The 117,585-nt window shown below is 46.2% G+C and overlaps 1 protein-coding gene and 3 long non-coding RNA genes across 20 annotated transcripts; 1 reads left to right on the plus strand and 3 right to left on the minus strand.

Annotated features, from left to right (window-relative positions):
• Positions 1 to 480: 480 nt before the first annotated feature.
• On the minus strand, positions 481 to 7,431 carry LOC123585102. Its single transcript, XR_006705907.1, has 3 exons — positions 7,381 to 7,431; positions 6,272 to 6,428; positions 481 to 1,198 (listed from the first exon to the last, which is right to left on the minus strand). It is a non-coding gene; the product is annotated as an uncharacterized LOC123585102 (long non-coding RNA).
• A 14,802-nt stretch (positions 7,432 to 22,233) lies between these two features.
• On the minus strand, positions 22,234 to 114,536 carry IRF2 (interferon regulatory factor 2). Of its 6 annotated transcripts, none has more exons than XM_045452928.1 (9): positions 114,281 to 114,536; positions 65,159 to 65,254; positions 56,901 to 57,000; positions 55,030 to 55,206; positions 54,659 to 54,705; positions 44,573 to 44,690; positions 32,523 to 32,687; positions 24,921 to 24,967; positions 22,234 to 23,595 (listed from the first exon to the last, which is right to left on the minus strand). In XM_045452928.1, exons 1-9 carry the CDS (start codon positions 114,533 to 114,535, stop codon positions 23,287 to 23,289), a joined length of 1,314 nt encoding a protein of 437 aa, XP_045308884.1. In that variant the 5' UTR covers position 114,536; the 3' UTR covers positions 22,234 to 23,286. The 6 variants fall into 6 exon arrangements, with proteins under 6 accessions (XP_045308884.1, XP_045308902.1, XP_045308888.1 ...); XM_045452946.1 differs by lacking the exon at positions 114,281 to 114,536 and adding an exon at positions 109,038 to 109,221; XM_045452932.1 differs by lacking the exon at positions 114,281 to 114,536 and adding an exon at positions 108,647 to 108,736.
• Positions 83,841 to 91,512, minus strand: LOC123585152. 3 transcript variants are annotated; one of them, XR_006705958.1, is made up of 3 exons: positions 87,725 to 91,512; positions 86,622 to 86,959; positions 83,841 to 83,879 (listed from the first exon to the last, which is right to left on the minus strand). It is a non-coding gene; the product is annotated as an uncharacterized LOC123585152 (long non-coding RNA). The 3 variants fall into 3 exon arrangements; XR_006705953.1 differs by lacking the exon at positions 83,841 to 83,879 and adding an exon at positions 85,279 to 85,326; XR_006705948.1 differs by lacking the exon at positions 83,841 to 83,879 and adding an exon at positions 85,290 to 85,330.
• LOC123585136 lies at positions 109,352 to 117,225 on the plus strand. Of its 10 annotated transcripts, none has more exons than XR_006705941.1 (4): positions 109,355 to 109,512; positions 110,649 to 111,662; positions 115,112 to 115,316; positions 116,877 to 117,225. It is a non-coding gene; the product is annotated as an uncharacterized LOC123585136 (long non-coding RNA). The 10 variants fall into 10 exon arrangements; XR_006705942.1 differs by lacking the exon at positions 109,355 to 109,512 and adding an exon at positions 109,519 to 109,655; XR_006705939.1 differs by lacking the exon at positions 110,649 to 111,662 and having other exon boundaries at positions 109,352 to 109,512.
• The last annotated feature ends 360 nt before the right edge of the window (positions 117,226 to 117,585 follow it).

Consider the following 117,585-nt stretch of genomic DNA (forward strand, 5'->3'; position numbering starts at 1 on the left):
TTATACGTTAAGAAATACAGCTCTGGAGTGTTGTTAACAGAATGGAGTTCAAGTTGGGGTGAAGAGGACTCAGGCCCACTTGAAGTTACTGTTGAAACAGGTTTGAGTAGAGAATCATCATGGGGGCTTGGGCAGTTGGCCAGAGTGGTTGGCATGTCTCCTGTCACAGAAGTGGGAGGGGACATGTATATAGTGCCTTCAGCCAGTATCTGCAGTGCAGGGTGCCTTGGGTGGGCATTCATATCTACATGTCACCGGATCCAGGACAGCTGACCACAGTGAGCATGGGCAGACAGAGGAAGAAGACCTGTGTTGCACTGTGGCAGCCAAGAGGTCTTCATAACCTTATGGAAGACCCGAGAAACGCCTAGACTTCTGTGGGTGGGAGTCAGAGCAATGCAAATCTGTGACTTCTAGTAGGATCTCTATCCCAACTCCTACCACCGTCAGTAGCACAGGCTAGGAATTATGGCTTATATCTAGGGGTCTGTTGGAAGGTTTCATTTATATGCGTGTCTCCCATGAAAACTAGAAGTTCCTTGGGTCAAGGATCATGTTACATTCATACCTGTATCCCCCAAGAATCCCTAGTGCCCGATATATAGTAGATGCTCCATCTATGTTTATTGAAAGGACAAAGGACAGAAAGCTACAGGGTGTGGTCACCGCAGAACTGTGCGTGTCATGTTCCCACCGACTGATTCCTGGCTGCACGCCCATTTGTGCCACCCAGTCTGATGCTACCGCAGGGCTCAGGTGCTCAGAAAAGGCTAAGATGTGGGAGATCGGCTGTACCACTCTTGACAACCACACTTGAGCACACTCTTGACTCACCAGCTGCCTGAGCTAGCCAGTTCTCTGGCTAGTGAGCTGGGTATGCACAGTCTGCTGAGCTGGGCAAGATGACCAGCGAGAGGAGAGAGGGCACAGAAACCTGAATGTCACAGACTTCGCTGTTTCTTCTCTCTTTAAAGACAAGAATGGACTGGGTGCTCTCCTCTCCCAACTCCATGACCAACGTGCCAAAAGAGAAGAAATCGTTGGGGGATGTGGTTGGTAGGCTTGGCCACAAACTCCTAGGTTCAGCTACAAGTTCCAGGAGACCCAGGCATGAGGTTCATGTTTCCATTAAATGTCTTCTCCCTGTTCAGTCAGGAAGTGTGAACAAACTTCTCTTTCCGACCTTTGTTCTTGGTGCCTGGATAAGTGGAGAGTTAACATTTAAGTGAGTTGATATAAATGGCTATTAATTTACTTTAGCTGAATTCAACAGGGGTTTATAAGCAGGAGCTATGCACACAACTCAACGCATCAGGGGACTTTTTAAAAAGTCTAGGGTATCAGAGCCTTCCACTAACTATCCCATTACAAAATTAGAGCAGAGCAACTTTGGGGAAAATATAGAAAAAAGCTAGGCAGGATGTGATCAAGAGTCCCCATGAGTGGCCCAGTCATCAGGAGGTCTGAGAAAGATCACTGTGGGCAGGAAAAGCTCCCTGTGGGCATGAGCCAGATGGGCAAAGCTGGGTGAGTTCAGGGAGAAGAAGGGAAGGGGGGAAGGCATTTCAAGCAGGTAGAATGGCATGAGCAAAGGCTTGGAGGTGGAATAACTGATACCTCAAAAATACTTCTCTTGGGAATAGGGACCAAAGGGAAATAAGACTGAATGAGTTGGTTGCAAACAGATTAATGGTCCACAAAAGAGTGTGTACTTGACCATATACTCAGGCCAGCATTTGCTAAAATATTCTCACTGGAATCTTAGCCTTGCAATCTTGACCATGAGATAAGAGTTCCAGTCAAGTCAAAATCATAGTCCCAGCAATCTTCCCATTAGGCAGTTCACACTGTGCATTAATATAGTAAGATTGAGTGCAGTCCTGCAGTAAAGAAAGAAATCTGTTCCACTTGGTTGAAAACCCTGTTAAACACGAAAAGATGTTCAACATCATTAGTAAATAGGGAAGTGAAAATTTAAAACATACACCCTATTAGAATGACTTTTTAAAAAAACTGGCAATACTAAGTACTAGTGAGGATGCAGAGCAGATGAGACTTTTGTAATACTGCTGGTTAGGGTGAAAATGGTACCACAGCTTTGGGAAACAGTTGGGCAATTTTTAAAAATAAAGTCAAATACATACTGTCTTAGCTTGGGCTACCATAAGAAACTTCCATAGGCCGGGTGACTTAAACAATAGAAATGTATTTTCTCACAGTTCTGGGGGCACGGTCGGTTTGTGGCGAAAGCTTTCTTACTGGCTTGTGGATGGCCACCCTCTCTTTGTCCTCACATTCAGGCCATATGTACGCCTACCATACAGCCAGAAATCTCGCTCCGAGGTATTGATCCAAGTGGGAAAAAAAAACTTACATTCACAGCAAACTAGGACACAAATGCTCAAAGCATCTCATTCATCATCACCCACAACAGGAAACAAGGCAAATGTCCTCGGAAGGGGACCAGAATATGCCACCCCAAAATATGCCGCTTTGGGGTAAAGATGATTTGGAGCTACAGCCAATTGAGAATCAAAGGATGAAGAAACAGGCCTTCTCAGAGCCTCCCCTATCTGATTAAGAACGGAAACTTCTGAGAAATGAGGGCTGCCATAAATGCCCTCTCCTGGGGCAGTTTTATGGCCACAAAGCAGATGGAAAGTCGGCACCAAGATGGACCTACACAAACAGCCTTTACGAAATAAACCTTATCTTCCATTAGTTTCCCCATATATTTACCTTCCCACAATTTACCACCCCTAGAAGCTCAAACCCTTTCCGTTTGTCTTGTTATAGCTCTGCAAATTTATTGCCCTTTTGCTAAAATGGTGGATAAGCTTTAAGGTCTGCCTGCCTCTTTAGGGTTTTAATTTCATTTTTTTTCTAACGTTTATTTATTTTTGAGTGAGTGAAAGAGAGAGAGAGACAGACAAACTGCGAGTGGGGGAGGGGCAGAGAGAGAGAGACTACAGAATCTGAAGAAGGCTCCAGACACCGAGCTGTCAGCCTGATGCGGGGCTCGAACCCACGAACCAGGAGATCATGACCTGCGCAGAAGTAGACATTTGACCAACTGAGCCACCCAGGCTCCTGTGGGGTTTTGATTTCTGTGAAGCCCTTCTTATGCACATATGAAATAAACCTTTTTTTTCTCCTGTTAATTTGTCTTTTGTCAGTTCAGTTTGCAGGGCTCCAGCCACTGAACCTCAGAGGGTAGAGGAAAAAGCGTGTTTCCTCCCCTCCACAGTTAATGAATGAATGGGTGAACAAATGGTTACATTCATACAAGGGAATACTGCTCCACAGCAAAAAAGAATAAACTACTGACACATGCAGCCATATGGTTGAATGTCAAGTACATTGTATGAAGGGAAAGAAGCCAGACTCAAAAGGCTACATATTGTATAATACCATTCATGTGACATCCTGGAATGGGCAAAACTTGTAAGAGTAGAAAGCTGCCAAGTGGCCACCAAAGTCTGGGAGTAGGGGAAAGGTTTACTAGAAACCGACAAGAGGGAAGTTTTGGGAGTGAAGGAAATATTTTACATCACAGTAGGGGCAATGACTATACAACTGTGCGTTCGTCAAAACTCATAGAGTTGAATGCACCTAAAAGGTTAATTTTACTGCATATAAGTTATGTCACAATCATTTCTTTTAAATGAGGATAAAGGAAAAAATGACACAGAACAAATGCTGAACAAGGGGGGAAATGCCTATTCACATCCTTTGGAACTATGTTTACATGGAACACAATTTGTAATTGGGGTTTGAACTCATAGATGAAGCATTCCGACAGTCACACCAGGATCCCTCATTCATCCCACAAATATTTAGTGAGTTTCTACCCTAGGCATTATTCTAGATTCTGGCGCATTTAAGAGCACAAGCAAATTAAAAATAAGAGGCTTAATTCTCCCTGTTGAAAAATAAGGGGAGACCACTTTCCCCTTCTCCCTGTTCTTTCAGTTTCTTTCTCTGTTCCTTGCACTGCTGTGGGAGAAAATGCAGAGAAGGACATTAGGGAATATAGGGAGTAGGACTTTGTCATTGTTAGTGTGGTGGTCAAAGAAAACCTCAGTGAGAAATTGGAGTATAAGCAAAAACTTCTAGCAGATGAGGAAGAAAGCCATGAGGCTATCTAGGGGAAGAATGGCCTGGTCAAAGGGAACAAGTGGATGCAAAGGCCCTAAGGAAGGTTGTGTACTTGATCTCTAAATGTTCAAATTTCACTGCCTCCCTTCTTTTGAGAGTTGCTTTCTGCCCATCTGACCCACTTGCCATGCTCACAAAACCAAGAGCCACCCTTTCTCCACCCACTCCAAATAGGCGGAAGGAACCCGGCCCTTGCTTATGTTTATCTGCACTTGACTCTTTTATGGTGATTTGATCTCTTCAGTATCTTCTCTAAAGAGAGCCAATAATCCCACCTGTTTGAAGTCATCCCCATCCCTTCATCCCATATCAGGCAACACGAGATGCTATTTCCCCAATCCTGAGATGCTACTGATTGTAAGATGCTCTATCACTTGAATAGAAGCCTTTCAGTGGGAGAAAGAAAGGAAAGAAGGAAGTAAATAAAGAAGTTAGAAAGAGGGGCGCCTGGGTGGCGCAGTCGGTTAAGCGTCGGACTTCAGCCAGGTCACGATCTCGCGGTCCGTGAGTTCGAGCCCCGCGTCGGGCTCTGGGCTGATGGCTCAGAGCCTGGAGCCTGTTTCCGATTCTGTGTCTCCCTCTCTCTCTGCCCCTCCCCCGTTCATGCTCTGTCTCTCTCTGTCCCAAAAATAAATAAATGTTGAAAAAAAAAAAAAAAAAGAAGTTAGAAAGAAAGAGAGGAGGGAAAAAGACAGGGAGAGCTTGGGGAGCTAAATTAACTGTATATACTCTTAAATTACTTTAGCGTCCACACATCTGTGCAATTATATGCTGCTATCACTTTCCTATATACCAGCAATGAACAGGGGAATTTGAAAGTAAAAACATAACACTGGGGCTCCTGGGTGGCACAGTTGATTGAGCATCTGGCTCTTGATTTCGGCTCAGGTCATGATCTCAGGGTCACGGGATCAAGTTCTGTACCAGGTTCCACACTGAGTGTGGAGCCTGCTGGAAATCCTCTCTCTCTCAGATAAAAAACCAAAACCAAAACGTAACACTATTTATATTAGCACCCTCCAAAATGAAATAAAAATCTAACAAAATATGTATAAGATCTATATGAGGAAAACTATAAAACTCTGATAAGAGTATTAGAGAAGAATTCAATAAATAATAAATGGGGAGATGTCTTATGTTCACGGATGGAAAGACTCAGTATTTTCAAGATGTCAGTTCTTCCTAACTTGATCTATAAGTTCAATGCAATCCCACTAAAATCCCAGCATGTTATTTTGTGGATACCAATAACCTGATTCTAAAGTTTACGTGGAGAGGCGACACAGACTATCCAGAATAGTCAACACAGTATTGAAGGAGAAAAACAAAGCTGGAAGATTGACACTATCTAATTTCAAGTCTTCCCACAAAGCTGCGGTAATGAAGAGGGTGTGGTATTGGCAAAAGAACAAACAGACCAATGAAACAGAACACAGAACCCAGAAACAGACTCCCATCAGTATTGTCAACTGATCTTTAACAAAGGAGCAAAGTGATACAATGGAGAAAAGACATGGTCTTCTCAACCAATGGTGCTGGAACAATGGATGTCCATGTACAAAAAAACGATTCTAGACAAAGACTCTACACCATTCACAATTACCAAAGCTTAACTCTGGCTTCTTTCATAATCAGAGATTAAATATTCTTCCAAATCATTTTGTACCCCCAGTTATTTCACAGCCTGGTGGGGACCGGCTGCTTTTCAGCCATGCTTAAGAGTTTGGCCTCATTAGCACACTTAAGATTAACAATATAATTTGAAGGAATCATGGAGAATCCTAGGGGTTTACTGGCATTTCCTCTTTGGTTAAACTTATAGTTTCGTTTTTCCTTTTTTTTAAAGATAAACATTAAACAGCATCTAGTGAAGTCACTAGAAATTTTCTACAGATTTTGAATTCTGAATAACAGGCTTTTTTTTTTTTTTTTTTTTTAATGATGCATGAAACGGTCACAACAATTCCCCCCAGCTTTGAAAACTTTTTAACTCGCTCTGCGTGATGGGGCAATTTCTTTTTTTCTTTTTTTTTTTTTTTTTATTTATTTTGACATGTAAGAAAAATAGAGTGAGTCTTAACTTAGAGGAAATACGGCAGTTTTCAAAACTCACAAGGCCTTGAGAATTCTACTGAGCCCACAGAGCTGACACCGTATCCACCAGCTGAAAAGTTGTGCCTTCCTCCACACTTTCTGTAATCCCAACTCCCGCTCCAGCTCCAACCTTGGAGATAACAGAATTCAAAGCACAGTTTGGAGGGAAAACCAATCTGAAAAGGAAGAAGAAGACAATAGTTAACGTTTATTTTAAACTTCCTGCCTGAAATACCATGAGACTAATTTCTTTCAGATCGGACTTTGTTTCCTGAGGGCTCACAGGCAAATGTGTATTTTCGCGGCTGTGCTAAAATACGAAGGCTCCCTTTTGTACGGCCTTGAACCTCCCTTGAATTGTTGAATTGTTGTTGAAACACCAACTCACATCTGATACAGGAATTAGGACTTAATCCTATAAAAAGTATTTTTTTGCAGTTTTGTGTACAACATGTATGGTTGTTTTTGTTTGGGGTGTCTTTCGTTTCTTTTTGAATAAAATTATAAAGCAAAAACCTTTTCCTCATGGTTACTAGCTCTCATACAGCAAGGCCCCTCCCTTCATGTTTTAGCAGGAAGAGCTTTGCCTTGCTGCCTCTGGAAAAAATCTGGAAATATGTGACATGAACGTACATGGGAGGGCAAAGCCAAACCAGGCCAAGATGCAGTGTCTGGAAGAAGGAGTCACCTTACAGGGGCTCAGTGCCTCTCTCACTGAGAGCCAGCCCCAGGGTGAGAATACAGCCTCTTGCTGGTGCCCGCAGCCCCGTAGACTGACATAAGAAAAGCAAACAGGACCACACGCCTCTGCCATAGCGGCCCTTAGTTGCTGGAAAGGAAAGAGTAACATCTCTACTGGAGCAGCTAGAAACCCTTTCCTCTCATTTCTGGCCAGGAAATCTTCCACATTCAATGCAAGATATCTCTTACTTTTTCGGGTTGAATTATTTTCTGAGAAAGGGCCTCATTTTGCATCGCCCACTGTCTCTGCATGCTGCATTTGGAGGTCCTGGACTTTCCTGGCCACTATCAAGGCACAGGCTGAGCAGTCCTGCTGGAACCGAATGATGGGGGCACCATTACTGAAAATACAAAAGTTCATGTAGAAAAACCGACATTTGGGGGCACCTGGGTGGTTCAGTCCGGTAAGCCTTCCAACTTCAGCTCAGGTCATGATCTCGTGGTCCCGTCAGTGAGTTCAAGCCCCACGTCGGGCTCTGTGCCGACAGCTCAGAGCCTGGAGCTGCTTTGGATTCTGTGCCTCCCTCTGTCTCTGTTCCACCCCTGCTGGCACTCCGTCTCTCTCTGTCTCTCAAAAATGAATAAACATTAAAAATTTTTTAAAGAGAAAAAAGAAAAACAGACATTTGATCTAAATACAACATCAGCACTGCTTCACCGTGATACATAAATACATTTTTGGTATCCACTTATGTTAAATAGCCAACTTCAAGTATGATCTTTTTAAAAATTTTTTTCTAATGTTTATTTACTTTTCAGGGAGGGAAAGAGAGAGTACAAGCAGAGAAGGGGCAGAGAGAGAGGGCGGGATACAGAATCTGAAGCAGGATCCAGGCTCCCAAGCTGTCAGCACAGAGCTTGACGCGGGGCTCAAACTCACAAACCGCGAGATCATCACCTGAGTTGATGATGTTGGACGCTTAACCGACTGAGCCACCCAGGTGCCCCTACAATCTTCTTAAAATAACCACTAACTTCTGAAATAGATGCTGACAGTCCTTTAGTAGATTTTGTCCCCAGGTTTTCTTGTGGCCAGTCCCTGGCTGGATGGTGAATGTCACAAAAATTTAGTGTAAATTACATGTTCATTATAACTTCCCCAAGAATCAAAAAGATAGTAATAATTTTTTTCACTAAGCACGTACTTTTTTAAAAAGTATATTGTTCCCCACATTGTTTATTTATCAAACAAACAAAAAAAAAAAGGAATTACTAAATATCAGAATGAATACTTGTGGATTCAGACCATACAGCGAACGACAAAACCACCGCGGGAAAAGCATTCGGGGCATTTTGTATTTGTGCTACGGAAGCCACGCTCAGCTTTTGTTTTCTGCACGTATTTCACGTACGACCACCCTGTAGTTTCCCATGTTTGCCACTGACCTTGCTGAGTGGCAATGTGATGATGCCATCCATCTCACAGGCCACAGCACAGACCGCAGGGCACAGCTGACGGGCACACTGAGTGATCCGCCTGAGCACGAGCAACAGATACCCCTTCAGGAGATCTGGAGACTTAAAGGAGTCACTGATCCTGAGACACAGGTGTCTGAAAGCCTGGTGTATGTGAAGCTGCCCACGTGCTGACCTTCAAAAGGAGATATTAGTTATGCTGTGTCTGGAAAAGGTCAGGGATACGTGTTAAAGTGAGAACGGTTTTCACTGCACATGCATCACATGCAATAAAAGCAGAGGTCTACCAAACTTAACCCGGGTTCATTTAGTGTGACCATAAAGATGAATATATGATCAAGTTTTCAAAATGATCCATGTTCATTACATTTGAAAAGAAGATATAATCTCTATTATTAGGGCATAGTATTAAACATATGCGTACAAGTTCTACCTTATGATTTATTAAGTTGTTTAAAACATGTATATCTTTATTTCCTTTGTGTTAGACCTGTCATGCTGAGTTTGTGGTGCCGAAGTCTCTATTTTCTATCTTCTTCTATTCTCATCTCATGTAATTTCTGCTTAATGTTAGTGGTGGCTGTATTATTTGGTGCATAGATGTTCATCATTTCTCTTCATTGCAAGTTGTGGTTTTCAGCCTTAAGTGTATTTTTTGTCTCATTTAAAGGTTTTTGGCCTGAATTTACTTTAACTGATATGAGTCACTACCCTGTCTTTCTACTGTTTTTATTTTTATGGTGTGTCTTTGGCCATTTTTTTTATTTTGGGTCTTTTGAATCACTGTTTGAGGTGCGTCTATTAAATATAATACGGGATCTGCTTTTGCCTTGTGAGCTAATTTGAGAATTGGTTCGTTTGTCCCTATAGCAAGAAAAGAGAAGACACCAGAAAAGTCCATTCCATTAACTGGTTTGTCTTATATGTTTAGTCTCAAGGTGATCACATTATGTTTTAATCATGCTTGTGTTATATTTACTGTCTTCCTTTCTTCATTGGGCATATTTTCTTTGCAATTTCTTTGTTCATTGCTTTTGGCATTTCAGAATGTTTGTATGTCTGTTCCAGGGGCTGTCTTTGTATTTGTTCCACTGACAGTGCCCTTAATCTCCCTTTTTTTCTTACTAAGGCTTTGCCATCTGGTATGTCCATTTGTATCCTTCTTCACTTATCTATACAACTGTCAATTTTACTGTCCTACCTTGCTGTTTCTCTCCCTCCCTCCCTCTCTCTCTTTCTCTCTCTCTCTTTTTTTTTTTTTTTTTGGTTGTGTTAGTTTTACTTTTCCAGAGCATAAAACATAGAGATACTACTCTTCAATCCATATTCTCACCCTCGTTTTAGTCTTAGCTATGCAATTAAATATATTACAACATAAATAACACAATAATTAATTAATGCTAATAAAATAAAATATAATAAGATTACATCATAAAATACATTTTCACTACTAGTGCTTTTGCTAAAGTTTACCAATTATCTCTTGGTTAGATGAAATTCATCCTCTAAAAGAGTCCTCTATGGCACACGTATACAGTATTCCCTGAGTTACTGCATATTGAAACCATTTCCTTTAACCTTAATATTTGAAGGTAAGCTTGGCTGGATAGAAAATCTTTGGCTCACAGTCTTTGTTCTTGAGCCTGTTAAAAGGCTGCCCTTTATTGACTGGCTTTATAAGTTGCTCATGAGAAGTCTGATGTCAGTTTAATATTCTTACCCTTATAAGTAATTTGACCTGTTAGCTGGGAGGCCCTGTAGTGGACTAAATAGTGACTCAAAACAGATATGTCCTCAGCCAAATGCTTGGACCCTGTGAATGTTACCTTATTTGAAAAAAGGGACTTTTCAAATGTAATCAAGAATTTTGACATTAAGTCATCTTGGATTACCCAGGTGGCCTCTAAATTTAATGACAAGTGTCCTTTTTTTTTTTTTTTTTATGTTTATTTATTCTTGAGAGAGCACGAGCAGGGGAGGTGCAGAGGGAGGGGGACAGAGGATCAGAAGTGGGCTCCGCGCTGACAGCAGAGACCTTGATGCGAGACTCAAACTCACAAACTGTGAGATTATGGACCTCAGCCGAAGTCGGACACTTAACCGATTGAGCCACCCAATGACAAGTGTTCTTAAAAGAGAAAAGGATGGGATGTAAATTTGAGAGAGGAAGTGAAAGAAATGCACAGGGATAAAGAGGAGAAGGCCACATGAAGACAGACATTGAGATTGGAGTGATGTGGCCATAAGCCAAGAAACATCTGGAGTCACCAGAGGCTGAGAAAAGCCTAGAGGATTCTCTCATAGACCCTTCAAAGGGAACATACTGATACCTTGATTTTGGACTTCCAGACTCCAGAACTGCAGAAAAATAAATTTATGTTTCTTTAAGCCACCAGTTTGAGGTAAGCTATCATCAATACAGGTGCTGAGGATTGTGGGTATGTGTGTGTGTCTATAAAATCTCATGGTTCAGGGGCAGCTGGGTAGCTGAGTTGGTTAAGTGTCTGACTTCAGCTCAGATCACGATCTCACAGTTCGTGACTTCGAGCCCCACATCGAGCCCCTGTCAGCTGTGCTGACAGCTCAGAGCCTGAAGCCTGCTTCAGATTCTGTGTCTCCCTCTCTCTCTGCCACTCCCCCACTCATGCTTTGTCTCTCTCTGCCTTTCAAAAATAAATAAAGGCAATAAAAAAATTTTTCTTTTAAATATCATGGTTTACCCGAAAATGCCTCAAGTTCTTTCTCGAAAATTTTCCTAGATATGTAGTGAGACTTTTAAAATATTGATTTACATTTTTTCTTACTTCTGCAGTTTTCTTGGATTATAGTTATGTTTCATTGCTTTGTTTTCCTTCTTCAGGAACTGCTATTCTATATGTTGCACTTTATTTGCCTATCTTCCATTTCGATCACATTGTCTTCCACCTCGGTTACACCTTTCTTTATTTTATTTTCATCTTCCTGATCATTTAACTGCCCTTGTTCGATGTTGAAATCATGCAACATCCAAATCTATTGTCTTTTTCTTTTTTTAATTTTTTTAATGTTTATTTCTTTTTGAGAGAGAGAGAGAAACAAACAGAGGGCAACAGGGGAGGGGCAGAGAGACAGGGAGACACAGAGTCCCAAGCAGGTTCGGGGCTCTGAGCTGTCAGCACAGAGCCCAACACGGGGTTCAAACCCATGAACTATGAGATCATGACCTGAGCCAAAGTTGGATGCTTAACCAACTGAGCCACGCAGGCACCCCTCTGGGTTCTTCTTTTTTTTTTTTTTTTTTAATTTTTTTTTTCAACGTTTATTTATTTTTGGGACAGAGAGAGAGCATGAACGGGGGAGGGGCAGAGAGAGAGAGAGACACAGAATCGGAAACAGGCTCCAGGCTCTGAGCCATCAGCCCAGAGCCCGACGCGGGGCTCGAACTCACGGACCGTGAGATCGTGACCTGGCTGAAGTCGGACGCTTAACCGACTGCGCCACCCAGGCGCCCCATCCCTCTGGGTTCTTCTAATAGCATCTCTTTATAGAGTTAGGTTGATTTTTTTTTTCTTTTGCTGAGACATTTTTAACAGAATTCCTAATTCAAGAACACTGTCAGCTGTCTGTGCCGCAAGGTAAAATGTCTCTGGGGGACAGTGATGGGGAGCAGAGCCCTCAGGTCTTATTTATGTGTCATTTCTGTAAGATCCTAAGTTTTCTTCTTAGTTCCTTCTTTTCCGTTCATTGCCAGGTATCTAAGGTGCACCACCCTTTTTTGGTTTACCTGATTCTCCCACAAAGTAATGCTTTCCTGTAGCGGCTATTTCTGGTTCTGTTCACTTTCAAGCACCTTCTCCCTCACTGTGCGGTAGACATTTCACTTAGTTTTAAAACTTGCTCTTTCTGTGAGTGTTTCTGTCTACACTACAGCTAAGTGCTCCCTGTCTCTTTACTCTTTTTCCTGGAGATTTTAAGTCTCTCTCCCACACTCTTACGCAGCTTATAGTGACAAGTGATAGGAGCTCTCTTGGGATGCAGCCTTCATTTCTCTCCTTGTTGGTAATTTGAAGTTTGGGGTATTCTGTCTCTTCTCATGCTGACGTCATGGGCTACGGGTGGTATTCTTGTGCTCCTGTTGAATTTAAGGTCTGTATGAAGAGACTCGATTTCAGGTGCTTGCACTTATCCTCCAAATATGGAAACTTGCTTAGATTACTGTTTCTTAACCCTTTTGAGCCCATTCTCTCTTTTCATCATCCCCAAAATCTCATACATTATTGAAATGTTCATAAAATTCAAAACAGATGAAATCCCATAACTAGAAACAAGTCGAAGCAGTGAGACAAAGCACTGTTTTCTTTCTAGACACACACTTTCCCCTCCCCAGAGTCTGGTGTGTGAACATTTCCTTATCCTCTCCTTCAAATCACTGAACTGAGCAATTTCCAGAGCCATTGTTTTAGTCCATTCAGGCTGCTAAACCAAGAATACCATAGACTGGGTGGCTTATAAACAACAGAAATTTATTTCTCACAGTTCCGGAGGTGGGAAGTCTGAGATAAAGGCATGGAATGGCTGTTTTTTTGCTGTGTCCTCACATAATGGAGGGGAGGAGGGAGCTTTCCGGAGCCTCTCTTCTAAGGGCATGAATCTCATTCATGAGGGCTCTACCCCATGACCTAATCACCTCCCAAGGCCCCATTTCCCAATACCGAGGAAAGAGTCTTCAACATACAAATTCTGGACAGACACAAACATTCCATCTGTAGCAGCCATATTACTGGATCAAGATATTTGGCCATTTTGTTTTCATGCAGGAACATTTGGATACTTCTAGACTTATGTCTTTTTTAATACCTTTGATTTCTCTTTTTCTTCACTTTTATTGTTTTGTCCATTTTAAGTGGTGTGATACGACTCATACCCAATATCTGTCAATATCATTGACATAATGAATAATACGAGAGAATGAATAATGAATGAGATGGTGGTCCCTTCTTCCTCCCTTCTTCCACCGTTTTTTAGTTACACTCTTCCTGCTTGGCCAGAACACATGTTTACATTCTATTATTTGATCACATTCCCAACTTTGCTTTGGTGTTAGCTGTACAAGTACATACATTAAATTTTCATCATCAGTGCTTTTGTTGAAGTTTTCCCCACCTATCCCTTGCTGGAAGCAGCTCATCCTTCACAAGAATTCTCTAGAAGGCACATGTATGTGGTATTGATTCCCTGTAGGGTCTTCAATGTGAGTGAAGGAACACTCATGAGAGAAGCCTTGTTTCTGGAGGAGAATCAGACACACAGAGAAGCAGCGGTGTTCCTTACAGATCTGACGGTGAGGAAAAAGGAGACAGGAGGGGAAATCTCGACAGTCTTGAAGAAATGAAGAAGAAATCATAATGGTCACACTACAATGAAAAAAACTTTTTTTAAAATGTTAATTCAGTTTTTGAAAGAGAGAGAGAGAGCAAGCAGGGAAGGGGCAGAGAGAGGGGGACAGAGGATCCGCAGCAGGTTCTGCGCTGACAGGAGACAGCCCAACGTGGGGCTCGAACTCACAAACCTGAGATCATGACCTGAGCGGAGTTGGATGCTCAACCACCTGAGCCACCCAGGCGCCCCCCCCCATCCCCAATTTTTTATTATTCATTTGTAATTTGAATGTCCCAATGTTTACCATCCTGCATCCATGTGACACCATAGGACACATAGACTGTGTCCCGAACTTGAAAGCCCAACCTATGCAACCTAAGGATTTCAGTAGCAGAACCCTTTTCCATTACTACCACCCAGTTTTGAGGTCCCCTCCAGCTCTCGTGTCTTGGGTTCTCTGCTTCATGCACCCACCCACCAAGTATACCTCGTCCATCCCTAGGCTTGGAGTGGCTGCTTCCCTGGGCCACCTGCTGGCCCCACTACCTAGCCACTTGTAGCCAAGTTCTCATCCCTTGGCTAAGGCCACCCTATGTCCCAATGATGGGGCCCTACTCCAGAATGTCTGAGAGCTCCTCCTGGCCACCTGCCTCTGCCCTTTCCAGGGTCATTCTGGTCATTCTACTGGATCTGCCACTCGGGCTCAGGCCACGACTCATCAAACCACCAGCCAGGGAGATAAGGAGGGGGAGGGGCCCTCAAGTGGCAGTTCTCCACACCCTCTGCCATTCTCTCCTCGGGGTACACATGCTTCTCAAGGGTGGCCAAGTGTCCTTATGGGCTCAAGCAACAGTCTTGACGCTATGAGAACAGCTTATGTTCACCTACCACCTTCAGAGTCTTATGGACTCCAGCTGGTCACATCCCAGGATCTAGTCTCTATCTTCTAGCTCTTCTTTCAGAGCCTTCTCAGCCCCGATGTTAATCCATGTAGGCAAACAGAGGCCCTAGGAGGGAGTACTCCTGCCCTCACACCTGGCGCATGTTTGGGCTCTGACAAACCATCTGCCATATAAGTTCCCTCATCCCATCCATGAGCCCAAAAAGCACAAAAGCTTAATTATTTGATAGCCTGTTTTATAAGTATGTTGAAATACACCTAATTTCGAAATTGCTGAGCCAAATGTCATGCATCACATGAATCTTGTGGGAAATGTGGTGCAAACTGGTCCATGATGGATGGGTATTACGTTGCCGACCCAGAGAATCACCTCAATAATCAAAAGTTTATTTAATTCCCCTTGGAGGTTTTATAAGGCATTTAAAATTTTTGTTTGAGGGGCGCCTGGGTGGCTCAGTCGGTTAAGCATCCGATTTCAGCTCAGTTCATGATCTCATGGTTTGTGAGTTTGAGCCCCTCGCTGGGCTCTGTGCTGACAGCTACGAGCCTGAAGCCTGCTTCGGATTCTGTGTCTCCCTCTCTCTCTGCCCTCCCCTGTTTGCACTCTCTCTCTCTCTCTCTGAAAATATAAATAAACATTAAAAAAATTTTTTTTATTTGATTCTGTGTTGTAAAAACTAAAAGTAACCACCAGTAGGTTCTGACCTTTTCAACTTCTACGAAAGGAATGTTTTCTTAGCTCCTTCTAAGCCACTCAATAATAGAATTAGCCTGTCCCGGTAAAGGATGGCCCAGGATCTTAAAAAAAAAAAAAAAATCCGGCTCATTTTAGCTACATAGAAATTGGGATCTTCTGTGGTGAATCCTTGAATTAATCTAAGTCTGGGAGAAGATGGGTAATTTGGAATCAGTACTCCAAAATATGTTTGTTAACAATTTTACATACAAGCTGTATGGTTGATAAAATTGAATGCCTACAATATGCCCTATATTTTAATAGTATTGTCTTATTTAATGCTTACAACATGCTTCCAAGTAAGGTGCTAATACTCCTTTTTATATATAAAGAGGCCATTTCTCATAGGTATTAAGAGACTGCTCAAAGTCATCAGCAAGTGAGAACTGAATCTAGGTTTATCTGATTTCAAAACCTAATTTCTTCCCACTACACAATGTTGCCTTCCCATATACGCTGGATGTACAGGATGAAGTTTGATTCTCTGGACAGTCTTACCTTGGATTTTCTACTTCCTTTGGTCTTCTTGGCAAAGAGTGGTTTCCTGGAGATGTATGGATGTCCTGAATAGGCTCATTCCCAATTCCTTCTCGTGTGTCTTTTTCTAACACAGAGGTTGGAAATCTAGAACCATGTTTCCTAGTCTTTCTTGCAGCTGGATTTCTAATTGTGAATTAGGGTCGACTAATTATATGCATTTGCGTGAGACTGGCAGTCAGAATTGAAGCAAAATCCACCTTGCCGTTGATTTCGCTGGAACCATTGGCAAACACGATTGTGGAGACACTGGGGCTTTTGGTCACTAATTTAATGGGTGCTAAGAGATAGTCAGAAGGGGGGTGACAGGCACTTCTTACTTCTCACATTTCAGGGACAGCAATGTGTTCTCAGTCATTCCTTACAGCGGCAGCCTCCTGATTTCCGAGCTTCATGGCAGTGGCAGCTATGGAACCAAGTCAGCTCCTCCAGCTTTCCAAACAATGCAGTAAACACCTGCTTCTCTCTGTTCATTGCCTTTCTGCCTAAAATAGCTAGAGTGGTTTCTGTTTCCTGCAACTGAACCCTGCTGATACACACTGTTTTCCTTATTTCCCACTAACTGCTGGTCTTTGCAACTGCCAACACTTCAACTGATCCTTTAAGCTCTAAAATGAAAGTCTGAATACCCCCGTTCACTCCCTATCTCTCTTACCCAGCTTTATTTTTCTCCATAGTATTTATTACTGTCACTCAAAGATGATTTATTGGTTGACTGTCCATCCCTGCTGGAACAAGGACTTAGTTTTGTTCGTATCTGTACACTTTTCTAACACTTAGAACAGCCCTGGCAACTAGTGAGAACACAATGGAGAGTGTCCAATGAGTGAATCTTTTCTTAACAGAACACTACTACTAAATTAATGTATTAGTAATAGACTCATCAACAATATACCCTCAATAACACCTCCTCATGAAGCTTCCACTTGGGTTTAGAAAATCCTCAAAGAACACAAAATGGTATCTGTTCTCTGGATCTTGGCATTAAATTTAGGGTGACTAACTCCTCCCAGCTTGCCTGAGACTTTCTCAGTTTCACCACTAAAGCCCCCCCACCCCCACCCCACCCCACCCCACCCCCGGCCCAGTCCCCTGATCCCAGGACTCCTTCAGTCCTGGGCAAACCAAGATGATTGGTGACCCTAATTAAATTCATGAGATGCTACAGAAAGGCATTTGGAATCGCATTGCTTTAAATCAACCTTGCACATAAAAGTTTGCAAACATCAATCTATTCAACCAGCCTGTGTCTTCATTCCCAGATCACAGCCGTGTTGCCGTGACCCCTGAAGCCATGGGGTGAAATTTGAGCAAAGGCTTGGAGTTGTAATTTGCACTTTTACTAAGATTCCTGTTTGCCTCTACCCTGGATGTGTTGGAGCTCAGCCTATGAATATGAAATGGAATCTCTTCTGTATTTCATAGTTACATTAAGACTACGATACGTGAACTTCCCAGAGAAAAAGGTACTACAAGATTTATCGCGTTAGATCCGAGTTTATAACCTCTTTGGGAGTCAGAACAGTGAGCTCCACAGAGAATATTTATCAATGTTATTTCTAGGAGTGAATAAAGGCTTAGCCATCCCTAATCCAAAGGAACTCATCTTCTTTAGCTGCTAACATGATCCTGAAACTTCAGACAGCGGGTTCAAGCATATAACTTGTTGATTCGAAATGTCGGGGCGCCTGGGTGGCGCAGTCGGTTAAGCGTCCGACTTCAGCCAGGTCACGATCTCGCGGTCTGTGAGTTCGAGCTCCGCGTCAGGCTCTGGGCTGATGGCTCAGAGCCTGGAGCCTGTTTCCGATTCTGTGTCTCCCTCTCTCTCTGCCCCTCCCCCGTTCATGCTCTGTCTCTCTCTGTCCCAAAAATAAATAAATGTTGATTCGAAATGTCAACACCTTTCAGCTGGTGCCTTGGGGAGAATTTGGAGAACATGAGCATCCTCAGATCTAGGCCCCAAGCTTTTGGCAGATGGAACATCTTGGGTATTCTCCTTCCCTGAGGATTCATGTGGATGGGTGTTGGGGTGTTTCAATTTTGAAACGTTCTTCTCAACCAAAACTGAAACTGAGAGATGCAATCGCTCTGGAATTTTTTGCACCTGCAAAAACAGTTGTGTTATTAAAATCAACTGTTGGTGCTGCGCAGGCCATGGCATGTGATGGTGGTGTTTCTCCAGCCACGCGTGTAAGGGGTTCACCGAGCGGTGCTTGCACAATCCCGGCACAACACATTCCCCGGAGCCAGCATTCTCCATTCCCTTGTGTTTACAGAGCAGCTACAGAGCAAATGACCCAACTTCCAAAGAGCAGCTTCCTTAGAGGAACAGAAGTGCACATGCAGCTTCCCGTCTAATGAAATTGGCCAAAGGACTCCAGAAAATGTTTTTCGGACTGTGTGCACTCTGAAATGTCCTGCATCTTGCTCCTTCCACAGCATGACTCAAGTTCTTGGACAGACTTAACATTTCTGCTAAAACCAGCTATTAGGCCTGGCCACTTCCTTCCTTCCAGGCACTATTTTCAGTAGCAGAGACACGGAGCCCCTGCACCTGTTGTTAGCACAGCCACAGAAGGAAACGCTACAAACCCTCATTTGCCCCCACAGCACAGCCAGGGATGCCCGAGCTGCAGCGGGGGGACGGGGTCAGTGTCCAGAAGGGCGCGCTGGGGCCCAGAGGCCAGGCAGCCTCAGGGTGTTAACATTTCAGCCAGCACCTTCTTGGCACGCCATGGGGCTCCTCTCCAGGTCTGGGGCTGGCCACGTTCCCGAGCCCCAGCCCTGTCCTTTTGACACAGGAATGGTCGATCTCTGAGGAGGAGGAGGAGATTCTGGGGGTGACTGCCAACCTTGTTCCTCATGCTGGGATGCAGGCATGACTGAGACACAGCCCCGAGAAGCCTACAATCCCGTGGGCTGTGACACTCTTGGGAAGGGGTCCACTGTGGCCCGGGAACAGACGCAGAGCTGGCTCCCGGTGCCCTTGGCTGGTCAGGTTCGCCTCCCACTGGCTCTGATCATCGTGGCCCTGGGTACACCACTGGATGGAATTTTAGGATGAGGTAACACCACCAGGTAAAAACCAGTTTCTGTTTCCATTCTCTTTCCAAACCGAAACTGGTACTGAGACCGCATGCCAGGGACCCTTCTCGGCTACCTCACTGCAAACCTCTTCCTTGCCTGCTCTTTGTCTTTCTTCAGTAGAAATTTGGCAGAAGAGTGGGGTTCTTATTTTCACCTTTTATCTGAGTCTGTTGGTCCACAGCTAGAATAACAGGGGCTTTTAAAACCTAATGAATTCAACGTTCAAAGAATAGCCTCAAGCAAATGGAATGTCTAATGTTCCCTCTCTCTGGTTTAGGGCACGAGGCCATTGGGGCTTAACGTCTTTTTCATTCACATGCAAAATATTTCCAAAAGCACAAGTTTTAAAATTCAGAATGCTGAGACCAAATCTCTAATCTTCCTCATTCTTAAAATTTTTATCTCCTTAGTGGGTACCTGATAGTTTAGTATACTTTAGAAGTGAGGAGCAAAAAAGGGATACTGTTTGGGGGGGTTTGATGTCCAATGGATTTGTGTGGATTTCTTTCCATGTGTATTTCTTCTCCTCTATAAATACATTTGAACAGACTAAACACCTCCTTTGGCAGTTACTTCATCAAAACATTGAAAAAATGCTACGGTTGAGCATGGATTTATTTAGATACTTGCAAATGGCGTTCTGGAAGCCTTGTGCAGTTGGAGGATGTGCTGGGTTCTCTCGGCCTTCTGACTGGGAGAAAGATCCTGTCACTGGACTCACAGCTCATAGCTGTACACTGTTTCTGTTATCAGGGGAGAGCCCTGGATGCTGGCCGCAGAGAATGGAGATTATTGTTCCAGAAGTCGTTCCATCGAACTTGCTACTTAGACACACACACACACACACACACACAGCCCGTCATAAAAGCCTATCAGCTCACACAGATGCTAGCCAAACGGAGCACATGTCCCTTGTACTTCCTCTAACTGACAACAACAAGGTCTGAGGCTTGAGTCCCTGAGATGCCCCATCTCATTTGCTTTTCTTCCTCATGTCAACCCCCACCATTGTTTTCCTACACAACTGGCTAGTAACACTTAGAAACAATACAGCCTTCCTCAGAAAGAATTTAAACAGGATTCTGTTTTCCACGGCCATGGATGATTATCTCTGGGACTTCAATTGTGCATTTCCAAATCCTGAACTTTCTTTCACCTGGTCAGGTTCTGGAAGTCTTGGTTACAACCACAGAGGTGGGGGACGCAAGCGGGGGTGGCACAGAGCTGCGCAAAGGGGCAGGATGTGAGCTGGCTCCTCAGAGAAGCAAGCTGGGAAGAGAGAAGGGGACGGGGACCAGGAGCGACCCACAACCCAGTGACTGCCAGGCCACGTGGCTTAGGGCCACGTTCTGCTACGATTTTTTTTTTTTAATTTATTTGAAAACGGGAGGACCGGGGCGCCTGGGTGGCGCAGTCGGTTAAGCGTCCGACTTCAGCCAGGTCACGATCTCGCGGTCCGGGAGTTCGAGCCCCGCGTCGGGCTCTGGGCTGATGGCTCAGAGCCTGGAGCCTGTTTCCGATTCTGTGTCTCCCTCTCTCTCTGCCCCTCCCCCGTTCATGCTCTGTCTCTCTCTGTCCCAAGGGTGAATAGACGTTGAAAAAAAAAAAAAAAAATTAAAAAAAAAAAAAAAAAAAAGAAAACGGGAGGACCAAATAAAAGGACTTAGATACAAGTCACAGAGAGCTGGACTCTATTTAGGACTCTGAAGACGAGTAGGTTCTCTGGGACTGTTTTCACTAAGAAAGTGAGGCTCACCCATGAAATTGAGGTAAACACACGGTCCACAAAGTGCTCCTCGCAGAAGCAGTCGACCATCCAGATGTGGCATTTCAACACATCAACCAGGAAAATGCTTCAGTTAATTTCCGTTCAGAGCTGGATAATGTTATGACCACTCATTATGTCTGTAGCCACACATGGAGAAAAGCATAAAAACAGCTCGCTGTCCTTTCATTGAAGGAACCTTTTCAAAAATTAACTTGGCAATCTCCTCCACAACCCTGGAGGTAGTAGACAGGCAGCTAAGCCTCAGTTTTCGGATTTTGTAGACATCTTGGAAGCAGGAGAGGTTAGCGCAGTGGCTTTGCCAAGGTCAGGTATACACCTTGAAATGACAATTGGGTGATGGAGTCTGGAGTTTTCTCATGCAAAAAGACATGTCCTATGTACTGAGGGCAGCTTCTCGGTCTAAGGGTCAGGTCCTGGAATGAGAACTGATGTAGACTAGCAACCCAACAGGTACCTCCTGTTACTGAAAACGTCTTGCCCTTGGGCCTGGTGTGTGACATAAATACAAAATTTTCGGGGGCGCCTGGGTGGCTCAGTAGGTGAAGCATCCATCTTTGGCTCAGGTCATGATCTCACAGTTGGTGAGTTCGAGCCCCGTGTCGGGCTCTGTGCTGACAGCTCAGAGCCTGGAGCCCGCTTCAGATTCTGTGTCTCCCTCTCTCCCTGCCTCTCCCATGCTCACACTCTGTCTCTCAATAATAAATAAACGTTCTTAAAATTTTTTTTTTTAAATACAAAATTTTCGGGGCGCCTGGGTGGCACAGTCGGTTAAGCGTCTGACTTCAGCCAGGTCACGATCTCGCGGTCCGCGAGTTCAAGCCCCGCGTCGGGCTCTGGGCTGATGGCTCAGAGCCTGGAACCTGTTTCCGATTCTGTGTCTCCCTCTCTCTCTGCCCCTCCCCCGTTCATGCTCCGTCTCTGTCCCAAAAATAAATAAAAACGTTGAAAAAAAAAATAAATAAATACAAAATTTTCGTCTTATGTATAAGCCTATGGGGAAGAACAGGAAAAGCACAGAGGTGGAGAAGGAGAGGGGGGAGCACATAAATGACTGCCTCCACAGTCACACCAGACTTGGGCTTCATTCGTGCCCTTGATTACTACCCATGTGACCTTGAGTAAAGGCATTTTAAAAGTCACCATTTCTTCCATGTGAGATGGAGAGAAGTCCCTATCCTGGACACAACCTTGATGAGTGAGAAAGGGAACTCCTGTAAAACACGCAGCCTGGCACCTGGCTCACGGTGAGCATTCGAGAGAAGAGGCCATTTGGTCCTCAAGGTTAAGAACCCCCCGGGGTTTCTCGTGGTTGAAATGGGAGAAAGTTTTGATGCCCAAGAAGCAACGATACTTGGCCAGCCCTGTCCCATGGTGATGCTCCCAAGTAGACACAGACAAAGTCAGGCATGATGCCCATTAAAAATTTAACTATATATCATATTCATTTATTATCAATCCACAGGATAATTTGATTGCTACATGAGCTCATAAAAGCTTTTTCACCTTTACAAAATTAAAAAAAAATGTGCCACAAGGATGTAATAACAACTGCTGATAAACAAGAAAAGGAATCTTAAAATTATAAATTTGCTGTAGAAAAGATAAAAAACAATTATATTTTCTTTAGAATTTTACCTTGAATAAAATATTCCCCTGTATAAAAAATAAAAAAGCTTGCTCTGGTTAGAATTAGAATATTTTTGTCTTCAAATCTGGGAATTTGCATAATATCTCCATGATAGTTTTCCTCTGTACCGCGTGGCATTCAAGCACAGCAGATTAGATTTTCTTTCTCTTTCTTTCTTTTTTTTTTTTTTTTTAAAGCAGTCTTAAAAATGGGACATCTGTGGAGAAGCTCTTTTTCTTCTTCTCCTCCTCAGGGATGCGGAACACAGCCTCTGTGGGGAGGACAAGGAGGAAAGGAAGTGGAGGGGACGGGCCGGGAGGCAGGACACAAAGGGCCGCGAAGGGGGAACGCTGAAATGTGCCGTGAAATAGAGCAAGATCACAAGAAGAAGGTCTATCTGTAAGTGCTTTAAGATAAGGTGCAGAAGCAGACTGCAACGTCGCTAGTGCTGCCCTATGTACATATTCACAAGAATACAAAATTCCAGCTAGTTCACATTTTCTCATCCGTTCTGAGGCATCCACTCCACTGTGCTGGCCTTGACCGCAGGCAATGCAGCACCGCGCTGCCCGTGTGGGTGTTGGTCCTATGACGTCCTTGAACTTGAGGGAGCAGCCCTGGGAGATCCAGCAGGCTCTAGAGACACGCGTCTACCAATGGGCTGGAGTCCTGAGTTAAAAAGAAGCTCCAGTACTGGAGTTGGACACAGCAATCAATGTTCTATTGTCAAGGCTTTTTCCCTTAGATTTGTCTAAGATAGGTGTCAGAGAGAAAAATAAAATACAAACAAACAACAAAACACAGCCAAGACATCCCAACAACCACTGGGGGAAGTCAAAGGCTTAACAGCTCTTGACGCGGGCCTGGGTGATATCTGACGTTTTCTTGATGACGCTGGCCCGCGTCTCCCGGTCCGGCCGACTGCTGCTGGGCGCTGGGGTCACGGAGGGTGGGAGGGGGAGGTCTGGTAAAGTGGGCCACGAGCTGTTGTAAGGCACCGGACAGCTCTCCTCTTTGATGGTGACCTGGAGGTCAGGTTTGTTGGAAGTAACGAAGGTCGCCATGCTGGGCAGCAGGTAGGTGCTTCGTGTCCCCATGTTGCTGAGGTACTGTTTGCCTTCAATGTTCCTCTTCCGCCAGTGTGGTCGTCCCTTGCAAAGAAAAATAATCGAGAGATACATCTTTTTTCTTTGCCTTCTACCGAGCGGCTTTCTATAAAGAGGCACCACTGTTCCCACGTGTCGGTGTGTTAAATGAATTTCTTAAGAGGCGTGGAATGAACAGAAGCTTAGTGTCTCGACAGCCCTCAACTGACATCCATACCCAGCTATTCGCATCCCAAGCAATGGTTTCTCTTCCCTTTTTATCAATTCCCATTTGCTACCTCCCAGAAAAAACAGGCAAGACTGTTCTATGAAGGCAGGAAAACAAGGCAGCAACTTGGGTTTCTGGTTCCCCTCTCCTCCAACCACCCAGCCTGATCATTAGGTTAGGTTTTAGGTCATCATGGCTGGTCTGTCATAGAGACTTGGTTCCTCACTCCTGGCCCAATCCGATCTGTGAGTCAATCTGCGTTTTCAGAGAAAGGGAAGTGAGGAACTCGGAGGGTAGAAGCCCTTCCGTTGTCTTCAAATGGGTATAGCTTAGAGCTCCAGTGTGCCGAGCAAACAGGGGGCCTCCCAGGTGGCTTCGCTCAGAGGATGAGCTGGAATTTCTGACCTTGAAGAAACAGGGTTGGCATGTGAGCATCTACGCTTCCTGTCTTTGCAGAATTCCTGGACTCTATTTGAAGTATTTAGTACACTGGGAAATGACGGATTGAAAACAACCATTAGTCGGTCAGTCTCTCTACCTCAAATACACACACAAAGCAGGCCCTTAGCAGGAATGCTTTCCATCACATTACAGCCGTTTCCTGCCATTGTGTGAGCCCAGCCTCGAGCAGGGAAATGGGAAGCAGGCGACTGGGAATCCAGACTGAACACACATCTAACCTCGGCGCCGATCACAGAGAGAGGGGACTCCAGGTAAAGGTGCCGATACATTTGCTTATTAGCACTTTCTGATGGTTACTTCCGGTCACTGCTCTTGGCCACTTGGACGTTCTATTTCTGCGGCTGAACTGGGATGTTTATAGTGGTGAGCATATCAACAGTTCCTGGCCTCCACTTGAGTTTCCTTTTCCTGCCGTCATAGCCTCTTTTTCTAATAGTAACATCTCACTCTCTTGCCTCCCGTTCAGGTCCCAAAGCTTAAATTTAGAATTCAAAATCCAAAAGTGTGGTCCATTTCATGTTATGTATATTTTAAGACACACACACACACACACACACACACACACACACAATCCTCCAGGAAAACTCATGATCAAACGCAGAGCAGCTTAACCAGCAGCCGGGATACCGAGGTGCTGGATGGGAATGGGAATGGTTTCCCACAGCGTCGGTTGGAGCCGAGTGGCGGCCGCCATGCTTACCTCGGCGCTCTCTTCATCACTGGGCACACTATCGGTAGTTTCGCTTTCTGTTCACAGAGAGAAAAACACAGGGCCATCATTCCTGCCGCTCCAACTGTCGTGAGGCTCAGGCAGTATTTGAAAAATATATCAGCACTTCTTTTCTTTTTTTTTTTTTCCCAAAAGAAATGGGTCAGCGAACTCATCTTCAACCCCTTTGTAAAGTTAAGCACTTGGGACTCGGGAGACATTGCAGTGGATTTTATGTCTCTGATTTTGGCCCTCCCAAGAAAAGTTTTAGAGTTGGGGGGTAGCTCCCTTTCTGGGGGCCAGGCTATGTTTGTTCATGGCCGCTGCCTCCCAGGATGGGGTGTTGGTCCCCAGGATGCCAATCTGCTCTCCGCTCCCTGCTGCGTCTGCCTCACCCCCTTTCCTCAGGGCTGATCCATCCACGCACCCCACTCGTGCTTTCTTTCCATCCCTGTCATTCACTCAAGTCCCGACTCAGAGCCTTCCTGGATTACCCCCACTTACTTGGATCTGGTCCTTTACCTCATGTCCCTTTCATACTTCTATGTTGGGTTTCCAAAGTTACATTTCCCACCCCGGTTACTGTGGTGGACAGATTCTAGGGGGGCTCCCATGATCCTCATCTCCTTCCTGGTGTTTACTTGCTCGTTGGGATTCCCTCCTCTGGAGCGTAGGTGGGACCAGAGACTTGGTTTGAAGCAACAGAACACAGTGAGCGATGGGATGTGTGTGGTTACGTTAAGGAGGACCGAATGCTGTCCCGTGAGGAGACTTTCTCCCTGGCTGGCTTTGAGGAAGCCATGTTGGGAAGGTTTGCATGACCAAAAAGTAAGAGCTGCTTCCAGCCAACAGCCAGCAAGAAACCGAGGTTCTCAGTTTGCCAACCTGCAAAGAACTACATTCCGCCCCCTCAAACCATGTGAGCTTAGAAGAAGACTCTCCCCACCACTTCCGTCCTCAGACGAGCTAGCAGCCCTGGATCGCACCTTGACCACAGGTCTGTGCAGGCAATATGCTGAGCAAAGAACCCCACTAAGCCATGCCTGCGCTCCTGACCCTCAGAAACTGGGGCGGGATAATGGATGTGTGTTGTTTTAAGCCACTGAGTCTGTGGTTATGTTGTTGTGCAGCGACAGATAACCAATTAGGTTGCCATCCCAATTCGGTCTGCCAGCTGTGAGACACACAGCAGGTTACTCAATTTCACAAAATGCAGCTTCCTCATCTGTAAAACAGGAGTACTGACATCTTCCAAAGAGGATTGAGTGATGAATCAGCGAGAGGATATGTGGGAAAAGGCCTACTACAGGGCCTGGCCCACAGCATACACTCAATAAACGATAGCACACCTTTATCCTGAGTTCATCAGCCTTGCTCAACACTGGATTTGCACAACACGTAGATTAACACAGTCAAAGTCAATAGCAAGTGATTGATCACACATCACCTGTGCATACAGGATTTTTTTAAAGAAAGAAAAAAAATTAAATTAAAATGTTGAAAAATTATTTAAAATTTATTTAAAAATAATAAAATTAAAATAAATAAATAATTAATTAATTAAATTTTTTAGGTAAAAAAAAAATTTCGTTTTTAAATAAAAAAATGATGGCGTGCGGCTCTTCAGTGTTCGCAGCATGGAGAAACGAAAGCACAGAGGGCAGAGAAATATACTGACCCTTAGAGATCTCGGAGTCTGGGTCATTCATTTACAGACAAGGCCTAGAGAACGCATAACAATGTACTTTTCTAGAGAGCTGTGTCAGCCGTGCTGCTGTCTTTGCACGTGGGTCTTGTTCAGCCCTGACTGAGATCGTCAGTCGGGGAGCAGCAACTATTACCATACCGCCCCCCCCCCCAATCCCCCCGCTTATGCAGAAAAGCTCATGTGTTCTAGCACCTTCTACCTCTTTCCATCCTAAATCTACTGAGGGACTGGCCTCCAGTCTCACATCTGGCAGGTGGCACAGCCAGGACCCCAATGGCTCCAGCCCAGGCGAAGCCTTTTCACCCACCCGGAGCACTGGCCACAGAGCAGGATCTCGATGAAGTCAAGGTTAAAGAAGAAACGGATAAACTGGGCCACAGGTTCATTCATTCCTTAACCAGACAAATCAAGAATGTTGACCACATTGGGCCCACCCTGGAGCCTTTTTACGCCTGGATCAGCCACTGTCCTCCAGTGACTGTCCCCCAGGCCCCCACCCCCAGGGCCTGAGTGATCCCTGAGGGCTGACCAGAAGCAACTAGATAGGATACGCCTCTCCTCTCCTCAGACTGACAAGACTTCCCTCCCCAACTGGGAGCAACAGCCACCGGGACAAGGCCGGGCCTCGGCCACTAACGACGCTGGCTGGCAACACCAGGCACAAGAAACGTTTCCACACAAAAACAAGTTAAAAACAACAAAAAAGGAAAATTCCCCTGCTCACGGAACCCTTGGGCTAGCTCGGTCTCCCGAGGAGGCAGGAATCAGTATGGCCACTCCCAAGAAGAATGAGGAACAGAGATGTTGAGAAACCTGCCAGAGTTGTGGCCTGAGTCAGCACAGAAGAGAGAAAACAAAACTGTGCGTCTGAGCCCAGGGCCCCGGGCACCGAACGCAGCAGCCCTGCTTCCTGAAGCTCTCCTGCTCCTCCAGCTGAAATTTCAAGATCCCCTTTCCATTTTTAGGCTTAGCTTTCTTTGTGCTCCAAAGCCAAGGTTTCTCTTCCTTTCCTACATGTCTAGACCCCTTTTGCTCCTAAGTACCCTCCCTAAATGCCATCATCTTCGGTTCCTTTCCCCTTGAAATAAAAAGAAACAAACAGACGCCAACAGGTATGTGTCGGGGGCTGGAGATATGTGAAAATGAGCAGTTACCACCAAGGTTCCGGGATTCCGCCACAGCCTGAGCCCCAGCTGCGGGACAGGTTGGAAGGCAGACCCTGGGGAGACTCCTTGGGAAGACCTCGCAGAGACCATGACCACCATCAGAATGTTAACTGCCTTTAAGTACCCAGTTTTCAACTGCAGGGAGACGGTCTGAGACAAGAAAAGACATACGTGTTCTGAACTTAACGCAAATGTCAGTGGAGAGCATGGTTTCTAGATTAAGATCACTTCTGAAGTAACTGCATTTCATAACACTATATAACAACAGCTCCATAATAGCAAGCTGAGATTTTTTAGTTGTCTACAAGAATGGCCTTGAGTGCCTTTTAGCTAGGAGCAGATGGATGCGTGAAGCTCCAGCCTGAGGACCCGAGACCCTTCTCTCTGGAATAACTACAGCTCTTCTGGCTGCCCCAAATCACCAGCTCACAGTGTCTTTGAGGTGCACACAGGCCCATTTTCCTCTGTTTCCTTGGTTTTCCTCACCATTACCATTCTCAAGACCCCCCCCCGCTTAATGTTTATTTTTTGAGAGAGAGAAAGAGAGAGAGAGAGAGCATGAGCAGGGGAGGAGCAGAGAGAGAGGGAGACAGAGGATGCCAAGCAGGCTCCAGGCTCTTGAGCTGTCAGCACAGAGCCCGATGCAGGGCTCGAACTCACAATCCATGAGATCATGACTGGAGCCGAAGTCAGACACTTAACTGACTGAGCCACCCAGGCACCCTGAGATCCTTTTGTACGTGACAAATGTGTTCATTGGAGCTACTGCTTCAATATCAGCCTGTACTGTTATTTTGTTTTCCCTTTTGATTAGTCTGGATTTGGTTTTTTACTGGTTGTGAATACAATGGAATAAAACAAATTGGGAGTTGCTTGACTAGCACTAGTGACTAAGTACGTGCAGGGGTGCCTGGGTGGCTCAGTCAGTTGGGCATCTGACTTTGGCTCAGGTCATGATCTCATGGTTTGTGGGTTCGAGCCCCACGTCGGGCTCTGCGCTGACAGCTCAGAGCCTGGAGCCTGCTTCAGATTCTGTGTCTCCTTCTCTCTCTGCCCCTCCCCCACTTGTGCTCTGTCTCTGTCTCTCAAAAAAAATGTAAAAAAAAAAATTTAAATAAAGTACGTGCAGAGCAGTAACAGGTACGTGAGTAGCTCATTTCAACACGGTGGTCCCAGTTTCCCTGAAAGTGGCTGGTGAGAGGGAAGGGGGTCAACCCTTGGGTAGGCTGATCTCTGAGGTTCTTCTTCCAGAGCTGTGGTTCCAGGATGACACTAGTCTTGGGTTCCCACTCCACTTTAGCACAGTTTTTACCGTCCAAACACCTCAGGAACATTATGGGGAGGAAAACAATATGTCTTTACACAATACGTGCCATGTGCAATCATGCGATATGTGTAATGTTAAAGCCTTTTTGCATGCTGATACCCTGGTACATTTTCTGGAAGGCTCTTATTCCATAAGCTTTATTAATAAGATTGACAAGGATTTCTTTCCCTCCATCCTTTGCTCAACTCCCTGGAAAGCTCAATCAAAAGATTCAGATCAGAGTGTTCTTAATTTCAAAGCACTTTTATCTTTGCCCCACCCAACCAAATGCAAGCCTACTATGGTTTCCTTAAGGAAGTCTTCACTGCCAGTTCCAGGTCAACAGGCAATTTCCATTCTCTTGGTTATAACCAATCAGTCCTTTGTATTATGTTCTCTTCTCTAACTCTTCTCCCTCCTCTCGTCCAGCCCTCCACAAAATATCGCTATGGCTTTCTTTTACTAAACCATCAATTACCTAATAAAATCCTGGTGCCATAGATACATCATGCAAGACGCCACTTTATAGTAAACCTTTAAATATAAAATGACCGTCCTCCAGAGTTTCCCAAGGTTGGCCTTTGGGATTATCTCTCCCCAGGGTGAAAGTTTTAAGAATCCAGCAAGAATTTTATATTGTCTTCAAACATCCAACACAAGTACCTCCACTCGAAGAAACCACCTCTTTTCTTGCTCGCCACAAAATTTAGACAGACTTGCAAAACTGAATGTGGTTTTGTAATACTACCGGAGTAGATTTCAGTGATCAGTGAGGGTAAAAAAAAATAATAAACAACAGCCTCCGAATACCAGTTTCCTAAACAAGTGAATGAAAATGGTTGGAGGAAGTCGACAGTTGAATTCCAGTCCAAACAAAGGAATCTTATCACGAAAACACAAACAGCCTACCCTTCTGGGGAACAGAGAATAAGAAGAGTGAATTACAACCAAAAAGCTGCCTCTCCTAGCAGAAAGTTGTAAAACTCCTGTCGAAAAGACTTAAACCAGCCACCATCCGTAACAGGTACATTTCACATCTGTAAGCTCCAGAAAGGCAGCCGTGATGAAACATTTTGGCTCTAGCCAATGAGCCTCACTCCAAAAGGTTCTGGAGAATTCAGACAATAAAAACAATGGAAAGAACCAAAGGCCAGACAGAAAAGCCAGGCTCCAACAACACCCCCCAGCTGCCTGCCAGCCTGCACTGGAATCCTTCTTTTCAAATCTATGCAAATATCCTGAAAAGGGTAATGAAATTTTCATTTCTCTGCACGGATCAGCTGTCCTTGGGATTCTTCTGCTAAGGCAAAATGCCACTGAGGGAATAGCAAGAAAACGTCTTTCGGGAATCCTCAAGAAGTCTTCGGAAAGTCTTCAACAGATAAACAGAAACATCTATTCTAAAACTACGACCCTTAAAACAACAAACCCACGGGGTGGAATAATGCCTGTAGCTCATGATGTAGAAGAAAGTCACTCGTTTTTAGCCATAGCTATGTAAATATAAGCAAAGTAACCTAGTGTTATCTCAGCTGTAAAATTAAGGCATAAACATGCTGTTCTGCGTCCTCGGTGGGTCCTTGAGATCAGGGCTGTGGGCGCACACTGAACGGAAGAACCCTGTGCAGCTGTCCAGGGCAGCATAACAGGGGAGGGCGGGCGGGGTGGGGGGGGGGCAGTTAAGAACAGGCTTTGGGCACCAGCCACATGTAGGTGGATTCTATCTGTTTTACCAGTTGTTCGTCCCCGGACACGCTGCTTTACCCACACTGGCCTGAGTTTTGTCATTTTTAAAGAGGGAATAAGGATGATACCCAGGCTGACAGGGTTATTCTCATAATTAAACAAGTCAGCTGATACCAGGCCGTTAGCCCAGTTCCCGGGGCACGAGAAACTTGCAGCAAATAGTAGTTATTCTTCCTGGGGCCTGGCAAAGACTATAAAGGCACATGCAGGGGCTCAAAATGTGACAAATAAATAATGACAAGCTTATCCGGTTTGACAGATTAGAAGGTTCTTGTAGGCAAGGTTTGATCTCACAGTCATTGTATGTTCTTAGCACAGAAGAAAGGTAGGCTCTTGAGGGCATTAAAGGAAACAAGCCAATCACAAGAGGAGGAATACTGTTTGATTCCACTCACATGAGGTACCCCCAACAGTAGCCAAATTCACAGAAGCAGAATGCAGAATGGTGGTCGCCCTTGGTGGGCTGGGGGGAGGGGACCGGGGACTTTGTGCTTAATGGGGACAGAGTTTCAGTTTTGCGAGATGAACAAGTTCTGGAGACCGATGGCGGGGATGGCGATGACACAACACTGTGAAGGCACTTACTGCCGCTGAAATGTGCACTTAAAGGTAGCAAAAATGGTCAGTTCTGTGTTATGTCTATTTAGCCACGATTTTAAAAAATAAGCTAAAAAAAAAAAAAAAAACCCAAACAAACCCAGAAAGTTGATGTTCAGGAACTAAAAGGTTAGGTTAGTGGCTGATAATTCACAAAGAACCTGTCATGATCAACCCAATTCCAACACGACTGTGTGTCAGTCACGGGAGCAGCATCCTAACTAAAGGACACTGGGAAGGACTCCTCAACATTTATGAGAGCTGACTGTAGTTATTCATGATAGGACCTCTGCTTTCTTTTTGTAATGTTTGCAAGCAATAACATTGACTCAGGATTTGTATTTCCTAATTATAACCAAGTCCCCCCAAAATTAAACAGAGATCATCAGAGAGTATAAGATGATGTAATGTTGGCAGAGAAAGGACTCATCGGTTTGTTCTGTAAGGATCGAAGAACCAACTGAAACTCGTTCTAATCCTATGACCGTCTGAGTCTATTCCTGGGTCATTATGTGGGATTCCCTGGGGAATCAGGTACCTGGCCTGATTAGAAGCTCTACTAAATTGAAAAAGAAGGGGAAAATATGTGGAAACAAGTAAACTTGCCGGGATGGAAGGAAGGTCCAGGTCTCAAGGTTGAGTTCAAGTCCTGACCCAAACCCTCACTGGCCATGTGACCTAGAGTAAGTGTTTCACTTGTAAAAATGAAGGAGCTGGAAGAAATGGTCCCCGAGGTTCTATCCAGTTTTTGGTCAAACTCAGATTCCACCGAACACACCCTTCCAGATTTCTGCAAACAAAATAGCCTTAGATGTACTACTTCTCCAAAGAAATAGTTATTTGTTAGTCATGCACAAAGATGTTATGGGCGATCAAGTAAAGAAACGCTATGGCCATGACTTCTGGGAACAAAAGTACCCAAGGAGATGTTCATTGAGACAATAAAGCCAGAATAATTCCCAAGACGGAGGAGAGATCCTCTGCTGTGTGGAGGGTGGGTGGCCCCACCCTGAAGGGCTGCCCCACCTTGATCTGTGCCCAGTTCCAAAGCTCCCCTCCTACCCCCTTACCTGCATAGGAAGACACGGGGGAAATCTGCAGAGGGTAGAGCTCGCTCATGCTGACCGGCTGTTCGTCACTCTCGGTGGTCACCTCTACAACCTGGCAAATGTCCGGAGGATTAGTGACAATCTCTTGATCCTCGATGTTGCTGTCCAGATGTGACTGTCCTACAACTTCAAAGAAAAGACAGCCATCAGGCGCCGATGCCTGATTCACGATTCTAACGTGTGCTCTCAAGAAAGAAAACCTTCCCCCAAAAAGCTGAATGGTCAGGAGTCAGATTCTCAGTCACCACATGTCATCGGCCATGAAACTGAAGGACAGCTTTAGCTTTGGGTTAATGTCTCCAGAGAAGCAGCTTGCCAGTAACCTGGCTCCCCAGGGCTATTTCCAGCATGCTGGCCAATGGTGCTTACATGTGGCAATGTCCCAAACTCAATCCAATCACAGCCAAGCCTGCAGGACTGGAGGCTGCATCCAGACCTAGCCCCAGGGCCAGAAAGACAGTGCTTTGAACTTGACCCATTTCTTTCCTCTGTTCTTGCTCCGAAGGAAGCTGTTGTGCCATTTTCCAGGTCCTGGGTCCAGAGAGATGTTACCAAATGTTATTATTAAGGAGGAAGGACCACCAAAATCCATTCCATTGTGTCATGTCCAGCTGTGGGTGCTCTGTTCACACTCCCAGCCCCTTCCTACCCTGCAGGCAACATGACCACTGGATGGAATATCTGAACAGTGGAACAGAATGGTTTTCCCAGCCCAACACACATTGGTAGCACCAGCTCCCCAGAACACTGACAAGATGATTTCCGACCACCTTGCCTCTGAATCCTGCCTCAACTTCCTTTTAATCAAATCTTTTAGTTTGAGGTCATTATAGAGTCACGTATAGTTGGAAGAAGTAATAGAGAGATCCTGTGTGCCCTTTATCCAGTTTCCTCCAATGCAAGCATCTTGCAAGATTATAGTACAATTCCTGGAGCGCCTGGTGGCTCAGTCGGTTAAGCATCTGACTCTTGGTTTCAGCTCAGGTCATGATCTCATGGTTCACGAGTTCGAGCCCCACATCAGGCGCTGCACTAATAATGCAGAGCCTGCTTGGGCTTCTCTCTCTCCCCTCTCTTTCTGCTCCTACCCCACCGGCACGCTCTCTCTCAAAATAAATAAACTTTAAAAAATTAAAATTTAAGACTACAGTACAATTCCAGGATACCGACACTGATAACATTCTACGCATCTTGTTCAGATTTCCTCAGTTTTCCTGTGCATGCGTGTGTGTGCGTGTGTGTGCGTGTGTGTGCGTGCACACACACACGCAATTAGCTTTCTGCAATTTTATCACTTATGGGGTTTCATGTTTGCCAGCACAATCAAAATACAAAACACATCCATCATCACAAGTATCTCCTACGTTACTCTTTTATATCTACCTTCCTTCAGCCTCTCTTCCCCATGATCTCTAACCCCTGACATCCACTAACCTGTCCCCCATTTCCATAATTTTTGTCATCGCAAGGATGTTTCATAAATGAGCTCACACGGTAACCTTTTTATATTGGCTAATTCCCTAGAGATTCACCTAAGTTGCTGTGGATACCAACAGTTGGTTCCTGTTCACTGCCAAGTAATATTCCCTGGTGTGGATATAGCACAGTCTGTTTACCTCTCCAGCCACAGAAGGAAGAGAGGAAAGGCACCCAAGAGGCTGGGGAAGGAGGCCGTTTTCGTGTTTTGGCTGTTACAAATAAGGCTGCTATGAATATGCGTGTTCAGGTTTTATATGAACCTAAGTTTCCATCCCTCTGGGATAAAAGCCCAAGAATGCAATTGCTGGGTCATACGGTAACTTCATGTTTCATTCTACAAGGAACTGCCAAACTCTGGCTTGACGTGGCTGTACTGTTTCCCATTCCCACCAGCAACGTATGGATGATCTCATTTATGCACATTCTCGTCCGCTTCTGGCGTGGCCACTATTTTTCTGTCAGCCACTCTGATAGGTGTGCAGTGGTATCTTACTGTGGTTTTAATTTGAATGTCCCTAATGCCCTCCCCTACTTTCAAACAGAACTGACCTTAGACTTCTGTTGACAACTGACTGGATGAAATATCCCTGAAAACCGCCACCAATAAACCCATGGAAATAACAAAGGAATAACAGTGTTTCCCCAAGGGCCTCAAAATACTTTGCCGTCACAGTCAATGTTTTACTCGTGTAAGTTATTTTAACATTTCCACCCATGACCATGACAGGCAAACCACCATCATCCTATGATCAACTAAGAAACTAACTCAGGCACAGAGAGGTAGACTGACTTCTCCAAAGTCACACAGTTTGTGGATTGTGTACGGTGTCCATGTCCCTCGCATCTTGCCGACCATCAGGGTAGGCAAGAAGGCCGCCGTGTTCCAATCTTCTTGAGAAGTTTGCCATCATGGACAAATGCTTGTTTTAACCGCTCAAAGTATTTTCATTGCTCCGGTATTTTTGTTTAGAAATGAGTTTCTGTTTTAATTGCTTTTTTGGAAGGAGATGAAATGACCAGCCCGACGAAGGGAGAACATGACCTGATTCTACTCGGAGAAGGCTTGAGAAGGGAGTCAGAATTCTCGGGTTCTGGAAGGAAGAGAGGAAAAGCACGCACGAGGCTGGGGAAGGAGATTTGGGGATGTGATAACCATCCACAAAGCCACAGCATTCAGAAGGGAAGGGAAATGGAATGTTGTCGAAGTTCTCCTGGAAGGGATAAAATTAAAGAAGAGGAAGGCAGACTATATATGGCAGGCAGACTCCCCAATTCTTTTTTTAAATTTTTTTTTTCAACGTTTATTTATTTTTGGGACAGAGAGAGACAGAGCATGAATGGGGGAGGGGCAGAGAGAGAGGGAGACACAAAATCGGAAACAGGCTCCAGGCTCTGAGCCATCAGCCCAGAGCCCGACGCGGGGCTCGAACTCACGGACCGCGAGATCGTGACCTGGCTGAAGTCGGACGCTTAACCGACTGCGCCACCCAGGCGCCCCTCCCCAATTCTTATTTTATCCTTTGGACTAGCCTATTTGAGCAGGAGAGCATCAATTATGCAGTTCACCAGACACAGACTGAGTGCTGACACCGACCTCTCTTGAGTTTCTTCCGCCTCTTCTCGCACGGAAGACAAAACGGCAGGAAAACGAGATTTCCCAAGTCCTAAAAGCAGTCGGCAGATAGAAGCCAAACTGGGCGTGTGTATGAGGAGGGCTGGCTACAAGTAATACCCTGCACACTAAGGCAATTAGGCTCTTCTATGAATTAGATTTCCATCGAAGCCATGTTAACTTCCAATACTCCAAAATTCAATTCTCTCTTGCACTGTCGTTGCAAATAGACGGCAAGCAAGCTGGGACTGTACCCAATGACAGCAGCTCAAAAGTCTTCCTCTCTACAACAGCCCCGCGAACTCCCTGACCAGGAACTCTCGCCCTCGCTGCTTTTGCCCAGAATGCCCGACTCGGTCATTCAACATACGGAAGATTTGCTGAGCACCTACTTTGTAGGACAACTTGTCACATACCGGGGAGGGGCAGGACATGACCGAGCCAGCAAGGGCCTGGTTTGTGAGCTGTCTCGTAGGGCTCCTGGTCAGCACAGAAGGCTCGAGAGGTGAAGTTTAGGACAGTGTGAAAAGAAAAGACAGTAGAGAATTTTCTCCCAGTGGGAAGGATCAAAGGCTTCAGTGAGGCAGTAACACGGGTTGGAAGGGGAAGGTGAGCAACAGGCAGCATTCAGAATGCCTCTGTCTTTCTGGAGCCTTTTCCTGACCATCCAGAACTGTCTGACCTCCCCTTCCAGAGCGCCCCTCACTCGCGGTCCCCACTGCTCGGCCAACACTAACAACATGACATGACCTGGAGACACTTCCTGACTTTCTGCCTCCTACTGCAAGTTAATTCTTTATGTCTCCTTTTAACTTTTTATTTGGATGCGTCATCTTCGCCACCAAATTGTGGCTCCTGAGAGAGCCGAGCACTGGGATTAGAACTTTGTGTATCAAGTCGTAGCCCAGGCTCGTGGCTGATGTCTGAGAGCAGCTAGTGAATTTCTGCTAAACAAAGAGATGAATGAACACGCAAGGCTCACCGACTGGAGCCGGAGTCCCAGAGGAGACCATGGCCGCTTGCAAAGGCCGGATGTGACAATGAATGTTTCCTAGCAAATGTCAGGACTTCTGGCGAGCCGGGCTTTTTAGAACCTAGATGAAATGATGAACATAGGGCGGGCCATGGTTGCCAGAAGCTGAGGGCAAGGGGAGGAAATGCTTAGGGGTAATAAAATGTCGTAGGTCTTGAATATAGTGGTGGTTACACAACTGAGTGCACCGGCCAAGAAGAGGTTAATTTTACATTATTTCACTTAATATCTGAACATCATTGAGGTCCCAACCCGTAAGGTTCCAGGCCAAAAGAGAAACAGGGAAATCTCAACATCTGAGATGCTCTTTGGATGTGCTTTAGGCACAACCCCTAATCAACTGACCAATCTCTGTCTATGTGTCTCTCTCGAGTTCCCCAAACCGCTAGCCTCTGCCCCCAGTAACACCGACTCCTGACTCCTGACACCTGAAAAGACGGGCAAGTAGCAGAACTGTTAGCAACCCCTAAGGCAAATAAAGTCACAAGTGGCACCCTGCTAGGCACCTGAATATCCTCTCTGATAAGTAATCGTACAAAGCCTAAGGCTTCCCAAGCACTTATCTTTGCCTTTCCCACTCACCCTGTATGTCCCATCTATAAGTCTCCACAGCCCCATGAGGAAGGCACGATTACTGTCCCCATTCTAGACACGAGGAAAAGGCATCATGAAGAGTTAAATATTAATTTGAGGCCAGACAGCCAGTAAGTGGCAAAACCAGCCATCAGATTCCACTTTCCCTGACCCCAAGGCTCAACTCAAGTACTCCCCGATATGGTCTCCCCAGCTAAGAGAGCTCAGGAAATTCTGACCGGGCGCCTCTGGCTTCCTAATAAGCCCATCTGAGGATAAAAACTTACGCATCTCACCTTAATGAGACTCTGGGCTCATAACCAGCAGTGGAATTGCTTTTCAACAGCTCTATATTGGGTGCCAAGGAAACTCTCCAATGGTTGGAGGGGCTTGATATCCACCAAGCTTCTCCAGCACATTGGGGAAAGAGTCCCCCACAGCAATGTAATTTTATCTGGACCTAGTTGCTAAGAATTACAACAATATTATTCGTGGCTGGTTACTGATGAGCCAGTGTGGTTCCTTAAAGGGTCATCCCAACTTTATTAACAATTGTTGACTTAGTGGAGGGCTCCACCTGAGAACACAGTTGCCCCCATGCCTCACAGAAAGCTCTTAATAGCAGAGACTATTAGAAATGAAAACAAGGGCCTCTGAAGGCGGGGAGGCTGGGTCCTACCACTTTATAACTAAAGAAAGCTGAAACCCAGAGAGGCCAGACAAATAACCGCCAAGGTCACCTAGGTAGCTGCAGGGTCGAGAATAAAGCTAATTAGGGGAGGGGGGCACCTGGGTGGCCCAGTCAGTTAAGCATCAGACTCTGTGCTGACAGTATGGAGACGACCTGGGATGCACTCACTCTCTCTCTCTCTCTCTCTCTCTCTCTCTCTCTCTCTCTCTCTCCCCCTCTCTCTCTGCCCCTCCCTCACTCCCGCTGTCTCTGTCTCCCTCAAAATAAGTAAATGAAACGTTAAAGCGTATCAGAGGGCACAGAAAATCAGGCCATCGGCGTGGTATTAGGGAGAGAAATTTCTTCTTGGTCCTGTCTGAAAGTCTGAGAACTGAAACTGTTAATATTAGCTGCGACAATGAGGCACAGATTGGAGGCTACTTTTCTTACTCAGATCTTACTTAATCACAATATTATTTTACCACCTTCTAACTACACAGTGACTTTTCCACTAGGCTCATTTTGTGCTCTCAACAACCCCGTGAGGTAGGCAGGATCAGTATTATTATTTCTACCTTATATTTGAGGACATGGAGTCTCAGAGAGGTTAGGGAGTTTGCCCAAGGTCATGTGGCAAATAAATAAATAAAATAAAAAATCTGCAGAAGGAGGTCTAAAACCCAAGTCTTTCTAATCGGGTGTGTGTGTGTGTTTGTGTGTGTGTGTGTGTGTGTGTGTGTATGAATAAAATGCAGGCATGATCTGGGACAGATGTCCAAGAGCAATGGTGGGAAAGACCGTCACTACAGAGTTAATAACTTTAGAGAATGGAGTTTTGTCCTCGCACAGGCCAGACGGACCCCCTGCAGCCTGCACCCACCTCAACCGGTTGATGTAGGTCAGGGTGAAGCACGAGGGTGACGGGGCCGAGAAAACAGCACCACACGTTACCATCAAGGGGAGCAAATACTCCGCCCCAATAAAATCTCGGGAGAGTTGATCAATACATCACGAGGGTCAACAGTCTGGGAGCAGAAATGTGGGTGAGACGTGCCGGGGTAGCAGCTTACGCTTCCCAGCCGAACTGCCAAAAGTCTGTTTCTTTCTGTGCTGCGCTGACAGAGCCCTAAGGGCCGCGCCACAGTGACAAAGCCAGAGCCACCTCGCTTGCACGCTGGACAGGCACGTGGAAGTCACAACATGCTGAATCATTCAAGTTCAAAACCCAATACATGGGGCGCCTGGGTGGCTCCGTCCGTTAAGCCTCCAAACTCGGCTCAGGTCATGATCTCGCGGTTCGTGGGTTCGAGCCCCGCGGCGGGCTCTGTGCTGACGGCTCGGAGCCTGGAGCCTGCTTCGGATTCTGTGCCTCCCTCCCTCCCTCTCTGTCCCTCCCCCGCTCACACTCTGTCTCTACGTCTCTCAAAAATAAACATTCAAAGTATATATACAAATAAAAGGGGTGGGCAAGGACCAGGTCACCAGGACTCTGTGGAGACAAGAGAGACTCAGATCTTCGTCTTGGGGACAATGGTGACACGGTGAGACTGGCATTGTTTTTTTAAAAAGTCACTCTATGTGGAGAATGAATGGGGCGGGGGCGGAATGGAACCAGAGCGCTGCGACCGCAAAGGTGACTGGGACTGGTATCAGAAATAGAAAGAAGGGGCCGGATTTGAGAAACCCGAGGAGCTGATGGTTAATTATAAATGAGGTGGGAGTGGCAAGGCAGAGGGGAAGGTGAGAAACCTTTAGCCTCATGAAAGGATGGCAGGTTTCTTGGGCAAATCAAAACTTCTTAAGGTTGTGAAAAGACATAGCTCAGACTACTGCCGGAACTCTGCACGCTCATGGTGACGGAGAGCGTCCCGCACAGGCTCATCTCTGTGACCAGGCTTTTCCAGGCCGGGTCCACCGGAGAAAAATAAGGTGCACTATGGGTTCTGGGTCTGGGTTCCCGTCTCACGTGGGGGTTCATGTTGCTCTGCGTTTTCTAGTCCTAACAGAACCGGATGCCTTGTCTCGTGAGGGGGTGAACAGCTCAGCCCTCCCAGAAACAGGCAGGAGGCGCAGCCCCCCCCCCCACCCCACCCCGAGAAGGAGCACGGAAGTTCCCTCTCCCTTGCCAGGGAATGCCTTCCACCTAAAGGTCCACTTCAAGGGACCCCTGAGAGGCTCAGCTGGTTAAGCGTCCAACGTGTGATCTCAGTTCAGTCATGATCTCACAGTCAGTGAGTTCGAGCCCTGCGTCCGGCTCTACACTGACCGCTCGGAACCTGCTTGGGATTCTGTCTCTCCCTCTCTCTGCCCCTTCCCCTCTTGCACACTCTCTCTCTCTCTCTATATATATATATATGAATAAATAAACTTTAAAAAATATGAAAAAAATAAAGAGCCACCTCAAGCTATTATTTATCTTGTTGAAGTTTTTTTTTTTTTTTTTTTACATCTTAAGCACCAGGAAAAACAGCAAACAAAAGAAGGGTGAGCAAAGGAGTTGGGAAAAGATGAAGACATAATTCTACCGCCTAGCACCACCTTTGGTCGGCCTCAAAGCATTAGGAATTCTGGTGCCAGAGGCTGCCAACCTTGAGTCATAACCATGAGGTCCTCGTGGGGACCCACGTCGCGAATCTGTTCTCTTCCAACGCAGGTCCTTCCTGGTGATACCTGAGCTCCTAAGCTTGTCCGAAAGAGCTACCAAGCTTTGCTTCCAAAGCCAGTTAAATTTGGAAGCAATTACCAAAAGAAGTACATACAACCCATAAGGTGCATTTGGGCAGACAAAATCCAGACAAAATTCAAATTACATTGTTTCCTAATTGTTATTCGTGACTAAGGGTTGCTCGATTTACTTTGGAGCAATGAATAGCCTCCTCTGTTACACGGCAAGCTTTGCTTTATTGAAGGGTGGGGTTACCTTTTATCAAGAAACACAATGGGGTTGTAAAGCACTGCCTGGGCAAGTCAGACAGAATGTCCGCACCTGCAAACTTTTTACACTGGCCCGGAGATGATTTCAATACGGCTCAGCAAAAGCGCTGCTAACCTGGGCAAGATGCCAGGGGGTATTGTCAGAACAATTCAACATGTTGCTGGCGTCTTCCGCTTCCTAAAAACAGAAGTCCTCCCCCCCTCCCCCACCCCACAAGACAGAATTCAATGCTAAAGAAAAGTAAAAATAAAAATAAGGGAGTTTCCCCCCCCCCTCCTTAAAAGGAAAGCAGGGGTGGGTCTTTGGGCTATCTTATACGCTAACCTGTGTGTTTAATCAGACAGGAGAGATGGAACATTAAAAGACAAATCCCGGGGCGCCTGGGTGGCTCAGTCAGTTGAGCGTCTGACTTCAGCTCAGATCATGATCTCACAGTTGGTGAGCTCGAGCCCCACATCGGGCTCCCTGCCGTCAGCCTGCTGGCGTGGAGCCTGCTTCGGATTCTGTGTGTGTGTGTGTGTGTGTGTGTGTGTGTGTGTCTCCACCCCGCCCCCCGCCCCCCAACTGCTCTCTTTCCCTCAAAAAAAATAAATAAGTAAAAAGACAAATCTTAAGTATTGAGACACTGTGCTCCTTTTTGCTGTGCACCACTAGGCACATCTGAAAGTGCATTCAGCAGTTATGGACAAGAAGGCAAGCCCAGGACCCAGCCCGCCGATGGCCACAAGTGTGCGTGTGCCTGTAAGCCTGCGTGTGACTAACCGCTATCATCTCTGGCAACAGTAAAAGTCAAGCAGAACAGCAATCAAGCAAGAGTCCCTGTGTCCGGGCCACGGTCCGTTCCCCGTTTCTCCTTCTCCACACTGAACTGGATTCACTTACAATAACCTCCACCCTGTCTGGAATAAAAATGTACTGGGTGGCTGGCCTCCACTGCCTTGACGTATTGATTTTCAATCTATTTCCCTACCTAAGAGCTTACAGACAGTGTAAAAAATTGCTCTCCTATCGAGTACTCATTTCAGTTCCCAATTTTAACCCTACCAACATAATGCTTATAAAAGTAGAATGAAAACATCTGGAAGTTTTCCTCTTGGTGCCTAAACACAAAACTGGAACGAACCCCGGGTTTAGAAACAAATGAACTGAACGCGAGAAACGGTGTCAGTTTTCAATAAAGCGTTTTTAAAAGGTTAAGAGAAACCGAATCTCTCAAATTCCACAGTGGCCTCGGAATCAGAATCCCTGTGTGTCTCACCTCCGTCCACAAGTCACACGGGCTGGGAATGGCTAATTAATGATACGTGGGAGTGGAGACCAAAAAAAATCTGTGAAGGGTTTAAAACTGGAGACAGAGCTACTGTTAACAAGGATCACCAATCACCCATTCCTTTAAAATGCTTGTATGGACCCACTTGGTATATTATTATACACCGTTGTGAGGGCCACCAACGAATTAAAGATATTCAAACTCCTTTTACTGCATCCATTATTATTTTATTATTAGGCCAAGGAAGAGACTCATGTAATCAAGTTCTACACCAAACCGGGCCTCCAGTCTTTGCCCGGAAGTAAGGAAGTAATGACTCATTAAATTAGCACCAGCCCCTAGAGCACTAATCCTAGGAAAGGGCAAAGAACAATCAACCTGACAGAGAATTTACATGCCAAAGACTCAACCAAATGTTTAAGGGGGGAAAAAAAGGCCAGAAAAACCCCTCTGATACTACTCTGGCTTTTGTTTGCCATTTTATCTGAGGCTGAATTCACCGCATAAATGAAGGGTAGCGCAAAACCCACCAGCTCCCTGGAAATAGCTGAATCTTAAGAAAAAGTGCCTGGAGTCTTGGCAAATTAGCTTGTTGTTGCTGTTTCTTTTTAAAGGGCTCAATGGGGAAGGCTTTCCAGAGACCGCCTGCCTGCCGAGGAAGGGAAGCCTGGCAGGCAGGGCCATTATCTGCCCTGATACAGCGAGCTCGCAACATATGCTCCCTTCCTTCCTTCACACTGCACTCTGCCAAAGCCCGCAGCGTTCAGGGGAGTCCCTGCATACATCATCCTACTTCCCAGTCGCCAGAACCCAGGGGGAAGGAGGGGCGAGTGACATTTACAGCATCCATCCGTAGCCTCCCATCAGGACTCGGCTAAGGATCCAGAAACGAAGGTTCTGGACAGGAGGTTTGCTCTCATGCTTCTGCGTGATCTCACTGGTTCTTACCGGCATCAGAAGCCCTGACAGGCTACAAAATGGGGAAGGGTTTAAGGGACGCAAAGGCGCCTGAGGGCAAAGCCTGGTTGTGGATTCTGGGGCTGGAGCTGGAAGACAAGGTCACGGGCCTCCCCTCCCGCACAGAACCCCCACCGTCCACTCAGTGCAGTGGCCCAGTGGGACTTGGTGGAGATGAAATTCACACTGGTCACCCTCCTGCCGAAAACCCTCCAAGGGGTGGCGTTTACATTGCAGGTGTATGTAAAACGGTTGTGCACTTTACTGTTATACTTCAAGATAAAAATATATATATATATTTGGGGTGCCTGGGTGGCTCAATCGGTTAGGCATCGACTCTTGGTTTCAGTTCAGGTCATGACCTCACAGTTCGTGGGTTCGAGCCCCGCATCGGGTTCTGTGCTGACAGCTCGGAGCCTGGAGCCTGCTTCGGGTTCTGTGTCTCCCTCTCTCTCTGCCCCTCCCCCACTCGCACTTTGTCTCTCTCTCTCAAAAATAAATAAACATTAAAAAAATTTTTTTAATTAAATAAAATAATAAAAATTTAAAAATAAGTATTTTTTGAAACATACCCTCTGGCAGTTTGGGAATAAGATCCAAAGTCCTTCCCATGGCCTGCACAGGCCCCCAGGAGCCTACCCTGTGTCCCCCTCTGATGGGGGGGGGGGGGGTTCGGCCCCTCTGGATTTCCTCCTAGTCCTCCAAGTGGGTTCCTACACTGAGGTCCGTGTCCCACAGTTCTGGGGCCCGCCCCACGCGGCCCCTCCTCACCCACCCGCTGCAGAGGAAATGCCACTCCTTCACGAAGCCCCCAATCTAAATCCGGCCCCGGATATTCCCTCTTGTTCTTTTCTTTGCAGCATTCTTCTCAAATGCGAGCGCCGTAGGTATCTGTGGCGCTGTGTGGTGACTGACTGTCCTTCCACAGAGACTGTCCTGCCCCCCAACCTATTTCTAGCTCGGAGTCTGGTATACAGAAGGCGCTCAAGAATCTTTGTGGAATCAAAGTGTGCCCTCTGGCAACAGGTCTCTGTGCCTCAGTTCCTTCATTTGTAAGAACGAGCACCGCTTGTATGGGAGGTATGCCAGGGAGCAGGGGCAGAGAGGACCCACGAGGACAGTCTTCCCTCTCCTGGGTCCCAAGTTAAATGAATAACACTTTTGCCCACGTGACCGCTTACTGAAAGACGGAGAACTGCGGATCGTGAGCCACTGGGAGAAAAAAAAAAAAAAAAAAACCCCATTTCACCTACCGGACTCTCCGGGGAAGTCACTCTTGAGGCTGACCCATCGCAAGCTCCTTTATCTGACCTCAGAGGTCTTTCTTTTTCAGCCCTGAAATCTAGGGGCTGGAACTTTGCGTTTTCAGATGGTTCCAAGACCTCCTCCCCCTGACTATGTTATTTCAAATCACGTTTTACAAACTTCAGACCCCGGGGGGCTGCTTGTGTGTATGAAAAATGAGATGTCAAAACAGTTTACCTATGATGTTCACCGTACTATCCACTTCATTTTTTATAGCTGAAGTCAGGACGGCATACTCAGGAGAAAGATCACTTACTCCATTACTAAGCCCCAAAGATGACTCAACTGGTTCTTGCTAGGAAGAAGAAAAGAAAAAAGAATTGAGAACACTTCCTTTTCCCTCCTTTTTCTTAGCTTCAACTCTACCCTCTGTCTACTTTCTTTAACGCTAGGGTCGTGTTCGTCTCCTGAATGCGTTCCCTGCTCATTTAAATCAGCCTGAAGCTAAAGAAGCATGTTTCTGCATAGACTAGACCTACCACGTACGGCCTTCTCTTCTTTTCCTTCTAGGAAAGGGTCCCAGCAAGCTGGTTTGCGTTTATGAAATGCTTACACCTGTAGAGGGCGGTTTGGGGGTTGAGCAGGGCTGCATAACTGTCTGGGTACCACGTGCCTAAGCTGCCAGATCTTCCTTCTCTGAGAGACGGGGTGCTCAAGAGGGCCAACTCCTGGCTTTCTAAGGGGAGGAATCATGCCACGTCTTCCACAATTATTTCTGAGGAAAAGGTCCGCCTCAACCATTGCGCCAAGAACAGGAACCCAGGGGACTTTGTGAACGACTTCTCCTCAGGTAAGGTTTGCCCTGGGCCCTGGTCACCTGAGCACCCTGCTCTGGGCCGGTGGCGGACAACACGGGCCAGACCAAGTGGAAGGCTTCCTCCCCGCCACGGGAGTCCAGTGGGGCAACCCCACGCCCAGGGCTTACACGTAAATGCCTTTCGAGTGCGTGAACGTCCTGGGCCGCCCAAGAGGCTACCTGTTCATGCTATTGAAGCAATGCAACAAATTCCTTTGCCTTAGCGTAGCTCTCCATTCTGCTTTATTCAAGCCCACCGGAGCCCTCCGACCTCTGAGAAAGCCAACCAACTTTGGGGGAGCCAGTGCTGAGGTACCTATGGACTTTCAGCATTCTGATGAGACAGCTTTTCCTCAAGGTCAGGTTGCATTTGCATCTATGATCAATTGAGCCAGACCAAAAAAAAAAAAAAAAAAAAAAAAAAAAGCCACACAGGACAACCCCTTTGGGAAACCAGAATGAAGCGTGGGGGCAGAAAGAACACAAGACGGGAGCAGAAGGTCATCGGAGATAGACATGCCTGTGCTTTGAAAAATCCAGAGTGGTGGCACCTCCAAGGCATGCCAACTAGTCTTACCCATTTGTTTACATGCTACCTGGAATCAGGGATGAACACCCCCTCCCCAAAAGTCTTAGGGAAGGAGGAAGAAATTAACCTCTTCCTTCATGACCCCACCTGGCAGACTCCCACCATGGTAACTCACTCTAACCTCGAAGGCACCACCTCACCACGTAGCTCAGTTCTAATAAACTTCCACACTGCACGGCCGACAAGAGGCCCCAAAGGGCAAACAGGAGAAGGGCCCAGGATAGTCCCCCCTGGCACAGTCTTACCCCTTTCTCCCTTTCTCCTGCAGCGCCTTGCATCTCCCCCTTTGTACCAGTCCAAATAGGAACTCTGCCCGTTCTGGGGAACACTCGCTTGCCTGTGACACGAGTCTCCATCGTTTCTCTTCCTTTACTGCCAAACTCCTGAACAGGTGTCTGCCTTTCCCACCGTGGCCTCCTCACCCGCACCCTTGTTAGAGCCTGGGGTGGGGCCACCACCCCAGCCTCGGGCTCAAGCTCCCGGCTCCTGTGGGGCCGGGAGGACACGCGTGTTGTCTGTCAGGCTTTGCGGTCACACGGACCTGGGCTCAAAGCCTGGTTCCTCCACCTTGTACTGGATGCAGGACCTCATTTAACCCTCTGCAAGCCTCTTCTAGGGCACTATAGACAGCTGTAAGCTGAGGACAATAAGGGACCTATGTCCCAGGGATGATGTGAAGATTAAATGAGACAAATATGCCCCTAGCACTTAGCATCAAATAAATGCTTTCTATTATTCCAGATCACCAATACAACTGCTCGTGAATGCAATGACCTGTCCTCAAGTCCCGTCCCTCAACCCCACACTCCGACATCCAACAGGGGGGGAACGCACTATCCCTCCTGGCAATGTGACCGTCTGGTGTTAATCCCCCACCTTCTGACGCCACCTGCCTCTCTCGCTGCTTTCTCGGCGGCCCCTTCTCCACATCTCCCTCCCTGGCCACGCCCCTCTATCCATTCTTCCGCAATTGCCCAAAAGGAACTATGTGCAGAACATCTTAAGGAACTAGGAAAGGAACTGCTAATCTTTATGGCTCTCTTAGGTTGTCAAGTTATTTTTTACTCACTCTGCTTCTAGGTTGCTTATAAAAGTAATGAGGCAGCCAGACGTGCATAGATTTAAAGACCTAAATTATTCTGATCTCAGCTGAAGGCCTCTCAAGTGCTTCGCATGATCTACAGTTTAATTAGTGGCAAGTGATACTTCTATCAACTTTACACTTGAGAAAACTATGACTCAGAGACTAAATTAATTTTCCAAGATCACACTACTTTTAGCCTAAGGAGATACAAGAACCGAACTCCGTCTTTGGTCACGCAACATGATCCTATTCCAGGAGCTTTCTGTCTTAATCAACCCTGCGCTAATCCCCACAGAGGTTCAGACAGAAGTATTTTCAACACTGTGTTACTTCCCGCCCCATCCCTACCCTGTGTCCCGCGCTACGTCTCTAACGCAACAAACAGCACGCTCTTCCAACGGAGATGAGTCAGACTATTTCGAACATCCTACTTCAGAAATGCCCTGTTGCTTTTGAAATCTTCAGCGCAAGTCGGTTAAAGCGTCCGACTTCAGCCAGGTCACGATCTCGCGGTCCGTGAGTTCGAGCCCCACGTCAGGCTCTGGGCTGATGGCTCAGAGCCTGGAGCCTGTTTCCGATTCTGTGTCTCCCTCTCTCTCTGCCCCTCCCCCATTCATGCTCTGTCTCTCTCTGTCCCAAAAATAAATAAACGTTGAAATCTTCAGTGCAAACCATGTCGCTGGTATCATCACTCTGGAAGGACAGTAAGAGTACACTAGAGCGAGATGTAGCCAGCGCCTGTCCGGAAGGTCTCCACGCAGGGCGCAAAACAAAAGGATCTTCACTGTCCTTAGTCAAACCTAAACTATATACTTTAAAAAAAAAAGGGGGGGGGAGGCACCTGGGTGGCTCACTCAGTTAAGCCTCTGACTTCAGCTCAGTGATGTCACGATCTCATGGTCTGTGAGTTCGAGCCCTGCATCGGGCTCTGTGCTGACAGCTCAGAGCCTGGAACCTGCTTCAGATTCTGTGTCTCCCTCTCTCTCTCTCTGCCTTTCCCCGGCTCATGCTCTCTCGCTCTCTCTCAAAAATAAACAAACTTTAACAAATTTTTTTTAAAAAGCAAAGAAGTCAAACTAAGCAAGGGGGTGCACAGTTCTCTATGGAACACGTGCATAGAGGTCTTTGTCCAGCATCTCCTGGTCCCATATGGTGGCCCATGCCTGCCCTGTCCCCTGCCTTGCTGTGCCATCTCAGGGCCAGATTAATCCTGAACCAGCCTCCTCTTTCAGTTCCCTTTCTTAGTTTAGAGATAGGCTGTCCTGTGAATCAGCTACTTTTGGTTTCCAACCTGCCCCAAAGAAAATCAAAGATCATGCTTAGGTTCAGACCCCTCCATGGTGCATTAACTCTGCCAAATATTTATGCCCAAGAACCTTTTTTCTCGGTATAGAATCTAAAGTTTGGTCTGCAGTTGAAAGGGATTTTAGGCAAAAGCAAACTGGCACAAGAGAGAGTGCAAGGGCAGGGGCCGTCCTCTTTAGACCTCTAAAGTAACACATCTTTGGTTGGTCTCAAGAGCTGTACTTGCTGGAGGGGTTTGGGGATGGACAGAGTCAGAGGCCAGCAAGGGGCACTCGGCCCTTGGCTCCAAGCCAGTTCCATCTCATTCCTGTGCCACAGCCCCTTGTCCAGACGTCCCTCTCCTCGAGGCCAAATACAATGGCCGTATGACCATTTCCATGGGCAATCCAGCCCCCTACTGCCAGAAATGCCCTAATTCATCTGTGCAAAGCCTGTCTCCTTGACGCCACATTGAAGGACATCTCTGGGTCTCTCTACTAACTAAAATTTCAGGTTGATGTCTGGGCTCCATAAATGCCCAGGGGACTCCACACTCCACACCATGAAGCCGCTAAGAGCAGGAACTCTAATAAACAGGTTGACGCCTCCCGCGCGTCCTACGACACCTTCCTTCCTTCCCTAGAACTAGAACTTCCCTAGAATTTCATTCTCTTCCTACTCTCACTGCAACCTCCCTTTGGCTTCTCTCCTTGGCTCCCTTTTCTCTTCGTCTTGTCCTTGGGTTTCTGCTTTCATCTCATACAGCTCCTCCTTGGAGAAGACATCTGTTGTCAAGGCCTCCAGTGTCGTTCTTGAGTACATGACCACACTCCTGCGCTCCCGCGCTTACCTGAGCTCTGGGACCTGCTAGATCCGACTTTTCTACCTGACACTGGCTGCAGAGGGGTCTCTGTCATCTCAAATTCAACACGTCCCAAGTTAAACTCACCCTCTTCTCCACAAAACATGCTCCACTCCCAACATTCCCTTCTGTCTTAATAAGGGAAGACAGACAGGGCTGGACTCAGGGTCTGGACTCAGGGTCTCCTCTTTGATCTACTCCTGTCTTCACCCTCTACCTCCCGTCCAAACTCTCCTCCTCTCCGTTCCAACTGCCATCACCTTCATCTACACTTGCCCAGTGTGGTCTCCTCTCCTCCGTTCCTTCCTACTCCCAAATATCAACTCCATCGTGCTCTGATCTTACCCCAGGAGTTCAACCATGCCTTGTTGCACAACATCATCCAGAGAGGTTATTCAACCCCCCAGCCTTGGCACTGTGCTCTGAGCGGTACCCTCGAGAGCTATCAAGAGTGGGAGGAGGTACCTGGGGCAAGCCCTCTCCCCTGCTCCATCCAGGGCAGCTCTCATTACCTGTTCGAGTGGGTTGTCAGCCTGTGTTTTCACCTGATTAAGGTTTAAAAACTGAAGACCCCTTCCCACCAAGGAAGGGATCGCTCCAATATCAGCCTGCCAGGTGGTCTTCGGACAGTGACAAGGGAGCATGTTGTTTTTAATCCAGCTCAAGTCACCGTTAGAGCCAACAGCTCGGTTAGAAAGTTGTGCTAGGGGTGCCTGGGTGGCTCACTTGGTTAAACATCCGACTCTCGGTCTTGGCTCAGGTCAGGATCTAACAACGGTTTGTGAGTTCGAGCCCAACATCGGGCTCCGTGCTGACAGCGAGGAGCCTGCTTGGGATTCTCCCTCTCCCTCTTGCTGCCCTCCCCCACTCGCTCTCTCTGTCTCTCTCACAAAAATAAGGAAATAAATTAAAAAAAATAAAGAAAGAAAGTTGTGCTAAAAACAGGGGCACCTGGGTGGCTCAGTCAGTTAAAGTGTCTGACTTCAGCTCAGCTTGTGATCTCGCGGTTCGTGAGTTTGAGCCCCGCGTCGGGCTCTGTGCTGACAGCTCAGAGCCTGCAGCCTGCTTCGGATTCTGCATCTCCTCTCTCTGCCCCTCCCTCACTTGTGCTGTGTCTCTCAAAATAAATAAACATTAGAAAAAATGTTTTTAATAAAAACCAAATACCTGCTTTTCTGTAACTTCTACCCAGAGGTCTGCAGTCAGAACTAATACAGACCAGGCCTGGTCTTGACCAAGTGGCTTTAGAGGAACCTCCTCAAATATAGTTCCCATCATAGCACCAATGCTTTGATCTGGAAGCACTTTACAGTTTCAAAGCATGTCTGTTTCATCTGCAAACAATCCAGTGAGGCAGGAAGTATTAATTTCTAATCCTCCTCACCCACGGTCTTTGTGTCCCACTGTTGCCTCACACAGACTCCTGCTCTAATTAAGCCAGTTTCCTGACTCATCCAGGGAAGACCAAACAGCAACTCTAACTTCCCGGCCTTCATTTGATGCTCCTGGTGCCAGGGATTGACGACCATTTTATCTGATCCCTGCCCCAAAGCCTGGCTCGGGTCCCACAGCTTCTGAAAGGCCAAGAGGCACCAGGTGTGGTGAAAGAGTGTGGGTTCCAAAGCTAGAGTGACCCGGATTCAAATCCCAGTTTCAAAAGCCATGCTACCTTAGGGAAATTACTCACCCCCCTGTGCTTCCATTTCCTCATAACCTGCCCATCACAGGGACAGCTACATGACATAATAACTGGAGCTCAGAACTTGGTAGAACCTGGCTCTAAAATGTCAGCTACCACCCCTCTGTTTATCCGCTTCTCTCCTTATTGATCTTGGCCTTGTGATGTTTTTGAAACGCATATACGCACTGAGGATGCACAACACAGTATTGCTCACTACTGTGGGTCTCAGTCTTACTTCCTTAGATGGTTACCTCCACTCAGGCAAGGCCTGGTTCCAGTAAAACACGGTCCACTGAGCTCAGAGCATACATATTCACAAAGAGAACATTGAGGAACATCGAGGCAGAGTTTCTGCACCTACTGCGTAGCCGATGGGCCTCAGTTTCCCAGTCTCAGGGAAGCTCCTGGCTGAGGGAACACACAGCAAGGACAGAAACTGCCTGACCTACCCAAGAAAAATGCTGACACTTAGCCCACACGTCCGAAACATCATTTGCTAGTCAAGACTTCAACTTGAACTCAATGAAGACGGGAAGGAGCCTGTCTCAATAGCAAATTCTCCTACCCGGTTACTAGACACAAGGCAAACTTTCTCTGTGCAAGAAACCTATCTGGCCTACCCAGGTGCACACTGCACAGGACATATTAACTCAGAGCTCAGGCACTGTGACAAAAGTAACGTATTAACAGCTCAGTAAGGATAAAGCCCTCGAACTGTACGATTCCAGGCACCCTGGAGAGTTCACTTCGGAAACAATCTACACAAACGTTTCAGGAAACACACTGGCTTTTGGCAGTCATGAGCCACAGAACGTGGGAAGGTTACTGGCCTTATCTATACTCTGCTGCTACACTGTGGGACAGGCGCAAGCAGATTTAAGTTCAAAAGGTAGGCTGTGCTTACGGCTGATGAATCGCCTGCCTTCTGCCGAAGGAACAAGGTCTGTCTGAGGGACAAGTCTCAGGTATTAGCCATACCGTCATCAGTGGAAGATTGCGCAATATGCACTTGGCTGGGATAGAACCTCACCTACACAGCTGCACGTAAGAGGAAAGCTCTTTCTCGCTCCCCTGGACCACTATGGCCACACCTCGCCCGGGGCCGTCCCTTCCACAACTGAGCGGCCATATGGAAGATACCGCCATTGCTGACGTGACTGAAGACGTCTTCTCTGATGAGAACAGCAAGTGTCATCAATTCTAAGAAGCGCATCTCCACAGCCCTAAAATAGGATTGCCTGGTAATCAATTGTGGGCCATGGTTTCACTGCAAGCAGTTTTTCTTGCTTGGACATACCTAAGATAATGGCGTATCATATAATCGCTGGCATCTGTTTTTCGATGGAGTATGGTAGGTATGTTTGAGCAAGGTTTATTGAAAGTGAACATCTGTTACTCCCTTCTTATTGTCTATTAACAGAGATTATGAAATTAAATCTGCGTTGCAATGCAAACCCCCCCCCCGCTCCCACCTCACACCTTATATTTATTTGTGCATCTATTTAGTGATCAAATATGTATTAAGTATCTGTTCCCTACCAGGCATTGAGCTAGATGCTACGAAAACAGTGAAAATATGACAGTCATACCTAAGATTGTAGCAAATTCTTCAAACTCACATATTTGTGGGGAAGTTCAACTCTTCTGACTCAACAACATTAATTAAAATGTAGGCCCTTAAAAAAAAAAAAAATCCAAACTCCGGGAAACTTAAAACTAATGACTAGGTTTTTTTCAACTGGAAGGAAAAATAAATTTTTTTAAAGTGATGTTAAGGAAGATCTATATGTTAAAAAACACTTGCAAGACATACCCGCCAACCACAGTGTGTGAACTGTATATGGATTCTAATTCAAGTAAACAGACTACAAAAATTATATCATTTACGAAACAACTGGGAATCTGAATACTCATGAGATATTTGATGCGCTTGAGGAATTACTGTTAATTTTTCAGATGCAATAATGATACTGTGTTGATAACAATTTTTAAAGAGTGCCCATATTTGGAAAGTATATCCTGAAATAGTTATGGGGGGAAAATGATATGATGTGGATTTTGCTTCAGAATAGTGAGCTGAACCATATAAAATGGTTTTTGGGAATCAAAAATAGCTATCTATGGGGCACCGGGGTGGCTCAGTCGGTTGAGCATCCGACTTTAGCTCAGGTCGTGATCTCACCATTCATGAGTTCGAGCTACGTATCAGGTTCACTGCTGTCAGCACGGAGCCCACTCTGGATCCTCTGTCCCCCTTTCTCTCTGTCCCTCCCCCACTTGCACTCTCTCTTTCAAAAATAAACCTTTAAAAAAAAATGGTTGCCTGAAATCTGCAATTTCATATGGGATGGGGGGGAGAAAGCGATGGGGCCACGACTGAAATTAAAGGGCCATGAGCTGATTAATGTAGAAATTAGGGTGATGGTTGCAGAGTAAATTTTACTCAGTTGTCTCCTTCCTGTGTGCATAAAAATTTTCTACAATAAATAGTTAAAACTGGGGCACCTGGGTGGTTCAGTCAGTTAAGCTTCCAACTTCGGCTCAGGTCATGATCTTGCGGTCCGTGAGTTCAAGCCCCGTATCAGGCTCTGTGCTGACCTCTCAGAGCCTGGAACCTGCTTCGGATTCTGTGTCTCCCTTGCTCTCTGCCCCTCCCCTGCTCATGCTCTGTCCGTCTCTCAAAAAATGAATTAAATGTTTAAAAAAAATTTTTTTTAAGTTAAAACAAAATTAGGTCTTAGTACCACTCTGTATTCAAAATAAGTCAGAAAGTAAAAATATTTAGAGTGAAACTGGAGGTTGCCTAAAATACACTGCCTAAAATGTTTGTTTGCCACTGTGAATGGAAGGTGAGTATGTCCAACACTTTAACAGTTTATCTCAGCTTCCCCTCAAAGTCCATCTACCTTCACAAGATTAACTTTATATCAGAAGTAAATAGTCTTGTTTTCTGTTTCTTTCTATTTTACTAACTGGCTTGCTTTTAAACATCGTACTGTCTGGAACCTCTGGATTTTTTCTTTGACAGTGATTCTGGGTTAGGAATCAGAATACTTGGCATCACCTTTAAGGTCAGTTCTAAATGACCATGTGACTTTGGCCACATGACCTACACAGCCTTTGGGCCCACATCACTCTACTCCCTCTAGCCTCAGTTTCTCAACCTGCAAACGGAGTGCAGTGAACCCTAAGACAATCTTCTCTTCGATGGTCTATAGGCCTGGGAATGTAGTGTCTGCTCTTTGCTTGTCCACTGAAACTCATCCTCCATTTTCCGGGGACATCTGGCTCTTCTCTGGCTATTTAACAAGGGCTACGCAATCTAGGCACAAAGATCCTCAGGCCACAGGGGATTCCAGACTACACAGCCTACTGAAAAGCTCACACACACAAACACACCCCTATGGAAAACCCCTGGGAGTCCTGAGAAGTAGTTCTGGGCCAGGGCGGTTGCAGAAAGAATCTCCTGAGAACCACACTAACAGGGTGTTCCAACGGGCCACTGTGCCCCCAACCTAACGGCCTGTCATGGAATATACACATAACGTATAGATGCTACATTTTAATATAAGTGTATAATACTTAATATGCATTACATATATTTAATAGCCTAAAAATATACTTCATGTGATCAGATAGTAGCTGGTTGCTGGAGCTCAGCTGAAACTAAGTGACCAGCTGGCAACAGTCTTGGGGACCAGATGGAGGCTGGAGTCCAGCTCAGTGTGAATTTGTGACTTCATTCATAAACTGCTCAGTGGAATTGCATTAAGCAGGGGATATGCGTGCTAGAGTCTACACGAGGGGACATGCCAAAGAGGATACATGAAAAGCACATAAAACACGACAGCCAGAGAAGAAAGGTTAAATACTTCACAGAGATCCCATGACTTGTTTTCATGAGACAGAATAGGAATCATTAATACGGTCACAACTTTGGCTTTCTCTCTGAACAACCAAAGATTACCTTGATGTGCTTCACTCTGTCTTCTTTTTCTGTCTTTGGTTTCTTTCCTATGGCAACAAATAGAATAGTTTTGAATTAACTCGTGAAGAACGTACAGAGAAGACATTTCCCCTCAATTCTTTGTGAAACTCTCACTGAACCTGTACATGTTTTAATCTATATGTGGTCAAAATTCCAAATGTTTCTTTGACTGTCTTTGGTGACCGGACAGTCACTTTCCCCAGCCAGGTAAAGGCAGGACCATCATCCACAGTGTGAACTACTGTTCCATCCTTGGAGTGACTACGGATGTGGAAATAACGAAATCACAAGGGTACTACAATATATATACTCAGTGATCACGGTTTTCATCAGTAAATTTCTTTATCTACCTTTCTTAGAAGGTCTTTCAGATAACGGCAACATCCGGTATACTCTGAAGGCATTGTTTCCTTTCTTTATGCTTTTATCCTTGACTTCTTCAATGTCAGGCAAGGAGTTCATGGCACATCGAAAATTCGCCTTCCATGTTTTTGGATCAGGTTTATCTACTCCTGGCTGATGCTTTCCTAACAAAAGAGCCAAAAGAATGAAGGTTAAGAAAAAGAGGGGAAGGGGTGCCTGGGTGACTCAGTCAGTTGAGCGCCCGACTTCAGCTCAGGTCATGATCTCATGGTTTGTGAGTTCGAGCCCCGCGTCGGGTTCTGTGCGGACAGCTCAGAGCCTGGAGCCTGCTAAGGATTCTGTCTCTGTCTCTCTGCCCTCCCCACCCCTCTCAAAAATAAATATTAAAAAAAATTATTAAAAAAAAAAAAGAGGGGGAAAATATAGAGTAAAAATGCCTGGAAACACAGGAATGCTGGCTAGGTAGTGCAGAGAACCCTTTTAATTCCAGGCTCTACTTACAGCAGCCAACCATCCTAGTTTGCCTGGGACTGGGACTGAATTCCTGGGATGTGAGAATTTTTGTTTTAAAATCTGGACAGTTCTGGGGAAACTGGGACAAACTGGTCACTCTGGCTCTACCAAACAGCTTGAGAAAACCCTCATAACAGTAGAACAAAGGAGAATCAAGGTACGTAACAGAGAAGGCTGGAAGGCCAGGAGGCCAACAAACCCAGATAACTGGAGTGTCTCTTTTTCATCTGACTCAAATATTAATCAGAAAGCCGATTCCTGTAAATAGCTCCCTACTGAAATTTTGTTATAAAATGTTCAACTCTTGATTTCGGCCCAGGTCACGATCTCACGGTTCATGGGACTGAGCCTCGCGTCGGGCTCTGTTCTGAAAGCATGGAGTCTGCTTGGGATTCTCTCTCTCCCTCCCTCCCTCCCTCCCTCTCTCTCTCTCTATGCCCTTTCCTCGCTCTTTCTCTCTCACAATAAATAAATAAACTTTAATAAATAAATAAATAAATAAATATATCCTTGACTACCCTTTGGAGAGATAAATCCAACTCAAGCTTACCTGCCAGAACAAATAAGTTCTATATTCCCCTGGTGCACACCTAGTGTGCCATAGTCAGAATCCCACATTTACAGGAAATTTAAGGACTAAGTTTCCCCAACACGGGCACAGCATCACTTCTGAATGATGAAGTGTGTACCCCACGTGTCCTGGATGTGCCTGGGGACACGTCACCAGCTTTTCAGAGCTATCTTCACGAAGCCATAAGCCATATATGTGCAGTGAGGAAAAAAACACAAAACGATGGTTAACACTGTATTACTGTAAAATCGAGATTTGCTAAGAGAATAGAATGTCAATGTTCTCACCAAAAACAAAAATTAAAGGTAAATAGGAGAAGTGACGGGTGGGTTCATTAATGTGATGGGGGGGAAATCCTTTCACGGTGCATACATCAAATCATCACATTGTACGCCTTAAATATCTCACAATTTTATTTGTCAATCTATACCTCAATTTAAGAAAAACGGGGTGCCTGGGTGGCTCAGTCGGTTGAGCATCTGACTTCGGCTCAGGTCATGATCTCACAGTTCGTGAGTTCGAGCCCTGCATCGGGCTCTGTGCTGATGGCTCAGAGCCCGGAGCCTGCTTCAGATTCTGTGTCTCCCTCTCTCTCTGACCCTCCCCCACGCATACTCTGTCTCTGTCTCTCTCTCGAGAATAAATAAACATTAAAAAAGAAAGAAAGAAAGAAAGAAAGAAAGAAAGAAAGAAAGAAAGAAAGAAAAAGAAGACATGTAAGCAACAACCGACAACAGCGTCTGCCTCTAGAGACGATGCGGGGGCGTTTGCTACCTGTGTGGATGGCCCAGTTTCTAAAGAGTGGTGCATCTTTTTCCACATCCCACCCATGTCTAGCCGCATGCATCCAAGGGATCTGGAAAATCTTCTTTTCCTGAAAAACAAAAGCAAAAAAGCAACTGCAACCACGGGGTTCAGGCCACCTTTGCGGGAGGTTTGTAAGTCCTGGCTAGTAAGATTCTCTACTAAGTGTCACTGGGTTTGCTAAGTGTCTGCAGTAAAATCCACTAGTAAACGCACCTCCCCACTGGGCCCCAAATCTTGATGGCCTAATCGGGAAAGATTCAGAGTCATGTGGAGTCTGGCAGCATAGGAATGTACTCCAAGGTCAACGTGATGATCCGGCGATATGCCAATGCGTTCTGTTACCTGCGTCATTTTTCCTTAAAGGACCACCTATAACTGGTCACTGACTGCAACTTCTAATGCTTATTATTACCATTAGTTTCCATCATTTGCCAAAGAGGAACTCTGGTTGCCTTAGGCAAATTAAAAAGTAGGCAACTTTCCAAAATGACACCCATTTGTGCTGCTAAAAGGGAAATCAGGGTTATCTGAGGTCACTGGCACAGAGACTAACTACCTCAATCTACTTGTGTAGCCAACAGAAATTGAAGATGTGGTCTAATGTCCTAACCCCTAAGTGTCTACTGCCCTGCATGGAACAGCAAGATGTACAAACAAAGACGTATTGAGTGTGCAGAGATGATACTACTTTTCTGGAGAAGTCTCTCAGTGCAATTCTCACAGTAGACCCCTTCCACCTCTCTTACAGCCCGAGAGGCAACTCAGAATAGCTGGAATCAACCCTGGCAAACACAGGATTGGAAACCAGAGCTTTGGAAACAAAGCCATGCCCGTGACTGGACAGGACCAGCAATTACTGTGTTCCCCTGGCACTTTACATCTGACTGTCCACGTGTTCCCATGGTCTCAGTTTTGTTCTCTGTGAGAACCTACGGAGCTCCACGTTATTATTTCTCTTTCACAGTTGAGGAAACTGAGGAACAGAATTACATTCTATAGCCAAGGAAATTACTGTAGTGTCTGAATTTAAAACCACGTCACGTGATCCCACAATCACTTAATCACATCACACATTGTCTCCCAGTGGTCAGATTCAGATTTCCAATCCTATGACGCATCTGTTGTCTTGGATTATGTGGAAACGAAGCCCAGGAAAACTATATTTTTTGAAGCCCTATAGGTAGTTCTGGTAGTTTCTAGGTATGGAGATCCCTGCACAATACACTGGGGAAGGGAAGAAGATGTCAGTAGGGATTTTCCACCACCTTGGTTTCATACAACGAAAGACAGAAAGGGTCCCAACTGACCCAAAAGGGACTCAGTGCCTCTCTATAGAGCCAATCACAAAGCCTGAACTAAAAATATTTCAGAACATTTGAGAGTTCCCCAAAACCTGTTAAAATTAAAAAGAACTGAAAGTCAGAGGCTTTTCATAAACCCCTCCTTGTTCATTCTGTATCATCCACCGAGATTGCATGGTTTCAGGTTAGCTGTCTCCAAAGGGCAGTGATGAGCAAAGGTCTGAGTGAAATTTTATTTTTCAATGTAGATGAAAATCAGAGGGCAAAAATCATTTTAATGTCATTTTTGATGTTCACATGAAAATGGAAAAAAAAAAGGAAAAGAAATTTATTTCAGTGAAACAACTTCTCCTCAAGAGAACAACCAGCATCCAAAGGCTTATGCTTAAAGACCTAAACCCTTCATGGAATTTGCTGTTGCACCTTTCTGTAGGTCCAAGGAGTTCTGGAGGTCAGTCACCCAAGCTGAAATCTATCTCATTAAGCACAAAGGATTCTGGTATATAGATCTTCTCAAGCATTTGTGTCCATGCAGGCATGCACGCGCGCACACATACACACACACACACACACACCCTAACAAACCTAGTACCACAGAAATTATGCCCAAATCACAAAATCACAAACATAATGACTAAACCTAGCAATTATCCACCATGGATCCCTAGATTTTCTTTAATAGGCAAAGAGTCTGAATGGATCTTTGTTGAAAGCAGATAAATAACATGGCCAATAAGCACATAAAGACACCTAGCATCACCAATCATTAGGCCAATGCAAATCAAAACAACAATGAGATACCACTTCCTACCCCAGGATGGCTAGATAAAATCAAAAAACAAGTAGTAAGTTATTGGTAAGGATGTGGAGAAACTGGAACCCTCACACATTGCTGGTGGGAATGTCAAATAGGGTAGACACAGTAGAAATCAGTTTGGCTAGTCCTCAAAAAGTTAAACAGAGTTCTCACATGACCCAATAATTTCACTCAAAAAAAAATCACAAACCGGTGTTCAAACAAATATTTATACATGAATGTTCAAAACAGTGCTACTCACAACAGCCAAATGTCCATCAACTGATGAATGGATAAAGAAAATATTGTACATGCATTAAATGGAATATTATTCAGCCACAAAAAGGAATGTACTATTGACACAAGCTACAACATGAATGAACCTTGAACATTACACTAAGTGAAAGAAGCCTTCTACAAAAGGCCACCTATTGAATGGCTCCATTTATATGAAATGACCAGAAAAGGCGAATCCAAAGAGACAGAAAGCAGACTAGTTGATGCCTTGCACAAGGAAAGGATTTGCAGTGCCTTGCAATGGAAAGTGACTGCTTAACAGGCACAATGTCGTCCTCTTGGGGTGATGAAAATTCTGGAGTTGTAGTGGCGATGGTTGTGTAACACTGTGAGTATACTTAATGCCACTGAATTGTACATTTTAAAATGGTTAAAGTGGTAAATTAAAAAAAAATACATGTAACTTTTTTAAAGTGTATTTATTTACTTTGAGATAGAGTGTGAGTGGAGGAGGGGCAGAGAGAAAGGGAGAGAGAATCCTAAGCAGGCTCTATGCGGTCAGCACAGAGCCCAACGAGGAGCTTGATCTCACAAACCATGAGATCATGACCTGAGTTGAGATCAAGAGTTGGACACTTACCCAGCTAAGCCACCCAGGTATCCCCAAAAAACTACATGTTACTTTTAACTACTTTTTCCTGTTGCAAAAAATAAACAACTAATAAGCATATCACATATATCTTTTTTTTTTAAAGACTATGTTAAAAGATAAAGAAGGGGAGACTCATTTTAAAACTGGAAGAGATTCTGGGGGCACCTGCGTGGCTCAGTCAGTTGAGCACCCGACTTCGCCTCAGATCATGATCTCGTGGCTTGTGAGTTTGAGCCCCACGTTGGGCTCTGTGCTGACATCTCAGAACCTGGAGCCTGCTTTGGATTCTGTGTCTCCCTCTCTCTCTGCCCCTCTCCCACTCATACTCGCTCTCTCTCTTTCTCAAAAATAAAAACATTAAAAAAAAAATGTAATGCACTGGAAGAGATTCTGACGAGTAAACATTCTGGTCATAGATCTTTATGTCCCAAAGGTGATAATGACATTGCTCCATGTCTGTGTAGACTCTGGGACATCAGTACTTGCTAAGAGAAGCCCTGAGTGTCCCATCCACATAGGATGTGCCTACCATGTATGGAAGGATGGCATGTTACAGACTCTACCAGTGCTTATACAGAGAGAGGACTCTGCCTACCTATCTGAGGGCAAGAGAGAGAAGCACTACTTGAACTGAAAAGAACATTTAAGATTATCTTGAGTAATGCAGAACAAACATACCTTGGCCCCAAGTGGAAACTAGCTCGTTTAACTTCCTCTGCTTCTTCTCTCCTCCACTGTCTATAAGATGTTCCAATCTACTCTGCTATTTTTGTTTGGACTCCTTACCTTGATCTGAGGTGGACTGATATTTATATAAACACAAGCCTGCTTGTGAATGAAAGGACAAGGTCTGAAACTACCTAGGGACACCGTATGCTTGGAGAGTGGCCTTGGCCCCGGGGTCCAGGTAGGTCTCCCACATGAAATGAGAACTCCAAGAACCAGAGTGGGAATCAATCAGAGCTACAAAGCAAACAACGAGCCTGGATGTGGCTGCCTCCTTCCCTCCTCAAAAAATGGCCCAGAGAAACCACAAACAAGCGTTTGGACCAATCCAGAACTGACCTGGTCTCTTCCACAAGTCAATGGCAAAAAGGGAAAAAAAGGAGGAGCTACCGTTCATTATCATGACAATCAGGAGACACTTCGAATCAGACCAACCAAACACAACCTGTGAGCCTTCTCTGGATTCTAACTGAACAAATCAACTGCAGAAACACATTTTGGGAATAGTTGAGGCATTTCAGATATGGACAGTGCAGTGATGATGTTAAAAAATTACGATTAATTATGATTTATTTATGGTTATACAATTGATAATGGTATGGTGAACATATAGAAAATGGTTTTAAGTCTTATACATGTATGCTGTCAGGGAGTTGCTTTCAAATACCACACACACACAAATTTTTTAAATGTTAAGAATTGTTGGGGCATCTGGATGGCTCAGTTGGTTGAGAGCCTGACTTCGGCTCAGGTCATGATCTTGCGGTTCGTGAGTTTGAGCCCCACATCAGGTTGCTGTCAGCCAGCTGTCAGCGTGCAGCCTGCTTCGATCTTCTGCCTCCCCCTCTCTCTCTGCCCTCCCCGCTCACGCTCGCTCTCTCAAAAATAAATAAAACATTTTTAACAAATGTTAATAATGGTTACATCTAGAGGCAAGTTTTAAAACTACACGGGATTTTGCTACACTCTTCTCTCTAGCCATTATACCATTTAAACCTACTGTGTATGTGTGCAAATGCTCCTAATAAAAAGTAACGGGCCCTGGGGTGCCTGGGTGGCTCAGTCCGTTGAGTGTCCCACTCTTAATTTCAGCTCAGGTCATGATCCCAAGGGTTGTGGGATCGAGCCCCCCAGAGGGCTCCATGCTGACCATGGAGCCTACTTAAGATTCTCTCTTTTCCTCTGCCCCGCCCCCTCCTCTTTCTACACAAATATTAAAAAAAAGTAACGGGCGGGAGGGAGGCCCAGCACCCAGCCAGCGAGCAGTAACAACCGAGACCTCCCTGGCCTGCCCTCCAGGGCCTTCCAGCACGGAGGACGCCCCCATCAACGCCAACACACTCTGAACAACACAGCTAAGGCCTAAGTGAGTAACAGAGCCCCACGGACAGGGCCGTTTTCTCAGAGTCACCACCAGTCTTCAACAGGAGAAGAGATTTTACGACGGCCTCAAGCCACAGAACGCAAGCAGGAATTTCAGACAGAACGCTTGTGAAGGAGAAGAACAGCAAGGTCTCAAATATTTATGTGGGAAGACGAACGCCAAAGCCTAAGTTAGCAGAAACCTAGATAAAGATGCCCCGAGGAGGTGGAGGTACGGAGACAAAAGGTCCTGATGCCACCCGAGGTGCACAGTGCCGGTGACAGCCCTGCCTGAGCACACAGACAACCTTGCAGACACTCTGCCCAGGCGGGTGGGCGGCCCGAATGACCGGTCCCCAGGGCGCACGCGGCCTCCTGTGCCTCAGAGGCCTCACTGCGGCAGCCACGGCCTGCTCAGGCGGAGGGCCAGCAGGGGGACCAGACGAGGCGGCCGAGGGGTCTCCTTTCCCGCTCCGCCAGGGAAGAGAACTCACGAGCCAGGAGCCAGCTGAGCGGAGCTCAACGGGGAGGGCCACCTGACAGGGGTGGAGCGTTCGCTGCACAGAGAAGAATCCATTTCCTTTGCGGTCCTTTCTCAGGAAAATCACGGACGAAGTAGATGGAAGAAAAGGTGTCACGGTGGAGTCCCAGTGAGGAAGCAGTCCCGAGAGGGTGGATTTGCTTCTCACAGGCTGTCCCCAACTGCCATAGACGGGGCAGCGTATAGCCCAGGACCGTGCTGGAGGCCGGAAACCCAGAGCCGAGAGGTCAGCAGGGTCGCATCTCCTTCAGAGGCTGTAAGGACACCTCCCTTGACACGTCCAGCTTCGGGTGGGGTCAGGCGCTCCTTGGCTTAGTGGATCCGGCTCTCCAATCTGCCTCTTTCTTCACTCCGTCTTCTGCTCTGTGTGGGTCTTCTCCTCTCTGCCTCTTCTATGGACATTTGTCACCGCATTGGCCCAGCTGGATCTCATCTTGAGATCTTTAACTTTTCCCAAAGACCCTTTCTTTCAGCAAGGACGCGTCCACAGGTTCCGGGGGTAAGGAAGTAGATATATGGTTTGCAGGGGGGTGGGGGCACAATTCAGCCCTACTAAAAAGACAGTTCACTGCACCATATCAAGTACCTCCTCATACAGGGGACGCAATGACATGTGAAGTTTGCTACTGCATCAAGCCAGCCAAACTGGTGGATATATTTTTGTACGAGGAAAAAAAAAAAAAAGTACTTCTCTTCAGAAATCAGAAATCAGGGACTTCTGTGTTAATTTCGTACTCTGATCAATATAGGCAAAGTTACCTTGTTCTTTAAAACGTACTCCTACCAGGGTGCCGGGGTGGTTCCGTTGGGTAAGCCTCCAACTTCCGCTCAGGTCATGATCTCACAGCTCGTGAGTCTGAGCCCTACGTCGGGCTCTGTGCTGACAGCTCAGAGCCTGGAGGCTGCTTTGGATTCTGTGTCTCCCTCTCTCTCTGTGCCTCCACTACCAGCTCTCTGTCTCTGTCTCTGTCTCTCTCAAAGATGAATAAACATTAAAAAATTTTTTTAATATAATCCTACTTAATGACTCTGCACCTTGGCTTCCTGGTCTGTAAAATGGAAAACCTAACAGTATCTACCCCATTGTGGGGATAACGTGAGCTCATGCATGTATCTTGCTTAAAGGAGTAGCTGTTGTTACTATTATTATTGAGTACCCCACATTTCTTCAACTCCCCTCTCCTTATAATTCCACTTGTGCCCCTGCTGACCATGGAGGCCAAGGCCCAACAGGATTTATTTGGAGCAGGCTAATTACAAAACCCCTCCAGGATACAAATCTAAAACGCTAGAGACACAGCAAGCCTAGAAAAACATTTTATTTGCCATGCGACGTTAAGATACACGACAGCTCCCATGAAGTGGACATATGGTTTACTTAAGTGATTTCTATTTACTTTTTACCCCACCGTGTTTCAGAAAGGACCCACTGAAACCGATGCACTCAAATACAATACATTTAAAATAAGTGAACCAAAAAAGCGGATGAGGAAAAAAGAAATAAGGCTTGACAGCTATCTGAAAAGCAAAGATGAAGCCAGGAGTGATCTTAGTCAACACAATCATGCTGTAGTATCCTGCACACTTGTGAGAAGAGGGCCACAATCAGGCTCTAAGCACTCAACCATGCGATAAAAGATGAAGCCTGACCAGCTGAATTATTCATTGGGTCCTTAAGATTAAAATGAGCGGGGAGGCAGAAGAGAAAAAGGAAATTTACTCAGAAGAACTGAGATATTCCTGGTAGGGGGAGAGAAACTTCTCTCTTGGGCCCTCTGAAAGACAGCGTGATATGTTAAATGCTTTTCTAGCTGTTAACTATATATTTTCAGGTGTCCTTTATTTTGACATCCGCTCTCTTCCTGATTCACTCCCAGCAGGTAGGATCAATTAGATTGAGAGTTTGGGGCTGATAAAGTCAGAGAGTATTTATGTATATGTGTGGGTTGTAAACGACAGACTACTTTTTTAGGACAAGTAGGCACACGGTGTTTCACAATAAAAAGAAAAGACGGGCACTTGGGTGACTCAGCTGGTTAAGTGTCCGACTCTTGGTTTCGGCTCAGGTCATGATCTTGCTGTCTCGTAGGTCAGAGCCCCACATCGGGCTCTGTGCTGGCAGTGCAGGGCCAGCTTGCGATTCTCTCTCTTGCCCTTTCTCTCTGCCCCTCCCCCACTCATACTGTCTCTGTCTCTCAAACAATAAATAAATAAACTTAAAAAAAAAAAGAAAGAGATGTTTTTAAAGACAAAACCAAAAGTCTTCTCCATAGAGAATACTGAGAAGAAAGCCAATATGCCCCATTCCCAATATAAAACCCAAGAATTTCCACATCCTCTGATCCTAGAAAGCCAGGAGAAGCGAGAGAAAAATTCAGAGAAGGAAGAGGGTAAGAATCATTAAAGAAACACAGACCATTTTGGGTGGGTTGGTTTTGTAATTAACAAGCATCAGATTCCGAATACAAGGAATACAATTTTACTTTCTGGCAGTCTATATGTATGTGGTTTTAGTGAGGACCCCCTCCTCCTCCTCTTCCTCCTCCTCCTCTCTCTCTGTCTCTCTTTCTCTCTCACACACACACACACACAAGCACCCAACACACTTACCTTGTTAAGCCACTTCAGCCCCGGTATTGTATTTGAATTTATCTGTTCCTCCAGCCATGGGCGCATTCGCATCCTTTCCACGGGCATGGTACCCTTCTGCAAAGAGAAGCACAGTTATTAGGCAATTCTGCCACTGCCTGCCATGTCTGCACTAGAAAGTTCTAGACCCCTGCCTGACCGTCCTCCACGATCCCCCTCCTTTGCCCAAAACCACGCAGCTGATGTGTACATGGGGACTGGAGGGCTAGAGCGGGCACTGGGGGGCTCTGCATCGAGCCCACCTGCCCACCCTGGGCACGCTTACTCCGCAGGAGCCGGCTCAGTGGGTCAGTGGTTTGAGCCAGGCCTGCTCTTGGCGGAGACGGTTCCAGGGACGTAGGACGCCTGGGCTGGCAGAAATTCTGCGGGCTCAAAGGCCCGGACAGCCCTGAGTGACCTGGCCTAACGCAAGGTCTTAAGCCCCCCGCCCCAACCTGGCCGTGTTTATAGCAGACGCCTTCCGTGTATTACCAGGCCGGTAATGGGAAGACCAGTACCAATACCTCTGGGTATTACAAATACCTCTGGGCATTATCCTTCTAAGAGCCCAGGATGGACAGGGCAAAACAGCTGTGGGTAAGAGTTCTTAGAACCAATTCATTGCTTCTGGGAATCTGGGCTGCCAAAATGCTTTGAACCCCCGATCTTTGCACTTTAAAGCCTAAAAGAATCAGTTCACTTGGCTCCAAGGTCTTTCACCAGCGAGCTCTCCCGTTCGGACATATCCTGTCGGCTTCCAGGGCACAGCAGCATCTTGCTCTGGCTTCAGCTCTGCGCTCACTAATGCATTCTCTTGCCCCCTCCCTCATCGGTCTTCCTTTACAAGTGTGCACGGCACCCCACCCCCCACCCCCCTGCCCTGAGACCACCCTCCCCTTCCCTCTGCAAACAGCTGCATGGTCTCAACGTGGTTCCTCTACCAGCCCACATAAGGCCTCTCTCCCCTCCTTCCAGCCACCTTTCTAGATACTCTTTCTTCCCTTGCCCACTTAAAACATCCAGAGTGGAATCACTAACAAAGTACTGCCTGCCGCTCCTTCATCCTGTTTGCACACCAATCTAAATTTGAGATGGGATTCAAAAGCAAAGAGGAGGCCAACTCAAGTCCCCACTCTATAAAGCTTCACGGGCAGTGTGACATTATCCTCTTTTCAACCCTTCGTCGCATCTTCCTTCTTTTACTCATTTCCTCCTCCAAAAATGAGCTCTGAAAATTCTACCGAGATGAATTTGCATTGAGATGGGCGAAGTTTCAGTTACACTCTCTTGCAGCTTGCTGAGGACTTCTCTCCTCTGTGCCTCCCCCAGCTCATCCCAGAGTGCAAGCATCACCACGGGAACCACGTGGGACCGCGTCCTTGGCCTCTCGAGCCTAATTACATGCTAGAACCTGCATTTCCCTTGCACATCTCTCCCAGTTCAGATGCACTCACGGTTGCAGATGCCTCGGGCTCTGCTCTCTCAACACACCACGCTCTCTGCTCCTCCCTCCCCGCCCTTGTCCATCCTGACCCAGCCTCCAAGACCCTTCTGCCCTCCTCCTCCACGGGCCTCCCCGGACCACTCCAGCCTGAATAAATCCCTCCCCTCCCGGACTTCCCCAACAGTCACTGATCTTACGCTGCTGCTCGTTTGAGAATCAAACATTGCTTTAGGGCGGCTCTCTGCTGTCTTTATTCTTACCCAACTCTTACCTTAACTATAAACTTTCCCACTGCATACCCACCCTCTCCCTGACCAACCCGTAAGCTCTTTAAGAGGAGGAATTCTACCTCTCGTAGGTCTTTTATATTCCTACAAAGCCCGAACGCTGCCTTCCACGCAGGAGGTGTTCAAACAAGACCCAGGCCAGCTCGAAAGGTGTGCCAGGCTGGGCTGCCATCGCAGATTGGCCCCCATCCGCTCCCGTGGAGGCTCTGGGCCACTCTTTGAGACACGTAAGAGGAGCCTCAGGGACAGGCCCAAAGGAGCTCCCAACACAGCGGTTCTTAATGGCCCTGAAGTCACTCCACTCGCTTTCATTCATCCACCCACTCAGAGACATTTATTGAGAACGATACTCCAGGAACAGGAAAAGGTAAGACATCCTCTAGCATCTAGGAACTCCCAGCCGAACAGGAAACAGGTAAGAAGACATTTCCATACCAAATGAAGAGTCCTGGGTACAGAATGATACTAGGAAGCAGTCAGCAAGAGAGAGGGTGCCAGACACAGGCTGGTCCCGCGGGGCCTAGAAAACCATGCCTGGGCCTGTGGCCATCATCCCAAGACTGAGGGGGAAACTGGAGACTGATGCAGATAAATGCCATGATCCATTTTGTTAACAGGAAAGGTAAGAGTGGATTACAGAATCCAGACCAGCGCTCACCAGCCTTAATGTGCACACAAATCTTCATTTGGAAGATGAAGCCCTGTGAGTCTATGTTTCTTTTTTTAAGTTTATTTATTTATGCTGAGAGAGAGAGAGAGAGAGAGAATGAGCAGGGGAGGGGCAGACAGAGAGGGAGACAGAGAATCCCGAGCAGGCTCCGTGCTGTCAGCACACAGAGCCCGACGCAGCACTTAAACTCATGAACCGTGAGATCGTGACCTGAGCCATGATCAAGAGTCGGACACTTAACTGACTGAGCCACCCAGGCACCCGTGATTCCATTTTTCTAATGGGTCCTGGAACCATCAGACTCGAAGGAGCAAGGCTCTAGATTGCCTTTTACTTTTAATTATCAGCCACCTGCTCTTCTGTGACTTCCTGCACAGTCTGGTCCTTCTGGCAGGCAGACCTCCTCCACCGGTCTTAGCGTCTCAGGTTCTGGTTCATCCGTTATTCATTCACATTCTGCACCTTTCTAACAAACCTCACGCTATTACTTACCGAGCCAAAATGCTATGGAAATTACACATGTAAAACATTTTCTAAATCTTTAATCAGGACTGTCATTAATCATAAGCAGGTCTGTAGGAAAGGCAAACACATGCAAGTATTGCCTTATCAGAGTAGGACAAACTCTGTTACAAAGGGCTTCACTTGGGCCGCCTAGGTGGCTCAGGCGGTTAAGCATCCGACTTCAGCTCAGGTCACGATCTCCCAGTTTGCCGGTTCGAGCCCCACATCAGGCTCTGTGCGGACAGCTCAGAGCCTGGAGCCTGCTTCGGATTCTGTGCCTCCCTCTCTCTCTGCCCCTCTCACACTCTCTCTTAAAAAAAAAAAAAAATAAGCAAACATTAAAAAAAAATTTTTAAAGGGTTTCACTTATTTCAGTTTCTACGTTTTGTTATGTTTTAAACAGCTAGGACATCCCTGATGTTAAACGACAAAAACCTAATCCTTTCACCTGAAGATACTTCCTCTATTTATACTTGATTTTATAGCCCGGCCCCACTTCCCCCACTAAAAAAGTAATGAATTACCAGTGGTGTTGCCACATGACACGGAAGAAAACAGGTGTTGTTGACACACATTTCCCATGACGATCAGAAGTTGAGTGTGCACCCTGACTTCTGTCAAAGAAGCAAAAGTGGAATTCTCTTCTGGGCTTAGCCCCAGAAACTCATCATTTAGTGTGAACTAAAAATAAATTATACTTCTAGAGATTAAAAGGCAGGGATGACAGTCACAGAGGGTCAGAGACTGAATACGGAGAAAAGATGCTTACTCGGCATGTATTTTCCAGCTTCTGTCCAGGAAACTCACAGTGACAGATTGGTCTTCCTTCTGTAAGGCAAGTTTCCCGTAGGCACCAGTTCCCATGGCCCGTATGAAACTCTAACAGAGTTGAGGAAGGCACAGGACCGGTTAGAAAAGACACAGAGGGGCTATTTTTGCCAAGAAAACCAAAGTATGCCAGAAATCAACACACTTGTGTTCCAGTCCTGACTTTGCCATTAATAGCGGGTGCCCTTGCACTAGTCACTCAAACCCTCCGGTCCACACTTCGATCATCTAGGAAAATGAAGAGGTTTCAAAAAGATAATATGCCAAGTTATCCATGACTCCAGGAATCCTTTCGTAACATGAAGGCTCATCATCTGATGTATCTTTTTTTGGTAAGCTTCTATCTATTCTTGTACACTGGGTTGTTTTTAAAAGTGAAATGCTGGGGTGCCTGGGTGGCTCAGTCGGTTGAACGTCCGACTTTGGCTCAGGTCACGATCTCGCAGTTGGCGAGTTTGAGCCCCTCGCCAGGCTCTGTGCCAACAGCTCAGAGCCTGGAGCCTGCTTCGGATTCTGTGTCTCCCTCTCTCTCTGCCCCTCCCCCACTCACGCTCTGTCTCTCTCTCTCTCTCTCTGTGTCTCAAAAATAAACATTAAAAAAAATGTTTTTTTAATTTAAAAGTGCGACGTTAAAGTCTTGAGGTTCCATAAACCTAAAATACAGAGCATCTACCATCAAGCCCGACAAAAGGCACTTTCTAAAGCCACCTATCATTATACCTTCTAGATACGGGGTTGGTCTCATCTTTAAAACCACGGAATCAGCCTATAAATCAGTTCAGTACGTGGCGGGTATTTAGGGCACCGCGATGCTGCATAAACGCAAACAAGCTATTTCCTGGAACACAGTGACTGAACTCTTAGCAAGTGAACAGCCCCCATGAAGATGACACTGTTATGGTCCTGCTTAGGGCCACTAACAGTGATCTTGAATTTTAACCTGAATCACTGAAGTTTGGATCTTGGAATGGTAACAGAAATGGCTACTATTTACTGAGCACATACTATATGCCAAGTCTTAAAACCAGAGTTTTCTAGGAGTTCTTCATGGAATTTTTATAACCCTGGAAGGCAGGGACTTTAAAATTCCATATCACAGATGAGAGGACAGATAAAGGAACTGTTCAACGCAACTCGCTAGTAAGTAGGAGAGCCAAGGCTCTCATTCATGTCTCTCTGAAATGCCCAGATTCAGAAACCCTAACACCTGCTTTTTTTCTTACTCTAGAAAGCACTCAGTTATGATGGTCTTTTAACCGTTCTACGTACTGAGCCTTTCCCAACTCCTGTCTGCTTTGCATACCACTGACATATTAAATTTCCTAAAATACCACTTAAATCATGTTAATGTTCTTTTCTAGAGACTTCTAAACATCCCTGCTGGATTTAAGATAATAAAATCCTTGGCTGAGTGGAGGAGGGGTGCACTTCTGATAATGACACAATGGGTAATTCAGACCTAACTCCCAAGGTGAATAACAAGAAAACCTGTACAAAACATATGTGTGTGTGTTTTTAATCCGTTTAGAAGAATCAGAGAGGTAACAAGGTAGTAAAGAATTAGGACAGCAGGGTCTGGGAGAAGAATGAAACCCAGGAAGGTAAGCCTGACGTTTGGGGCACTCTTTTCCCAGCCTGGGGGCATCTGCTGATCCCAGAACTAGGGGGATAAAAACTGAAGATCAGGACCCAACTAGGAAAAGGGAGTCCTGGAAACCACACACACACACACACACACACACACACACACACACACACACAAGCTTGTTTGGGATAAAACTAAATAGAAACAGACTGACCTCAGAGACCGAAGCCTAGCTCTGAATCACCTCAATCCCTGTGCAAATTAAAATGATCTGGAACTCCCAGAAGCAAATGTAAATTATATCTTGAGGAAGACAACATCATCCTAGGATTTATATTATCTCTGGAGTTTTTCATACGCAACGGTGAGCATTCAATCAGTCTGGCTGAGAACACAAGGATAAATAAAAAATCAATGAAATATGGACAACAAAAAGAGACCCACAGGGATTCTGACACAGGTCTTTCACAGACACAGCGGAGACGCAGATACCAAAAGTTTTCAGACACAGTCTTTAAAACAAGAATGCCTAACATGTTCAAGGAAATAAAAACAAGACAGAAAATGTTCGCAAAAACCTAGAACCTAAAAAAGAAATTCTAAAACTAAAGGGCAAGGGCAACTGGGTGGCCCATTCAGTTAAGCACTGACTAACTTGATTTTGGCTCAGGTCATGATCTCATGGTTTGTGGGTTCGAGCCCTGACTTGGATTCTGTGCTAACAGTGTGGAGCCTGCTTGGGATTCTCCCTCTCTCCCTCTCTCTGCCCCCCTTTTCAAAATCAATAAATAACTCAGAAAAATAAAAAAATAAAACTAAAGAGCAAATAATTAAAATTAAGAACTCAACAGATGGGTGTACCAACATATTAGACATCATAAGAAAAAAATCAGTGAACCAGAACAGAAGTCAGAAGGAAATAAACAGAATGAAGCACTTAGAGGCAGAAGAGTGGAGAATGTTACAAAGAACATAAAATCCATAGGAGATTCTATTTCAGATCTAAAAAGATCTAAAACATGGGCAGTTTGTAGTTCCACGAAGACACGAGAAAGAATGAGGCAAAAAGCGATGTTTGGAGACCATGACCAATTATCTTAATAACTTGCCACAAACCCCAAATAGACAAACACGAATGAAACCACACCTAAGCCTACTATAGTATGTGTGCTGAAAACCAAAACTATAGCGAAAAATCTTAAAAACAGCTGGGGGAGGGGGTGGGGGTAGGGTGGGGAATGGGCATCACCTTTAAAGAGCAAAGAACAACACCCCCAAGACCCAGAAGCCTTACAGTTACTACTACTCAACAGAAACCAGGGAAGACAGAAGACAATGGAAAGGTGTCTCCAAAAGTACTGAAAGAAACAGCTATTTTTAAAAGTTTATAGACAGCGAGTATTTCCTTCAAGAATGAAGTGGAAATAAAAGCACCTTCACTCAGGGAAAAACAGAGCGTTTCCACCAGCAGCCCCACAGCTCATCTCCCAGTTGCAAGGGCACAGGAGATAGGTCAAAACTGGGGAGCAGGGAAGTCAGGAGGGTTGGTGCTGTGCAGCTAGCTAACATCAGGGCTTCAGTATGAGTCCGTGTCGCAGAAGCTGACCGCAGCAATGCTCCATCCCATTTCTTCTGCAGCTGCGACATGTATTTGTCACCTAACAGCCCTCCCTACGTAACCATGTGCCCACCCCTCTTACCAACCTATGGGAGGGTTACCCCCTCACAAAAGCTAGCTCAAATCTCTTTTCATCCACTAACCTTCCCTCACAGCTCTATGGCAGCATCCAGTCGTCCAGTGTATCAACAAATATTTATTATACACGTTATTGCAGGGAACTCTGCTAAATGCTATGGACGACTCAGAGACGTGTAAGGCATGATCACTACCCTCAAGGAATTAGTAAGTTAACTGGGGGTATGTGACATAAATCATATAAAGCTACCTAATAATACTATAATTATAATAATAAAAGGCTGCAATGGAGATCAGAAAGCAGTATATGATTAATTGCCAACTACGCGAACCAGTTTCATGAGGAATATATAAATCATTACTGGATGGGTTTGTAAGGGAAAGCTGTGCGGCAAAGGGAGAACTTCTAGGATGGGGAAGAATCGCCTAGGCAAAGTGGCAAGCAAGCCTGGCAAAGGTGCAGCTGGTAGAAACAGCCAAGGTCAGGACCGGGAAAGATGTGTTTGCTGCCGTGGGCGGAGCAACTGACTTAGACACCAACGTGGGTGGAGCTTCGTGCGAGTCCGCGAGCAGGTGAGAAGCGTGGGCTGGCTGGTTTGCAGAAATCATCACGAACCCACACACCGGCCCTAATAAGTTAAATATTGTTATCCCCGTTTTAGAGAGGGGCAAAAGCGTAGCTTGAAAAAGTACCTTAAAAAAAAAGAAAAAAGAAAATCATGTCCGAGTCACCCAAGCCCCTTTGAACCCCCCATTGCCCAGCTTGTTTAGAGGGTGTAAGACTGCTGAGCGCCTGCTTGAGACTAGCCGTGACCCAAGCAGCACCCATACAGGGGCAAACTGAAGCAACGAGAGGAGCCCAAGCTGCTTCTCTGGTCCGAAATGGTGGCTATGGGAATGCAAGGGAAATAAAGCCAAGTGACAATACAGGTGTAAGAATGTAATAGCAATTTGTACTAGTAACTTTTTCTGCACATCTGGTAATCTTTCCCCAGATGCAAGTTCCTCTTGCATGATAGTCTACACCCCTCACATTGACTTTTGTACCTTTTTGGCAAAAGTTAATTTCCAGTTCAAAATTATGTGAGTTGAGAGAGCTGAAAGCTGGAGTTGAAAACTGAAAATTATCGCCATCATTATCCCCGTCACCCGTTGAAGTGCTTCCTAGGAATCAGACACTAAGCCAGGGGCTTCTCATGGATGATTTCATTGAATCTGCAAACAAACTATAGGAGGTATAGTATCTTAGCTCCCGTTTTCCAGATGAGGAAATGAAGCTGGTCACCAAGCTGCAGAGCTATTAAGTGGTAAAGCTGGGATTCAAATCCAAAGACGTCAAAAGCCTCTAAACCAGTGTTTTTCAAACACTGGGTCACGAAATCAACTTACTGGATTAAGATCAGCAATTTTAATGTAGGTGAACACAGAACACAAACTCTGAGAGTCCCCCAAATAAGAGTAAGCTTGTTTTCTTGGAATTTTTGTTTCAATTTTCAATTATATTATACTGGTACCATGGTCAAAAAGAGTATAAAAAGCAGAGGCACCCGGGTGGCTCCAGTCTGTGGAGCGTCCGACTTCGGCTCAGGTCATGATCTCACGGTTCATGAGTTCAAGCCCCACATCGGGCTCTCTGCCGTCAGTGCCAGCCTGCTTCAGATCTGCTGCTGCCCACCCCCCTCTCTGCACCTCCCCCACTTGTGCTCTCTCTCTCTCTCTCTCTCAAAAATAAACATCAAAAAAATATATAAAAAGCATTGCACTGGGCAGAACCACTCCCCAGGTGTGCACACAGATGTGTGTCAGCATGTGGCGGGGTGGGGGGGGGGGTGCGGCGAGGGGAGAAGGGGAAGGTCATGTGGAAAGCAGGAAGCAGAAGAGAAGGAGATAGCAAACCTGAGAACCAGAAGGACTCCCGGAAGACAGAGAAATTCAACAGCAAGTACCCGCTATGAAAACAATCACGTGAGTGATTATTATAATGGATATAAATAATCAGAGTGAGGTAACAGGACTCCGTATCTGAAGGCGGGGCTGGAGGCCCACCCATTTGGCCATACTCTGTACTCAGTGCTTCTCTGCCTACAGTATTCAAATCACTCTGCATAGGCCAGTGGGGCCCCAGAGGATGAAGTCCAACAACTACCACTCAGGAAATCAGGAAGACGTGTTAACACTGGGATGAGTGCTGGACACAGAAAAAACATGCCTCTCAGTGGGCATGTTACCTGCACCAATGCGAAACCAACTTTGAAACGGTTTGTTAAATGTCAGGAGAGGGACACCTGGGTGGCTCAGTCGGTTGAGTGTCCGGCTCTTGGTTTCAGCTCAGGTCATGACCTCACACTTGGGGAGTTGAGCCCTGCGTTGGACTCTGTGCCGACAGTGTGGAGCCTGCTTGAGGTTCTCTCTCTCTCCCGATCTCTCTGCCCCTCCCCTGCTTGCTGTCTCGCTCTCTCAAAATTAATAAAGAAACATTAAAAGAATAAATAAACTTCAGGAGAGTTAATACACAATGGCAATCAAAGCAAGTGTGTGATATCACTCATCACTGATGTAATCCTTATTTCGTGCACTTGGTTGTTTCCTTTTATTGAACTTTCGAAAGATGCGTGTCATAGATTCATTTAATAATTTTAGTTTCTAGCCCAGTTTTTCTCAAGGTTTTTAAGCAATTCAACCATGAATTCTCCTACTATGTGGATTTTTCAGGAACTCAACCTTGAACGACGGGGCAGGATTACTGGGAAAGGCTCTCCTTGAGATATCATAAACCATAGTTATATTTTTCTATACTATTCCATTCTTCTATACCAGATCCCCAAACTGCCTGTGCACATTATTACCTAGGGAATTTAAAAAGCAAAAAAGCAAAAAAACAAACAAACAAAAAGACTCCCTGGCCCCATCTTAGACTCACTGCAATAGCATTTCCAAGTTGTTCTTATTATCCTAGGGCAATTTGGATACGCAGCTAAGTGTAGGTATCACTGTCATTCAGTACCCATAAGCTCCATGGCCTTCCAGATTCCATATGTTTAATAAACATCTCCAAATGAGTCATAGGAAAATGAGGGCGCCAATGACGAGTAGCTTTCATCATGAATGGAATATGAATGCACATGAAATTAAAATTCTAAAATGCCTTTAAATACCACTGAACAAGTTTCCCATACGGAGAATCATCCAAATTATAGTTTTGCATATCTGCCATCCTACCCACAATTTTCTTCTTGGACGTGTTTTCTGTATCCTTTAGAGAAGATATTACCATAGCTACTTGACAAAAACTTCCCTGTCTTTGACCACAAGCTGGTCTGGGACCTGAAACAGTGTGACTGAGCCTCTGATAGTAACTTGCACTGCACCACTTCAACCGAAACTGACTTCTGGCCTCCACCTGGGTGCTCGAAAGACACCAAAATATACGACTGGTTTTCCGTCCTGCAGGTGAGCCAACGGTCATTCTAGGAAACGGTTCTCAATGCAGCCCAAAGCAATCAGGAGTCCTCCATCCAGAGAGAGCAAGCCTTGAGAAATACGGACCATGCTCCATGTTTGCAAACGTGCGCTTTTCGGAGAGGGGGCCCAGAACCCTGCCGTCCATCTCTGCCCAAGGAGCCCTGCTCCCCGGGCCCCTCTCCCCAGAGCACCTTCTCTGGCCCCACTCTCTGCCCAACCCAGCTGCCCCAGCGCTTCTCCACTGCAGATGGGTCTCACTTCCTCCCTCCTGTTTGCTCAGGCGCCACAAACCCATGCTTGGGCTGAATGATGCCCAGTCCTGACCATCCACGACACGCTGATGGGCTCATCACCTCACCTGAGCATGCAGATTTCTGCACATCTTTTTCGCTTCTCCCTCATCAGCTCCTGTGGCTGTTCCCCACAGGAGCAATCGGAGATCTTTCCATCTTCACGCTACCGAATTCACTTCCACACCCATCAATTCCGGCAAAGGGTCTTGCCTCTAACCTCAGGGAGGAAAATTGAAGCCACCAGGCTCTTTCTGAATTTCTGACTCCCCTCCCTCTTCAAACTTATCTGGACTTCCGGGACCTCCTTTTTCCCTTCTCTACACCGGGCAGGTGGTAATGCCGCTCTCCGCAAGGGGAATACGGAAGGTTTAAGAGGAGAAATATTGAGATTGGTTTTGGGTCTACTGGCTTTGGGATATCTTTGGGATATCGGGGGAAAAAAAAAAGTGTTGGGTGGGCAATTCGATCCATGAGGTTAGAGCTCAGGAGAAAGACCTAGCCTGAAAATAGCCATCCACCCCTATACAGCTAGTTCAAATGCCATTCCTTCTACAAAGCCTATCTTTACCGAATCCTGCCTCCAGTATATATCCTCTGCTCCTGTCAAGCTGGAACCTTGTGTTAACGTCGCCACATATCTTAACATGCAGATCTGTGTAGCCTTGCACTTTACAATCCAGCAGGCACCTGCCAGGCCTTTCCAGCCATTCTGGACACGTTCTGTATCTACACAGTCCGACAAGGGAGCCATCAGCCACGTGTGGAAATGTGGCCAGTGTGAATGAGGAACCATTTGTCCCCAAACAAAGACACATAGTTTCAAGGCCACTTCCAGTTTTCCAAATCACAGTGAGTAGTCAGGTGGCTGGTAAAAACAAAGTTATCTGCCTAGGACACCCTGGTGGGGTTTTTGAAGAGGCAGGCTAGCCACCTGAAGTTGAAACTGTTCTATTTTGAGAAAAGCCTGGGGGTTTTTTTTGTTTGGTTGGTTGGTTTTATTTTCTTGTTTGGTTTTGTTTTGTTTTTTGTTTTTTGTGTGTGTGGTTTTGTTTTTTGTTTTGTTGGGTTTTTGTTTTTGTTTTTTTTTTTTTTTTTTGAGAGAAGCCTGACTCACACTCTATAAGCTTAATCACCTTTGGGGAGGCAACCTGTTGGTTAAGTGAAGGGAGCTTCTGCGTAATTCTTATCCCTGTTTGGACTTGCTAAGCCCTTGAAAACACCAGCAGCTGGCAGGTACCGAGCACACAGTCTCCCATGCTACACTCCAAGGCCACGAACAATAGCTGATGAGTATTATGTGCTTAACACTGTCAGGCAAGTTCCCAGCTTGTTAGGAGTATTAGTTCTCTCGATTCACCACGATCCTGTAAGGCAGGCGCTACTAAAATCCCCATTTTACAGATGAGGAAACTGAGACACAGAAGGTTAATAAGTAACTTGCCCAAGGTCCCAGAGCTACTGGGTGGTTGAGTTCAGATTTAAACAGAAGGAGTCTTCGGCCCTTACGTGGCCTTTGGACCATGAGGCCAAACTGGGGTCCACATAAAGAGGCATGGAGGGCCCAGCGCCTCCCAGTCTGCACGGGGAGCCTGCGCTGAAGGGGCTCCCAGCCAGGGCTGAGAGAGCCGGCTGCTCCAGCTGCCCTCGTTGGGCCGGATGCGTAGACTGCAGCTCTCCGCCTCCAGTGCCCAGCACCGCCCCCATCGATTCACACTTCCTGCCCCTCGTAGTACCTTCCTGGCTGGTGGAAACCAGCGAGACCAACTGCATATCCTGTCCGGCCAGACCTTTATTTCTGTAATGTGTACTAGGAAAACAGTATTTCCCCACTCCAAAATAAAACCGTCTTGCCGCCTTCCACCCCTCCCACTCCTCTTTAAGAAAGCAACAGAGGAGAACCAGAGGGTTTGCTGTCTGTCAGTCCGTCCCTGGGTGTATTCTCCAGTTGTTTCTGCTTCTGCCATACGGCAGGGTCACCTGGCCCAGAGCACAGGCCACCTGGGTCCTGGGGCGGTCCTCAGAAAGAAGGGGAGGAAGAAAGTGCACCCTGCCCAGCCTATGACTGCTCAGCCCCAAGAACTATTTCAGGAGCGCGAAAAAGCCCCTCTTGGACAAGCTGTGCTCCAACGCCGCGATGGACGTTTCGCGTTAACATTTTTGTAAGGTACCGAAACCACTATGGTGGTCAACATTTGGGGTATTTGTCAGTTTCCATCCCCTCAGTGTGCATGAAGAGCAATTGTGGGCCGTGAGGGCATTTTGCTTCTCCCTTATTTTTAGCATTAGGAGCTCTGGGGAGGGCCAGACCTCACGTCTGCAAACGCCACGCCAACCCCGCGTACATCTCCCCGCACCCTGTTTGTCCTACACCCCCTCGCACCAACTCCCTTCTCTCTTGGAATTGAGGGCCAGTTTTAAATCTACCCTTCCCCAACAGCTTTCCCTGACCATTACAGGTTCAACTATTAGCACAGCAGTCATTCTGTTCATACTGATAGGGCGGCTTCAAGGAATAGTTGGATGTTAACAATAACTGATCTTGTCTGACTCTTGGCTAACTAATTTGACCTAGAACTTCCTAATAAGTGATTATGATCTCCACGGGGCCTAGCACTGTCTTTATGTGTCAGCGAGTAGGACGGTGCCACAATGCAGGCCTGACAGGCACAATGACTCAGGGACAGCACGGCCACCCTTGAGCAGAGTGGAGATCAGGGAAGGCCTTGGAGGCTCCTTTGTCCACCAAGGTGGGCAAGGGGTGAGCCTGTCGCTAGGGCTACATCCTTATCACCATGCCCTAGATGAGGCTAGGACTGGGGAGTTGTGACCCTGAGTGAGAAATCCACCCGCCATTCCCCTAAAAACTCATAAATCTCTTAGTCTCCACCACTTTCTCCACAACTGTAGGGAACACTCAGGTCTAGGAGTATTTCACTCGGCAACACAGCCTCTCCCCAGGGCAAAGCGTTAGGAACCAAACGCAAAGGGTAGCAGAGCCCCACATCCCTAGGCCTCAGTTTTCTCATCTGCAAAATGGGGCTAACTTCCTTAGGGTTTGTGGTAGGACTAAGATGATGTGTAAAGTGCCTCGCCTACTATCTGATCAACGGTGGGTGTTTAATAATTAATAGTTTCCGCAGACACAAATATTCGGTCAAGGATTATTCGATGGAGCATTATCTACGAAGCAAAAACTTTACATTGATCCAAATACCAGACAGTAGGGAGATGGTTAAATAACATGTGGTGGACTCAAATAATGAAACAGTGTGACTCTGGAAGGGTATTTCCTTTGTATGGGATGATGATCAGAAGATGTACGTTAATATAGAGTTACTACATGTAATTATATGTCCCATAGATTTTTATATATTCTATGTAAGTGTATATATGTTAACATAGTTCAGAATATAATACAAGCTAAAAAGTGAAAAAAAGGCAGGGAGCAGAGGTCATTTTTCGATTATCAGGGCAATACGCTTCTCGGATGTGCTGGTCCGTGGGCAGCGTCCCCATGGCTGCTGAGCCCGGGCGCTGACACAGGGCTCTCTTGATGACAGCCAGACCTCATGCTCCACACGGACTCCAGCCGACTCTCTCAGAGGCCAGCACCGCCTAGTACGGGACTGACAATGCACACCAAGACACAACTGTCTGGCCTGGAACTGGGTGGCTAGGGGCCAGGGGAGCCCCCCACCCCAGGGGCACCAGACCAGGTGAGGACGGTTGCCCAACAGTGAGTAAAAACCTGTAATACGTTACAGCATAGGGTGTCTTGAGGGGCACAGTCCCCACGAGGCCTCGTAAAGTCACATGCTAATGAGTGCCATCCTGTGTTCATTCCAAGTCCTGAAAAGCCTTAATGTCGGCAGAGTGCTCTAGTTTTGGATTTGAGAAGAAGTAGAATATGGCAATAATGAACTTCTCAAAGCTACAGAGGTTCCTTCTATCCTCCCTCCCTCCTCCCCCACTCCATGAATGATTGAGTCCAAAAGTCCATTAGGTGGAATGGAGTAAAGCAGATGTACTGTGTTGAATGGGGTTTCCCCCGAAATTCACATCTACCCAGAACCTGTGAATGTAACCTCATTTGGAAATAGGGTCTCGACAGATATAATCAAGTTAAAACAAGGTGATACTAGATCAGGATGGGCCCTAAATCCAAGAGGACTGGTGTCCTTACAAGAAGAGGGAAATGTGGACACAGACACACACAGAGGAGGAGGCCAGATGAAGACAGAGACAGGGATGGGGGCGATGCGATGGGTCTACAAGCCAAAGAACGCCAAGGACTCCCAGCCGCCACCAAAGCGAGGAAAGAAGCATGGAGCAGATTCTCCCTTAGAGCCCCCGGAAGGAACCAACTCTGCCAACACCCTGATTTCAGACTTCCAGCCTCCAGAGCCGGGAGACAATACGTTTCTGTTGTATAAGCCACCCAGCCTGTGGTACTTTGTTAGGGTCCTAATGATCTGAAGACATTAGGAGAGCGGAACAGAGGCATGCTAGTGAGGACTACTGGCATAAAGAGGGTGTCCCCTTGGGTGGAAGGAGGTGCTGGCACATCGTATGGGGGATCTTGGAGCCCACGTGGGGCAATGAGGATAGACACGGGGACAGTGGGGGAGAGCAGCCCAGAGTGGGGTGTCAGGGCCCAAGTGGGGTGAGTGGGCTCCTGTCCAGGGACAGCAGTCTTGTCTGGGAGCACAGAAGCCTGAGGAATGAGATGGGGAGGGCAACTTCATTGCAGTGGGGCGGCCGAAGGGATGTGAGATTAGATACACACAGGCAACTGAGTAAATTAATTAATACAGTAGGGGAAATGGAAGCCAGGTTTCTCACTTTTGGAGAAGGAAGTTCAAACAGAGAAAGAAATCTAGAATAATCTTGGGTGTTGGAATAGAATAAGGACTGAGTTCATATATCTCGATAAACACAGAAATAAATATAGATGTAAAAATATGTGTGTGTACATATATACACGTACATACAAATATGTGTATGTACACGTAGCACACTATTCCCTAACCCTGCCCACTACGAGGGTCTGGGGGCAGCAATACACCACTGGTGATAACCACACATAACACCCAAATCGTGGTTTCTAAATACCACTCTCCACTAAAAGGAATCAGGGCTTCTCGGAAACATGACTGATTGCAGATCTAGGGCAGGGAAAGCAGAAGACGAGACGGAACCATCTTGGGGGGGTCAGAAAGTAAGGACGTGTCCAAAGAACACCGAGAACATCAAGAGAACAGGACAATCCACATGAAGGCTCCCACTGGCCAATCGGAGACAATCTGAATGTCAAAACAATGACCAAAGCGTGTTACAGTCCATTGGATAAAATAGGAATCAATGAAAAATAGAGAGGAGGAAGCTTTTCTGCAAAGCAGCAGGGCAGGTAGTAAGTGTGGAAAGAGTATGGAACTAAAAATCACCATGCGGCAGCTATCAGAGAAGTAATTCTGCTGCCAGGAAACATCAGTGGATGCTAAAACCAGTGAGTTAAAAGGCTGGTGAGAAATGGGACCCTTACACGGTCTCGAAGGACATCCCACAAAATATTTACCACAAAGGGAAAAAAGAATAACCAAAGAGAAGCCTGACAAATACCTCCTCGGTCAAATGGTTGAATGAACATCACGAAGAAAGGAACACAGCACAGTCACTCACCACCGGAGACGACACAATGAGGAGAGAGCGCCACGTCTGTGATATTCCTGCCTAAACTCCGTAGCCTAAATCTGACCGCGAGTGAACTGTCACCAAGCCCCACCTGATGGGTTATCTATACGATAACAGGCTCGTAACTGTCAAAAATGTCAAGATCACAGACGTTACGGGAAGATTAAGGAGACATGACCCCTGAGCCTGAGTCGGATCCTTGTGCCATGGGGTCACTGTTAAGATCACCGGCCAACCCGGATGGGGTCTGTGGATCAGGTCGTGCTAAGGGTAACGGCCTGATTCGAACAGGGGCGCTGCGAGAGGACCCTTGTTTGCAGGAAGACACTCAAGCATTCGGGAGTGACGGGACGTCCTGCTGGCAAGTTACTCTCCAAAGGTTCAGAAAAATAGTTCTCTGTAGTGTTCTCGCAACGTTAGTGCAAGTCTGAAATGAGTTGCAAGGAAAAAGCCTCGGCCAGAAAGACCAGAGCAAAGTACATGAGTGATTTACAGTCCAGAGGGGGAAACAGCAGCAAACACGACATTTTTCTGCAAATACAACAAATTCTAGAAAATTCCCTCTCTGGTGCTTCAATGAAACTGCTGGCAGTTTTGTTTCTTGTGGTTTTTTGTTTTTTGTTTTTTCAATCCAGGCACCACGACAGGATTAACTACACACATCAGTCACGTTACGCAATGAGGCAACAATGATCTTAACGAGAAGCCTGGAAGCTTCATTTCCTGGGGAAGACGAGGGATGATGGTCCATAACTCATTTAAATTGCAGGTTGTCTGGAAAACCAGAAGCGACCAAGGGCCAGTGTGCACATGTGAGAGAAGGCTCTCAGCGTTCAGCATGAAACATATGCCTCCTAATCTTTGTGCTAATATTTAACAGCAGTTATCAGTTCTCTCAACTTGGAAACACGAGGGTGGTTTCCCAGAGACACTGCCTCACCCGTTGGGTGAAGTTAGCGGCCAAGGAAAGCAGTCAGAAGCACCCACTGCCTTTTATCAGAGACGCGGCATTCAGAGGCCCCACACCACCACGTTCTCTGGAGGACACTTCAGGCCAGCTCTTGGTTGTCACCCGGTGGCCCCCAAAGCTGGCATTCCTAGCCGGGCTTCATCCCTTCTGTGAGGACGCCTCCCCCCTCCCTCAGTCTGTCAGGCACTTGGCTCGAGAAACACCCACCATGAGTAAGGGTTTTGCTTCCTGTTTCTCATTTGCAATTTTTCCTCATCTTGCAGAATTCGGAAGCCTGAATAACCTTCAGTTCTACTTGCTCGAACTTGGCGGAACATTTCACTAACTACTTTGGCCCCAGAGTACGGAGCAGAGCGCATATTTACTATTCTCCAGGAGAGTAACTCGACCACTGTGGGGATGGAAAGGGCCACGACCAGTAGGTCGGGAACAATTCCTTCCTTCAGCACAGCCAGGACCAAGCAGCTCTGTGAGCTCGGCCCCGCCCTCCAACCCCAATCTGGTAGCTACCCTGCAGCCAGAACACCCCTGTAAAAGCACAGATACGATCCGTTCAGAGCCCCTTGTTCCACAGGCCCGGCTCTGGTGTCATCTCCCTCCATTGTCCTTACTCCCAGCACCTCCAGTGGGGGGTCTGTCCCCCGGGCCTCCTTCCCGGTCTCAAGAGCAAGACCGTCCCCTTTCACTGAGTAACCTCACACTCGTCCTGTCTTAGCTCCGAGACCACTTCCTCAACAAGCCTCCCTTAGTCTCTGAAGGTCAGGCCAGGCCCCCGAATCTGTCTGCCCGACTTGACGAGAATCTCCACGAGGCCCGAGACCCTATCTGCCCGCTCACCACTCTGTACCCAGGTCCTAGGGTATGGCAAAGGCCGAGGCTCGATAAAGAAACCACGAATATACTGCAGATGCCGGGCATCAGCGATGATGAAAGGGGGAACAGAGAGGCACTCGCGAACTAGTAAAAGGCGGCTGTACACAAGCAATTACGATCAGGAAACAATGATTTGCCATCATAAAAAGATGCATATAAAGGCTGTGGGGAATCGCATCTAAGAAAGCTGTAAGATAGACCCTTTTAAAATAAATACCTTTGGGGCGCCTGGGTGGCTTGGTCGGTTAAGCGTCCGACTTCAGCTCGGGTCATGATCTCACGGTCCGTGAGTTCGAACCCCGCGTCGGGCTCTGTGCTGACGGCTCAGAGCCTGGAGCCTGTTTCAGATTCTGTGTCTCCCTTTCTCTCTGCCCCTCCCCTGTTCATGCTCTGTCTCTCTCTGTCTCAAAAATAAATAAATGTTAAAAAAAGAAATTTAAAAAATAATAATAAAATAAATAAATACCTTTAAAATAAAATACATTTTTGATTTCTTATCAACAATGTTTCAAGTCACCTTAGGGTGGTCTAGATATAACCTAGAACCTCGTTTATTTTAAAGCCGTATATAGGAGAACTCACTGGAAACTTACTGACGTCCATCAGCACCAAACTGCTCATTATCAAGAACTCACAGACGGTCAGGATGGCGACCAAATCATGGATTGTCCAAAATGGAACAATTCTCTCTCTCTCTCTTTTTTTTTTTTAAGTTCTATTTATTTTGAGAGAAGGCACTAGCAAGGGAGGGAGGGGCAGAGAGAGAGGGAGAAGTCCCAAGCAGGCGCCACACGCATCATGCAGAGCCTGACGCGGGGCTTGGACTCACAAACCATGAGATCATGACCTGAGCTGAAACCAGGAGTGGGACGCTTAACCAACTGAGCTACCCAGGTGCCCCCAAAATGGAATGCTTCAAAGTGTGAATGGGGCCTTATAAATAGTCATACCTTGCCTCTAACCAGATGTAAAGAGGAACTGCCCCTAGGAAAACCAGGATGTGGGGCTGTTCCGCTTATAGGAGATAGCTGCTCTTTTATTCAAAATCCTTAGACCAGATAGGTTTCAGAACTCAGCAGTATGGGGATATCAGAAATATGGTGCATCTACCGTATAGAACAAGAACACCCCCAGCAATATGTAGAGAACCCCTTAATCCACACAGTAATATTCTGCAGTAAAACGTGAACATTCACACTGATTGGGATTAGTGAAAGCTACGAATAGCTCTGTGCCGATTCAGGGCAGACCATACTGCCAAATGAGTCATGACAAAAACTTTCAGTTTTCAGGGTTTTTTGGGATTGCAAATAAGGGATGCGGGCTCTGCAATTAATTTCAAGTTATTTCTATCCTTGGAATATATTAGTGTTCCCACGTTACACAAGGAAATCAGCAACTTCTTCCTTAAACTGTACTTACGTTATAAATTAATCTGGCACACACTCTACTTAAATTAGTGAATAATAGCATATTTTTGTCCTGAAATCGAAAAGTTTAATGCAAACTTCTTTTGCATGAAAGTAGGATATTTTTATAACATTTGAAATCTTAAGTAACCACTTAAAAATCATTATTGCCTTTACGCTACGTCTACCTAGCAATATGGATATGTTTCTCCTTTTCCGATCTAATGTATAAAATATTTATTTATAAAATAAGAAAAGCCTTGGGGCGCCTGGGTGGCGCAGTCGGTTGAGCGTCCGACTTCAGCCAGGTCACGATCTCGCGGTCCGTGAGTTCGAGCCCCGCGTCGGGCTCTGGGCTGATGGCTCAGAGCCTGGAGCCTGTTTCCGATTCTGTGTCTCCCTCTCTCTCTCTGCCCCTCCCCCGTTCATGCTCTGTCTCTCTCTGTCCCAAAAATAAATAAACGTTGAAAAAAAAAAATAAATAAGAAAAGCCTTAAATAGAGATTCAAATTTCTCTCAGGGGTGCCTGGGTGGCTCAGTTGGTTCAGCATCTGACGTCAGCTCAGATCATGATCTCACGGTTCCAGAGTTCAGACCCCGCGTCAGGATCTGTGCTGACAGTGTGGAGCTTCAGATTCTCTGTCTCCCTTTTCTCTACCTGTCCCACACTTGCTCTCTCTCTCTCTCAAAATAAATAAATAAACATTTTTTAAAAATTTCTTTCAGGCGCCTGGGTGGCTCAGTCGGTTAAGCATCCAACTTCAGGTCAGGTCACGATCTCGCGGTCTGTGAGTTCGAGCCCCGCGTCGGGCTCTGGGCTGATGGCTCAGAGCCTGGAGCCTGTTTCAGATTCTATGTCTCCCTCTCTCTCTGCCCCTCCCCCATTCATGCTCTGTCTCTCTGTGTCTCAAAAATAAATAAAACGTTAAAAAAAAATTTTTTTTTAATTTCTTTCAAACATCCTCCCTAGGATTCCTTTACAATGACAATAGTAATGACATTGTTCCTTCCCCTATAGCATTTTAAACATTTCATTTCCAAAATTAATTACCAAAAATAATTTTATGAGTACCAAGTTAGAGCAAGTTTATTTATTTTGTTTTTGTTGATTTATGTATTTGTTTTGTTTTGAGTGGAGTATGAGTGGGTACACGAACCATTCTCCCATTTCACAGAAGCCCTACTGCTCTGTGGCCACCATCTTGGGAAACACAAGGACTAAATACCTACAGTGGCACAAATGCAAACTGACTCAAAGAATTGTCTGGAAAGTTTACCAGCACCATTTTTAAAAATCACTTAAAACCACTTTGAATGAAAGCACAGATATCATTGCAAATGTGAGAAGTACAATACACGCTGAGTTGCTCGGGGTCTGTGGAACGTGGGCAGAAATTCAGTTCAGAGATCCGTGGGCACATGTGAAGAAAGCAAACACACTAAGGCTAACAACGGTCAAGGTGAAGACCTCCCAGAGACCTTCCTCCCATAAGGGCCAAAGCACTTAAAGCAGTGTTTACATTTACTGACTTGAATTGTGTATAAATATATGCATTTTTGGAGGCATTTTTTTGGCCTCCAAAAAAACCGCTCTTCTGATGTTTCAGATCACGATGGTGGTAGGAATATCCATAGAGCACCCGTGATGCACCTGCTATTAAAGTCTATGCTTTATACACATGATCTCATTAACTCTCGCAGTAACCCTATGAGGTAGGGACTCTAATCATTACCATTTGAGGAAGAAGCAGCTATGGCTTCGCCCTGGCCCAAGCTGATTCCCCATCACAGCTCCACTATCATGAGAACCGAGTGTCCACAAGTAGGCTTCAACCTTGAGTGGACAGTGCTCATCTATGCGTGCCCTTTGGGCCCTCAGACATAAATGCTAGAAAGCTGGTGTCCAAGCTTCACTTGGATACCGCGCTGGTTCTGACAGCTGCTTCCACAAGTCAGGAACATTTCGGGAACGTGAGCGTTAAAGTCACCCTGGGGGCTGCAGATCAGAAAGGAAGCACACAGCCACAGTTGTCGCGTTTCCCAACACTTTCTGTTTCATTTGCTCTTTGCTCTGAGGGAGGTGCAATGAAGAATACAAATCACCCACAAGCAAGGATGGAACAAGATAAGTGAGCTGTCTGGGGCTTTTTCTAAATGAGGAAGTCTTCTGACCCTGTATGACCCCAGGGCTGCAATGATGACAACACTTTGGGGGGAGGGGGTGTGATCTATCCCACCAGGTCCGCCAGCAAAGATAAACATGGGTTTTAAACCTGGAGTCCCTAGACCGAACTTTGTAAAACCTTCGCACCTCCATCTGACCCCGTCCCTCTGGTGATGTTGGCAACCTCATGATGGCAGGAGGCAAGGGGACAATGAGGTTACAAGGGTAGGAGGTTTAATCCCGCCTCCAGCCTTTTCTAGCCTGCAGAATGAGGCAGGGAGAACTGAGGAAAGTGGCCACTGAACTATACAGTTTCCTTAGGAATGTACAGACCATTAGGCGCCTGGGTGGCTCAGTCGGTTAAGCGTCCAACTCTTGGTTTTGGCTCAGGTCATGACCTCAGAGTTGGCGAGTTCGAGCCCCGCACCCGGCTCTGCGCTGACAGTGCGGAGCCCTACTTGGGATTCCCTCTCTCCTCTCTCTCTCCCTCTCTCTCTCCCTCTCTCTCTCTCTCTCTCTTGTCCCTACCATGCTTGCTTTCTCTCAAAATAAATAAGTAAACTTAAAAAATAAAAAGAATGTACAGACCAAAGGTTTTGGTTCAGGGAAATCATTCTGCACCTATCCTTTCTAATGCATCAAGAACGAGGGTTCAAGAGATTATATCCATACCTAGGGATTCATCGAAGGAAGGGGCTCATCACAGCATCACGTTGTTAATTTTCTCACATCGGCTGCTGTGGAAGTAACAGAGCACAAAAGGCAACAGTGTGCAACGTGGAGTCTGGCTGAGATGCTGGGTTCCAAATCCTAGCTCAATCATTCAATAGCTGCGTGACGGACAGGTAGCTGACCCTATCTGTTCTCTCTTTTGCAAGGAGTAGGTGAGGAAACACGTAAAACATCTAGAATAACTCTTTATAGCTCACATGGGTTATGGTATAAAAAGGTATAAAATTTCCAGACAGCAGCTTGGCTATAGGTATCAAAAATTTTAAGTGGCATCCTTTGACCCAGCCACGTCGCTTCTAGGAATGTTTCCCAAGCAATTTAAACAATCATGTGTGAGACGTGTAGTCTTAAAAAAAAAAAAAAAAACTGTAATAATCATGAAATCTGTTGCAAATACAAAGATAATATTCTTTCTTGTAAAAAAAAAAAAGGCTGTGTGCAGATAAATTATTTCCCAGATACATCTGAATTATGAAAATCTAAGAACAGTTTTAAATCCATCACCTTTTTTGAGTATTTTCCAGAAGAATTCATAGAAGGTGATACGGACCTAAAAGGGCAGAAATCACGCTGTGACTACTGGTCGTGTTTGGGTCCGGACGCCAGTACCTAGATGGCATCCGATTCTGCAATTCAGCAAAGCGAGAATCATGGACAGATTTCAAAGCATATGGACTCCGGCTCGTACTGCATGTTCAAACCTTCTTTCCATATGGAAAACAGGAAAACAAGCGACCCTAATTTTCCCTTAATCAGCATGTCCTCTGAGCACTGCCTTTGCAGAACAGGAGAAGCACTCGGAAAGGCACAGCATCTCCTTTCGGGACTTAAGAGTTCGCTTAAGACTGCCTCTCTTTCCATGGATACGTTGGTGGCCGTGAAGCCACCCATTTAGGCCAGCCCAAAAAAGGCATCGCGTAGTCCTCAAGGGACGCCAGGAATGTAGGAAAGACATTTAATAAGACAGTGCACGTGAGAAAAGTGTGAACAACAAAGTGGGTAAATGAGACACACACACTAGCTCGAGGAGAAGGAGCAGGGCAGGGAGTCAGGCAGGACCTGAATTCCCTGAATTGTTTTTTCTTTTTTTTTTTTTAAGTTTATTTATTTATTTTGAGGAAGAGGAGAGGGGAGGGGAGGGGCAGAGAGGGGGGAGAGAGAGAGAGAATCCCAAGCGGGCTCTGTGCTGGTGACACACAGAGCCCGGACTCGAAGGACAGAATCCCAGGACTCTGGAATCATGACCCAAGCCAACATAAAGAGTCACATGCTCAACCTGACAGAGCCACCCAGGCGCCCCTCCCTGAATGGCTGTTACCACTCAGGTCCTCTTCACTCAGCAGACCAACAATGGGTGTGTTTTAACACACTGTGGATACAGCAAACACAAAGGGAAAGGGGCGGGAGGAAGGAAGAGAGGGCCGTGCTTTCGGTGCTTAGCTCTGAAAAGGCAAGTTAACAGGGATTTTCAGAAGGACCAGCCTACTGGAACCTTCTAAGAAAACCTATCTGCATAAAATGACACAACTGTTTGCTGCCATCTGATTTCAAATCCATTACTGGCAGACTGTGATGAAAATCAACGCCTTCCCCAAAAACAGTTGCCTGGAAATGATTTGCTCTGAAAACGGCTGACTTTGAAGGGCACTGTCTATCTTTCCCCCTGGCTGAGAATAAATACTTCCCTCCCTCGGTCTACATCCACAGGCTGTGCCTGAGGCTGTGCCTGGACAGTCTCCTTCCTGCTGCCACTTTTCCTTTGAAGATCTTCTTTGAGTTGTCCCCTCAGCCAGTAAGCTCTCGACAAAGGTATTACTACGAGGATGATGATGACGATCTGCTATTATTATCATTATTACAGAGCCATTCAATTCAGCTCTTTATGTTCAAATCAGGTGGAGACCCAACACATAACCAACTCCGGCACTGGAGCCTTCATGAGTTTGCTTCCATCGATAAGTTATCCTGATCGCCAATGAATTCCATTAGCGTCGAGCCAAAACTGCTACCCCTGAGCCAAGAACAAATATGTCCCCACCAGCTGCAGAACGGTCTTCAAATATTTCTAAACAACACTTCCTGGACAAGTTCCGGATCGAACCGGAAGCTGAATCGGGTGCCCACTGTGTGGTCACCATTCCCTCCTCCTGCCAACCCCTCCCAGGGCCATACTGGTTGCCTTCCCTCTCCTTGCTGAAGCAGGATGGGCTCCGCAGCTCAGGTTTGGTGCCGAGCACACGTGGATCCGAACCTCACCGCTCACAACCTGTTAACTTTTCCAGATCTCGGGTTCCTCGTCTATAAATAGAGATCTTAACGGCAACGTGGCGACATCTCTGAGCAAGAGCTAGATGAGGAGGAAGACGGGATGACTGCTTTGGCCTCCTCTAAGACGTCCCCCCGCAAAATTTCAAACCTGGAGCCAGGCCTCCATCTAGTAGAGTGGACAAAGACAGATTCTCTCACAAAGGAGCGGGGGAGTACCCAGGGTCCATCTTCCGGAATACTAGCACGGTCCCCACCGTGCACAGTAGCGGCCAGATTAATCTTCCGAACCATTGTCTCCCCTGGCACAAAATCCTTCGGCGGCTCTATGAGGCCCACGGAATAAAATCTGGGCCATAACTCAGCCTGTCCTACCTTTCAGGCTTCATATCCCACCGCCTCCTCCCAAAGCTCACAGCTTCACGAACTCGAAAACAGGCATATCCCTGTATAAAGTCCTTGTGAGCAGGAATCTCATCTTATTCGTCTTTAAACCTTCACAGGTATCAAGCACAGTGCCTTGCAAATAACAATATGCAGTAATTAGTAATTATTTATTGATCGGTGTTGGGGAAGGTCATGGAAAAGACGGGACCGCCAGCTGACCTGTGAGCGGGACCTCACCAATAGGAGGCTCCTCGCCCCCTCCTCTGTCCTTGGAATGTGGCTTCTGCTTGCCTTTCCTGCTCCCAGAAGCTCCTCCAAGGACACAGCCTTGAGATGGGGATGTCATGTTGAGAACACCTGCATGGTATACTGACTGAACCCAGTTAAGGCCTCTATCTAAACTTCGAAGGTCTGGCGGGCAGGTGCAGGGATCTAATCATCTTGCTGCAGCCAAGACAAGCCTCACAGGAAGTGCCCTTTGCTTATTAAAACTGCCACCTACCTCCTCCCTCATCTGTCTCTGCCCTCTGAGTTCGGGGGCCAATTCCAGATTATACCAGGGAAGCTCGAGAGAAGGTTGCAAACCAGCGATAAGAAAGTGGAAAAATCCCTCCTGGAGAACCCACGGTTGGCAGGGGCTGGGGAGGAAAAAGCAGATGATATGAACTATGTGATGTGATGGAAAAAACTTACTATGAATAAGTGGTAAGTAAGTAGGGGGAAAACTGATTGCGAAAAGCACGCGACATAAAGAAGAATAATTTTGCTACGTTGGTGACATTTTCCAGATAAATCGAGCTCAGTATGTTAACAAACTTTTGAAATATATTTACTCAACTTTTCATTTAAAAAATCCTGGGGCGCCTGGGTGGCTCAGTCGGTTGAGCGTCCGACTTCGGCTCAGGTCATGATCTCACGGTCTATGGGTTCGAGCCCCACATCGGGCTCTGTGCTGACGGCTCAGAGCCTGCTTCAGGTTGTGTCTCCCTCTCTCTGCCTCCCCCCACTCTCACTTTGTCTCACGCTGTCTCTCAAAAATAAATAAATGTAAAAAAAAAGTTTTTTTAATAAAATAATTTTATTGGGGCACCTGGGTGGCTCAGTCAGTTGAGCGTCCGACTTCGGCTCAGGTCAGGAGTTTAAGCCCCACATCGGGCTCTCTACTGTCAATGGAGAACGCACTGCGGATCCTCTTGTCTCCCTGTCTCTCTCTGTCCCTTCCCCGCTCTCACTCTCCCTCTCTCTCAAAAAGTAAATAACATTTAGGGGCACCTGGGTGGCTCAGCCAGGTAAGCGGCTGACTCTTGGATCCAGCTCAGGTGATTATCTCACGGTTCGTGGGTTCAAGCCCCGCATCGGGCTCTGTGCTGACAGTGGGAACCCTGCTTGGGATTCTCTGTCTCCCTCTCTCTCTGTCCCTCCCTGCTCTGTCTCTCTCTCTCTCTCTCTCTTCAAAAAAAATAAATAAATAAACATTAAAAAAAAAATCTTACCGAGCCAGGTACTCTAAAAAGCCCTATGTGCCAAGCGCAATGACCAGCATGGACGGGGGTGAGACAAAGGTGATGAGGGCATGATCTCCATCCCCAGAGTTGACACAGCAGCGATGGACTCAGGCACATAAGCAACCAACTCCAAAATGAGGCATCTCGTCCTGAAGGTGACTCTAGGGAAACAAACTGATGACGGTGGAACTTCAAGATGTCTTCCATCCCATGACAACTCAACAGCAGCATTCAACACCACCGGCTCCTGGTTCGCTCTCTGCAACAGACTCCCCCACCCTCAACGCCATCTCATTAGCTTCACAAGAACGTGCCCCTGAGTTTTATAAAGGTGACTTTTTTGTGGAGGGCATTCCGGGGGTGTTTTACTGGGAAAAACCCAGAAGAGCTAACTCTGGGAGACTTCAAAGAAGAGGGGCCATCTGAACTGGGCTTGGAGAGATCAGAGATCCTCAGGTGAAGAGAAAGGAAGAACATCCCAGACAAGAGGAAGAATAACAACAGAGGCAAGAGGCAGGAAGTGTACGTGGCAGGATTGAACCGGTAACAGGGAGAGCCTGTGCCACAGGGAAAGGATGGAAGCGGGAGAGACACAGCCGGAAAGCCCGTCCAAGACTGGCTAATTAACAGAGAGCCATTTGTTTGTGCACCTTAACAAGGGTCCCTGTTGACCGATGAGGGGAAACACCCCATACACCCCTGGGCACACGTGAACATGGCTGATGTGCTTTCCACCTGCTGTCCCGTCCTGTTCTTTACTAGGCAACACAGCACACGAGCCCTGCTAGCTCTAAGGTACTACACGGGCCCGTGGGTGGACGGGAGATAACAAACGGAGAACTAGGTCAATCATTACAATTTAATTCAACCAATATTTATCGAGTGCTGGGTGTACGCGAGTCATTTGGCTGAGCCCTGAGGAACCCATGACGGTACTCCAAAGTTTATCATCAGAGTCGAGAAGGCAGCCATGAATAACAGATGCAGAATGTGATATCTGTAATATAACCCAGAAAAATCTAAGGCCTTTGAATAAGATGTTCAAACCTCATCCCTCCAATGAAGCAGAGAGCCCAGCAAATCTGCATCATGCTATCAGTGCAGCCAGTCAACCAAGCTGACGTGGCCTCCACACCCGATGGTGCTGCCATTTTGGCTTCAGCCGTGCGGAGGGAATGCAGATGGGAAGGGGCCTCAGCGAGGTGCAGCCAAGACCACCCGTTTCCTCTGGGCTTCCCAAGTGCCCGTAGTTTGGGCTTGACCCTAACGATCCATGCCCCAGCCCTTCCATGGCCTTCCGTGGGCGTAACTCAGAGACCGTGAACGAGCATACCTCACACCTAGACAGGGAGGAGCCTCCTAAGCCACAAGCCAGTCTCACCACCCAGGGGAGAGCGGGATCCCCATCACATGTGAGCCAACAGGACGCCCGTCCTGAAAACTTCCGCTGTGCTCATGCATGGTTTCGGGGCACCTCACCATCCAGGCTCTCGGTGCTCCAACTTGGGTCTCTCATCCATATTAAGGACAACGGTCTACTGTGGACCTGTGCATAATCCCTTCTCTGTCTTTATAAACCAAACCAAAACAAACAAAAGAGAGTACAAAAAAATATTTTCATACCTGTGCATTACTTCCTCTTAGAAACGTATCAAAGCACCCCAAAGACAGGCCTGGTTATCATCAAAAACACAATCTGGCCCCTTCTGCAAGGCCCACGGTGCGTAGGAATGACCAATGCATGCCCCCTTACATCTCCTCTCAAAAGCGACAGGCTCTCGGCCCTGCCACCCCCGGGCCACAGTAATTACCTACCGTTTTCCAAAACGTAAGGGGAAAATGTTCCCAATCCTTTCTATCACCTTCCACCGCCCCCCACCCCCACCCCTGAAAACTTGCTCTGTCCTCAAAACAAAGCCTTTCTCTACTGGGAAACACAGGAGCACAGAACTTGAGGTAGCTGCGGCCACCCAGACTGTCCCTGTCACTCCCGGGATCCATCTAACCCCACCACATCAGACCACGCCCCATGTGCCAAGAATGGAAGGACTTTTCAACCCATCTCACCTTTGCTCTTCCTCTTCTGTCAACCAAAGATGCCCCGCTCGCCCTTTGGCCACCAGTCGACACCACCATTGGCCATCGTCTTTCTGGCAGGTGGGAAGTAGGGAGTAAAGCACACCCCGTTTCGCTGGTCAAAGACACAGCGCCTTGGGCTTGCTGTGCTTTTATGAAGCACACATTTCATTCTTTCTGTTACTACAGATGGTTATCTACACGCCTGTCTCTCTAAGTAAATGATAAGCTCTTTGAGAACATGAAATTGTCAATTTTACATCTCCGCAGCCCAGTTCAAAAATGTCTCCCGAAGGAATTAAATCTCCTGAGAGTTTCCTTTAAAATACGTGCTTGCAGGGGCGCCTGGGTGGCTCAGTCGGTTAAGTGTCTGACTTCAGCTCAGGTCATGATCTCGCGGTCTGTGAGTTCAAGCCCCGCGTCGGGCTCGGTGCTGACAGCTCGGAGCCTGGAGCCTGCTTCAGATTCTGTGTCTCCCTCTCTCTCTGACCCTCCCCGTTCATGCTCTCTCTGTGTCTCAAAAATAAATAAATGTTAAAAAAAAAAAATTTTTTTAATTTTTTTTTTAAATAAAAAAATAATAAAATACGTGCTTGCAGAAAGGGGTCTTCAACTTGATTTCATCATTATCATATTTGTTTTCCTAGTACTTGAGGCTAATTTTGAGGACTTTTTTTTTAAAGCCTGGGTCCCACACCAGAGGGAATATAAGTTTCCCCCCTCTGCCTTACGTCAGAGACATTATGTATCTTCTTCCCAATTATTTTACAACTCACTCTTAGTTATGATCCATATGTTATCTTGCCAGGTCGTATGATTTAATGAAAACCAACTCTGCAGAAGGATCAGGTGAGATGAAAAACTTGGAGCACAACATAAAAGCAACCCAACAATAAATTTGCTATTGTACAGTTGTGGTATTTCACTGGATTTCCTCATCCACTGTAGCTCTCGTAAGAACAAATACATGGTTCCTCATTTGGTCGATAATTCACAACAAATACACAAATGCGTTCATTTTACTTTACAGATCTGTTATTACAGCAATAAATTTGTCTTCATCCACACAAGTAGTAGTATTAAACCATTATTGGATGTATTATATTTAAATGCTCATGCTCCAAATGCTATTCTAAGGCTGCTTTTACTCGCTTTTTATTTTAATGTTTATTTATTTATTTGGAGAGAGAGAAACAGAGAGCAAGTGGGAGAGGGGCAGAGAGAGGGGGAGACAGAGGATCCCAAGCAGGCTCCAGGCTGTCCGCGCACAGCCCGATGCGGGGCTCGAACTCACAAACGGCCAGAGCATGACAGGCTACTTTCACTCACTTTTATCCTCATACCACAATGGTGATGAACCTGTGAGCAGCCACTACAATTAATTCACTACCATATTCAGGCACTGCTGTGCTTCCTCTAACCAGAAATTTTAGAATTCAAAGTACAACACACAAAAAAAGTTAATTCTTTACTACAGAGTCCAACAAAATGTACCAAGTACTTCATCTGGCCACCAGATCCTGGGCAGGTCACTTGATTTCTCCAGCTAAAAAACCGATGGAGCAGACTATAATCTCTAAGGAAACTTCCAATTCTAGTATTCTATGAGATTAAGGACTTTTATCTGATTCCCTATTTACCAATCCACCCAAATTTACTTCCTACAACATAATTTAATTCCTCAATAGGTGCTTTATCAACAATGTTGCTTTTACAACATCGCAAAAAATTTTTTTAACTTCCTTTTAATGTTGATTTATTTTTGAGAGAGAGACAGAGAGCAGGCAGGGGAGGGGCAGAGAGAGAGGGAGACACAGAATCCGAAGCAGGCTCCAGGCTCTGAGCTGTCAGCACAGAGCCTGACGCGGGGCTTGAACTCAGGAACTGCGAGATCATGACCTAAGCTGAAGTCAGACGCTTAACCCAACAGAGCCACTGAGGCACCCCATCATGACAAAATTTTTTAAATGATTTTGTGCCATATGCTACTCACACTATGAAGACGGGGGAATCATTATCAGTTTTGAAAACCATCTAGCATGTCATTTGGGTACCCACAAAAAGAATGACATAATCCTGCAACTCAGCAACAAAAAAACCGAATAACGGATTCAAAAATGGGCAAAGGATTTAAGCAGACATTTCTCCAAAGGAAATCTACAAATTACGAAGCACATGAAAAGATGTTCAACACCACCACCTAGTAGGGAAATGCAAATCAGAAGCCCAAGGAGATACTGTTTCACATCCATCAGGAGGGCTATAGAAAGAAAGAAAGAAAGAAAGAAAGAAAGAAAGAAAGAAAGAAAGAAAGAAAGAAAGAAAATAACAAATGTTGGCCAGGATGTGGAGAAACTGGAACTTCATGCATTACTAGAAGGGCATAAAATGGAATTGCCACTGTGGACAAGTTGGGTGGTTTGTCAAAATTTGAAACCTGGAATTACCAGATGATCCACTGCATTGAAAGAATGGAAAGCAGGAACCAGGCCTGACACTTTTTACAGGAATGATTACTGCAGCTAAATGGTAATAATAACAATGCAGGCAACCATCAATAGATGGACGGAAAAACAAAATGTGGGACTATTACTCAGTCTTAAAAAGGTATGAAGTTCTGGCACATGCTACAACACAGATGAACCTGGAAAGCACTCTAAGTGGGAAAAAAAAAAAAAACAGTCACAAAAGGACAAATATTGTAGGATTCCATGTATATGAGGTAGCTAGAGTGATCAAATTCATAGACAGAAAGTACGATGGTTGTTGCCAGGGGCTGAGGGCAGCGGGGTTCTTGTTCACTCAGTACAGAGTTTCCGGGCGCCTGGATGGCTCAGTCAGTTAAGCATCTGACTTCAGCTCAGGTCATGATCTCGCGATTCGTGAGTTCGAGCCCAGCATCAGGCTCTGTGCTAATAGCTCACAGCCTGGAGCCTGCTTCAGACTCTGTGTCTCCCTCTCTCTGCCCCTCCCCTGCTCCTGCTCTGTCTCTCTCAAAATTAATTAAACATTAAAAAAAAATAAAAACAAAAATAGGCACAGAGTTTCTGTTGGAGATATCAGTAAGTCCTTGGGTGGACAGTGGTGACACCTGCGAACACTGTAAACGCACTTAACGCCACTGGATTATATGCTTAAAGATGTTTGTAACGGTAAATTTTATGTTACATAACTTTTACCACAATAAAAAGAAATAAGAAGGCAGGCATTTGTGAATTCACTGCTTGCTCCACTATTGCCTTTGGTCCCATCATGCATGACAGTTACTCTGATTCCAGGCAACTTGAAGTATTGACTGGCCACATGCGCACGTGCGCGCATGTGTGTACCTGTATGCACACACACACACACACATGCACACACCCAAAGAATGAGAGAGCAAGAGAGGCAAAATGAGGATTTTCAAATTTTAGTAAGGGCCAACTTCCCCTTCATGGCGAGGATACCGCAAACCAAGTGAGGACAAAGCCTCTCCTGGACGTACAAAGAAAGGGCTAGATTCTCCCAGCACCGACCTCCGGGGCGAGAGCACAGCAGTAAAATTTATTAGCAGCACTGCTGGCTACAGGGTCTACCTTGAGGGAAAAGGAAGTAGACGGCGGAGATAGCTATCAGGACTTACCCACATGGTTTTCCTGAATGACAAAAGACACCAGACAACAGTTGAATTCTACACGCCAAACGAAATGTGAAAAAACTGTGGAAAAACGACAGTAACGACAAAGCAGTATGTTGTTCTATGCCTAGGATAGAAGAATCTGTCTTTTAGAAAATAAAATGGATACGCCCGGCCAAAATTTTGTCATATTAGCACTGTTGCTTCCCCTACAATCTGAGCCGACGCCACATGGCCCATGGAGGACTCTCGAAGGTCCAAGACACATGTCCAAGAGCACCTTCCAGAACTGGGGTCTTAGACGCCTGACTGCTTGACTGTGTTTTATCTAGCTGTTAAAATTAGCTATATCCTTACAGCTATATCCTCATGGCGATATCCTCTGCCTAGCTACCTCAAATCCAAGCTCATTACTTTTTTACCTTTTTGCACCTCCCTCTCCACAGAGTTAGCACTGAGTCAACAGCTGTGAAACACGTCACTCAATGATCAAAATAGTCCATTGCTCCGGTGGAATGGCTCATCTCAACCCAAATTGCAACCTGACTTTAAAGAAATTTTAAAAAAAGGGGGGGGGGGCGCCTGGGTGGCTCAGTCGGTTGGGCGTCCGACTTTGGCTCAGGTCACGATCTCACGTTCCATGAGTTCGAGCCCCACGTCGGGCTCTACTGACAGCTCAGAGCCTGGAGCCTGCTTCAGATTCTGTGTCTCCCTCTTTCTCTCTCCTCCCCCGCTCATGCTCTGTCTCTCTCTTTTCAAAAATAAATAAACGTTAAAAAAAATTTTTTTTAAAAACGTTTTTAAGACCTAATGTATGAAAAGCACCTGTAGGAGAGGCAAATCCTCTCCTACACTATTTAAAATTCATCCGGACTTCTCGAATCACCAGTATGACCAATTATTTACAACTCACACCCAAAAGTGGAAATAGCAGTTCATCTACATTCCCTACAGGGGCCTCCTTTGCAGGAGCCCCATTTCTACTTTTACCCTATAATGGAAGAAAGAAAGGAGGGCAATGCTGTCGGTGTTGGTCCCTGGGAACACCCAGGACACCCCACAAGTCCACAGTGTCCTTCTGGGGCAACAGCTTCCCTTCTGACTTCTCTGTCTCCATTCTATCCTGAGGAGCTTAACTTTCAAGGTCAGCTAAACAATGCACATTGAGTTAAGTTTTCCCATACGAACAAAATCCCAACATTCCCCAAAAAGAGTCCATAAAGATTTACCTTCAGGATTACTATTTTAAAGTGAGATTATACTTTCCTGTTCTTCTGTCAGTTGCAAATCCCCAAACCTACTAGAATTCACTTAAAACTAATCTACAGTGTTTTCATTGGAAGAAAGCAATCAGAAAAGCTCGGACCCACTGAGCAGCTGGGAATTTCTTTGCTGAAGGTTTGGTTTAGTCTTTATTTTTCTAGCTGCTGGCCCTGCTAACATGATTCAGTGAAGGTCGTATTTAATCTCGCGGAGAAAAGCTACCTAAGCAGTTCTTTGGTAGGCTTCAGTAAAAATAAATTGCCTTGGCTCTGTGGAGAAGTCTGTTGCTTCAAACCAACAATGATAGTCAAAGGGAACAAATGAAGGCAACTGTAAAACACTGTACTTGACTTTAAAAGAATTTCACCGCATATACATTACGGCTAAGTGCCTGTTAATAATAAAGTTATCGTCAATGACTAACCCACCAAGAAAGTAGCAGCTCCCAAATACGCATCTCCAGTTTATCAGTGAGCGTAGCTTATTTACGTGTACAGAAGAAAGCTGTTAGTATACTCATCAGAACTTCAACGTCAAAGAAAGGGACAGGGCGCCTGGGTGGCTCAGTCGGTTAAGCGTCCGACTCTTGATTTCAACTCAGGTCGTGATCTCATCATTCGTGGGACTGGGCCCCGTGTCCGGCTCCACGCTTAAAGCAGGAAGCCTGCTTGGGATTCTCTCTCCCTCTCTCTGCCCCTCCCCTGCTAGTGCACATGCACGCACGCCCTCTTTTCAAATAAATAAATAAACATTTTTTTAAAAAGAAGAAAGGGACTGGTAAGATTTTTGTCAAGTCCTGGGTACAAAGGAAGAAAAAAAAAAAACACAGTTTTTCACCTTCAAAATGTTGAACACCTAGCACAAAGTGACAAATCCTAATGCAAAGTAACAAATCTCAACGTTTATGCGCTCAATACATATGCCATTTGGTTTTGAGCAGAGAGTAGACAGATCTATGTCGCCCATTCCAAACTGGAATTCAGCCTTGTGAGCTAACCTTTGCTTCAGGGCTGAAAATCAAACCAACAAATATTTATCTAGTTCTTACTGCGGATCAAGTCCTGGTGGGGAATGCAAAGAAATATAACACGATCCCTAGCTCACAAACAATTTGCCATGTAGGTGTTATAAGTGGGAAAACCCAAGGAATCAACTATTTTCTTAACAGTTCCAGAGGCTAGGAAAGATTCAAGGTGTTTGTGACTGATCGCCATGGAATGGTACATATGGCAGGTGACCTCTAAAGAAACTTGGAGCATTTTACTACCTTAGGCTGAAGAGATTGGCGGGCGGCGGGGGGGGGGTTGTGGAGGGGAGGCAGGGAGGTGCAAGCAGTTATCACCAAATGACCGAATCACCAAAAGGACCACTCGAATCTGCTCTCTCTCAGTCTTCTTAGGTTTAGTCCTTGGATTACAACTTTTCCCCATACTTCCCCCTTCACACCTTGCTTCATTTCCTAATCCTGCACCCCCTAACGTGACAGCCACACGTGGCTACTGCACTCTTGAAACGTGACCAGGCTAAATTCGGATGTGCCACACAGGTTTGTGAAAGACACGCTGAATCTTGAAGATTCAGTATGCAAAAAAAAACCAAAAACAAAAACAACAAACCAAATGACCTCATTAATAATTTCATATGAACCCCATGTTGAAATGGTAATATTTTGGACATCCTAACCTAAATAAAATGTTACGGAAGTTAATTTCACCGCTTTCTTTTTACTTTCCTGACATGGCTACTAGAAAATGAAAAATTACGCACGTGGCTCGTGGGTTATTTGTACTGGACAGTGTTGTCCTAATCAATACTTTTCTCTTTTTCAAGCTATGCTTCGGTATTCTGCCTCTGAAGTGGTAATGGTTGCACCCGTTAACAGTTCAAAATTTGTAACAATCCAAAAATATCTCCAGTAGCTACAAAGGGATCGGAACTCAATTTTTTCTCAAACACAAATTAGGGATTTGGAGGATTCTGCCGTTGTGAAAAGTCTTCAGTCACACTCTGAGTCATAGCAAAAGTCGTTCTCCAATAAAGGGTGTTGTGTGAGGAAATAAAACTTCCCTGGATTCTTCAGGGCTTCTGTGAGACACTTTAGCCACCCAGGACACAGGAATGTATGCAATATAAAGATAGAGAATGTATGGGATATAAAGATAGGGGATGTTTTTGGTTTTTCTTTTTTTCAGGTTAATTAACATACCATGTGGTCTTTGCTTCAGGAGTAGAACCCAGTGATTCACCTCTTACATACGACACCCAGAGCTCATCCCCAAAAGTGCCCTCCAAGATAGGGAATGTTTGCATCCCCTTCCCCTAGAAACACTTTATTTTTCACATGCCATGAAAATTGGATCTGTAGCCATCTGTCTAAATGAACTGCTCTGATCCAATAGGACAATTTAACCCTTATCTGCTCAAGAGGGCCAAAGGGATACAGCCTAGACTAGGTCCCTGGGTTAAGTTCCCAGGGTGCCAGGACATTTCAAAAGGAATGAAACCCAGGTCTTAGAACACCTCTAGAAAAAAAAAAACCTTACATTCCAAAAGGTTAGGATTAGAACCGTGAATCCTTTCCATTCCCTCTCAAAGGAGCAAAGGTGGTTGTTGTTGGGTTCCCGCCCCCCGTCTGTTTTTCCCTTGGCTGAGGAGACGGATGGTTGCTCTGATGTCATCTACAGAGTGTAGCCCACACCCACTTTCCACCTGTTTTCCCAGCATCACCGGAGGCTCTGGGTATGGGTGACTATCACTGCAACATCATTCTGGCTGTTGTCTTGGCCATAGAGATGGATAAAGAATTCTTCTACCCCAGTGTCTTGTTTCTGCAGCATTCACATACAGAAAAGACATATCTGCGAAGTGGGGTAACATCTCTGACCCTCCCCGGTTTTTGACAAAACAGCGTGCCCCACCCTCACCGAGGAGCTGTCAATCTCAGTGACTTCAAGTAACAAGAGCTGAATCCAGACAAGGGCATCTCTCAGCCCTGGCTGGGAGAGCCCAGATTCTAGAGCCTGGCTCCAAACGTCAAGGCAGAAAGAGCTCAAGAATGGCCAAGTCCACATACAACATCCCCCTCAGTCGTGTCCTGATCTTACATTTATCAGAGATGACGTCAGAGGGGACACTACAGAGTCGTCTCGAGAATATTTTTCTGGTTATAGAAGCCAATGGTGCTGTTACCTTAATTTGCAAAACACAAGTGTTTCAAGTGGGGAAAAAAGCCAAACACCCTCAATCCCACCATCAAAATATTTTCTTCTAGTTTTTTTCTTTAATGATGTATATACAAATACACACACACATTTTTTAAATGGAATTAGAGTCACCATTCAGTATCTCTTTTTCTCCACTCAACATTCCTCACAAGCATTTTTCCATCATTAAATGCAAAAAACATGAATTTTCCAAGCTATCTGTACTCACTGTCTGGATGTGCCATAATTCACTTACATGTATTCCCACTGTTGAGTATTTAGGTTGTTTCCAAATTCTCACTATGACAAAAGCTAATTCAATAAACATGCTTGTACATAAATCTTTGTCCCATTTCTGGTTTCTCCACGTGACTAGGTTCCTAGAAGTGGCATTACTGGAACAGAGAGTTTAACATCTTTAAAGCTTCAAGCATGTAACACCAGATAGAATTCCAGAAACTTCCTTGCCATGTCCAATCCCAACTGCAATACAGAGTGCTTAGTTTCCAAATCAGTGACCTGCCGGACCCAGCTTCGGCACGCACAGCTCAGGCTTAACGTGGGTCAGTTATTCCTTTGGGAAACACCGAAGTAGCCCGTTCTGATTTCCTGATCCCCGATGACCTCCTACAACCCAACAAGAATAAAACAGCAGCAAGGAAGACCAGCATGGGGCTAAGAGAGCTATTACAACATGTCTAAAAAATTTTTATCACCATGTATCTTCCTCTCGGGGGTCCATGGTTGCCTCCAAAGGCAATTTTCGATGGAGTCCGAGGTCTCGAGTGGGGGTATCAATGCCTCCAAGTGCTCTGGCTCCAGCACTACGACCTCCAAGGTGGCTTCAACCACGCCCAAGTGGTAACTGTGCACAACCTCTTGTGCGCTTGCCTGAAGTCGGCTGATGCCCTAGCGGTTCTCCCATCAGACTTTACCTTCCCCAGGATAAAAAGCCTTCATTCCAAAGTCGGATGTGGACGGTCCTCCAGTATTTCAACTTACCCTTGAGTCAGTATCCATGAACTACCAACTTGCTCCCTGCCACCCCAAAACCCCTTCAGTGATATGTATAGAGAGACAGAAAATCCACCTGCCTGATTCCTTCTTCTCTCTCTCTCTCCCACACGAGAATTCAGGAGGCACGATTCCACCCTACACCTATTCTCTTTTTCATCCCCTCACCGCCCCGCCCCCCAAAACCGTCACCTTCCAATTCCCTCCCACTCCCATCCCATCCATCCTTGCACCCACTGGCACCCTACCCCGGTGTTGGGACACTGTTCTCCCCAGTGTTAATTTTCCTCACCCTGTTCAGTAATTCTGGGGTACGGAGGAAAAAAAAAAAAAGCTCTCTTCAAAAATAACACGTTAGATATTGCTTGAAAAAAAAAAAGCCATCTGTATGCAGTCCCTTCTCACTCAAAAATGTCAATCTCATGAAATGGGAAAGTCAGCAGGATTCTAAGAGTATGGGGCCAGGACAGTGTATTCTATCTATAAAACATTTCTTTAGATCGTGCACAAACCTGACATTTATTAGCTCAAATTAAATTGGAAGCTCATCTTTCCTTCCATCACACTGAGTGTGTAAGCATAGCAACAGATTGCTAAGTACGCCTGAAAAGAAATTATTTATGAAGATTATACAGCAAGTAGTTAACTCTCAAAAAATATTGCTTTAATGAAAACTGGCCAGAACTTCATCACACAAAATCCCAGACGAAGATATCTCGTTGAACTACATCAGCCTTGCCCTTGAGATAAACATGTTCAGAATCCCTCCTCAGAAAGAATTGCACAAGCCGTGTTTCTCATAAAAATGGGGACAATGAGGCCTGCATAGGGCAGGAGGCAGCGGGGACATTTTTGCTGGACTCAAGTTTTGTTTATCAACACCGAACACCAGCAGAGGTTCTGTGCTAGTTTCAGAACTCAGAAAACCTAAGGGGCCAGGAGTTTGTCTTAAAAAAGGCTGTCTGGGGTCTAAAACGTCAAGGTTCTCTACTTCGGGCCGAAATGAGATCAACCAGACTGGATGCTATTTCTCCCAAGTCAGTCAGGAGTTCTGACCAGAAGTCTTCTACAATTCTGAATAATAAAAACAGAAATCCAACTCTTCCTAAAGAAACACAATTTATTTCATAGGCAGAGGGAGAAAATCATTTAAAAAGGATGCTCGAAGGTGCTGCCCAAGGGGCCTCGCGGAGTCCTCTCCAGTGAAAACTGTATTATCTTATTCATTATATTATAGAAATTATAATAGAAATTATATAGAAATTATAGAGCATATAGAGCTTGGTGCCTGAGGGCTGGATTTCCTGCTTGGGTTTTTCCCTAGGTAGTTTATATAAAATATTGGCTTCAGGTTTAAATCTGGAACCTCTGGATAATTTATCAATCTTTTAAAAAAAAAATCAAGATTTATCCAAACTTCCTCACTTTCATTCCTACCAGCCACCCCCTTGAGGGCCAACCCTCAACCCTACCTTGGACAGACATTGTGCACTAAATATTGATCTCACTCAGGAGAAAAGTAGGGCACATAGGGGGCAAACGGGCAGAAAGCCCTGACCTCCGACCCTATGTGAGAAGAATATGGTATCCCATACAGATGAAAAGAACTGATTTTATTATAGTAAAATTTTATTATATATTTTTATTATATATTTTATTATATATTTTATTTTATAAAATATGATTTTATTATATATTATTATATAAAATATATAGTATAATAATATATATAATAGTAACTAACACTTCATAGCAGCTATATTATTTTTATGTATTACTTTATATACCTTAAAAATTTTTTAATATTTATTTTGGGGGGGGGCAGAAGAGGGAGAAACAGAGAGAGAGGGAGACACATAATATGAAGCAGGCTCCAGGCTCTGAGCTGTCAGCACAGAGCCTAGTGCAGGGCTCGAATCCACAAACCATGACATCATGACCTTGGATGCTTAACCAGTTGAGCCACCCAGGTGCGCCTACTTTATATACTTTTACATATATATATACTGCCTATTTTATTTATTTTCCCATACATAGTGTTGGGTACACAGTAAGCATTCAATAAATGAAAGTTAACCAGCTCCCATTAAAGGTGTTACAGCAAAATGCTAAAATTAGCTAGGGGCATACCTGTAATAAAAATAATGAATTTTTAAAGAGTGTGAAGCAATGGTGAAGAAAATTCAGACCAAAGCATACTGAGCCTGAGAAGATTTATAACATATGTGGGGGCGGGGGGGGGGGCGCGAGGCGGGGAGAAAGGTTGGGGGGAGAGAGAAAGACATCAGTCCAATCACTGTTATTTCCATATCATTTGGTCTCCATGGATACCATCTAACTTCTCTTCTGACAGGAAAAAATTCACTGACATTATATTTCACTGTTACATTCTTTGATGCTTTACATAAAATAGCTATTCTGTGTTTAATTCCTTGCCATTACCCATATTATACTCTCAGGAGAAGTAAATCCCTTTTTGCTGAAAATTCTGTAGGAGAATGCCAGTATTTAATCCACAGTCTTGATTTCCTGGCTTTTTCACATTAATAATAATGACGGAATTCTGAAAGTTAATGCCTCACACATTTGTAGACTGCTGTAACTTATACAACCTTCTTTCATACACAGTATCTCATCTGTTCCCCAAAGCAACCCTATCAGATATGCAGTTAAGTATTATTATCACCTTCCATAGAACTAACCCCAAAAGGCAATCACTGTTATTTGTCTTTTAGTTGTGTTATTAGCAGCTCACCAACTACAAGCAATTTCTCAAGAAGGTAAAGGAAGTTGTCTTCCTGTTCCCAGTTGAACTCACGGAGCCTAGCACAGTGTCTGACACATAGTGAATGTCTCACGAATATTTATTAAAGGAATAAATAAAGTGCTTTATCTGCTCTGAGTCCTTTTTGGTATAAAGCACAAAACAGAACCATGTCCCAGATACCCCATTTAGAGTTCTGTTCTCTATCAAAAGGAAATTGTGTGAAAATGCTCTCGAAACCACAGAGCTTATATTCGATAATCCTAAGAATAAAAGTACAATGTCCTTGCAAAAGTACCATGAAACAACAATGGATGCACATCTCAAGTTAAACATCCAAAGTCTCAAATTTTCCACGACTAGTTGTAAGTTTAACACCCTCAACTAGCTTTAGCATATTGAATATTTGCCTAATACAGTACTTCAGAAAGCACAGTAAGAGAAGAGTGGGGCCATAGTTCACAGAGCTGCGCTTAGCACAACCATTTCTTTGCCACAATTTGCTTCCAATTTAACTACAAACTCTTACTTTCGATTACGGTGACATTTTTACAGGTAAGTAAGTCTGAACTAGGCAAAATTATCTTGAACTTTTGAAGATCAAAAGAAAAAAAGACAACTCGCGTTGGATGAAATATATAAACGTTTAATATTAAGAAGGAATTACAAGCCATCACAGAACAGGACTCCTGAATCTAAGAGGCCAGAATCTAACTTCTTACACAACAGGCTGTTATAAATTATAATCATTCACTAATAACAGCGACATTCCGGACTTTGCCACATCAATCGATAGATGTTCCAAGATTACCCCTTAGCAATGCCAGTTTAATTTCTAAACATTCCATCTCCGAGGTTTCCTTAGAAAAGACAAGTTTTTCCAAGACTTTTTAGGTTTCTATGTCCATCCCTCTCCCGTCCAAAAAAGGAAGGATGGGCGTTGAGAAAAGGAGAGAATCCTGAATCTGCGTGCAAGCTGCCGTGAAACAGGGATCACCCTCAAGGTCCTGGCAAGGAAGCGCGCGTCTGTCTAACATCAAAACGATCCACCTTTCGAACTCGTCTGTCACCAGACCCCTTCCTGCACCTGCCCTGAAAGCACCAAAAAGTGCAGGCTCCTAAGTTCCAATGCTACTTGCAATCGGGCTGAAAACTAATAAATGACTGCAGGCTTGACAGCAACCTTGGTGATTCCTGAAAATCTACAACAGGAAATGTAACTATCCTCCACCCTCCCTAGCCATTCATCAAAAGCAGACCGAGTCACAGCAACAGGGAGGCCAGTGGCGGAAGGCAAATGCCAGCACTTTTCCTCATTTAGAAACACTGCCTTCTTCCCAACCGGTAACCAAGGACGAGGAGCACAACCCACCGCCCGCACCGGAGGGAGGGGCTGAGGAGGGACGGAGCGGATAACATGTCCCCAAGTTCCAAACACTCTACTCTGGGACTGAAAATGAGTGCTAGCCACGCCGCTAAAATGTGGCAACCTCGACTGCCAGTCCCAAGGGGCACATCTGCAGCCGGTGACCGAGGCTTCTGCCTACAACCACGGACCCGGTCGCCTCACCTGGTGCCCGGAACACTGTCTTTGCGCCCGGCTCGGGCTGCCAGCCTCCTCCCCTTCTCCCCCTCTAACCGGGCAAGGGGGTAGGGCGGCAAACGTACCAAGACCTGGGGCCAAAGACAGATGCCGGCGCGTCCTGGCGAGGGGCTGAGTTACCTCCAGAGGCCCTTCGAACTTGCGGAGGCTTCCCGAGCCCCTCTCGCGGGCCGGCCCCCAGGCCGGGGCACTGAGCGCGGCCGCAGGCGGGCGGGCGCCACGATTGGCCGAGGCGGGCAGCGCTCGGTGGGCGAGCCCGGCCCGCGAGGCGGAAAGGAAGTGGCGGCCACGGCCGTGCACCAACCACGTTCGGCCGGCGGGCGAATGCCACTCGGCGCCCAGAGCGGGGTCGGAGGGCGCGGGGCGGGCACTCGCGTCCCCACCCCGCCGCGGCCCGCGCGCCCCAGGACCCCCAGGGGACGCCCGCCCCCACGCCTGCCAGCAGGGCGCCGCTCGGTCCCCGGAGGCTCCCCGCCCCCACCTCGCCCGCTCCGTAGCCGAGGCGGGTCAGGCCCAGCGCGCCAGGCCGGCCCGGGGGCGCCTGCGGGGACCCGGAGGCGCCCGGCGCTAGGCCGCGGCCGGGGCGGATGACCCCTTCCGCGCGGCGCCCTACCGGGACGCGCCGCCGGAACCCCCCGCGCGCCTGGACAAGTGCAGTGACAAAGCCCCAGGGCCAGGCCGGACGCTGGCCGGCGGGAAGGAGGAGGACGCGGCGTCCCTCCGGAGCGGCGGTGGCGGCAGCGGCCCAGCTCCCGGGAAGCCGGGCGTGCCGGCCAGGCCCGGCGCCCACCCCCGCTCGGAGCCCGCCCGCCGCCCCCCGGCCGCTGGCACCCGACGCCCGCGACCGTTCCCCGAGTCCCGCGGGCCGGCGAGCCCTGGGACCGCCGCGGGGCGCCCCACCAAGTTTCCTTTGGCCGCGGCGCCAGGCGCCTCTCCCGGCCGGGGCACGGGGCGCAGGCAGCCGGGTGGACGGCGGGCTCCGGCTTAATTCACGCTGGAGCTGCCCGGAGGCGCCGCCGCCGGACACCGTGAAGGACCCGCTCCCCTCCTTCGGATCTGGTGGCCACGGCGTCTGTAAACACACACACACGCACACACATGCACACGGTAATTTTGTTTTAAAAGGAGGCCCCACTCCGGCGGACCTGCACCCACACACACAACACCTGGGGCGCAGAATCACACAGAGCAGGTCTGTGTCCATGGAGCCAACCTCTCCGCATCTGCAAATCCAAAAGTGAAATTAAACCTCCACCAACCTCCTCCTCCTCCTCCTCCCTCTCTACCTCCTCCTCCTCCTTGCAGCCTCAGCAGCCCCAGTAGCAGCAGCAACAGCAGCAGAACCTGCTTCCCCTAAAATCAGATGATCCGTAAGAGCTCCGACTGTTCCTCCAAAAATCGGCATTAATATTTATGAACCCCAGCATTCTCCGTCTGCAAAACACTGTGTCAAACCATCAGGACACGCGCACACACACATCCCCTCCAGTCCTCACAAACATGCCCTCGAGAAAAACACACACGCACAGTCACAACTATTATTTGAAAAAATGTTACCTCTCAGTGTGCTTTTTCACACTACCAATACAATTCCGCAAGGTTTAAGTGTTGCTAGGGTGTGTGAAATGGAAATGAAAGCCCGTCAGTTGAATAATCGCAGGAGCAAAACTAAAAGTTACTCCCCGGCTTGCCTGAGAACAGTCCAGATCGAAAGCAAAACAAGGAGAGGAAACTGCGAAGAGCTGAGGCTGGAAATCCCCCCACCCCCCGCCCTCCTCCCTGCCTGGCTCCCTCCCTCCCTCGCCTCCCCCCTCCGCCCTCCTCCCTCCGCCCTTCCTCCCCAGTGTTTGTTTCAAGCTTGTGCAACCCGGAGGTGGAGGCGGAGGGAGGGCGCGAGCGGCCGGGCCGGGAGGTGCGGAAGTTCGCCGCGGCTGTTCATTGGCAGGCCGAGCCGCTTTCATCATTTCTCGGAAAAGTCAATTTCATTTTCACTTCCCCACGGCGCGGCGGCGGGAGCAACAAGCGGCTGCTCGTGAGTCTGCCGTTGGCACACCGGGACGCTCACACTCGCCGCGCTCACACCGAGGCGGGGTGGGGGGACGTGGGGGTCCCGGGGCGACCGGGAGCCCGCTTCGTTTCAGGGCCGAAGCTCGCGGCTGTAGGAGAGGAAAGCAGGTACCCGACCCTCCCTCCATCCTCAGGGTTACCTGAAGGTTGGGAAGGAAGGAGGAGGAGGGCGGCAGGGGGAGCCAAGGGGCTCTTACCAGCCTGTTGGTGGGGCAGGTGTCAGTGGTGTTTAGCACCGCTGTGTTCAGAGCGGATAAAAATTCACTCTGCAACGCTGCCCGCCTCAAAGGAATAAAAGGAACTGACGAGACCAGCAGTACTTAGATATTAATTCAAGAACCGGGCCGAGCGAGGACTTGGCGACCTTAACCTTATTTGAACCCTCATCAGTGGTTGAGGGTGGAACCATTTGAAGGATGCTGCCATCTCGGGCACCACCTGGCGCTCTGTTTGGGGGCGATAAGGAAGGCCTTCCCCTAGTCCGTCAACAGCAGCACACTCCAGACTGAGTTCTCGCCAGTGCAACAGAAGTTACCTAGTGCAGGATGAGATGCGCGAGGGTGTGAATTAATTGTATTTCAAGATGTCTTCATCGTGGCTGGTCCCGGAGAGAAGCTTTATACTGTGGCACTTCCAGCCAGATTCAAATCCGGCCTCTTTTAACTTATTAGCTGGGCATGCTCCCTCTTGTTGCATAACCTAAGGCCTTAGTTTTCAATGCTGTGAAATGGGGATAAATGATAAAATGCAAGAATACAGGTACAGCACCTGTCACCTTCAGGGTGTGTTAGTTCAGACTAATACAGTTCATTTGGGACCTACCACTTTTGGGGACTTTGCTTTAAAGTTTATTTATTTTGAGGAGGGGGGGAGGGAGGGAGAAAGAACGAGTGGGGGGAGGGTCAGTGAGAGGAGGTGCAGAGGATTCCAAGAGAGCAGGCTTGGTGCTGACAGCAGAACAATCCATGAGATTGTGACCTGAGCCAAAGTCAGACGCTTAACCCGCTGAGCCACCCAGGCGCCGGGGAGGGGTGGGGGTAGGGGGGTCCTTTGCTTTAAAAGCATCAATTCTCATCTAATTATACCTGTTTCTTCCCCCAGGTGCAGTTTAATCAGCTTCTCCCAAACTGATCTGCCTAACAAAGAAAGACCCTTCCTGGGAGGCCATAGTTATGTACAGGCAAACACTTTTCTAAAAACATAACTCCAACATCCCTCTTTGCCACAGAAGTATTGAGTTCTAGGGACTGGAAAAAGAAAGCATCTGAAGACGCCTGTGTGGTTAGGAGACAGCCAGCCGAGTGCTTAGGATTCTGTCTTCTACGTGATCTCAGCAATAGATACACACATTCCTTCTCATCCTCTCGCCTCTAATACCATCTGCCATAGCTACTCGCTTTCCTATTTCCTATAACAGTGACCACGACAGGCAGTTGGAGTCGTCCTATACAAAGTCTGTAGGGCGGTTGTCACTCTTTGCCCACCTACAGACCCAAGTTAAAAACCCCAGCATCCATTCAATCGGTAGCATCCTGCTGGCTTGTTACTACTCCCAAATCCGGACCCGGCCCTCCCCATCTGCCCTGTATTGCCTTCATTCAGTGATGAACCCACCTCCAGCTGCGCTCCCAGGTCGTGCTCCTCCGGGCTAGCAGCCACACTACTGTCCAACTAAGTAGAAAATCAACTCCAAATAAAGCGCGTTCCAACCCTAACTCCACCCCTCAAAAACCTCTCCCAGCCTTCAGAATAAAATCCGTATTATTTAACAAAACATATAAAATCAGTATAATCTGGCACCAAAGTACTTTCCCAGCCCCATCTCCTGCTCCAGGGCCCCACAAGCGCTTGGCAAACCAGCTGCCACTCCTTGTTGTGAAACAACAGAGCCATCCTCTTGTTTGTTGTTTTACGCTGAGCATGGTGCCCTGCACGCAGGCGCTCAAATAAATGCTTGTGAATGAATAATTCCTTGCCCTTTTGTTTCTCATGAAATATTTTAGACTCCATCAGAGTCTTTTATTAACATGCGGTGACCGATACTCATTGTACAGAATGCCGAAGAGTTGAAAGAAAAACATAAGCCACCTGGAATCTCAGCGGTCGGGAACTGAGGTGCTGATGTTTTTATGTATTTCCTTCTCGTAATTTTTCTAAAGGGCCGTTTCCAGCCTTCACCGACTCCGTCTCTCTGTGCCATGTAGCAGTGCCCATCCGGGTGCCTGGGTGACTTTCCTCTGTCCTGTTCTATTTCCTGGCTGGCTCCTCTTCTGCGGCCAGCCCCCTAACGTACGGTGTTTCCAGACATTCCATCCTAAACCCTTCTATTTTCTCACTCCGCGTGCTTTCTCTTTGAGTGCTCTCACTCATGCCCACAGCTTCAGATATCTCTATTTGGTAATAGCTCCAAAGTGTTTAGCTTCTGACGTCTGGGTGATTTACCTCCTAGATGTTCCTCGGGTTCAACAAATCATGCATGTCTAAAACTAAACTCATCACATCTTTCCCGACAACCTTGTATATGTGTCACCTCACTGACCCTCCAGGAAACTGGCAGAGATCACTGACTCCTGCCTTTCCTGAGCCCCCCCCTGGAGCTCCCTGAGGCATGGGTACTGTTTCCAATTTTTCAGGCCCTTAGACACATAAAGCATAGAGTGAATTTCACTCAGTTCTTATGACCTTGATGACGTATCACTGCAGACAAAAGTTTAAATACGCCCCCAAAGTCCACATGGTATTGATATACACAGTCAGGAAATATTTCTCAGCTCTTTGATGAGATACATACAGTCACAAACCTCTGTGGAAAAGGGATCGATCTAGCGAAATGCAACCTTTCTGAAAGTCTCTGAGAAAAGTAACCTTTGCCATACTGAAGAACTCTGACCAAACACCTAGGTCTAATGCAAAAACCACCGTTCAAGCAATCTTCTATAACGAAACCAGAGTGATCTCCTGAGTGAGGCATGTTAATATTTCACCGGTGGAATAGAACCTCCTAAAAGAAGATCCACCTGCACGCATTAGGAGTAATTTCTCTTCAAGGAAGTTAAGTAAGAGCAGTGATCAGCTGGACACATAGTGATTCATCTCTCCTTTCAAATGGGTTTTTAATTTATTTTTCTTTTTTTTTTTTTTCAACGTTTATTTATTTTTGGGACAGAGAGAGACAGAGCATGAACGGGGGAGGGGCAGAGAGAGAGGGAGACACAGAATCGGAAACAGGCTCCAGGCTCCGAGCCATCAGCCCAGAGCCTGACGCGGGGCTCGAACTCACGGACCGTGAGATCGTGACCTGGCTGAAGTCGGACGCTTAACCGACTGCGCCACCCAGGCGCCCCTTTAATTTGTTTTTCTACCAAGAATAGTTTTCATAAAATAATCATTCAAGTAACAGACTTTATTAAGTGCCCACAAACTTTTCACAGCACTGGGACTACAGCACTGAACCCAAACCATTGGAAACCTCTGCCTCCCAGGAAGGTCTCTTAGAGTCTAGTAAATTGGCATGTTAGTTTCCACTATATCATCCCAGTATCCCAGCATCACCTCCACCTATCATCACAGCTTTTAGAACTGTATATTAGAGTTAAGAACATGGAATATGATGGCTTACTCACTAAAGTGTTGAGTATAGTTAGGATTAAATCAGTAGCCCATGATCCATCTGTCAATTGATGTCCCAATTTTCTCCACCATATCACTGATCCCACTCTGTCCTGGCCACAGAGGCTCTCCTCCACGGTGTTATTCAAGGGATTATCAAATCAGAGGAGGGGCGCCTGGGTGGCTCAGTCGGTTGAGCGTCCGACTTCAGCTCAGGTCACGATCTCATGGATCGTGAGTTCAAGCCCCGCGTCGGGTTCTGGGCTGATGGCTCAGAGCCTGGAGCCTGCTTCCAGTTCTGTGTCTCCCTCTCTCTCTGCCCCTCCCCCGTTCATGCTCTGTCTCTGTTTCAAAAATAAATAAAAAACGTTAAAAAATTTTAAATAAAAAAAAAAATCATAGGAAATGAGTGTTCCACACTTGCAAGAGCAGTTGGCTCATACAGACCCATAGACTACAGTTCCGCACTCCAAAAAGTATTATTGTGAAGTCTACACTGAATAAATATACAGTCAAGTTAGATTTTAGTTGAGACAGAACGGTAATGACATTGAAAAAGCCTTCTATCAAAGTTCAAGGATCAGAGCATCAAATCGGAGAAATTCTTGACTATTACCTCACATAATTGTTCCTCCCATGTTACTGGAAACTCCGAAATGAGGTTCATTTTATTGCAATTATTCTCTGAAAATCATGAATTTAAATTGAGCCATATATTGCCCATTCCTTCGTAATAAATATTAATTTTGTCCTGCTCTGATGAAGTCAGGAAAAAAATATTCCTTAAAATTGCCAGGGTGTGTGTGTGTATCTGTGTGTGTATGGGGGGGGGGGGAGGGGGGAGAGAGATTTTCTTGTCTAGAAGGAAAGCTTACAATTTTGAAAACTTCATAAATTGTTTTTTGCTAAAACGTCTCTGTTCCATCCCAAATAGCTTTGAAATATCCATTACTATATCCAAATGATAAAGTAGCACTTTCCTTTTTTAAACTCGGAAGGAAAAGGGGTCCAAAGCTCTGCCTTGAAGTTCTTTAGAAAGAACTACCGTAATAGTTTCAACTATTAAAAATATTTTGAATACATTTCAAATTTTTAACATGAATTCAGCAAACCACAAGATTCACTGGGTCCGGATTATTTGGCGAATTTTCTGTTAGTTTCCTCTCTTTCTCTGCAAGTTCCTCACAGCCTGTGAAGCTCGATGCCAGTGTGTTCTTTCTCCCCAAACTTCCTAGCGTCGCGAATGACGCACTTTCACTGTTTGAAAATGTTTGGAAGTTTGCCAGCCAGAAAGACAGAAGAGTGTCATAAAACAAAGGATTGAGAGTATTTTTAAGTCTCTGACTTCCTTGGGGAAAACAAAAAAAAAAAAAAGTCATCTCCACTAAATCCAAAAGTACATGACAATTCACACCGGCTCCTGGTGCTGCCTCCTTAGCCTCTGATGTGAGTCGGTGACATTTCCCGCCCATGTGTGCCCAGCCCTGCCATGCCCCCGGTACTGAGAGCGGCCGTGAAGGAAGTAGGAACAAGACAAGCCCTGGCTCTCCCGGACCTTACATTCCAGTGGGGGTGACGTCAACAGACAAACCAACCAATAACATAGTTACAGATTTGTATTGGTGTTCTGAAGGAAATAAGCAAGAGCTCCCCCTGAAAACACTGGCAGAATCTAGGTGGTCAGGGAAGGTTCCCCTGAGAAAATGGCTTGAAGGTATTCGTTTCCTGGGGTTGCCATTACAAAGGACCATACACTGGGCAACTTAAATAACAGCACTGTATTGTCTCACAGTTAGGAAGCTGGTAGTTCAAGATCCAGGTGTCACAGGGTCGGTTCCTTGTGAGGCCGAGGAAGGGATTTGCTACATGCCTCCTGCCTTCGGGTGCTTTGCCAGGACTCTTGGGCCTTCTTTGGCTTGCAAATGATCTCTGATCTCTGCCTTCATCTTCGCCAGGCGTTCTCTGGGGAATGCACCTGAGTCCAAACTCCTTTTTATCAGGACGCCAGTCATTGGATTCGGGGCCCACCCTACTCCAGGATGATCTCCTCTTCAATTACATCGGCAAGGACCTGTTTCCACATAAGGTCGCATTCTGAGTACTGAAGGTGATGACTTCCACAAATGAATGGAGTGGCGGACACAATTCAACACGTAACAGGTACCAATTATGCGCTGAAGCCGTTGGGCAGGGGAAAGAGTGGGGGACTAAGGCCCTAAGAAGCAAAAGGGTCTGGCATATTCTGGGAATGGAAGGAATGTGTGACTTCAGAGTTATAAATGAGGGAAAGGCGGCCCTGGGCAGAGGCAAGGTGAGCAGACACCAGATGGAGAAGTTTGGACTTTATTCTGCCATCAATGGGAAGATTTCCACAGGTTCTGTGGTTTTAAAAGGTCATGTTATAAATTTCCCAATTGTCGCCTCAACAGTGAAATGCAAGGATTTCTTAATTTGTTGGTTTCTAACGAGAATTTACAACTGTTTTCTCACTGCCCTCTCCCTTATATGTTGAGTTTGCTAAGGAGATACAACACATTTATGATCTCCGAAACGGTTTTGTCTTTTTATATTCATTTTTAATTCCTCAGTTAAAATATTTATTTCCTGTTATGGGGCGCCTGGGTGGCTCAGTTGGCTAAGAGTCCGACTCTTGATTTCAGCTCAGGTCTTGATCTCATGTTCATAGGATTGAGCCCCACATCGGGCTCCATGCTGCCAGCTCTGAATCTGCTTGGGATTCTCTCTCCCTTTCTGTCTGGCCCTGTCTCTCTGTCTCTCTCTCTCTCTCTCTCTCTCTCTCTCTCAAAATAAATAATATAAACATTTTTTAAAAAGCAAAAAAATATTTATTTCCTGTTAACTTTCTCTCTGATTTTCATCTGCAAAAATAAAATAAGTTTTTTCTTCATTCTCTTTACCCCTCAAGAAACTTCCCTTAAGAAAGAGGGAAAAAGAGAAGAAATATTCAACTGAGGTAATTTCCTCAGACTGTTTTGAGTGAACAGTGATCATTTTCAGAGGTTCAGTCACCACAAAATCAATATTCATTCCAAAGTTCAGTGGCTCCAAATGTATTCAAGTTTTTTGATTTCCAAAAATTTTCAGATCTTTTTCTTCTGTCAGAAACTCCATGTGTAATAAATCGTTTTCACAAAACTGAATTTTTGTTGGCAGAATAATCAGCATAAGTAAAACTCCATGGTTTGCCTTGAACGTTTTGTAAGTTGAAAGCAAATGTTGGTTTAAACAGCCCATCACATATTTTCTCAACCTCAAGCTGTGGATCTTGGTTTCTGCACTACTCCCTCCTTGATGACCGAAAAAGGTCCACTTTTTTCTGTTTTACACATTGAGGTTCTGGGTAAGATTCCATTTAGGGAAAAGGTTCTGTTGCTTTAAAAAAAAAAAAAATTTTTTTTTTTTTCATTTAAAAACTAAGCCACAAAAACTGGCTGTTCGTTTTTTTTTCTTTTTTTCTAAATTTTTTTTTCAACATTTATTTATTTTTGGGACAGAGAGAGACAGAGCATGAACGGGGGAGGGGCAGAGAGAGAGGGAGACACAGAATCGGAAACAGGCTCCAAGCTCTGAGCCATCAGCCCAGAGCCTGACGCGGGGCTCGAACTCCCGGACCGCGAGATCGTGACCTGGCTGAAGTCGGACGCCCAACCGACTGCGCCACCCAGGCGCCCCTGGCTGTTCGTTTTATTTCATTTTCAGACAACTGGAGATAAGAAAGAAAACACAACCAACCATGAGTGGAAAAGCGTTCAGATTGAAGGAGAGAAAGAAATACGGACACCAAGCGACAGAGGTGGTTGTACGCATTGATAGAGTGGAACCAGCCACATGAGAGGTACCCACATAGAAGTTCATCATCGACGTGCTCAATTGTCTCCCGTTTTTCTTTGTTTCTCTTTCCCATCTTTGATAAGAACGTCTCATCTTTGCAGTGATGCAGAACCAACAGAATCATGACCTCTTGTTTCCATGTATGCGGTTGAGGTCATGCTTTTATGACACCTTTGGGCAAAACTTTTTCCCTCATTGAGAAACTGGAGAAACATTACCGCAATCCCGTCATCTTTCACAAGACTTATCCGTGTGTTCCCACATACAAACTGTTCCTTTTGTTGGTATTTTTGCTTATGATGAACTTAAGATAAATAGGATAGTAGGAAATATTTGTGCCGCATTGAGGGTAAAAAGAAAATGGGTTTTTTTAATGTTTATTTTTGCAAGAGAGAGAGAGAGACAGACAGAGTGTGAGCAGGGGAAGGGCAGAGAGAGAGGGAGACACGGAATGCGAAGCAGGCTCCAGGCTCTGAGCTGTCAGCACAGGGCCCGACGGCGAGACCCTGACCTGAGCTGGAGTCAGAAGCTTACCCGACTGAGCCACCCAGCTCCCTAATGTTTTATATGCACAGTA

Source organism: Leopardus geoffroyi, chromosome B1 (assembly GCF_018350155.1).
Source record: "Leopardus geoffroyi isolate Oge1 chromosome B1, O.geoffroyi_Oge1_pat1.0, whole genome shotgun sequence".
NCBI classification, from domain to species: Eukaryota; Metazoa; Chordata; class Mammalia; order Carnivora; family Felidae; genus Leopardus; species Leopardus geoffroyi.

What these genes read in the sequence shown, in the direction of transcription:
- IRF2 (XM_045452928.1), bottom strand. Translation starts at nt 114,535, where the DNA reads ATGACTTTTTTTTTTTTTTGTTTTCCCCAAGGAAGTCAGAGACTTAAA. An exon ending in ACAGAGTGAAGCACATCAAG is followed by an intron (nt 44,691 to 54,658) that starts GTAATCTTTGGT and finishes TCTTCTTCCTAG; the next exon opens with CAAGAACCAGTTGAGTCATC. An exon ending in CCCCGTGTCTTCCTATGCAG is followed by an intron (nt 24,968 to 32,522) that starts GTAAGGGGGTAG and finishes CTCTGTGAACAG; the next exon opens with AAAGCGAAACTACCGATAGT.